This window comes from Balaenoptera borealis (genome assembly GCF_965194805.1).
Source record: "Balaenoptera borealis genome assembly, chromosome: 2".
NCBI classification, from domain to species: Eukaryota; Metazoa; Chordata; class Mammalia; order Artiodactyla; family Balaenopteridae; genus Balaenoptera; species Balaenoptera borealis.
The window spans coordinates 183082377-183201838 of NC_138867.1; the positions used below are offsets into that span (position 1 = coordinate 183082377).

At 56.5% G+C, this 119462-nt stretch overlaps 4 protein-coding genes and 1 long non-coding RNA gene across 10 annotated transcripts; 2 read left to right on the forward strand and 3 right to left on the reverse strand.

Moving 5' to 3' along the window:
• Positions 1 to 13721: 13721 nt before the first annotated feature.
• Positions 13722 to 80374, forward strand: NFIC (nuclear factor I C). Of its 5 annotated transcripts, XM_082380098.1 has the most exons (11): positions 20218 to 20376; positions 29743 to 30274; positions 56319 to 56390; positions 60096 to 60170; positions 60964 to 61087; positions 61721 to 61845; positions 68642 to 68767; positions 70540 to 70724; positions 71308 to 71455; positions 73462 to 73547; positions 77717 to 80374. In XM_082380098.1, the coding sequence occupies exons 1-11, from the start codon at positions 20347 to 20349 to the stop codon at positions 77732 to 77734; spliced, it is 1521 nt and encodes a 506-aa protein (XP_082236224.1). In that variant the 5' UTR covers positions 20218 to 20346; the 3' UTR covers positions 77735 to 80374. The 5 variants fall into 5 exon arrangements, with proteins under 5 accessions (XP_082236226.1, XP_082236224.1, XP_082236223.1 ...); XM_082380100.1 differs by lacking the exons at positions 20218 to 20376; positions 71308 to 71455 and adding an exon at positions 13722 to 13879; XM_082380097.1 differs by lacking the exon at positions 73462 to 73547.
• A 2385-nt stretch (positions 80375 to 82759) lies between these two features.
• On the reverse strand, positions 82760 to 92712 carry SMIM24 (small integral membrane protein 24). The gene is made up of 6 exons (XM_082380105.1): positions 92487 to 92712; positions 91719 to 91830; positions 91393 to 91458; positions 88411 to 90294; positions 88210 to 88321; positions 82760 to 87375 (listed from the first exon to the last, which is right to left on the reverse strand). The coding sequence occupies exons 1-4, from the start codon at positions 92551 to 92553 to the stop codon at positions 90162 to 90164; spliced, it is 378 nt and encodes a 125-aa protein (XP_082236231.1). The 5' UTR covers positions 92554 to 92712; the 3' UTR covers positions 82760 to 87375; positions 88210 to 88321; positions 88411 to 90161.
• Positions 92488 to 94433, forward strand: LOC309623311. Its single transcript, XR_014241312.1, has 2 exons — positions 92488 to 92578; positions 93984 to 94433. It is a non-coding gene; the product is annotated as an uncharacterized lncRNA (long non-coding RNA).
• Positions 94434 to 94534: 101 nt separating this feature from the next.
• Positions 94535 to 95209, reverse strand: SMIM44 (small integral membrane protein 44). Its single transcript, XM_082380106.1, has 2 exons — positions 94974 to 95209; positions 94535 to 94831 (listed from the first exon to the last, which is right to left on the reverse strand). Exons 1-2 carry the CDS (start codon positions 95173 to 95175, stop codon positions 94593 to 94595), a joined length of 441 nt encoding a protein of 146 aa, XP_082236232.1. The 5' UTR covers positions 95176 to 95209; the 3' UTR covers positions 94535 to 94592.
• Positions 95210 to 98569: 3360 nt separating this feature from the next.
• DOHH (deoxyhypusine hydroxylase) lies at positions 98570 to 107822 on the reverse strand. Of its 2 annotated transcripts, none has more exons than XM_082380272.1 (5): positions 107711 to 107822; positions 103270 to 103594; positions 101560 to 101636; positions 100206 to 100446; positions 98570 to 98945 (listed from the first exon to the last, which is right to left on the reverse strand). In XM_082380272.1, exons 2-5 carry the CDS (start codon positions 103541 to 103543, stop codon positions 98626 to 98628), a joined length of 912 nt encoding a protein of 303 aa, XP_082236398.1. In that variant the 5' UTR covers positions 103544 to 103594; positions 107711 to 107822; the 3' UTR covers positions 98570 to 98625. The 2 variants fall into 2 exon arrangements, with proteins under 2 accessions (XP_082236398.1, XP_082236397.1); XM_082380271.1 differs by lacking the exon at positions 107711 to 107822 and adding an exon at positions 107524 to 107659.
• Between the last annotated feature and the right edge of the window lie 11640 nt (positions 107823 to 119462).

Here is a 119462-nt window from a genome sequence, read left to right on the forward strand (position 1 = left end):
AAACCTAAAAATAAGTAAATAAATACATAAGCCAGGCCCATTGCACAGACGGGCAAACTGAGGCTGGGTTCCCCTGTGCGTCCGGGACAGGGCTGGGAGTTGGCGCCCAGTGGAGGGGAGGCTAAGATGGAGAACTGAGCTGAGGGCATCAGTCTCCATGGCCTGATTCCAAGTCATGGCCACCCCGGCTCTGAACCTCTGTTTCCCTCCTCCAACAGATGGGCCGGGTGGGCGGCGATGTCAGGGTGCCCGCCCTCCCCACCCTGCCGCTCTGCCCCTTTACGTAACCCAGCAGCACAGCCGGAAATCACGGTGCCAACGACTCTCTCCCTCTGTAACCGACTTCCTGCGGTTATGGCCCACCTTGGATGCCAGCCGCCCTCTCCCCACCCCACCCCCCCCGGGCCGCAGAGCCAGGGAGTCCAGTCCTTATCCGAGGCTCCCACTCCCAGGAAGCCAACCCCCTCAAGTGGCATGTCTACCTGGGTGACCGTGGCTGCCTCCTAACCCACAGCTGGAGGTCAGAGGGCAAAGGGCAAAGGCCAAGGAGTTCCCTTTTCAGATCTAGAGGAGCAGGAGTTGCCTCCTGATTTCTGGAAGGGAAAGAAACCTCCTATTTGGCAGGACTTTTCTGAGCTGCTGGCAGGAAGTGGGAGGGAGCCCCCACGGTGGGAAGAGGAGACCCCAGCCCTGCTCAAGGGACATGAGGAGGCATCTGTGGGGACACTCCTCCAGCCAGCAGGGCAGCCTGCAAATAATGGCAACCACGGCCATCATATGACCGTGCCCATTTTACAGATGGGCAAACTGAGGCAAGGATGCCTCCTGCCTGAGGCCACGCAATCTGTGAGCAGCAATGCTAGGCTCTGAGCCTCCAAAGGCCTGACTGCTGGGGCCTGGCGGGTGGGGGTGAGGGGAGGAGGTCTCCTGGGCTCTCTGGGGCTGGAAATCACAGTGCCACTCTGCTCCCATTGTTGCATGGAACTGGAAGGTCTCTTCCCTGCAGTGGCCCCTGCCAGGTACGTCAGTGAGTTCCTCTGGGACAGATGGGGAAACTGAGGCCCAGAAACCGGAAGCAGCTTGTCCGAGTTCCCACGCAACAGTGGGAGACGCCTAAGCTGGGCAGTACTGGGGGCCAGGTGGGCAGTGTCCCCACGCCCGCCCTGGATGGCTCAGCAACTCCCACCCCGTGAGATCCGGCCTCAGTTTCTCCAACTGAAGGAGAGATGCCAGAGAGACATGAGCAGGACCTTGGAGGCTGGGCCCGGGGCCGGCGTGTGTGGGCAGGCTTCGGAGTTCCAGGCGGTGCCCGAGCCTACACCCAGGTGCCCGCGCCAGGCCCTCCGGCAAAGGCGCTGGGTGGAGACCTTCCCCGATCGCCTCCGTGGAGGGCTGGGCTTGACTCCGGCCGCCACATTCCATGGTCTTCTCGCTGTCCCCAAACATGGCAAGCTGCCCCTCCAAGTCACTGGGCAAGCATGTGGCAAAAGCGGGATTCCAACCCAGCTCAGCCCGACTCCAGAGCCAAGGCGTCTGGAGAATTTCAAAGCGTTCAGGGATACAGCTCGCCGGCCAGCCAGGAGTCCCCTGCCTACAGGCAAGGGCTCACATCTTCCGGAGCCACAGTTTCCCTGTCTCGTCCAGAAGGGTCATCATACACCTGCTTTTTGCTCTGCTCCACTTTCAAGGGCATGAAATGTGTCCAGAGGGGGAGAAATTTGGGGTAAATTTCCTGTTCCCCGGGTCTCCAAACCCAGGAAGTTCTACCAGGTGTCTAGCCCCAGTCTCTCTTGCTGTTTTGCTTCCCTTCCCTGCTGTTTGGAGGGCTGCAGAGATGAGCCCAGGGAAGCCGGGGGCGGAGGGGTGCTGCACCCTGAGCAGGTCGACAGCAGCACCTCCCACATTCTGGGAGGGTTGGGGTGAAGGGCTAGGGAGGGCCCAGGTCGGCAGAAACAGGGGTGCAAGTCTGAGGTGACCTGGGAACTTGTATGTCGCATGGGGCCACAGAGCCCTGGAACGGACCTGCTCTTCTCTGGGCCTCAATTTCCCCATCTGTAAAGTGGGGGCAATAGTACTACACCCCCCCCTCATAGGGTGGCTTTGAGAATCCCTGCATTGAGTGTGTAAAAGATTTAGCACAGGGTCGGGCTCCCAGCAGGTGCTGGTTGATATCGGCTATTGATGTTCCTATTATGATACAAGTGAGCGAGTCTGTCTACACTGCAGGCAGCGGTGCTATGCAAAGCATTTAACAAGTACCAGAGCCCAGACTGACTAATAAGAATAGATTTCAGCTATGGACGCTGGGAACCCACCTCTGGATAAGTGAAGAGGAGGTTCTGTGTCCCAGGGAAGCGACCATTGTGGGGGGTGGGGGGTGAGCTGGACCACAGGCCCGCGAATTGTGCGCTCTTGTGGAGCCCAGGGCAGCCTGGAGAAGCAGACGCAGTGGTCACAGGGCAGAGGACAGAGAGCCCAGGACAGGACCAGGGCAGTGAGGCGGAGGGAGCCTGAGCTGGTCTCGGGCTCAGTGTGTGATTGTGGGTAGGTGCCTCGGTTTGCACTCCTGTGAAATGGGTTGAGGAGAAGTGGGCCCGTCGATGGGGGATGTGTGTGTACGAGATAGAGTCACATGTAGAAGAGGCATGGGAGGTACCTGGCATAGAGTAGGTGCTCGATAAACCTGTCGTGCTTTCGTTGTCCATGCCCCCCACAGCTGTCAGGAGGATCAGTGAAGTCCACCCTGTAAGGGCCTGGCCTGCGGCAGCAGGCAAATACATGTTTGTTGAGTAAATGGTGACGTTCAGGCAGCCTCTTTCTTGCACACAATGTTTTCCAGTTTCCAAAACGCCTAGACCTCTCCTGCAGAGATTCTACCCCCGTGGACCCTGTGGATATTTGGGGCCACATCATTCTCTGTGGGGCTGTCCTGGGCACTGTGGGTGATGAGCAGCTTCCCTCTCGCCCCGACCCGTCATGACAACCACCAATGTCCTCAGACATGGTCCAGTGTCCCCTGGGGGGCAGAGCCGCCCCCTTGAGAACCTCCATGGCCTCATTAGCACCCTCACGTTCAGAGATCTCCTTTAGCAGAGGAGAGAATTCAGGCTCAGAGAGGGCGCACAGCACATCAGGGTGGAGCCAGCCCCTGCTGCTGCCCCAGGCGCCCGCGCTGCGCAGGACTCTGGTCCCACCTGGGGAGAGGTGGGCAGTCAACGCCACCGGCCATGCCAGGGTTCCAGGAACTGGCAGAAGGAGCCCAAGACATGCCACAGTTGCAAAATCTAAGGGCGGCATGCCGGCATGCCTGGGCAGTGCCACTGCCTCGGCCCCGTGGGCACCGCCAGGAAAGAAAAAGCAACTCAGAACTGGGCACCAGCACAAACGGTAGAAACCCAGGCATGGGGATGCGGGGGGGGGGGGGGCGCGGAGAAGAAGGATCCAATCAGAGACTGCGCCTTGCTGTGTGGCCTATCAGGACACGGCTGGGTACGTGCTGACCAATGAGAATGCCACAAAGAGTCAGGCCCCATCTCCAAGCGAAGCCCATTGGCCCAATGAAGGGGTGCGGGGTGGGTCCATTTGGTCCCCCAAATCTAGCACTCTGGGTCCCTTACAGACATCCCTTTGCTGGTGCGTCTTAACTTGGGGGCCTCAGGGTTGGTTTGAGGGAGCTCCTTGCTCAGATATGTGCCCCAGGGTTGTTATCACCTTATCAAAGTCAGAATTATACGTAAAATTTCAGTAAGTCATTCACTAAACACTTATTGATCAATTGCCACGTGCTGGGCAGTGAGCAGGTGAAGATGAACAAGGCAGATGCGGAGGAAAAGCCACACTGGAAGGAGAGGAGTCTGGGAAGAGGAACAGCCCGTGCAAAGGCCCTGGGGCAGGACCGGGCCTGGCATGTTGGAGGAACAGCTGGGAGGTCCATGTGTCTGGAGCAGAGTGAGCGAGGGGGAGAGAGGGAGGAGGGGATGGCAGGGAGGGGACGGGGCAGGTCGTGAAGGGCCTTGTGGGCCGCGGGGAGGACTTTAGTCATCCTGAGGGCAACGGAGCCCTGGAGGTCTTTAGACAGTGGGAAGATGTGTTGTGCCACCGAAGGACTGGGATTTGGGGTACGGTCCTTCCTTTCTCTGGGCCATAATCTCCTCATTCATCAAATTGGGGAGTGATAATACCTACCTAGGGAGCTGATGTGACGGTAAAGGAAGGTTCCAGCAAGGTAGCTGGTACATGGTGGGTACACAGCCTTCACCTGATCCAGCCCAGCCCCCATTACCACCCACCTGGACCAGCACATCCCCTCATCCTTGTCCCCAGCTCCCACCCGTGCCCTCAGTCTGTCCTCCGTGCAGTAGCCAGAGGGCCCCTGTGAGCACCTGAGTCAGGCCCCGCCCCTCCTCTGCCCACAGCCCTCCAGGGCTCCCACCTCCCTCCCAGTAAAAATCCAAGTCCTCCTGGGACACACAAGGCCCTGCACGACTTGCCCCGTCCACTCCCTGCCCTCCTCTCCTCCCTCTCTCCCCCTTGCTCACTCTGCTCCAGACACACAGGCCTCCCCACTGTTCCTCTATTGCACAAGGCATGGCCCTGCCCCAGGGCTTTTGCATGTGCTGTGCCCTTTGGCACACTCTCCCCCCAGACACCTACATGGCTCCCCGTCCACATCCTTTAGGTCTCAGCTTATTATATTACACCCCCAAGCTTGACCCCCCACTTCCCCTCCCTCTCTCTCCCTTTCTTTATTTTTCTCCGTGTTGCTCATCACCACCTGACATCTCCTTCCACATCTTGCTCCCCATCTGTCTTCCCCACTGCACCATCAGCTCCATGAGGGCAGGAATTTTGCCTTTTTTGTTCCCTATGGCAACCTCAGTGCCCAGAACAGCGCCTGGCACAAGAAGGTGCTCTATAAATGTTAACGGGTGAATTAATGAAAGAAGACTTCAATTATCTTTACCCCCCTCCCTGAACTGTTCCAGCTCAGCCCCTGTCCCCCTTCCTGTATCCCCTCCAGCCCACCCCTTCCCCACCACCCCCAGCCCTGGGGGCGCCCCTGGGGTTCACTGGGCCAAGAGCGGGAACAGCAGGTGTGGCGAGAAGAACGAGGCAGGGTCCCCCCAGCGCTCCGGAGTCTGGACAGGGCCCCCCATCGCTGGCAGCAGGGCAGCCCCCTCCAGCAGCCGTCAGCCACTTCCGCTGTCCACAGGATTTGCTTTTTGAATTAGAGGAGGGGGAGTAATCAGGGCGGGCCGTGTTTGTGTTTGTGGGAAGACTTCGTGGCCTGGCGGCCTGGCGCGGCCTTGCTAGGCGGCTGGCTGGGACTCAGTTCTGGCCCGATTCCCGGGAGGGAACCGAGGAAACGGGTCCATGTGGGTGTGTGCAGACGTGTGTAGGGGTCTTGACCCCCCATCCGGCCCAGAAGCCCAGCTTGGCTCATCTTGGGGGGCGCTGAGGCCTGGGCAAGCCCTCTGCTCCTGTATTTGGGCCCAGGGTCCCTGCCCCGCAGCTCCAGAATCTCTGCCAACCAAACCCCGGTGCTGAGGTTTTCGATGATGAACAGATGGTCTCAGGCCTGGCGGGGAGTGGGGTGCCGGGCTGAGCCCTGGAGGGGCACCGCGGCCCCCTGGAGGGATCACCAGGGCAGGGAGTGCCTCTGCGTCCGGGGTTTGGGGGGGTGCCATCCTCGGAGGGTCCCCCGGTTTGGCCACGTCATGGTTGGCAGAAGACAGCCTTGTGGGGAGGGCGGAGGCCTGGGCCCGCTGCCATGTCAAATTCCTCCCGGCAGCAGTTGGGGGGTGGGGGGAGGGAGAGGTTTTTTTGTTTTTTGTTTTTTTTCCAACAGAATCCAAAGGAGGAGAGAGAGCTTTTGGCAGGAGGAAGGGATTGGAGCTAAGCCTGGGCCCGGCTCACTCTGAATCACGCTCCTGGCCTTGCGCTCGGCAGCTGGAGGGGGCTGGCGGGAAGGGACAATGGCACTTATCCTCTGCCTGCACCACCTTCTCAGAAAAGGGGTGGCCTCCTCGAAGGACAGCAGACCTGGCCTTCAACCAACCCCCAACCCCGGCTGCTGTCCCATCTCCCACCAGCTGCTCAACGGGCTTTGCTGCTTCCACACCTTTACTTAGGCTGTTCCTTCTGCCTGGATGGCCTTCCCATCCATCTCAGGGTCTCCCCAGGCCACCTCGGATCTGGTCTTCCGTCCCCCTGGGCCTAGAGGCCTGAGGCTGGAGCCTGAGGCCAAAAGAAAAATAAAAAAATCAACAATACCAATCCTGACTTTATTTAAACATGACATTTTGTTTGTCACAGATTTTCTGCAGATGCTTTAACAGATTAGTTGTCTTGATGACTGAGCTTTTGGTGCCCCCTTAAATATTGTACCCCTCTATAAGTGCCTCTACTGGCCTCACCCACGTTTCAGCCCTGGGGATCTAGTTTGTGCCAGGCTGAAACCAAGGCCTGGGGATGGAGACAAGGCAAAGAATACAAAGGTCAGGCGTCTGGCCCCCATCACTGGAGACACACACTGAACAGGAGAGAGCCACGCGGGCGCTAGCGATAATGGAGAAGCGCCAGCACTGAGAGGCCCACTGGACACTCAGCTTACCTGCTGTGTGACCCTGGGTAAGTCATTTCCTTCCCTGGGCCTGAATGATGCCTCTTCTATCACACAATCTAATAAGGGTTTCCCTGCCGGCCCCGAGGGCTGTTTGTGCATGAAATGGCATAATAGCCGGAGATGGCTGCCTACACAATGTAAGCTGTTATTAGGTTTTCAGGGCCACCCTTGGGCCTCAATTTCCTCATCTATAAAATGGGCGTAATGATAGCTGCTATGGCTAACCTCCCAGGGCCCTGGAGGATTCAAAGGGGAATAATGATGCTTTGCAGAGGGACCTTGTGAAGGCTGAGAAAGTGGGGACGATCGCTTCTGTTGGGAAGTCTGGACCCCCCGCCCCTCCATTAGAATAACACCTCCTGCAGAAACATTGAAAAGGCGTACTGGCTGTGTGACCTTGGGCAACTCCCTCAACCTCTCTGGGCCTCAGCATCCTTATCTATACTATGGGAATGATGACAGTACCTTCGACTCAGAGCTGTAACAGTGAGTTAATGCAGAGGTCAGCAAACCACATCCTAGGGGCTAGATTTTTCTGTTCAGCGATCGAGCTAAGAGTGTTTAAATGGTTGAAAGAAATCATAAAGAATAATATTTTGTGACAATTATGTGAAATTCTCATTTTGGTGTTTTTCAATAAAGTTGTATTGGCACCCAGCCATGCCCATCCGTTGACATGTTGTCCAACGCAGCTTTTGAGCTACAAGGGCAGAGCTGAGTGGGTGCAACAGAGACCCTCTGGCCCGCAAGGCTGAAAAGAGTCATTCTCTGGCTCTCTGCTGAAAAAGTTTGCAAGCCCTGGCTTCCTTTGAACTGCAGTGGGCACAAAATGAGCTTGGTCCAGGTGTGTCCACTACTGTTATTAAATCTGGGCTACTTTTCCCCTGTCAACGTCTAATCTCCAGCTTTTTCCCCACACCACTGAGGATTCTTGAAAGTCTGCCTTACTCCCCCATCCTGTGCCATCTCCTCCATAATCCCCTGCAGCTGGGCACTTAGGTTGTTCCTATGTGCTAAGGCAGAGCTGCAGTGGACAGCCTCGTGTCTCAAGCTCGTTTGTTTTTATGCAAAAAACACCCTCCATCATTCACTGGGTGCTAGGTCCTGTTCTAGGCACTTGGCAAATATCAACTTATTTCATCCTCGGTATGACTACTGTGTTCCCCTCCCCCATTTTGCAGATGGGCAAACTGAGGCTCAGCAAATTGAGGTGACTTGCCCAGGGTCACACTGCTGGGATTTGAACCCACGCTGGGTGACTGTCTGTGCCTTGGGCCGCTCTCCTCGTTCCTTGAGGTAGAGACCCAGAAGCCCAGTCCTTGCAGCAGAGGGGACAAGGATTCAAAGACTCCATTGGTTCACTGGCAAACTGTCCTCACTGGATATATTTGAAGATCACTTAGGGCCAACGTGGCGTTTGATGCTTGAGCCCCACCTAAGGCCTCCCAAAGGCAGGCCCTGGACTCTGAGATTAGCCAGGAGAACTGGCCATTTCTGCCAAGACAGGGAAGTGACAACCCTTGGGTAGAATCCAGGTGTGGATTTGGGGGCCCCGCCCCAAACCAGTAGCTGCTTTTCGATTGGGCCTGGGAAGGGGGGCGGGGCCAACAGGGCTCTGCAGAATCCAGCAAGCTTTGGATTTATCCCTCACCTTCCCCGCTCCCCCACCCCTGCTGCCATCTGATTGGCACTCTCCCCATCACTCACCAGGTCTGCAATGATGCATCTGCTCCTCTGTTTGTTCAGTCTTGGCCACCGGATGTGGGGCAACTGAAATTCCCCATCCCTCTGGAGGGCGTGTCAGATGGTGCAACCACTTTGGAAAATAGTTTGGCAGGTTCTTAAAAAGTTAAACACACACCTACCACCGTGGGATCCAGCTTTTACTCCTAAGTCTTTGTTCAAGAGAAATGAAAGCCTATGGCCATGAAAGACTTTGACATAAATGCACTTAGCATACGACTCATTCCACTGCCAGACATTTACCACCACGAGGAACAAAAGCAAATGTTCATACGAAGGCTTGTGCATGGAGGTTCATAGCAGCTTTATTTGTAATAGTCCGGAACTGGAAACAACTCAGATGTCCCTCAGCAGGTGAAGGGATACAACGTTAACACATCCAGACAAGGGAATACTAGCCAGTGATAAAAAGGCATAAGCTATTGGTACATGGAACAATGTGGATGAGCTGCAAAATAATTATGCTGAGTGAAAGAAGCCAGACACAAAAGAATGTTATTGACACTTGACCACGCCCATTGGTTTACTTACTGTCTGTGTCTGCTTTTGTGCTAGAGACAGAGCTGAGTAGTAAGTGACTTTGGGTAGTCAGTAAGTAACTCTCTGGGCCTCAGTTCCCACATCTGTAAAAATGGGGCTAGGCATATCACCTACGCCCAGGTGTGGGCATCTGTGTGGCTTTCTTCATGTTCTTACGTAAATGTTGGACGCATGTCTTTATCATTCAGCGATTTGGGTTTTCTTTTTTTTTCCTCTGCATAATAAAGGATCTTGGAGATTAGCTCATATCAGTGCTGTGATTGAGGAACGCTGATGCGTGTGTGTGTGTGTGTGTGTGTGTGTGTGTGTGTGTGTGTGTGATTCTTTTAAATATACATTTAACATATACACATTATATAATGTACAAATATAAATTATATAATATATAATAATTATACATGTGTTCATAATATATACTACATAATACATGTTTAGTACACATGAATTTTATATGATTCATTTTTATATGTATATAAAGACTTAAGATACACACACATATGATTCTTTTTAAAAATGGGATTTTTAAACAGGCGTTGTCCCTCTGAGACTTTCACTTATTCAACAAATATGTATTGAGCACCTACTATGTACCAGGCACTGTTCTCAGTGTCAGGGACACAGCTGTGAACCATACAGACAGCACCCCCTCCCCTGACATGGAGTTGACAGTCTGTTCCCAGCACATCCTAATTTTGAGTTCGTGATTTAGCTGTTTATTTGGGCCTTAGATGCTGGCATGAGTTTAATCCCAGTCTGACTCACGACTTGCACTTATCATTGTTCCATTTATTAGTAACTTTAAATGTTTGCTAATAGACTAAATACCCAAATCCTCAAAATAAATACCACCAGGGTAAACAGAACTTTCACAATAACACCTCAAAGTGCTTCTTCCTCATCCTACTTTCTGGGCTCCTCTCCCCAAAGTTAACCATACTCCTGAATCCTCTCTTTTCTTGAAAATAATTGTATCTCAAATATATATTCCCCCAAAATGTTGTCTCATTTTAGTTACTCTGAATTCATAAAGAGGGACTCATGCTGTGTCTAATATTTGGGAGTTTTTTGTTCCACTCCATGTAATGTTGCTAAGTCTATCCTTACTGTTTGCCTGTGGCTGAGAACACCACTGTGGCTGCTGATTAATATGCCACTGGATGAATTTCCCACAACGCATTTCTCCATTCTCTCAGCGATGAGCACATTTGGGTTGTTTCTGGGTGTCCGCCTTCTTCACAGTGCAGTAATGATGAGTTTGTGGCATGTTTCCTGGGGCAAAAAGCCAGGGTTTCTTGTGGATATGTATCTGGGCGAGGAAAGGCTATGTTATGTGGCACATGAATGTTCAGTGTTGTCATTAATATCAGTCTGTTTTCCAAAGTGGTTGCAGTGTGGAAGAGCCCTGTGTACCCACAGCCTCTCCATCATTTGGTATTGTTGGACGTTTTAAATTTGGGGCAATGATAATGGGGCCTTGATGTGGCTTTGTCATGCATTTCCTTGATCCTTAAAGAGGTTGGACATCTCTTCATGCACTTATTGGTCACCCATGTTTCATTGTTTGCGTGCTTTTTGCACATTTTCTTTTGGGGTAGCTGCCTTTTTCATACTGAAACTTCTTTTTAAAGGATTGTGTCATCCCATCAGAAGGCTATACCATTATTAATAGCATGCATTCTCAGCAAGGACAAAAATCAGTTCTTGGGGGGTGAAAAAAAATCTTACTCTTTTAATGTACAAAACACAGATATACATACAGTATATAAACAAATATTCAGTATATCTGGGTATTAAAATTTCATAAGGGGTGATTAGGAAAAAAATGTCTAAAACAACTGGGGGGATAATGAAAAAAAGGCTGAGAAACACTGATTTATAGCAATTTTCACAAGTCTATGGTGATTAGGGGCATACATACCTTTTCCCAAGTTCAGGATAGACTCCCGGAAATTGGACCATAAGGTCTGAACTTGGCTTAGGCCTCTGCCATGCCTGCCAAACTGCCTTCCCGTTCATATACACATTTACCTCCAGGCAATTTATGAAAACGCCTGTTTTACCACATCCTCACCAGCACTGGGTTTTATCAATTTAGAAATCTTTACTGATTTTGATGGGTACCAAAGCATGGTAGGTTCTTATTGTTCATTATTCTTTCTTTGGTCTCTGTAAGCCTGGACATTTTTTATATGTTTACTAATCAGTCTGTCTTTTGGGAATGTTCTAGGGTGGAAGAAATGTAAGCCAACACATCTGGAAGAAAGGGGATCTTTTATATACAGTGGCAGTAACTTAGCAGAGTTGTGTCCTACAGTTATACAGAAAGCAGAACTTGTAAGTGATGAACTTGGATATTTAGCAGAGGGGACTTTCCAGTCAAGTGTCGAAGGTGCAGCCCCGTTTCTTCTCGCTGCTTATAGCAAAATGTGAGAGGAAAGAGATAGATAGATAGAGGGAAGAACTGTTAAGCAAAAAGGAACCAGGACTTGATAATTTGGGAGATTCTCGCAAAAGAAGCCAAAATCAGGAGATTCACTGTCAGGAAAGCGTCCTCCGGACCATCACTCATCACTTACTGACTGGGTAAAATTGGGCAAGACTCTAAACCAGTCTGAGCCTCAGTTTCCTCATCTGTGAAATGGGGATACAAAGGTAATAGCAATCAACTACGTGCCAATAAAAATTAAAAAAAAAAAAAGGTAATAGCACCACCCACCTCATGGGGCTGCTATGAGGGTAAATGCGTAGCCTCGTGTAAAGCATTTAACTCTATGCCTGCAGGCCCAGGGGTGGCCTTGTGGGGAAAATGATGGGTGGGGGGGCAGCTTCTGTGCCCCCACTACTGCCATCTGGACCCGAATCCCTGCCTGGCTGACATCAATCCCCCCCCCCACCCGCCTCTCCTCCCAGGTACCTAATTCCCTGAGGTAGGGGAGGAGCTGAGGGTTCAAGCTGGGGATTAACAGAGGCCGATTAGAGTCGAGCTGAGAGCAGGGGGTCTCTATCCTCTTGACCCTTTCTTCTCCGGAGCCAGAGCCGGTGTATCCACCCTGGCTCCTTTTGGCTTCAGGTGTGTGAGAGGGGAGGCCACCTCCAGAACCTCCCCCCTCACCTGCAAAGCACCCTGGAAGAGCCGTTAGGATTAGGACCCTTGGGCTTCTGACGTGCTGGTTGAGGAGCTCCCCCTCTCTGGGCCTCACTTTTCTCTTCTTAAAAATGGGGAAAGGAATGTGCAGATGAAGCCGGAAAACCTCAGCGTCCCAGAGCGAACGCTCCCTGCACGCCTGAGATATTGGCTACATACTGAACACCTACTATGTAGGCAGAGCTGCTGTTAACCACCGTTTGCCTGAGATTTTCCGGCCCCTGGGGTGCCCAACCACGCACAGAATTAACTTCCAGAAGACCCCAGAGTCAGCCATGGCTCCAGAAGGGCGGTCCAGGGCCTGATTCTGCTCCCGGGGTGCTGCCTGCCCCCGCCCGAAACCCTGGCGTCCTCCCTGGGGGAGCTGAGAACCACCTCCCCAAAGGGGTCCCTGAATCCTGGAGCCCCAGCTGGGGGGAAGTGAGGTCGCACGCAGGGGGAAACCCAGACAGAAGGACGGCAGCAGATCCTCCTCCACCCCACCAGGTCGCGGCAAGCCCCCCTCCCGTCGTCCCCCAGTTGCGCCAGACGCAGAGCCTGAGAGGGGGCGGGGAGAAGGGGGCGGTGCCTACTCTGCGGCTGCCGGAGGAGGGGGGACTGCGGGAGAGCGCGTGGCGGGGGGCGGGGGCGCTGCGGCACGGCTTCCCAGCCCGCAGCAGCCCGCGCAGCAGGGGCGGGGGCGCTGACCCTCCACGGCCCGGCCCCTCCCCCCGCTGCGGAGGCTTCTCCCTTAATCCCGACCCGGGGAGGGGGCGGCCGCTCCCCCCCACACCTACCGAGCCGCCGCGCGCGCTCCCCGCCCCCCGCCCCGCCTGGAGCCCCTGCGGGACCCCCAGGGAACCCCTGCCCCCCAGGTCTGTCACCCTCAGTGTCCGAGTCTCTGTCTGTGTCCCCATCTGTCCCGTCTCCCCGCTGTGCGTGTTTGTGTCTGTGTATCCGGGACACCTGCACTCAGGGGCAGGGGTGGCTGCTGCGATGGCCTGGGGGAGGGGTCCGGGGGGGTCGGCGTGTGGCTCAGTCCGAGGTCTGAAATGTCTTTCTACGATTGTCACTCTGTGTGCGTGTCTGAGTGACACCCTGCTGGCTGTGAGTCTGTGTATGTGACAGCGTGGAGGCTGTGGGTGTCTGGGTGACACCCCGAAGGCTGTGAGCATGTGGGTCCCCGTGTGTCTGTCTGGGTGACACCGCAGGATGTGAGTGTGAGTCTGTGTTCGTGGCATCCTGCAGGAGGTGTGCGTCCAAGAACCGCATCGGCTGTGAGCGTGGGCCCCGGTATATCTGGGTGACACCCGCAGACTGTGTGTGTCTGTAACACGCCGCAGGCGCGTCGGTGTGCGTTCTGTGTCGGTGTCGGAGTCGAGGAGGCCCGGGCCGCGAGTGTCCCCAGCTGTCTGCGTGTGTGTGTATCTGTGTGTGTGTGTGCGTGTGTGTGTGTGTATGTGAGCGCGCGCGCGCCGTGAAGGTGGATCCGCTCCCTCCGCAGCGAGCCCGACCCGGGCCCCACGACCCGCCGCCGCGGCCGTTCGCCTGGCCTCCCCTCGCGCGGGCCGGGCCGGGGATGGAGCCGCGGCCGGAGCCGCCGTAGCCGGGGCCGGGGCGCGGAGCGGCCTGAGGCGCGGGCGGCGCGCGGGACCGGGGGGAGGGCGGGCCGAGGGGAGGGTCCTGGGCTGGGGGGGCGGGAACGGCGCGCCCCCTCCCTCGCGCGCTCGCTCCCTCCCCCGCGCGCCCTCCCTCGCCGCCTCCTCCCGCCGCCTCCGGCCCCCCCTCGCCGGGGACCGAGCGCGCTCGCTCCGGCGCCGGCCTCGCCTCCTCGCAGCAGCGCCATGGTACGTCGCCGCCCCCACTTTCGTTTTCGCCCGGGGAGTTTTTGGGGTGGTGAGTGGGCTCCGGGCGAAAGTTGAGAGGTCTGGGGGGGCAGGGGGCGGGGGCCGCCCGGGGGAGGGGCTCGATGCGGGGACCCCCCACACAACCGCCGCCCCGGGACCCCCGCCCGCCAGTCCAACCCCCCCCGCGGCTGGGGGCGGAGCTGGCGCGCGGGGCGCAGCGGGGGACCCCAAGTGGGGGGGGGCCCCTCGCGGGCACCATGGAGTTGGAGGGGAGGGCGGGGCTCCCGGGAGAGGGTCCCCCCCCAGGCCAGGCCTCCGCCCCCTCCCTGGCCCGGCGGGAGAAGGTAGGCGGGAGGGCGCGGCTCCGGGCGCAAGACCCCCAAGCGCGCAGCCGGCTGGGAAGCCGGGCCCAGGGAGGGGGCGCCTGACGGGGCCGTGCGGGGTGGGGGTCGCGGCGGCCCTCGCGGGTTGCCCCGGCCCGGGCGAGCGCGGCGCGCCAGCTAGCGGAAAATGGCCGCTGCGGAGAGGGGCGGAGAGCGCGCAGCGGCCGCCGCCGGGCGCCTTGAACTTGGAGCCGGGCGGGCGGCCGCTCTCGGCGCCGCGCAGGGGCAGCCACCCGGCCGGCCCTAGCGCCGCCTGAGCCCCGCCCCCCGGCCGACCCCAGCCCCGCCGCGGTCCCAGCCGGGAGGGGTCACCGGGTCTAGGCCGGGCGCGCCCCAGGCCCGCAAGCGCCGGTAGCTGCACTTGAGGGTTCCGGTGTCCGGTCCGCTGGCGCAGTGGCATCTTCACTCGAGGGGTGCGTTTGGGGGCCCCTGTGCTCTCAAACGAGTCAGCACGGGAATCCGGGGGTGCATTCGCGGGTCTGTGCAGCTAGGTGGTCCCATGCCTGTCCGTGGGTCCGTGGGTCCCCGGGCGTGGGGTCCTCTCCTTTATGTATCTGTGTGTCTGCACATCCACGTGGCTGTGTGTGTGTTGTGTTGAGTGTTGTTAAAGCATTGTGCGGCTATGGGACAGTGTGTGTGTGTGTGTTAGGGTAACTGGGCAACTGTGCCACGGGTCCCCGTGGGGCGGTGTTGTGAAGCTGTGTGGCTGAGTTGGATGTCCCGGGGGACGTGATGTCCCTGGATGACCATGGGGGTGTCCACGTATGAGTGTGTGGAGGTTAGGGGGTTGCCAGTGAGTGGGGAACTGTGTCGCGTGGCTGCGTCTCAGGGGACAGTTGGGTGTCGCTGTGTGCGTTTGACTGGCGCTGAGTGACTATTCCTGGGGATGGGTCTACACTCTCCCCCCCACCCCCACCCCCACCCCCCCCCGCCCAGTTCCTTTTTTCCTGTAACCCGGGCTGCCGGATGGGGAACGGGTGCTTCCTCCACCTCGCCAAAAGCTCTGTCCCCTCCTCTCACTCCCTACCCCGTCCGCTCCAATTACCCCTGCCTCGGGGTCCCCTATCTGCATGTCCCCAGGTGGTCCCAGCTTGAGGTTCGGGCGCGAGGTGGCGCCGGGACGCGATCACTCGGCGGCGATGTCTCCCGCCAGGGGCTGCGCGTGCGCGTGGCCCAGAGGGGGCGGGGCGGCGGGGGGGTCCCCCCTCCCCCCCAGAGGAGGTCTCGAGGGATGGGTGGTTACCGAAGCGCGTGGGTTAAGTCTGGACCAGGGGGGTGGCAAAGGAGACCCCCTCGCCCGGATGGGCAGGGAGACGCGCCCCCAGCCCTACCTCCCAGCGCTTGCCCGGGACCAGGCCAGACCGGGCGGGCACACAGGGTTGTTTTCTCCCCTCCAGGGGAATCCCCTTCGCGCCCCCATCCCCACCCCAGGGCGCTTTATATAATTTTCTAAATATAAAAGCCCCAAGGCCAGGTGGGAGTCTCTGCTTTCAACTTTCAACCTGCATTCCCTTTTGGGGGGCTGTTTGGGAAGAGGAGAAAAGGGGTCCCGCGTTGACACAGGGATGCATCCATACGCAACACTCAGGGATCCCAGCTCAGGTAAGATCACCCATCCTCACGCCCCTCCGTTCCCCGTGCTCACCCTGCCCTACACCCACTGCCGGTGCTCAGACGCAGCGCTCCCCCACCCCACGCCCGGGCACTGCCCTCCACCACACTGGCCTCCATCCCCACCTGTCACCTGGTGCGCAGTCAGCAGCACACGCTCATGACACGCTCTTACAGCTGTCTGTTCACAGCCACACGTGTACAGAATTCTGCCCCCACACAGGTGCACACGCAGCCACACACAGAGGCACGCAGCCACACACAGAGGCACGCAGCCACACACAGAGGCACGCAGACACACACAGGTGCACACGCAGCCACACACAGAGGCACGCAGCCACACACAGAGGCACGCAGCCACACACAGGTGCACACGCAGACACACACAGAGGCACGCAGCCACACACACTCGTAAACAGGCACCTGCGTTTGTGGGAGGGGGAGGAGCCAAGCCCATCGCGCCCTCCCCCCACCTCCACGTCTGAGCCAGGTCCCTGCAGGATCTGGAGAGCAAAGACCCCAGCTGTGGGCGCATTTGGGGGGAGGACAACCATGAGGGGGAGCAGGAATGCGGGTGCTGTGTGTCACCGTGTGTGTGTGTGTGTGTGTATAAATAGTGGGAGGAGTTCTGTCCACGGGCTCGTGCGCTTGTAAGCGTATACTTGTGTTCTGGCGCGTATGTGTTATCGTGGCTGATTGCACATGTGTTGTGCTTGGGCTGTGCATGACCTCGTGTGGGCCTGTGTGTCTCTGTGTGAGTCTGCATGAGTCTGTATGTGTCCCCTCGGGTCTGGGTGTCTGTATCTGCTGGAGTCTGTGTGATGTGTGAGAATCTGTGTGTCTCCGTGTGGTGTGTTTCTGTGTGTCTTTGTGTCTCTTTGTGGCATGTTGTGTGTGTGTGTCTCTGTGTTGTGCCTGTACCAGCCCATATGTCATACCGCATTACTTCTCAAGGCTGAGGACCTTAACATCCCCTTCTGCAGGCTCAATTTCTCATCTGTAAAATGGGAACACACAGGATGCCCCACAAGGTTGCAGGAGGGGTGGCAATGTCAGCCGTGCATCCACAGGTCCTGGCCCCCTGGCTGTGTCCTCTATTCGCTGGGTACGGCCGCTGTGGAGTTCCCTGGTGGTCTCAGGCTTTGATCATCCCTCCCTGAGCTGCTCTCACTTTTGAAAGTGCTGCTGTGAATTCCACTCACATGTTTTAAGTTTGCTTTTTAATAACATGAGCGACTCATGAACATCTAAAGAGGATGCAAAAGTACCCAGAGTAAAAATCAAACCTTCCTCATCACCCCCACCCCGCTGGGACCCCCCACTCCAGAAAAGCCCTATTTCATCCCGCTTTGTCTGAGCAACTCCACATGTAACAGATACACATTCTTATAAAGGATACACATATATTCTTATAAAAGATATATGTATATTCTTTTTTAAAAAATCCCAAATGAGATCTTGAGTCTACTTGCTGAGTCTACAGCAAGGGTTCTTAACTGGGGTGGTTCTGTCCCAGGGGATACTGAGTGATGTCCGGGGACACCTGTGGTTGTCACACTGGGGGGCTCCTGGCATCCAGGGGGTGGGGGCCAGGGATGCTGCTCCACCCCACAGTGCCCAAGACGGCCCCCCCAGCTATGGTCCATAATGCTGAGGGGGGAGGAGCCCTACGCTGCGGCATGCTTTCCCCTGCGCGTTTCTTGGAGGCATCTCCATGTGGGGGTCCCTCGTTCTTTTGTGGAGCTCCATAGTATTCCAGCCTGTGCCCCCGGGTGGCATTGCTGAACTGGTCCCCACAGATGGACACGGTGGCTGGCTCCAAATTGTTGGCATTAGTGTTACAGGGTGACAGTCAACACCCTCATGCGTCCGTATCTGGGACAGTCACAGATACAGTCCGTATCTAGCCTAAGAGTGAGTGATGGGGAGCGTGCATTTTTAAACTAAAATGAGCTAAACTGTGCGCCAAAGTGCCAGGAGCTAAATCATGCAGCCCCTTTCTGGGATGTTATACACACAGGTCCAATCCAGCAATTGCTTTGTTTAGAAAACACTAGGTACGGTCCGAACAGTGGCTGGTTTACCCACAACAACCCAGAGGGGTAGAAACTATTATCGTCCCATTTCACAGAGCGGGAAGCTGAGGCACAGGGAGTTTTAGCTCCTGGATGGAGAAGACATAGACCCAGGCTGCAACCCTGCACTGCAACTGGCCTGCTTTGGACCTACTGTGTACACTGTAGGGACCACTCCTGCTAAACTGGATGATATATATATATATGTAACTCTTCAGTGATGTTTGTGAACTGGTATCTGCCACCACGAATATATTAACACAGTCTTCCCACATGTTATCTTAAGGATTCCCATCCGCCCAGACTTCCAAAATGCGAGATGCGTCTATTGTTGCCATTTTACAGATGTGGAAACTGAGGTCCAGAGAGAGAGAGAAAGAGAGAGTGTCTGTGGTCTCTCCAAACTGTGCCTTCCAGAGTAACCTAAACTGCCTTGGGAAGGCTGCCCGTGGGGTGGGCGTGGTGGGCAGTCTGGGGGTCACTGCCACCTGGGAGAATGCTCCAAAGCCAATTTGAACTTGGAAATGTCTGTGAATTGGGGATTCTGTCCTCCAGATGTTCATGGCATTTTATTAAATAATAAAATATTGCTTTATGTTACGTCGGCATTTGGATTCCTAGACACCTGCCCTTCCCTTTCTTTCTGGGGTTTAAATGCCCCCCATGGCTGCACAGTGGATTTTTTAAAAAAACCATCTGTGAAGTGCTATTTGAATGACCGTCACCCACGTGCAGGGGGAGCCGGCAGGACGGAGGGCATATGTGTCCTGTGTGAATCCTGCTCACTTCTGGTCCAGCTCCAGGGCCCCAGGTCAGTAGCATCCGTTCCTGGGGCGTCGGTTTCCTCCCCTGTAACACGGGAGAATAACAGAGCTGTTGGCGTCTCCCATGCCTCTGGGCATGGGGCAGCTGCCTGAAGTTGGCGAGAGGTTATCATTTGTACTCGGGACACACGGGGCAAAATGGCCAAGCTTTCTAAGAATGTCTCTGTGCATATTTGACGGAAGGTCAAGGCGCTGCTAAGTGCCAGTATTCTTATGCTGATCAACCCCATGGGGTGGGCACTGTTCCTCCACTTCACAGGGGAGGACACCAATGGGGGAGCATCCTGGTCTGCTAGGTGGCGGAGGCCTCTGAGAGAGCCTGGGAGGATTCTCGGAGTGAACTGGGGGAGGGGTGAGGCTAGGTCATCAGCAGCAGGTCTGTGCCCATCTATTCCAGAGGGAGAACAACCGAGCTTGCAGAGTGTGGGCCCTGGGGCCAGGTAGCCGGGCTCCAAGCCACTCCGCATGCCTCAGTTTCTGGATCCGTGAAATGGGCACACTGCGGGGGTCAGTAGGAATTACCAGACACCCGGGAAGAGGCTGCGAGGTTTTATCTGGCCAGCCTGAGGTACTGCCTGGACATCTTCCTCCTGGGGTACGGGGGCGACATATGGGGGAGGCCGAAGCCCACCAACTCCCAGTTCCCCTTTGATGCTGGCTGAGGAGGAGAGAGCAGATTTCTGGAGGCTCCCCTGTTGGTTGAGGCCCTTCTGGCCACGGAAGGGCAGTTGTAGCCAAGCTCCTCTGCCTAGGAACTGCAGCCCCTGTCTGGCTCTCGGGAGGAGCAGGGGGAGAGGATGCCGTGGGACCCCTTCTCCCGCCAAGCACCCCGGGTTGTACATCTTTAAGGGGAAAGAGGCGCGCTCGCGCCGGGCCTCTGCACACGTCACTTCTTCGTTCTTTCCCAACCCCCCCACCCCCACCCCGCTCCTTTCTCCAACTTCCCGGCCCGCTCGGGGCGGGTTGGGGGGGGTCTTCAGAATCCACCTATGGCCCCCAAATGTCCTGCAGCAGCCCACCCCCTGCCCACTAGACTCAGGCTGGCGGTCCAGGGGGACCCGCTGTGGTCGGGGTGTGCATGGGCCCGTGGGTCCCCGTCCGGTGGCCCTGCCCAGGGCGGCTGGAAATTCGTAATAATAAGCAACGATGGGGGTTCAGGAGGCATGGAGAGGGGGAGCGGCTTTCGTTCCTCGCTCGCGCTCTTTTTTCCCTCGTTTGTTTGAAAGTTGGATGTTGAGAAGTGGGAGGTTCGGGGTGGGAGGGGAGAGAAATTGGGGGAGGGAGAGAGGAGGTTGCCAGAGGGAGGAGAGACAGAGACACAGAGAGAGACAGAGACAGAGGAGGAGGTGGGGGGGGGACAGGAAAGGAGGAGAGAGAGACAGAGAGAGGGAGAGAGAGAGGGAGTCGGGCGCAGGAGGGAGGGAGAGCGCGGGAGGGAGGAGGGAGGGAGACCGAGGGAGGAGGCGGCGAGGAGCGCGCCGGCCGCGGCCGCGGGGGGGGGGGGTTTGGAAAAATGACTCAGTAAGTTCAGCGCGCCCGCTCCGGCCGGCCCTGCGCCTCCCGCCGCGCCCGGGATGTATTCGTCCCCGCTCTGCCTGACCCAGGTACGCCCCCCGCCCGGCCCCCGGCCCGCGCCCCACCGCGCCCTGGCCCCGCGTCCCCCGCAGCCCGGCCCCGGAGTTTGGAAGCCCGAGGAGGCGGGACGAAAAAGGCGCGCGTCCCTCCCGCCGCCGCGGCCGGGATGCCCCCGCCGCCGGCCGGGGTCCGGTGGGGGGTTGGGCTGGGCCGGGGACACCTCCCCCCAGCCCGGGACCCTCACCGGGGACTCCCGCCCCGCCCCCCGCGACCTCTCCCCCTGGCTCGCCCTACAGCCTCGCCCTCCCCGGACGCAGAACGCGCTCCCCCACCCCAGCCAGGAAGGTCGGGGGGCGCCCGGGAGAAGGCCAAAGGTGGGGCTCTGCGCGAACCCCCGGCCTGGACCCAGGCCTGCTCCTAGGAGGAATCGAGGGAGTCCTGGTTGGACCCTGGACGCCCGGGGACTCTTGAGACGAGGACCCCTCTGATGCGTTCCCCGGACCACCCCCCAAGCTTGTGCGCCGCCACCCCGGCCCTGGGCAGCCTTTTCCCCCATTATTGGCCCACGTGTGCGCGGAGGGGGAGGGGGCCCGCAAAGTTGGAGGCGCCAGCAGTGGGGGGAGGGGTGCCCCGACGTCCCGGCTCGGTCTCCCTCTCCCCCCCCTCCCCCCGTCCCTCAACCCCATCCCCATATTTTCGCCGCATCGATTGTGAGTTATTGAGCCGCCGCCGCCGGGAGGAGCCGGGAGGCCTGGCGTTCTGGGGTCTGGCCTGGGCACTGCGGCGCTGCGGACGCCCTCGCCAGCCCGGCACCTGCCCCTGCCCCCGCCCGCTGCCTCTCACCCCTGGCCGAGCTCCCAGACTGCCCGGGGCTCGGCCCTTGTGCAATGACCCAGGGGATGTGTGGGAAGGGGGCGGCTGCCCCTGTCCCGGGTCGCCCCTGGGGGACCCCTTCCCTCCCCCAGCTCCACGGCAGGGAGGGGGGGCACCCTCCCAGGTCTACTGGTTCCACCCTCCAGCTCTGCCCCCACCCCGGGTCCTTGTGTGTACTTAGGCCATTGGGGTCCCGGCCTCAGTTTCCCCTGAAGTGACACGGAGCTAAGGCAGGTTCCAGAGAGGGGCAGTGTGGCCTCCAAGCTGTAAAGTGCGGGGCACAGGGAGGTGGGAGTCAAGCGGGTGGCTGAGTGTCCTGCGGACCACTGTGCAGAGAGCACGTGGATGCCAGTCTCCAATGGGGGTCCCCCCTTTCCTGATCCTAGGGTGCCCCTCACTCACGGCAGGCTCCCTCTCACCCGCCCCCTCCAGCTCCTCCAGTTTCTGGCTCCCCAGGGGGGAATGTGAGGGCCGGTGCTTAGGGGGTCTCAGGGCCTGTCCTACCCATCATCCCCGGGGTGACCTTGGGCACGTCCCTGCCCCTCTCCAGACCTTCCTTCCCCTCCAGAGCAGCTTTGGGGGTCCCCCGACGCAGTCATCACTGGCCCCCCTCTGCCTCTTGTCGCCCGAAGCTCCCCAAGAACCACGAGGGTCCTAGTCAGGGTTGCCGGGTGACCTTGGACCTCCCAGTCTCTGGGCTCAGGGGGTGGCCTGGGTGGCCCCGGGGTGCCCTCGCCTCCTCCACCCTTTCCTCGCGCTTGCTCCCAGAGCCGCCCAAGGGGGCTGAGCCCAGGGAGGCTATTCCAGGCGAGGAGGTTGGACGGCAGCCTATTGTCACTGGGCCCTGGAATTCCCCCGTCAGGACTCCTCGGGAGACAGGCCCCCGTCCACGTTGCCCAGAGTGGGTGGCAGTGAGAACCAGAGCTGGTGTTGTGCTCCCCGGGCCTGGCTTTCCCTGGGGCGCAGGGCAAGGATCAGCCAGGCGGGCTCTTGGTGGAAACATGACAATAAAAATACCTGAGGTTGCTGTGTGCGAGGGACAGGGCGACCAGGAGACAGAGACAGGCAGAGAGGACCAGGGAGCTCCCAGGCTCGGATGGGGATGGGGTGGCCCAAGCGCAGGGGGCTCCCCCTCCTCTGCTTTTTCTCCCATGGGTGCCCCCACCCTGGAGGGGAACCCAGGTCCCCCTCCCAGGACCCCCTCAGTGTAATCCTCGCAGCTGCTTGCAGGCCCAGCCTGGTCTGGGGTCTCCAGCTGGGGAGCCCGGAAGGACCAGACTACCCATGCAGGACCCCCACTCCTGGCGACCTCATCGCGCCCTACCCATTCCTCTCTGTCTGTGTCTCTCCCTCTCCCTGTCTCGCTCCCTTTCCATCTCTGTCTCTCCCTGTCTCCCCCCTTGACTAATTTTACAACCTGAGCCCATCCTAAAATAGCTCCCTTTTAGCCGATCCGACCCGGATCCTGAGCCGAGACCGGCTCGGGGCTCGGGGCTCGGGGCGTGTGAAGTGGCGGGGGGGGCTGCTCCCGTGCCAGCCTACCCTGTGCCCCCGGGGTCCTGCCCACCGAGGGGGTGGCAGCCGCGGCCCGGGTGGCCCTGGAGGATTCTGGGAGCCCCGTCCCTGTTTCAGTGGTGACTCAAGTGCTTTTCACTTTTACTCTGAAGAGGAACTGTGGAGCAGCCGTTACTTCCATAAATCCTGCCGGCGGGAAGGCCGGCCTCCCCGCGCTTGCCCCGCTCTGGGCCTCCCTCCCACCCGCCTCCACCGCCACGTTAGTTATTCCGGGTTTGGGGCCAAATCCCTCTTGGCTGCAGTGCCCAGGATTCCCCGGGGCCGCAGGCTGGGCCTGGGCTGCAGCCACGGCAGTGCGGCCGCCAGGGCCCCCTTCCTCATTCATTCATTCTTTCCTTCATTCCTTCACCTCGTTGCCTTGCTGGGCAGCACTCTTTTTACCCCATTTCTCCAGTGGGGAGACTGAGGCTGGGGGAGGGTCCCCGACTTTGGCTTGATCGAATATAATAGATCTTCATTAAGCACCTCCTATGGGCCAGGTGTCTGTTGCGGGTTTGGGGGGGAAGGCACGAGGGGCCAGCCTGGTGTGGGTTCTGGGAGGCTCTGCTGGGATTGAGGGTCCCCCAGCACCTCAGGGCTGGGACAGGGGCCAAGACCAGAGAGGGCTAGGGCCTGCCCGGGGTGGCACAGCATGGCTGGTGGGGCTGGGGATTCGGGGCCACTGCCCACCTGGCTGTTTAGCCAGGCCTGGGCAGTTGGGTGCTCCCTGTGCCCCCCCCACCCGTGGTCTGATGGCCTCTCACTGGCTCCTGTACGCACAAGCTCGCCCCACGTCTCTCTCCCTCTTTCTGTCTCTCTCCGTGTCTGTGTCTCTCCCCCATCTTTTCTCTGCGGCGGAGGTGCCTCGGCGCGTCAGGGTCGGGCGCCTTGTAAATCACGACGCTGGGATTCTGGCCGAGTCAGCGTTCTCTCCCTCCCTCTCTCCCTCTCTCTCTCTCTCCCTCTCTCCCTCTCTCTCTCTCTCCCTCTCTCCCTCTCTCTCTCTCTCTCTCTCTCCCTCCCTCCCTCCCTCCCTCCCTCCCTCCAATATCTCTCTTCTTTCTCTCTCTCTCTCCAATGTCTCTTTCTCTGCCTGAACCTCCTACCTCCCTCACACCAAATGGATGGGACACGCCGAATGTCCTGGGACCTCCTGCCCCACGAAAGCACGTGTTCACAGTGACCTGCACGCGCGTGCACTGCCTCCTCACCTGGGTGTGTGTAGACCCTCGGCACGTAGTGCCTGCAGCCCACGCTCCCACACGTGTGAGCATGCAGACGTGCACACGTGCGTGCCCTGAAGGGTCACCGAGCAGAGACCTAGGGCGGCCTTGGATCTGCATGCAGATCTCGCCCAGGTGGCTGTGTGTCTCTGGGCAGGTGACCTAGCCCTTCTTCAGATGTTTCACCCTTAGCACAGGGCCTGGTATACAGTAGGTGCCAAATAAGCTTGGCTGTGATTGTGGTTGTCTCTAATGTAATAACTGTATTAAACATCCCATAGGCATTTTCCAACTTACCCTCCTTTCCTTCTGTCGCTATCTGCTCAGCTTGGGCCGGGTGACAGGGACAGTGGTGACTCCCCCAAACCTTGAGCCCTGAACCCCCAGCCAGGGTTTTTCTCTTGGTCTTTCCTCCCCGCTCGCCCAGCCCTGTCCAGGGTCTCCCTGAGTTTGGCCAGACCCACGTGGGTACCAGCATCCTTTGTCCGTCGGGGTGTGTGCATAGGTAACAGGCAAAGGATGAGATTGCTCCTTTGCTGATCTGGATGCTGAGGACGCAGCAGTGGATGAAACAGATCAAAGCCATGCCCTCGAGGGGCTACAGTGTAGGTGAGGGGCTGTCAGGACCGTGCTGCCGCTTTGGCACGTGACCCAGGGCTGAGCAGGGAAGCGGGCCACACGGGATTCAGAGAGAGCAGGTGGGGTGCAGAACGGGCGTTGCTGGGAAGTCCCGAGGATGGGGCCAGACCCTGTACTCAGGGAGCTGGCAAGTGGGGCCAGGGAGTCAGGAGGCACCCAGGTCCAAGTCCCAGCTTGGCTCCTTCCTGGCTGCGTGACTTTGGGCCGGTGGCTTCAGTGCTCAGTGCCTCAGTCTCTCCCTCTGGGCAATGGGCACAACAATTGTTCCCATTTCGTAGAGTTGACAGTTCAGTACATGCTCCGCCTCGCTCCCTGTCTGTCTCCCCCACACCGTGGCCTTCTGGCTCAGCCCCCAGCATCCACCCAGGACACCACAGCACGGAGAGGGAAGTCAGGAGGCCCAGGGCTCAGACTCGCTCGTCACTTTGGCGGGGACTTTCTACTCCCTGGACTTAGTTTACCCAAAGTCTTCCCAGGGGTCCTTACCTTCCTGCCCTCACCACCTCCACTTTCCCTATTGTTCACTCAGCTCCAGCCTCACTGGCCTCCTCACTGTTCTCCCCAAACATCAGGCATGGTCCTGCCTCAGGACCTTTGCATGTACTGTGTTCTCCACCTGCAAAGCTCCTACCATGGAGTGTCATCTTGTGGGTCTTTGTTCAAGTGTCCTCTCCTATGAGAGACCCTCGCTGACCCCCCCTAGCTAAAAAAAAACAACCCCCGGCCCCCTCCTCAAACTCCTTTAAATTTCTCCAGAGCATTTTGTTCAACCTGGTATTTTATTCCATGTTTATTAGCTTGTTTAATATCCATCCCTGCCCATGTCAGGATCTGGGTGAGGGCCGAGCCGAGGACACTGCTGGGTCTCCAGCATCATGCATGGAACTGACACAAAGTACATACTCAGTTAATGTTTGTTGAACAACCAAATGAATCTCTCCCTCATTGGATAAGAGCTGTTCATGAGCTATGATGCTCTGAGCTTGAGGGGAGGAACCACTCTAGGTTAGGAACACTTACTCTGGCACCAGATAGGCCTGCGTTCGAATATGAGCTCTGCTGTTTGACACTTAACCTGGAGGAGGGGACATTGGAACCAGGGCTTTGAAGGGTGCATAGGGGTTTGGGATAAAAGCTTAGGGATGGATAAGAGATTCTCAGTAATGTTTGTTGAATCACTGAGTGAATGAAGGAGAGAGAATCCTTCGTGGAAAACTTTTGGTTTGGGAATTGGAGTTTCACGTCCTGGTTTGCTGCCCTGGACTGTCAGGATGGGAGGGCTACAGGGAGGCCCAGAATGGGGCACAATCCAGTGCGCAGTTGACCAGTCCATAGCGCCCAGCAGGGGCTTGAACCCAGGTGTCTACCTCCCAGCTGCTGCTGTCCTCTTTGGCCAGGAAGTCCCAGCAGGGAGAGCAGGAAAGGCTGCCTGAAGGAAAGAACACTGAAGACAGGGTTTTGAGGGATGTGTAGGAGTTCAGGAGGATTCTTGGCATCTAACTTGCCTTGGCCAAGTGAGGTTTCTGGGAAAGGCCTAGTCTTGCTGCCTCCCCTCACCTTGCAGCTCTGATTACCAGGGCAATGAATAAGCCCCCCCACCAACCCCCAAAAGGGTGCAATGTCCTTTTCTGCCCTTTGTACAGAATGAGAAACAGGCCCAAGGTGGAACAGTGATTTGTTCCTGGATCATACAGAAGGTGAAAATGGAGGCTGTTGTCACCCAAGCTCATTCCCTCAACAAGTCTGCCTGGCAGCGAGTGCCTCAGCCCTGGGCCTCAGGGTTGGGGGAGAGCAACTGAGCTGGACTCAGAGACCCCAAGTTGTGTGGTCCAGGCTGGGTCTGGGAGAACCCTGAGGAGAGCAGGAAAGGCTGCCTGAAGGAAGGAACACTGGAGAGAGGGCCTTGAGGGATGTCTAGGAGTTCAGGAGGATTCTTGGCATCTAGCTTGCCTTGGCTGTCTCCCTTGCCCTGTCAGCCAGTGAGGGCATTGGGAAGTGCCTGGGGAAGAGGCCTTGGTTGTCACAGGTCTTATGGGACAAAGAGAGTGACAGGCCTGCCTCTCACCTGGGTTGACCTCCCCAAGAGGATGTGGGAGGCTAGGGCAGCAGGTCCATGACCCAGTTACAGGCTGTTTGTCTTCCTCCAGGACCAGCTGGGGTCACCAGTGACGTGGGCTCCCGCCCCTGCCCGCCTCCCTGGCATCTTTCCCCAGAGAAGGCCCGGGGAGGAGGGGGTAGGGATAAGGCAGAGGCACGGGGGCTTGGAGAGGGGAGGAGCCAGAAGAGGAGAGGAGCTCCGAAAAGGGGGAGGGGGCTCAGAGACAAAGGGATTCAAGGGGAGGAAGAGTCTGGGCCCAAAACAATCGTAACAACAACATCAATAATAATAATAGCGCAATGCAAGCTTTTGAGAGCCGGGCAGATAATGGGGTTCACATGCTAGGAAGAGATGGCACCCCGTTCAAGAAGGCCTGCTGGCTGACACTCCAGCTGCCCCTTCCCAGCTACCTCTTATTACCGCCCCAATAAGCTCCAGGCCTCGGGTGGCAGCCACAGCCATCGCCCAGGCCTCCTGCCACCCTGGCGTCCCCTCCACAGGGGACAGTGTCCTGCGCCTCCATCGATTTCCCACCCCAGCTTCTCTGGCAAGACGACCTGGGCTCTGCTCCCGGCTCTGCTGACCGGCTGTGTGACCCTGGGCGAATCGCTCCCCACCCCTGGGGCTGGCATGTCAAGTGACATGGTGACACAGAAAAAGCACCTCTGAGGTTGGATAGGACCTGACAGGGGACCGGCCCCCTCTATCCTCCCTCCGCCTCAGCAGGTCAGCTGGGGCGGGGACGGGATGGGGGAGCGGCTGAAAAGGGCCCCGAGGTCCGGTCCCCACCACAGCTGTTACGGTGACTCACACGTTGGGTGCCGTTGGCATGGGGGAGCTGGGCTGGCACAAACGGAGCCCCGTTCCGCCCCACCCCGCGAGGGCAGGAGGCTATTTTCAGAGCCTCAGTAATAGGGGAGATCTGAGGTCATCCCCCAGCCCCAGCACCTCATGGCCAGAGGTGGCCCAGGGGAAATGGAGCTCAGGGTAGGGAGGGGCGCTGGGTGGGCGGTACCGTGGGCATCCAGGCCTGGAGGTGGGAGCAAGCCTGGCCACATCCATTTAGAAAAACCAATGCGTGGCCCAGAGCAGCGGTTTCCCTGTCTCCCCGAGAGACCCTGGCCTCACAGAGAGCAGACTGCTCTGAGAAAGGGGCCAATGGGGTCCTGGGTTCTTGTTCTTACGCCGACTCTGAGACCCTCCAGGACCTTGGCCAGGTCTCTGCCCCTCTCTGAGCTTAGTTTCTCCATCACACAAGGCGTAGTGGAGCCTCGGGCCTTTTCCTGCCCCTGGGAGATTGTAAGCAACTGGAATAATCTTTACAGCGACAACAATGTCAATAACAATAATAATAATAATAATAGCATAACGCAGGCTTTTGAGAGCTGGGCGGATAATGAGATTCACATGCTAGGAAAAGACATCACTCCCATTCAAGAAGCCCAGCACAGGCCCCAGGCAAGAGCGGGGAGGGGGGACCAAAGTTTCTCTTCTCTGTCTTCCTTTCTCCTTGAATTTCTCATCCCTTGAGGCTGAGAAACCAGGTCCTGGATGTTATGCAGACTCAGTTTCACTTGCTGAAAAATGGCGAGAATGAGACAGCCCCCTCCCACCCCTGTAGAAGGGGATGGGGGCCTCCCATGGCCCCACGTTCTTCTCTGAGGGGCCCGATGGGGGCTGCCGTTGTTTTCGTGGGGACGTCAGATGGGTGTGTGTTCCTGTCTCAGCTCTGCCCCTCATGGTTGGGTCCCCTCTTGGGGTCTGTTTCTTCATCCATAAAATGGGTGTTGTGGCCACCCAGCAGCACCACTCAGGCAGAGGGAGGGGGATGTTGAAGTCACAGCTCTGGCCAGGTCGCTGAGCCTCCCAGGCCTCGGTTTTTCCATCTGTGGAATAGGTCTGTGGGGGACAGGGTAGGGTGAACTGGCCCCCAGGGGACTCTCTCTCTCCAGCTCTAAACCTCCATGGCTGAGCTCCCCTTTCTCTGGTGCATTCTGCTGTCTTGCCTCCTTGGGCCTCAGCTTTCCCCGCCCCTGTAATGGGTCTATGCAGGAACCACCCCCTCTATGCAGGAACTGCCTCCCCACCCTTCCATCAGCCCCTGACATCCAGGTGGCCCATCTTGGCCTGTGGACCTCAGCCAGTCCTGTCTGTACATCTGGGCTATAGGAATGACGTCTTGTCCTCAGTTTTTTCATCACTGCCAAGAGCCAGTTGAGGCAGCCCTTGGACCCCTGTCTGGTGTCAGCTTCCTCTGCTGAGCAGTAGGTCTGACAGACAAGCCCCAAGTGACCCTCTGAGCCTGGTTGCTCCTGGAATCGTGAGCATCCAGTGTGTGCTCAGCCCTGCTCTGGACATTTGAGCTCACACTCTAGTTCAGTGGTTTGCAAACTACAGTCACAGGGCCCAGTGCCCACCGTCTGTCTTTATAAATAAAGTTTTATTGGAACACTGCCATGCCCATCCCTTACAGCTCCTCTGTGGCCAGTCTTGCACTACAGTGCAGAGTGGAGCAGTTGAAACAGACACAAAAATACTCACTATCCGGTTCTTTATGGTACTTTTAAAGTTTGCTGACCCCAGTTCTAGAAGGCAGAGAATGGATCCGTGCCACCAGCATTCCACCATCCTCAGTTTTCCCCATCTGTACAAAGGGTCCCCATCAGCCTCCACCTGGGACCACCAGCTTGTCCTGCCTGTACATTGGGGTTCAAGACAGTCCTCCATGAACGACTGCCTTGGCCTGTGCCTCCCACGTGGTCCAAGCCTCAGTTTCCCCATCTGGGCAATGGGTTCTCAAACGACCCAGTGAGCCTCTGCTGGGTCCCCACTGGCCTCCACTTTTTTTCCCAGGACATGGAGGGATCTGCAGCAGCCCCTTGCACACCTCTGCCTGGCCCTCCTTCTAGCGGGTCTGCCTGGGGCCCCTGCAGCCTCATTCTTACGGGCGGGGCAGTGGGTCCACGGGCCCCAGCGCCTCCTGACCTCTGGTCTCTCCCGCCCCACAGGATGAGTTCCACCCGTTCATCGAGGCGCTGTTGCCTCACGTCCGCGCCTTCGCCTACACCTGGTTCAACCTGCAGGCGCGGAAGCGCAAGTACTTCAAGAAGCACGAAAAGCGGATGTCGAAGGACGAGGAGCGCGCGGTGAAGGACGAGCTGCTGGGCGAGAAGGCCGAGGTCAAGCAGAAATGGGCGTCGCGGCTGCTGGCCAAGCTGCGCAAGGACATCCGGCCCGAGTGCCGCGAGGACTTCGTGCTGGCCATCACCGGCAAGAAGGCGCCGGGCTGCGTGCTCTCCAACCCCGACCAGAAGGGCAAGATGCGCCGCATCGACTGCCTGCGCCAGGCTGACAAGGTGTGGCGGCTGGACCTGGTCATGGTCATCCTCTTCAAAGGCATCCCGCTGGAGAGCACCGACGGCGAGCGCCTGGTTAAGGCGGCGCAGTGTGGCCACCCGGTGCTCTGCGTGCAGCCGCACCACATCGGCGTGGCGGTCAAGGAGCTCGACCTCTACCTGGCCTACTTCGTGCGCGAGCGAGGTGAGGCGGGGCTTGCGCGTGCATGTGGATCTGGCGAGGCCGAAAGGGGGTGCGTTGGAAGGTCGTCGAGGGGGGGATGCGGGCCCACGTGCGAGCGGTCTACCCGAGGCAGGGAGGTGGGCGCATGCAAAGGTAGGAGCCAGGAGGCTGGCCTTAAAGTCCGAGGGCGGGGACAGGTGCAGGGGGAGGATGTGAGCCCTGTGAAGGGCCAAGGGGACGAGGTCCGGTTCAGGGAGAGTCTGGGGTGGGGGGCAGGTGCGTCCTGGGGCTCTGAAGGTAGAGGCAGGCCCTGACCTTGGGGGGTCAGGGGTCCAAGGGGAGTGGCAGGTCTCAGGAGGTGAGACCCTGTCCCAGGAGGTCTGTTGGCAACAGGGGTGAGGATAGGCCAGTGACGGATGCACGGGGGACAATCTTATCCCTCCTGGGAAAGCTGGAGGAGAGCTGGGGTTGCACTTTGTGACTGATGGTTGATTGACTCTCGGACTTCCCCCAGAGACCCGACAGGTCCCATATTTCGGCCGAGTGGGAAGCTGGGGCGCTGTGTGACTTTGGCTAGGTCAGCAGTCTCTCTGGTCTCCAGTGGCCCCCACCAGCCAGCTGGGTGTTTGCTGGCTCTGTGGTCAGATGGCCCACATGGAGACTAGCAGGGTTTGCGGGGATGGGGAAATCCACGGCAGCTTCCCAGAGGAGGGGCCTCCACGGAGCTGAGCTCTGCAGAACGACTGGGCAGTGATGAGTGTGGGGGTATCCCAGGAGGTCAGCCGCCTGGACAGAGATGTGGAGGCTGAAGGTCGGCAGGTCTTGGTGGCCAAGGGCAGGCCCTGGCTGGGAGGGCGGTGGGGTCTGTTGCCCCGTTGTTCCTGGTGGTGTGGCCAGTGGAGCTGTCAAATGGAGGGTATCAGCATCCTTACGTGGATTGGGCCTGGGGAGACTCGCCGAGATCGTGTGTGTGTGTGTGTGTGTGTGTGTGTGTGTGTGTGTGTGTGTGTGTAGCGCGTTGGACTCTGGCCTGCCACGTGGCGGGTGGCAGCTGTGACTGTCTTCATGCGGATGGAATCAGGTGTGCCCGGAGACCCTAACAGGCACATGTCCCATGCCCCACCGTGCCCACCCAGGCTGGTACACACGTGGGTGTGAACCCGCACACACCCGGGGCTGCCTGAGCGTGTCAGGTGGGTGCACTCGGGTTGCAAACCCAGCCCCAAGCCCCCGTAGACCCCACAGGAGCCCATGTGATCACAACCAGAAATGATGGAGGAAGGCTGGGGGAGGGGTGGTGAGAAGAGAGGGAACTCCGGGGCTGGACCGCCCAGATTCCGAACGCAGCCCTGCCAGGTGGTGTGCTGGCTGTGTGACTTTGCCTGAGTCCCCGTCCTGTGCCTCAGTTTCCTCCTCTGTACAGTGGGGGTAACAACCATGCCAACTCTTAGCGATGCTGTGAGGATTCCATGAGGTCTCCTGGTCTCCACTGTGTGTGGGAGGGAGAGCTGGGGCAGAGTTTCCCAGTCTTGACCTTGATTCCTTGACCTTGACCCCATCTGCCCCTCCCCCGCCCCCACCAATTAGCACTAAACGCAGGGGGGCCAGAGGCAGAGGGGTAGACAAGGTGACTGTTTGCTGCGGGCGGGATTGGGGGTGTGGGCAGGGGCAGCCTTGGGGGCTGCAGTGCCCATTACCATGCAGGTCCTGGTCTCTCTCACCACATCCATCCTCCTCCTCCGCGCTGAGCTGATAAAATTTTGAAGCGAGTTTTCTGCCAGCGTCAGCACAATCTCCGGGCGCCTCCCCTCCCCCAGCGGTCCCCTCCCCCCTCAGCTCAGCAGGCAGGCCAGGCCTCCGGGCCTCCCCAGACACCTTCGCGTCCGACTGCCATGACTTTGCTGGCCGGTCTGGTCAGCATCCTCACGTGGGGGCCGGGGAAGGTCAAGGCTGCTGCGCCCGCCCGTGCAGGCTCCATCATCCCAGGGGACCACTGCTGCTCAGACAGGCCCCAGCTGACCCAGCTTCAGCTGGCTGGGAGTGAGGGTCGGGCGTGAGGGCCGGGCCAGGAACCCACGCCCAGCTCAGCCGCCTGCCTAACGGCTGGGTGATCCTAAACAAGTCACTTAGGCTGGGTGATCCTAAACAAGTCACTTAATCTCTCTGTGCCTGCTTTCTTTGTTTTTAAAATGGGGCACTCAAACATAGCTGTCCGGTAGGAATGTTGTGTTCTCATGGTAAGCGTTCAACAAATAACCCCCATGCGGTCGTGAACACAGGTGCCAGGCACAGGGCTAGGGCTTTGTGGACCGTTGTTATCAACGTTATCGTCCTCATTAGGATTATGATTTCCCGCCTCCATGCCTTTGCCCATGCTGTTCCCTCTGCCTGGAATGCCTTTCCCGTCTGGAAGACTCCTACTTGTGCTTCAAAACCCCAACTCCCAGCTCCACTTTCTCTCCGTCAGGCATTTTTTCTGAGGACTTAGCAATTCTTTTCCATTCTCATGGCAACCCTGCAAGGCAGGGATCATTGTACCCATTTTACAGATGAGGAAACCAAAACCCAAAGAAGATAACTGCCCGGTGCAAGGTCACACAGCTAGGAAAGGGCAGAGTTAGGGTTTGGACATGGGCAGGTTCTGTTGCTGACACCCCTGCTAGCCTTCTACGCTCGGTGGCGGAAGGGGATGGAAGTCAATCACAGTGTAGGATGTGGGTATCCAGTCAACGTGGCTTGGCCACCTCCGGGCTGAGTCTGTGTTCTAGGCTCCTACCAGCTAGGGCCTCATCCGGGGTTCCCAGGCTGAGGCTGGCCCCCAGAACCCCCCTGCTGAGCTTCAGCTCCCCAACTTCCACCGCAGGACCCCCGTCTTCATCTGGGCTAGAGTTATGTCTCTCTTCTCAGCCAGGTAGTCATCTGACCTCAGAGACAACTGGTCACCTCCCTCCTCTCACCTTGTGGGTCCCAGGGCTGCAGGGGGTCCAGGCCAAGGCCAGAGTGCTGTGCCCACTCAAATCAGCCCTGCTAGGAGGCCATGGGATTGATGGGGAGTGGGGGAAATGGGCCTCGGTTGGCTTCTGGGGGCGGGTGTCACAGGGTGGGTGGTGGGACAGGCACCCGCCATTCGGCTGAAAGGAGGTACCACCTCTAGCGTCAGAAGCGGGGCCTTGGAGCCGACAAAATGACAGTGAGAGAGAGAGACAGAGAGACCCAGAGACATGGGGAGACACAGAGAGACCCACAGACGCATCATACACTCGACCCTTCCCTGTCCCAAGACAAGGGGACGAAGTCCAGCTCCCCACACGGCCTCTGTCCGTATCTCTCCCAGGGGGTGTCAGGCGGACTGCTGGAACCGCACCCCAAAGGGGAATCCCAGGCCTCCATCCTCGGGTTTATTTTGGAGGAGAGAAGGGTGGGGACGAGCCATGAGGAGGTCCCTTTAGCGCTGGGGCTGCCAGGCTGATCAGAGCCCAGGGCACCGCCTGGGGCCAAATTTGGCTTCTCCAGGCATCCATCTGGCACCGTTGTGGACACAGGGGCCTGATTCCAGGGGTGGACTCCGTGTGTGCCCTGGAGGTGGGCTAGAGGGCAGCTGGGGGGCCATGATGAGGGGGAGACATGAGCTCCACCTTGGGACATTGGAGCTGCCCACTCAATGCGTGCACTTTAGGGGGAGGGATGTGTGCAGTTAAGCAGGGCATGGGCAACCTGACAATTCTCAGTTAAATTAATAAAAACCTAATGACAGGGAAGGGTGTGGAGAGGGATGGCGGGGCAGGCACTCTGGCCAGGGAAGGCCTGAAAGAAGTGAGGGAGCTGCAGAGGGATTTGAGTGAGAGTGTGTGGGGCATTGGGGGGGGCACAGTCAGTGCAAAGGCCCTGGGGCTGCAATGGCCCCGAGCACAGGTGCTAGAGGGGGAGGTGAGGCCCTGTGCCTGGCGATGGGGAGGCCGGGAGTGGGTGAGCCGGCTCTCCTCTCTCCTGCCTCCCATTTGAGAAGGAGTCTGGAGAAAGCAGGGCCCAGAGAGGGAAGCCGCCTGCCCAGCCCCGAAGCCCAGCCAGGCCTCCCCGCCCCCTCTGGCGGCCAGAGAAACCTGAGGCGCGGGCGGGCACCGTGCCAGGGCGGGAGGGGGAGGGGCTGCCAGGCCCGCCCGCTCCGGCAGCTGCCAGCCCGCCCCGAGCCCCGCCAGCCCAGATGGTGCCCATCTGCTGACGCTGCCGTGGGCTGGCCTCCCGTTCCCGCCTCCTGTTCCCGCCTTGTTCGGTGCCAACCTCCCGGAAGGGCGCTGTGGGCAGGGGCTGGCTTGGGAAGCTCGCAGCTGCTAGAGGAGCTGCCCAGGGTGCCCAGGGAGGGGTCAGGAGGAACTGGGGGCAGGGGTCCCCATCGCCTCCTGGATGGACCTGGGAAACAATAATAACAACAGAGATAATAGTAACAGCAAACACATATCGTGTGCCCGGTGCTGAGCCCATCCTACATCTGGTTTCATTCTCTCCACCACTCTGGGAAGGAGGGACTATTACCTTCTCCCCTGTTTCTGATAAGGAAGCAGTCCCAGAGATGGTCAGCCACTTGCCCAAGGTCACACAGCTCCTAAGAGATAGGGCGAAATTAGAACCCACAGATCCTGACTCCTTGAAACCATTAAAGGAAAAAACCTAAAAACCGCTTCTGAGGTTATCAGATGGAACCCACACCTTCCTAGTTGTACAGATCATGAAAAGAGCTGGCCCAGAATACACAGTGAACAAATGAATGAATATCGGTGAACGTTCCCGAAGTGCCTACCGTGCCCAAGCCTGGGGGCTGGGGTCTCCATAAAGCACACCCTGGGCTCGGATGGCAGGAGAAAGGGCCTGGAGCAAGGGGGCCTGGATCAGTCTCAGCTCTGCTCCTGGCTTGCTGTGTGACTTAGGGCAGAGCCCTGCCCTCTCTGGTCTGGGGTTGGAGGAGAGCTGAGGCCAGGAAGGTAGGGCCTTGTGGGGCCACAGAGAGTAACAAGCCAGACCCTGACTAAGGGTGCTGCCGTCTCCTCCAACCCCTGTTAATCTTCATCCCAACACTGGCCCTGTGCTGGGGAGACAGAGGGCGGATGTGGACCGGAGCGCGTGTGAGGGCACCGGTTGGCTTGTGTAATGGATACAGTTTGTGTCCACACGTGCTCCAGGCTGTGTGAGGTGCAATCCCCTCTCTGCGCCTTAGTTTTCCCATCTGGAAAGTGGAGAAAATAAGAACTATGTCCACTGCATTGATGATTGGAGTGATCCCCGGACAGCATACAGGAGGCCCTGGATAAACGCTCAGTCCCTTCCCGGATCCTCTTCCCAGCCCCAGGTGGCAAAGGGGAAGAACCTCAGTGCATCTAGTGAACCAGCAGGGGCACCTGTGACCCAGGATGGGCCCCCACTGGAAGCCGCCTCTCCAGGTGTCTGGGTGGCGGAGGGGTGAGGGGCTCTTGGCAGCCTGGACTCCCCCGGGGCTGAGCAGCCAGGTGGACCAGCCGTCTGTCTGTGCAGAGGCGGTGGCTACCCGGGGGTGAGGTCCAGACACCAGCTGACGATGTATTTATAGCGGCAGCAGGAGGCCTCTGGGCTCCTGGTTAGTGGTGCTGAGGGAGCCGCTAACCCAGCAGGTGGGAGCCCAGTGTCCGGAAGAGGTAGGGGCACGATCTGTAGCCAGATGGCCCAGGTTCAAATCCCGCTGCTCGTGAGCTGTGTGACCTTGGGCAGGTGACGTCACTGCTCTGGGCCTCAGTTTCCTTCCCTCTGAAATGGGCATGATACAGATGGTGCCTGCTTCACCGGGCTGGGTAGGGTTAAATGAGTTAATGCATGAAGAGTGCTAGGACAGGGCCTGGCACACAGTAAATGCTCACACATGATTTGGTGCCTTAAAAAGGAAGGCTATTCTGACACCTGCTACACCATGGATGGACCCGGAGAACATGATGCTCAGTGAGAGAAGCCAGACACAAAGGGACAAATACGGTTTAATTCCACTCACAGGAGGTCCCTAGAGAGTCACATCCACAGAGACAGGAAGTAGATGGTGGGGGCCAGGGGCTGGGGGAGGGGCTGGGGAGTCAGTGTTTCATGGGAACAGAGTTTCAGTTTGGGAAGATGAGAAAGTTCTGGAGATTGATGGTGGGGATGGTCGCTGGACAGTGTGAATGTACTTAATGCCACGGAAGTGCACACTTAAAAATGGTTAAAATGGTAAAGTTTATGCTACTGATATTTTACCACAATTTAAAAAATTATTTGTTGTTGATAATAATAATTTGTAAATCAACTAGACTTCAATTTAAAAATTCAAAAAAACCGATAATAATAATGAATAATAGTACATCGTCTATTATACTGCAATGATAAATAATAAAAATAAAATCAGTGATGGTAATATAATCCTAGTTATTATTATCACCGCCTTTATTATCATCATCATTCCTTTGTTTCTAGCCCCAGCTCTGCCCTCTGGCCAGCTGGGCAACCTTAGGCAAGTTAGTGCCCATCTCTGTGCTTCTGTTTCTTCATCTGCAAATTGAGCATAGGGAGTGTCCAGCGATTGGAGTTCAGATCGTATCTATGAGAAAGGAACCTCTTAGCACAATGAGTGCTCAGAAATATTTGGAGTTCTTTCCTGAGTAGCCTGAGTAGGTCCTCCCTCCCCCATGGACACCCCTGCGTGGGCGCCCAGCTTGCACGCCTGCACCTGCCAAGGCAGGGCCGCAGAGGATCCTGAGGACCCGAGAGGTGCGGAGCCCTCAGAAAACGGGAGGCAGCTCGATGCACCTGTGGCGGCCACCCCGGCGTGGCGGGGCTGCAGTTGCCACCCTGGCCCTGTGCCCAGCGAGCCCAGGGGAGGCTGAGGGCAGCTAGGGACATCTCTGGGCACCCCCCCTTCCGCAGACAGCTGCCAGGCCGGCCCCTCTCCCTCCAGCTGGGCGTGGGCAGGAAGTCGCAGATGGTCAGAGTCGGTGAGGGACAAGGGAGGGGGCACGTGGGAACACTGGATGTCTTGTCCAGATCAGGAAACTGAGGCCCAGAGAGGGGCGGGGCATTGCCCAGGGCGGCCCAGTAAGGGCCCTTCCTCTGGTCCATTCTGTCCCATCTTCTGTCCCAGGCTGACTTGGATGGGTGCCAGGATGGGAGACCCTGGTACTTCACGGTAAATGGCTTGCAAATGGGAAAGGGTTTTCAAGGCCCAGGGCGGGGTGGAGGGGGGCTGTGGCTGGTGGTGCTCTAGATTGCCAGAGCTGAGGTCTGCTCTAGATCCTCCAAGGGACAAGTTCTGGAATTTCCAAGGCCTGAGTTCTAGACGCTTCAGAGCTGGGATCTTTACCATCTGACAATTCTAGAATTCTCCCGGGTGGGTTCAGAGCAGCACAATTCAGTAGAAATACAACTCGAGCCATACAGGTAATTTTTCTGGTATCCACACTTAAAAGTATAAACCTACAGGGGAAATTAATTTTAACAGCCTATTCTGTTTAACCCAGGACATCCAAAATATTGTCATTTCGACACATAATCAATATGAAAAATTTATTGAGATGTTTCACCTTCTTTTTTGTCCTAAGTCTTTGAGATTCACTGTGTGTTTCAGACTGGCCACATTTCAGGCGCTCAACGCCACACGTGGCCAGTGGATGCCGTGTCAGCACTAGAGCATCTGCGTTCCAGAGAATTCCAAGGCAGATCTCAAATCTCCCAAGTTGGGTTCTTGAGAATGTGAGGACCGATTCTAAAACTCCCAAATCAATCATCAATTATCCAATCAAGTATTGGTTTCGTCAATATCCAAGAAGCCCTTAAGTGTATTCGTGACCATGGACGACAGTTTCCAGAATTCCACTCGTTGGGTTTTCACACGGCCAAGGACAAGCTCTAGAATGTTCTCGAGCTGGGTTCTAGAACATCCAGGGCAGGTTCTAGAATTCTCTGAGGCAGGGATCCAGAAAGTTCAGGTCAGAGTCGAGTAAGCCTGTCCTCAGACCCCGGGTGACTGAGCAGAACATTACAGAAAAGATGCCTGCAGAGGGAGAAGGAGGTCAATTTTCATTTTTTTGAGGCTTTTTGCAGACTGGCTGAGTCAGGGGCTGCGTGCTTGGGGGCAGCAAGGTGGATGGGGGCCCTGTTGTGGGAAAAGGTTTGGGAGCAGTTTGTGAGGATACATGACTATGAGAACCTGGGACTAGGGGGGCCCAGGAATAAGAATCAGGACTTTGTTTAATCCCCAGTAAACGTCTGTTATTTATTAGATGTTTGGACATGGAACCCTGTGTGTGTTTCCAGAGGCGCTTGTGGGGCTGTTGTGGGGAGGGAGCGCTTAGTAGGTCCTCGCTGGAAGGCAGCGGCTGTAGTTGGGGATTGTGACATTTGGCAGGAGGCAGGGGTTGTCTGTCTGTGTTTGGGGTGTTGGGGTGCATTTATGGGGGAACTGCAGGCATATTGAGGGCTTAACTAAATTAAATTCTCAGTAAATGTCAGGAATTGTTAGTACCATTTCGTTTCACCTTAATTCCACAAAGGTAGAGATTATCATGAACCGCATTTATCACATGGGAAAATTGAGACCCAGAGAGGTTAAGACACCAACCTGAGGTCACACAGCTAAAAGGTAGCATCTGGATTCAAACCCAGGTCTGAGGGCAGATCTGAGGGCCTACAACGGTCCCCTGGGAAGGGGCTGTTTGGGGTGTGTCAGGGACCTCCCCCAGAATGTCCCAGGACCCCTCCTTTGGGCCTAGAGGATTTTGGTGCTGGTGAGTGGATGCCAGGTTCAGCTGGATCAAGGAGCACCTTTGGGGGCTGCAGCCTGGCCGGGGCCCGGTGAGGGGGGTGGCTAGCCTCAAACCCTCGCATGGGGAAACCAGGAAGATGAGAGATGCAGCCAAGGTCACGTGTTCCCTTTCAGTCTCTGTCTCTGGATCTCTTTTTCCGTCTCTTTGTCTCTCTCAGTCCCTGTCTCTGCCCAGCCCCAGTCTCTCCTGGTCTAGGCCAGTCTCCTCCCCTCACCGCCTCCGGGCAGCCTGTGGGCTGCCCGGAGGCGGCAACAGCAGCTGAATGGGCCCCTTGTTCCTGACCACACCCTCCCCTTAGGGTCACCCCGGGACAAGCTCTGGCAGCCTGCTGTCTTAAAGAGCCAGCGCCCAGAGAGAGGGGAAAAGAGGGGGCCGCTTCGCTCTCAAGCCCCACCCCCCAGCCTCCCAAGGATGGAGGAACTGAAGTGCATACATGCGGGGGAGCACCGCACCTGGACATCCCAGCCCCACGTGATCAGACGGTGGCCCTGGGGCTGTGTGTGCATGGTGGGGCTTGGGTTTCATCTGGCACAAATTCCTTCTCCTGTCTTGGCCGCCGTTTCCCCATCTGTATCTGCAGCTCCTTGTGCCCACCCGGCGGGGGCGGGGTGGGGGGGGTGTCGTTGGGCAGATGGAATAGTATCTGGGCCAGGTTTAGTACACAGTCGGCGCTCTTCTGTGCCCATCGTGCAATTATGTAGCCCCATTTTACGGAGGAGCTGAGCGGTAAGGCTCTGGCTGAGGCTACGCAGCCCAGACTTCACCCAACTCTGCCACCTCCACCCTCCGCTTGGGGCTGTGAAGCTTCAGGTTGCTCGCTTGCCGTCTCTGGGCCTCAGTTTCCCCTTCAGAGCAACGGGAACCGCCCCTGCCCACTTTCAGGCTAGAAGCCTTTCACTTCTCCCGCCCCGAGGATGCTGTGGCTGGGAGTTCCGGGCGTCCCCCAGGTAGGAGCCAACCCAGAGGGCCTCGAACGGGGCTGCACCCGGTAGCCACTCTGGGCGGCCTCGGCGCTCCTGTGCCCCAGGCCGGCCCCACAGACAGCCCGGGACAGGTTGCTGCCGGATGGACAAGCCTGTTCCCTGCTTCCTTATGTAACCAGGTTATGCAAGGGCAGCTGGCCTGCTTACATAAGGGGAGGCCGGGCCAGCCCCAGCTGGGGAGGGGGAAGCTCTTAAAGGGGCTGGTGTCTCCCGAGTCTCCCCTCCAGGGCCCTGTGCCAACCCACGGAGGGGAGCCTTATAAACTCTGGCCGATTCTGTACCCATCAGCGCCATCATTGCCGTCATTATTATTATTGCTGTTGATGTTGTTTATCATCACTCTGTTCTTTCCCAGGAGGCACAAAGCCCACTCTGCTTCTGACCCTCGGCTAGTCCCTTTTCTCCCTGAGCCTTAGTTTCCCCATCTGGGCAAGGGGGGTGGTGTCAGTGAAGGAAGGCAGTGGGGCCTAACGGGGGTGCTGGCCCCGCCACCTGCTCACTGTGTGACCTCAGGCAAATGGCGATCCACTCTGGGCCTTGGTTTCCCCATCTGTAAAATATGCTTGCCTCTCTAGGTTACTGAGAGGGAAATGAATTCAGACATGCGAAGGGTTAAGATGGCATCGAGCACACACTCAGCCAGTACAGCTTCTTGGTAGTCAATAAATATTTATTAAGCGCTTACTGTGTGCCAAGCCCTGTACTGCGAACAAGACAGACAAAATTCCAGGCCTTGCGGGGCTCACAGTCTGGTGGGGGAGATGGACAAAGAACAAGTTCGTGATAAGGGCTATTGAGAAAAATAAAGAAAGGCAAGGAATAGAGAGTGGTGGGCTATTTGGGGAGGCACTGTCTGAGGACTTGACATTTGAGCTGAGACCTGAGGGTGAAGAGGAAGCAGTTGTGTGAAGAAGTGGGGAAGGAGCAGAGGGCACAGCCTATGCAAAGGCCCTGGGGCAGGACCTGGTGTGTTGGAGGAACAGCCAGGTGGCCCTAGCGGCTGGAGCAGAGTGAGGGAGGGGGATAGAGGGAGGAGGGGAGGGCAGGGACTTGGGCTTTTACACCTAGGGAGGTGGGAGCCCTGGAGGGCTGTGGGCAGAGGAGGGGCGGGGCCTGACTCAGGTGCTCACAGGCGCCCTCTGGCCACTGTGGGGAGGACAGACTGTGGGGGGTGAGGGTGGGAGTTGAGAGACCAGGGCTGAGGCCACCGCACTGGTTCAGGCATAGGCGGGTGACAGTGAGGGCCAGCCAGGCAGAGGCTGATTCCAGAAGCGTGAGAATTCAGTGGCAGTGGTCAGCCTGGGTGGAGCAGGACAGGGCACGTGGGTCACCTGGATTATGGGGCCCCTTCGGAGGCTGGCGCTGGCCCCCTTACCTCCTACTTGGACCTAGGCAGGGAAAGGAGGGGCGGGCAAGCGCAGGGCCCCCGGTCACACCCAGGGCCCCTACTGGAGTCAGGACGTTGTTTGCGGGCAAGCAGGGGTAGGGCTCTGGTGCCTGGGTGGCCCGCGGGGCTCTGGGCGGGCTGTGCGGGCAACTGCCGGGTGCCCAGCCCCAAGCTGGGTGTTCCACCTGCGTGGCTGCATTGTTCCCGTTTTTATTCCCCATCTCGTCAGGTGAGCTTGGGCTGGCATCTGCCCCGCCCTGCACCTCAGTTTCCTCATCTGTGAAATGGGAATGATCATCTGTAACTGCTCGGTGGGTTCCAGGAGCACTGGCACACAGTAGGTGCCCATTCAGTGACCAGCAGCAATAGTGCAGGAGGCTTGGGAGTGAGGGAGCCCCCCGGCATGGGAGGCAGGCATGTGGAAACCCACGGTACTCACTGAGATGAGCCACTGGGCAACTGAGTCCCCGCGACTGAGCCCCTGTTTTGTCCCTGCAAAATGGGACCACAGTCACAGAACCCCTGTGACACCTGGTCAAAGGCCAGCACAGAAAGGCATGTAGGCTGCTAGCACACTGTCCCAGCCCCGTGTGACACCTGGGGAAACTGAGATCCAGAGAGAATGGGGGTGCTTAGCCTGGAGTCACACAGCCAATCGGGCAAGGAGATGCCCCTGGAACAGATGGCCTGGCTTCAAGCCATTCAGAGGGCCTCAGTTTCCAAATCCGTGAAATAGGCACACTGCGGGGGTCAGTAGGAATTACTGGACACCCAGGAGAGGCTGCAAGGATTTATCTGGCCAGTCTAGACACCTTCTTCCTGGGGTACTGGCATGACCTATGGGGGGGGTCTTTGGTCTCCCCCCATCCCCATCACCCAGTTCCCCTTAGGTGCTGGCTGAGGAGGAGATTCCTAGAGGCTCCTGGGTTAGCTGGGGCCCTTCTGGCCAAGGAGGGGGCAGTAGGAGCCAAGACCCCTCTGCCTGGAAACTGCAGCCCTGTCCGGTTGGAGCAGGCCTGTCCTCCTCTGCCCTGTAGAAGGGCTGGAGCTGGACAGTCTGGCCCACCCCAGACAGCCAGGGCTGTCTGTCTTTGCTGCATACCTACCATGTGCCTGCCTAGCCTCTGCCAGACCCAGACACGTTCAGTGAGGCAGCAGGTGGTGCGGCCAAGTCTGTCTGCGTGGGTCGAGTCCCAGCTTTGTGCACTTGGCCCAATTGCCTAACCTCCCTGAGGCCTCCTCTGCCCCTCTGTAAATCTGTATGTAGCTCCTGGCAATATAAGCTCTCAGTAAATGGAAGTTATGATTATTATCATTTTCATACACTGTTCTCTCTCCCTACAAGCCCCTTCTGTGCCTGGCAAACTCCTACTCAGACATCAAGGCCCCAGCTCCAATGTCGCCTCCTCCAGGAAGTCCTCCTGGGCCCCCAGGCCAGGTTTCTGTTATTTTCTTGGGTTCCTCCTGCCCAGAGGTCCTGCCCTCTGATATCCAGGACCTGGAGCAGTTGGGTGGGCTTCCCAAAAGAGGATTTCTGCTGATCCTCAAACAATGAAGGGGGCCCGGAGATAGGCAATGCTTAGGTGATATTCTATACCCTGCCCTCGGCCTGTTGTAGAAATCCCTTGTATCACCACTGGTTGGAGTGCACGCCCTTAAACCTGGTCTTTCCCTCTGAATATCCCCCAGTTTTCCCAACATTCCTCAGATTCCTTTGTCTGACAAGCATTTATTTTGCACCTGTTGTATGCCAGGCCCTATCAGGATCATCCCAATTATTCATGCAACAGGCATGTATTGGGTGCTGTGTGTGCCAGGCTCTGCTGGAATAATCGCACTCACTTGTCTGCAGACATCTGTCGACTGCCAGCTATGTGTAAGCATTGCTTGAGCACCGACTGCATGCCAGGCTCAGGGAAGAGAGGAAGCCCAGGGGAGGAGAAAAGTCTCCCACTAACCCTCCCTCCAGGCTTGGGCCCTCTAGTCTCCACCCTCCTCCTGCATTCCAGGCAGCGGGTTAAAAACGTGGGCGCTGGAACCAGAGTAACTGAGTCGCCATCCGCTTGTCCACTCACTGGCGTGAGACCTGGGGCGAGCCCCTTCCGATCTCTGACCCCGTCTGTAAAGCGGAGCGCCCAGCAATCTGCTTGCAGCTCAAAACCTACTTTCTGCAGAGAAGGAAACTGAGGTACTAAGCAGGCAGGCTCTCCAGAAACCCCTCCGGGCAACACTGGGAGGGAACCCATCTTAGCCCAGAGAGGGGCAGGGCTGGCCCGAGGGCACACAGCTCCGGTCGGGACCCTGCCCTGCTCTGGAGCCCTCCCCTTGGTGCCCGCCTCCCTGGCCTGGCTGCCAGCCTCCGGCCTTCCCCCCCACCCCACCCCCGACTCCCGCGGGGCTGCCGCGCTGGTGACGCAGCCGGAGAAACTTCAGAAGGAAGGGAAGCTGGGAGGGGCCGGTCTCCTCGGCAGCCCCTGGCTGGCCTGCCGGGTGCCCCCACCCCGTCCCTGGCAGGGGGGATGCTGCGGGCTTCCGCCGCCTCCATCCACCGCGTGGCCGCAGACGGCTTCCGGGGCCGCGTCCCCTCCTGCGGCCACACGTGAGCACTTAGCCCGTGGGCACATGTGGCTCCCCGGCTCCCACCCCCCAACAACCCCCCCCCCAACACCCGGGTCGGGCTGCCAGGGAGGCAGGCCGAGGCCTTGGCTTGGCTGCTGGCAAAGCCAAGAATTTGCTCCAAATGTAAACAGCGAGTTATTTTAAGTCTGCCCCCCTCCCCGGGTGGCGCTGACACATTTGACATTGGAGGGGACCGGGAGGGGGGAGGGGGGGCCGAGGTTGCGCGTGTGGGTATTTTTAACCTTGTTTTTCACATCCTTGGTGCCACCCGGAGTCTGGTTTGTGCCGAGCGGCGGCGGTGGTGGGGAGCGCGGCGCTCGGGTGGCAGCGGGCGGGCGCCTCCCCCCGCCTGGCACGGCTGCTGCCCTCCTGGCACAAGTGCCTTTAACCCGCGCAGGCCGCCCCAGCCCCCCCCCCACAACCATGGCCACCCCCCCACCCCACCCCGGGAGGGGAGCCCGGGCTCCAGGCCCCGCCAGCCCGCTCCTCCCGCGCCTACAAAATGGCCGCCAAGGCCAGAGAAGCATCTGGAAGCCGGGAGGGAGCGTTGAGAAAATGGCCGCCAGAGCGCTGATGTCATCGGTGGCGTGGCCGCCAAGAGCGGCCGGGGTGGGACGAGTCCCGGCCTGCAGGCCTCAGAGTGGGCCCCGCGGCCTACGGGGGCCTCCTTGCTGACTTTTCGGCCCGGACGCCCCCAAACCACCTGTGCCAAAGCCCCCCTGGCGCCCGCCGGACGCCCCAAGTTCAGCCCAAGGCCGCGCGTTCACCGCCCGGGCCTGCGCTGGGGCCGGCGGGGGGCGGTGGACGGCCGCTGCCCTGACCCGCTGGCCCGAGGTGTCCACCAGTGCCCGGCAGGGCCTGCAGCCAGGCCGCGGAGCAGGCGGGGGTGAGAGCCAGGCCGGGTGGGAAGAAAAAAGAAACTTTTCTTTGAAAGTGATTCCGAAGCAGGTTGGCTGGGGCCCAGGCGGCCGGCGGCAGGGCAGAGGGAGATGGAAAGTGTGGTCCAGACTCGAGGAACGCGGCGGGTCAGGAAGGACAAGGCGGGGGAGGCCCGGGCGGGGGCCGGCGTCCGGGAGGTCACCCCGGCCGTGGCCTTCTGCCTCTCGGCCCTGACGCCTTATCCAGATTTCCCCCGGGGGCGGATGAAGGCCGTGAACGTCTAGCATCTTGCTTTTTTCCCTTGGATTTGTCCAAACAGCCCTTGGAAGAGTGTCGCCTGGGGGTTTTAGATCCCGTGTACCAGGATGTGGAGGCTCAGAGAAGGAACGTACTTTTGCTGAGGTCACACAGCATTGGTGAGACTGACATCCATTTCTCGTGATTGCTGGCCTTGCGGGCCTGCGGTCTTGAGCCTGCAGGGGCAGGACGGGGTGTCTCCAGGGAGAGTCAGGGTTTGTACTGGAATTGCTTGAAGCCCAGGACAATTTCGGTTCTCGTCCTCCTGCTACACTACCAGGGAAGTCCAAGTTCAGTCTAGCCTGAAGCCTTCGTGCTGTGACTCAACTCCTGGCCCTCCTCAAGATGACCAGGAGGAAGCCTTGACCATGAACCTCATGCGGCAGAACTTTGTGTCTGTTTTGTTCGTTGCTGTGTCCCTGGATCCTAGGACAGGGCCTGGTACACAGTAGGTGCTCAATACATGTGTTGAGTGAAAGAATCACCGTTTCCCCTTATGGTTGGGTTTGCACAGACACTCATGTGGGATGGGGGTGGAGACTCAGGACACAAAACAGGTTGTAACATAGCTGGACATACACGGGAATCCTTTGTCACACTTCTTAGAAGGGATACGAGGACATGAAACCCAGACTTCCAGAGCGTCAAGCCCAGGTCCTGTGGACACATAATCCCCCCCTTGGTCTCTTGGGCAAGAGAGGGAGCTAGACCAGACAGGCATTTGCAGGAAAGGCATTCCAGGCAGGGAACAGCATGTGCAAAGGCCCTGGGGCAGGACTCTGCCTGGCATGTTGGAGGAACAGCGAGGAGGCCCGTGTGGCTGGAACAGAGTGAGCGAGGGGGAGAGAGGGAGGAGGGGAGGGCAGGGAGAGGACGGGGCAGGTCGTGCAGGGCCTTGGGGAGGGCTTGCGACTTTCATACGTTTAAAGACCCAGACTCAGTCCAGTGTGATGAGAACTAGGACAAGGTTTGCACAAGGGGCCAGGGGAGGGTGTTCCAGAGAAGGAGACGTTAGAACCGGGCTTGGAGAGATGGTTGGAGTTTGCCTGAGAGCGAGAGGGGCAGGGAAGGTTCATGGCAAGAGCGAGAAGGATGAAGGCCAGGGTCGCGTGTACGGCGTGGCCTTCCAGGACAGAGAAAGTTGAACCTCAGCCGGCGATGTTTAAAAATGGCCGGTGACACTGGGGAGCTGGGAATTCCAGGGCCTGGCTTTGGTTCTCTCTCTAGCTGGCTGGTGTTGGGAGGCGGACGTGGCAGCAAGGCAGAGCCAGCTACATTTGGAAGCCCGCTAAGGTTGGAAGAGAAATCCTGCGGGCGAGCGCACCGTGGCAGCCGAGGCGGGTCCAGCGGACGCACCGCTGGGCCCCAGTGGGAACCCTAGGCTCTCCCGTATCCCGCCAGGTTTAAACAAGTGCGATTGTGGTATCAGCAAGTCCTGTCCTTTGTAAATCCCCAAAATAAATTAAATATGACCCCCCTCCGTACACCCCAGGCCATCACCCTGGGCCAGGCTGTTATGCCCACCGGGATGTTTGCCCACCCCTCTCCCCGGACTTCCAGCCTCTGAGAGTCCAGAATTCACTCAGCAGCCAGACTTTTTAAATGTGTGTGTGTGTGTGTGTGTGTGTGTGTGTGTGTGTGTGTGTGTGTGCGTGCGCGCGCTTTATTGTGGTAAAATATATATAATATAAAATTCACCATCTTAACCATTTTTAAGTGCACAGCTCGGTGGCATTAAGTACATTCACACTGTCATGCAACCATCCCCACCATCCATCTCCAGAACTTTCTCATCTTTCCAAACTGAAACTCTGTCCCCATGAAACACTCCCCATCCCCTCCCCCAGCCCCTGGCCCCCACCATCTACTTCCTGTCTCTATGGATTTGAGTCCTCTAGGGACCTCCTGTGAGTGGAATCAGTCAGTATTTGTCCTTCTGTGCCTGGTTTATCTCACTGAGCATCATGTCTTCAAGGTTCATCCATGCTGCAGCGAGTGTCAGAATCTCCTTCCTTTTTAAGGCTGAGTAATATTCCACTATAGGGATGGACCACATTTTGTGTATCCATCACCTGCTGATGGACATTTGGGGTGTTTCCACCTATGGCTGCTATGAATCATGCTGCTGTGAACATGGGTGGCCAAGTATCTGTTTTCAATTCTTTTGGGCGTATACGTGGGCGTGGGTCACATTGGTGATTCTATGTTTAACTTTTGGAGGGACCGCCAAGCCATTTTCCGCTATGGCTGCACCATTTTACATTCCTGTCAGCCGTGCATGAAGGTTCCAATTTCTCCACACCCTCATCACCAGAGACGTTTTAAAATGTAGCATAGATCATCGCCCTTGAGACTAAAGCCCAAGCTTCCCACGCGGCCCACGGGGCCCTGAGTGGTCTCATGTCTCCCTGCTTTGTGTACGTGTTGGGGCCACGTGCTCTCTCTGTTCCCCAAATGTCCCATGTTTGTTGCTGCCCCGGGGCCTTTGCACTTGCTGTGCCATCTGCCCTCAGCTCTCCCCATGGCTGGCTCCGTCCCATCCCTAGGCCCTTAGAGAGGTTTCGCCTGACTTTTCCGTCAAAAGTCACCTCCCCCACCCCCAGCCACTGTCTGTCCTCTCACCCAGTTTTATTGCCTCGGTGGAACTTAGAACCACCGAAATTATCTCGGGCTCCTTCTGTCGGCTCGTTTCCTGTCTGTCTCCCCCGCCTTGGCTCCCTGCCATTTCCCCAGTGCCTGGCAAGTGGTAGGTGGTCGGTAAACATCTGGGACATGAATGCTGGGGCGGTGCCTGGATCTCCCAGTTAGGAACTGCGGGAGCCTCAGCAACCAGGATGGAGGGAGTTGTCCGGGGCAAAGGGGGCGGGTGCTCTGGGGCGGGAAGGGCTGGACCGGAGGCCACGGCGGCGCCTTTGTCATGGGCTGGGACAGACCAAATTTGGGCTCGTGGCCACGGACAGGAAAGAACAGTTTGTACACTCCGTCAATGGGATCCAGTTTACATTTCTATTGTCGGTATGGTCATGTGTTTGTTTGAGGGAAAGGCCACAGGCGGTGGTGACGTTCCGGCTGCCTGTGAACACCCGGCGGACCTGGGAAGTCGAGAAAACTGGTCCCAGGCCAAACCAGGGTGTCACTTGAAATACAGCCGCTGTCCGGGGCCAGTCTCACTTATACTAGCATGAGTGTGGTTAGCTGTGCTTCATGCATCGTGCTGGAGAGCCTTTTGTGTGTGTCTCGGGAAAAAAGACCTTTCAGGAAGGTCCCGGCGTGAGGGGAGAATGTGAGCCACGTAGATACAGAAGGAACCGTGTTGTGGGCAGAGGGAACCACATGTGCAAAGGTCCTGGGGCAGGACCAGGCCTGGTGTTCTGGAGGAACAGTGAGGACGCCCACGTGGCTGGAGCAGAGTGAGCGAGGGGAAGAGAGGGAGGAGGGGAGGGCAGAGAGGGGACAGGGCAGGTCGTGCAGGTCCCTGTGGGCCACGGGGAGGACTTGGGCTTTTACCCCCAGGGAAGTGGGAGCCCTGGAGGGCTGTGGGCAGAGGGGGGACAAAGTTCGTTTAACTTCTGAGTTTGGAAAAATGCTGTCACCCAAACAGTATTTATCCCTTTGTGATTGGCCCCTCCCCTCCCGGGGCTCCTCTGATTTCAACCTCACACCCGTATAAAGTAAGGCAACAATGGAGAAAGCCCACTTTACAGACGGGGAAAGCTGAGGCTCAGAGGGGAGAGAGGCCTGACTAGTCCCAGGTCACACGCCGGGTTGTGCCAGGGCTGGGGCTTCAACCCAGGTTTCAGGGTATGACTCCAGCTTCTAAAAGATGCCCCAAGGTCATACGAGTTTGGAACCTGGAGCCTCTTCTTCACGACCCCAGTGCATTTGAAAGACTTTGAGGAGTCCAACAGCTGCCCTGAGAAACCCGCAGCGATGCTCATGCTTTTTGACCATGAACCACGCGCTCGGGTGGAGTCTGCAGACACCCCCAAGGCACACCCATAGAAAATCCCCCAAATCCCCTACTCGGCAGCTGAGAGCGTGCATTTTGTTTCCGTGGTCCTGCTCTGGCCTGTTCATGTCTTCTTCGTGCGGTCGGGAATGTATTCTGAGCAGCACAAAGCACCAAATCGAACGCCTGATCTAAGCAGGGCTGCAGAAAGCCACGTATTCAGGGATGGGCAGTGGGGGATCTGGGGGACAGCGACCAGGTCAGGAAAGAACTCATTAACAGGCAAACGTTTTAAAGCCGGTGATGGACATGATATAAAATTCAATAAGACATTCAAGAATATTCCCCCCCTTTTTTAAAAGTAAGTCTTATTGGAGTATAGTTGATTTACAGTGTTGCATTAGTTTCAGGTGTACAGCAAAGTGATTCAGTTATACATATACATATATTCATTCTTTTTCAGATTCTTTACCCATATATAGATGATTACAGAATACTGAGTACAGTTTCCTGCGCTATGCAGTAGGTCCTTGTTGGTTATCTATTTTATATATAGTAGTATGTGTATGTTAATCCCAACCTCCTAATTTATCCCTCCCCACCACATTTCCCCTTTGGTAGCCATAAGTTCATTTTTGAAATCTTTGAGTCTGTTTCTGTTTTGTAAATAAGTTCATTTATATCATTTTTAAAATTAGATTCCACATATGAGTGATAGCGTATGATATTTGTCTTTGTCTGACTTACTTCACTTAGTATGATCATCTCTAGGTCCATCCATGTTGCTACAAATGGCATTATTTCATTCTTTTTTATGGCTGAGTGATATTCCATTGTGTATATATATATATATATATATATATATATATATATATATATATATATATATATACACACACCACATCTTCTTTATCCATGCCTTCGTTGATGGACATTTAGATGCTTCCGTGTCCTGGCTACTGTGAATAGTGTTGCAGTGAACACTGGGGTGCATGTATCTTTTCGAATGATGGTTTTCATGGATATATTTTTGAGAGGAGCAGATAAAACCTGGTCGGCCCATCAGCTTTCCTTGCTGTATGGCCTTGGGTAACTTACTTACCCTCTCTGGGTAACCCATGGTTGTCAGCCTTGATCAAGGATTGCTGGAGGGTGTTAGACGAAACTGTTAAATACATAGCCTGACATCTGGTGTTCGGTAAGCTGTCTGTGCTTAGCAGTTGCCATTATTATTGTTGTTATTGTTATTATTATTATTATCATCATCATCATCCCATATCTTCTCACTCTACACCTCAGCTCCCACCTCAGTGAGGTGGAGGTGCTCTGAAATTTCCCTGGCCTCTGCATCAGGGTCTGGGGCCTCTGATCCCATGGAAAGTACGGTCTGGGGGCTCTGCTTCCATGGGGTGCTTTTCAGCATAAGTGGAACAGAGATATGCAAACAATTTATCTGCCCCCAGCTGTCCCCAGCACCACAATTAGTGACAGAAGGGACCTTTGGCAAAAGCAGAGCAGCAGGGGACCCCCAGCTGGGGCCTTTATCTGACTGGTCAGACAACAGGGTCCAAACACAGGGGGTCACTCCAAACCACTGATAAGAAAGGGGTCCTGGAGTTGGGGCAGGACCAACTGAGCCCCCCCTCCAAGGGCCCACTGGACACCTCCTAGTCAAAAGCACAGGACCCAACTGTGAGGCCTCGGGGTGTCTGGGGGTTGATCCCGGGCCCTTCGGTGCCACCTGGTGCTGCCTGAGTTTGAATATGTCGCCTGCCTCTCTTTGTGCCTCAGTTTCCCCATCTGGAAAATGGGGATGATAATCGCATATCCCTCTTGGGGGAGTTTCGAAGATTAGATGAGTCAGTGGAGGGGAAACTTGTAGCTCAACATAGTCAAAGGAGTGACTCACCACGTATTAACTATTGGAATGTACCATTTCACACGGTGTGACCTTGATGACCCTCCCAGGAGCTCCAGTCACAGCCCCTCACCCACCAGGGGCTGCCACTCACATCTCTGGGTTGCATGGCCTCCCTTGCACCTGGCACAGCCTGGAATTATACTCCTGGTTTATTTGCTTACTTGTTCATTGCCTGTCACTCCACCATTAGGATGTCAGTGCCACGAAGGCAGGGAATTGTGTCCATCTTGGTTGCTGCTGCGTGTTAGACACATGGCACCCTGGAGGTGCTCAGCGATCAGTTTGCCAAGTGATCAAAGGAGAGAAGTAAACGGTAGTGCAGTTCAGCTCTAATTTATGGATGAGGAAATGGAGGCTCAGAGATGTCAAAGTACCTGCACAAGGACACACAGCAGAGGTTGGCAGACTTTCAGTGAAGTGAATGCTTTAGACCTGGTAGGTCACCTACGGTTTCTGTTGCGTACTCTTCTTTCTCTTTTGACAGCCCTTTAAAATTGTACAAGACCCTTTTCTTTCATTATTGCCTCCCCCTAAAGAGCCCTTTTAGACAGTTTTTTTCCCTAATCACTGCACCTCATGAAATTTTAATAGCACAGGTATATTATATATCTATTTATATACTGTATCTGTATCTATCTATCTATGTTTTATAAATAAAAAGAGCAAAAATTTTTAGCCCCCTCCATCGCCCCAAGAACCAGTTTTTGCCCCTACTGAGAATGGATGGATCTGGAACAGAGTCCCTCCGCCTCGGCACTGCTGACACTGGGGGCCGGATGACTCTGGGGGGCTATCCCAGACCAGCCTCCCTGTCCCCGCCCCCTCGATGCCAGGAGCTCCCCCCAGTCGTGACAAACACAGATGTCCCCAGACATCGCCTTGGGGTGCAGGATCACCCCAGTTAGGAACCTCTGCGCTAGGCAGACAATTTCTTTGAATTGACATCAGCTTTGGGATATAGACTCCCCAAGCTAGGCCTCAGTTTACCAACCTCATCAGTTGGGTAAATTTAATCAGATAGTGCTATGGCGCTCCTAACACAGTAAAAACTCAGCAGATGAAAGCTGCCCACTTGGGGTCTGGGGCATCTTGGGGCATTGGACATTAGCTGGCCTTTAGCATTATACACTCTGGGTCCATCTGTTCAGACCAAAGGAAGGTCCATTTTAGGACTGGGCCTCTAGATGGGAGGAGGAAGAATTATCGGTGTCCTCTTTTTTTTTTTTTTTTCTTCCCTTGATTTTTCATGGAAACATCCAGAGCAGCTCAGCCCGATAGAACTTTGTGTGGTGATGGTGGGCGTATTCGGTGCCGTCCAATTCGGTCGCCACCAGCCACGTGTGCCTGTCGAGTATTGAAAGGTGACTGGTGCGGCTGAAGTCCTGAAAATTTAATTTCAATTTAGCCAATTTAAATTTCAAGTTGCATGTGACTCGGGGCTCCCATACTGGACAGCTCCAGAAGAAAGGGTTTCCAGGAGCCAAATGACAGGCAGGTGGTTAGCAGGTGGGTGAGAAATAGTTCGAGGTTTTAGAGGTGATTAAAGATAAGATGGCAGGGACTTCCGTGGCGGTCCAGCATTAAGACTCTGTGCTCTCTGCACTGCATGGGGTGGGGTTCAATCCCTGGTGGGGGAACTAAGATCCCACATGGCCTGCGGCATGGCCAAAAAAAAAAGTAAGATGGCACAATAAAAAGGAAGGAGATTCTGACACCTGCTACAACATGGATGAACCTTGAGGACACGATGCTCAGGGAGAGAAGCCAGACACAGAAGGACACACAGTGTGTGATTCCACTCACAGGGGGTCCCCAGAGGAGTCACATCCACAGAGACAGGAAGTAGATGGTGGGGGCCAGGGGCTGGGGGAGGGGTGGGGAGTCAGTGTTTCATGGGGACAGAGTTTCAGTTTGGAAAGATGAGAAAGTTCTGGAGGTGATGGCGGGGATGGTCACAAGATACTATGAATGTACTTAACGCCACTAAACTGTACACTTAGAAATGGTTAAATGGTAAAGTTTATGTTATGTATATTTCAACACAATCTAAAAATCAAATTAAAACAATTTTTAATGAGATGGCGTATAATTACAGCATCATATTATTTAGAAACTACACTTATTTCAATTTAAAAAGAACTACCGGGAGTATAGGAGAAAAAAGAGAGAGAGCTTCTTCAGCCCAGTAAAGGGATCTGCAGAAACCACAGCTAACATTATTCTTAGTGGTGAGAGACCGAATGGGTTCCCCCTAAGATCAGAAGCAAGACGAGGACACCTGCTCTCACCACTTCCAGTCAACAGGGTTCTGGAAGTCCTAGCCAGTGCGATAAACCAAGAAAAAGAAATCAGAGGCATACACATTAGGAAGAAAGAAAGAAAACTTGCCCTATTTGCAAGCGACATGATGGTTTTCATAGAAAATCCCAAAGAATCTACCAGAAAAAGAAAAAGACTCTTAGAACTAATATGTGAGTTCAGCAAGGTTGCAGAATACAAGATTAACACCCCCAAACCAATCGCATTTCTAAATGCTAGCAATGATCAATTAGAAACCAAAATTAAAAACACACTCTCATTTACAATTGCTCCCCAAACCTACCATGTATTGAATATCAACTTGGCACCAACCCTTTTACACTTGTTATTAGCTGACTTGGAGACCCAACAAACCGTGGGAGGTGGGTTTTATTATAGTCCCATTTTACAGATGAGGAAACTGAGGCTCAGACAGGTGATATGGCTGGCCTGAGGTCAAGAGCAGTGAATAAGGGCTCCAAACTAGAGCCAGCCGTAGACTAGGGCCATGGCTTTCAAGGTACAAAGTAATAGCACCCAAGACAAAAACAGCAAGGAGATAGCAATAATAGTAATAAAACCCTCCCTCCAGTTGGTGAAGTGCTTACTACGTGTCAGCCACTGTTTGGGGCCCTTGATTGCATTCATTATCACCTTTTCCCTCCCGAGCAGCCTCTGAGGGAGAGTCTGTAATTGTGCCCATTTCACAGATGTGGGGAGTGAGGCACAGAGAGATGAGGGGTGGCGTCTGAGGCCCACAGCCTGGGCTGCTTGGTTCCAAAGCATAAGCACACAGGCGGCGCTCAAGAAACACCCCCCTTCTCGGGTAGGCCCCTGAGTGCCAGATGGGCACTGTTGCCCGCTGAGTCCGTGTGGGTGCCGGTTCCGGAAGAGGGTCTGTGCCCAAGGCCTGGAGCCCGACGGCTGGCTGCCCGGGCTGGGCCCTTCCCAACCCAGTGGCCACCCGTGCCCAGCCATGCGGCCATCCAAGCAGGACGGGCCGGCTCCAAGGGGCCGCTGGCTGCCCGAGCCCGGGAGCGGCCACAGGGCGCGGGGCCGAGCCGGGCACAGCCCTCTCACCACTGCCCAGCCTGCCCAGCCTAGTCGGCCACGCGGGGGCTGCTCAGCCCAGCCAAGGAGGGCTGCCTGCATCCGCTCCTATCGTGGATGGGGAAACTGAGGCAGGTGGGGCCGCTCCTGTGCTGTTTACAGCATCCCTGGGTCTTGCCCGCCAGTAGGTGCTCAGCGCACAGCGTGTGCAAAGGCAAAAGCGCGATGCCAGGCAGACGGCGAGGGTCCAGTGGCTGTTGTGCGAAGTGTCATCATCATTATTATTATCCCCAAAGCAACCCTGGGTGCACTGAGGCCCCAGCAGGGGAAGTGACCCCCGTCCCCCGGGACAACGTGTCCTTGGAGGCTCCCAGAGCTGGGATGGGAACGCGCGTCTCATCGCAGAATCCAGGCGGCTCACGCCAGCGCCGTACTGGATGTCGGGATGTAAGCACTAGCTACCGAATTAAAACAACAAGGGGCAGGGCAATTCCCTGGCGGTCCAGGAGTTAAGACTCTGCTTTTCCACCGCAGCGGGCAGGGGTTTGATCCCTGGTCAGGGAACTAAGATCCCTCAAGCGGTGCGGACAAAAAATAAATAAATAAAATAAAATGATACACTACTGTGTAAAAAAAAACAACAGCAAGGGGTGTGGGGCGGGGCACTTTTTCGTCATTCTAACCCTCCCTTTTCCTTGTGTACAAAATGGGTACACTAACAATGCCAGATTTGTGGCTCTCTTCATGATTTAAGGGAAAGTATGAAATGAGAACAAGAAAACACATTTGTGGTCATGTTAGGGACGTAAAAATAACAGTAATAATAATAACGGGGTGGATGTTACCATGGGTCTAGAGCTCCGTATGCCCTAAGCGCTTCATATGTATCAGCTCCTTGCCACCTCCTGGCAACCCAGTCAGGCCTGTGAGATGCTTTCGCACATTTGAAAGAGAAGACTCTGAGGCTCAGGGAGGTTAAGCGACTTGCCTAAGGTCACACAGCAATTAGCTCTGGGCCTTGGAGTATGGCAGGTGGGAGGGGCCTGATTCTCTTTCTCTGGCATTTGATGGTGATTCCCGCCACCTTTGTCCTTGACCTGAGAGACAAATGGGGGGGGGGGGCTAGGGGTCCTGTCTGGCTGGGCTTGTCCATTTCCTCTCCCCCCCCCCCCCCCGCAGTCTGGGGTGGAGGGTGTGAGGGCTGCAGAGGGGGCTGGCTCTACTCGCCCTCCATCTAGGCCTCCGGAGCCAATAACGCTGAGCTCAGCGTCTGTCTGCTTCACCCGGCTGCCAAGGAGCCTGATTATTTTTAGATAAGATGGAGGGGCGGGCGCCGGGGTGGGAGGGAGCCCCCAAGCCTGGCGGGTGGGGCCGGAAATGTCACAGCTGCAGAAATATGCCCCTCGGCCCCCTCTCTGGGGATCCTGAGTGGCAACCCAAGACCACAGGCTGGGCCCCCAGGACTCGGAAGGCAGAGGCGGTGGGGAGGGGGCCCGAGGGGCCAGGGACTCACCTCTCTGGCCCTCTGTTTTCCTGTCTGTGAAATGGGCATGAGGGTTCCCACCTCATACGGCAGAGGCAGGATTAAATGAGTTATCCTCACTTGACAGATGAGAAAACTGAGGCTCAGAGAGCACTTCCCCACGACTGAGCCAGCCCCTCCACTCGGGTTCTCGCCATGGTTCAGGACACAGGCAGACTGGCGCTTAGTGACCTCAGACGTCCATGACCCCCTGGGGCAGCAGCCAGGGAGGGGGCCATGCCATGCTCCAGACCACGGCGCTGGCCCAGCCTAGCACTGGGCTGATGTCTCCTCCCCTCCTGAGTGGGGGTCCCTGCGATGTCACCAACTCCCCCTCCCTCTCTTTGCAGATGCAGAGCAAAGCGGCAGTCCCCGGGCGGGGATGGGCTCCGACCAGGAGGACAGCAAGCCCATCACACTGGGTGAGTCTGGAGGTGGCAGGGGTGGAGGGCACGGGCCCATCCCCATCTTTTATTTAGGAATCGTTTCCGGAGCGCCCCCTGTGGGTTCTGTGTGGTCCTGTGTGAGCACCTGAGTCACTCCTCCCAGCCATGCTGTAGAGTAGGTGCTGCTGTTGTTCCATTTTGCAGAGGCAGGGACTGAGGTCCGGAGAGGAATATGGGCCTTCCCAGGGGCATCCAGGGAGCTGGGGTTGGAACCCACGACCCTGAGCTCCAGCGTCTGGGCTCTGAGGTGCTCCCCCCATGGGAGAGGCCCTGGTGGGCCCTGCAGTCTCATGGGACATTGAGTGGATGAGTAGGACAACTCAGTTCTATGTTGCGGGTGTGGGAGCAGAGCCAGAAGGACAGAGAGGATTTGGAAGCTTCAGAGTCCCTGCTTCTACTCTGGTTCCCTGCCTACTCCCTCCCACAGTCTGTCCTCCCTGAAGTGGTCAGAGGGTGCCCGTGAGCACCTGAGTCAGGCCCCGCCCACCCTCTGCCCACAGCCCTCCAGGGCTCCCACCTCCCGGGGGTAAAAGCCCAAGTCCTCCCTGCCCTCCCCTCCTCCCTCTCCCCCCCTCGCTCACTCTGTTCCAGACACACAGGCCTCCTTGCTGTTCCTCCAGCACGCCAGGCACCATCCTGTCCCAGAGCCTCTGCACGTGCTGTGCCCGCTATCTGGACAGCTAACTGCTTTCTCTCGCTCCAGATCACCCAGGTCTCAGCTCAAATGCCTCCCTCTCAGAAAGGTCTTCCCTGAGCCCCTCAGCTCAAGCAGCCTCAGTCACTCTCAATCTCAGCCCTCTGTTTTATTTCCTTTAGAGGAAGTTAGTGATTGCGTATGTATTTGTTTAGTTGCTTAGTGATTGCAAATGCGTTTGTTTAACTCACATAGTGGAACATCACCTCCTCAAGGGCAGAGGTGTTTGTTTTGATCACTACTGTGTCCTCAGTACCTAGAACAGGACCTGGTACACACTAGGTGCTCAAAAAACATTTCTAGAAAGCAAAAAAGGAGAGAAGGAAGGATGAAGCAGAGGGAAAAAGAGAAACTAGAGGGATAGTATATTAGGGGCAAGGAAGGAGGAGAGATGAAAAGGGAGAAAGGAAGAAACAGCCAGTGGGTGAGGGCATCCCCGTTGGAAGGTCCGTCACAGGCATGCACAGGGAGGCTGGATGGTTCCAGGAGGTTCACAGGCCCCCAGGCCACACCTCACTGGCCATCTGTGACCCGAGTCCTCCTTGACCTCCTGTGATCCCCAGGCGCCTCCCTCCAAGCCAGATGTTCAAGGCAGGCGGCGGGGGCCATGGCGCTTGGCCTGGTCCCGTGGGGAGCTCCAGCGTCTGGTAGAGGAAATCACTTCCTCCCCGCCCGCCAGGGAGTCCCCTGGAGATGGAGCTGGGCGAGCACTGCACAAACAGGAAACCCCGGTGGGGGTGGGGCGGAGGGGCGTGCTGACAGCAGCCGGCCAGCTGGGTCAGCAGGAAGTGGCCACGGCCACTTCCCCCTGGACACTGGGAGCCACCACCCTGTCCTCCTCGGGATGTTGTGGTCCCGAGCCTCCCATCATGGGCCTGGGCAGGTAGTAATTGCTCAATGAATGGTGGACACAAAGCTCATAAGCAGGGGGCTTGGGTGGCAGACAGCTGGGGAGCTGGGCACTGCTGTGAGCTCCCTGCGGCCACTGCTGCCCCCTGGGGGCCTGGACAAGAACTGCTCCCACCCCCCCACCCCCCAAAGCCAAGAGCTGCCATTCTGTGGGTCCCACCTCCACTCTGACCACTCTCTCTGGCTCCTTCAACTCCAGCCCTGTTGGCCTCCGATTTGCCAAGTGCATCCCAACCCCAGGCCCTTTGCACAAGCCATTCCCGCTGCCAGGAACATCGTAACCCACAGGGAGGTGGCAAAACGTCGAGTTTAAGATCATCCTCATCGGGGCAGCCAGTTCTCACAAGGCAGTTTCCCTGTGCCAGGCGCTGTCTGGGCACTACCCAAATTTTAACTCACGTGTTCGCCTTATCCACCCCTACCTTGAGATCTTGGTTGAATGTCACCCTCCCAGAGAAGCCTTCTCTGAGCCCTTCGTGTAAAATAGGTCCCCTCCCCAGCAGGCTCCCCCGACCTTGACTGCCTCACCACTGCCTGACACATCTCACATTTAACTGAATCATCTTTAATAACTTTCTTTTTAAATTGTGGTACAACACACATAAATGTAGAATTTTAACCCTATTAAAATGTACCGTTCAGTGACATTAAGTACATTCAGAGCTGTGCACCCATCACCTCTGTCCAGTTCCAGAACATTCTCATAAACCCACAAAGCAACCCCATCTCCATTAGTCACTCCCCCTCCCCGAGTGACCATGAACCCACTCTCTGTCTCAGTGGATTTGCCTGTTCTGGACGTTTCCCGTCAATGGAATCACACCCTGTGTGTCCTTCTGTGTCTGGCTTCTCTCACTGAACATCGTGTTCTCAGGGTCCCTCCACGTTGTAGCGAGTGTCAGGGCTTCACCTCTTTTCACGGCTGAGTGACGTTCCCGTGTGTGGAGGGACCACATTTTGTGTATCCATCATGGTTGATGGACATTTGGGTTGTCTCCAGTTTCAGCTACTGTAAATCATGCTGCTGTGAACATTCATGTGCAAGTGTTTTTGACTTCCTGCTTTTATGTGGCGTCCTTCGCCCACCATGGGCTGTGAGTCCAAGAGGGCAGCTGCTCCTGTACGTCTTGTTCCCCACTGTGTCCCCAGTGCCCAACTCAGGGGGCGGACACTGGAGGTGCCTGGTAATGGGTCCTGCCTGTGAGGGTCTCCAGGTGGGACAGGCCTGCTTCCAGCTGTCTTGGGTTGGCCAGTGCTCCCGCCCTCTCGAGGCCAGCCTCAGTTTACAAATCCATGAAATGGGTCTAAACCACCCCAGCCCAGAGAGGAGGGTCCCTCTTCCTTTGACATTAGGCGGGAATGGGTCTGGGCACACTGAGGATTTTGACTGCTGTCTGTGGACCCTCCATTCACCCCATGGTTCTGAGCCCCTGCCGTTTGCCAGGCTCTGGTCCGGGCACTGGGGACACCACAGAGCTCACAGCCTGGAGGCAGAAGGCTAAGAGACTGCAGCACTGCATGGGGTGATGAGTGAGGTAAAGGAAGCAAGCTGGTCCCTCCTAGGTAGTAGCATTCATAGCTCACAACCACCCAAGACGACAGGGTGTATGGTCCCCACTTTTGAGATCAGGGAGCATCAAAGCTCAGGGAGGTAAAGTGACTTATCCAAGATCACACACCGAGCGGGCAGCTGAGATGTGAACCCAGGTCTGGCCTCCACTTGTGTGTGCAGCCTGCCACAGCACGGGGGCTCCCGAGGAGGGCTGGGAGGCGGTGTGAAGGCCCAGGCTGGAGAAGGGGAGGCTGGCTGAGGCTGCAGTGAGAAGGACTGAGCAGAGACTCAGGAAGGGAGATCCGCTCCAGCTGTGTTAGGGTGGAGGAGTCCCCGTCGGCTTGGAGGGGCTGAGCTGGCCATCTTCCTGCTGCAGGGCTGTGGTGGTTGGGGAGGTGGGTAGACAAGGTGACTGGCCAGGCTGGGTCCAGCCCCCGGAGTCTGGGCAGCCCGGAGGTGTCAAGGCGGGGAACAGACCCAGCTCAGCTGGCTGCCTGCTGACCCCCATCCTTCCTCTCTTTTCCAGACACCACCGACTTCCAGGAGAGCTTCGTCACCTCCGGTGTGTTCAGCGTCACTGAGCTCATCCAAGTGTCCCGGAGTAAGTGTCCCCACCCACCCTGTGCTGGGACCCGAGGTGGGGGCTGGGGTGGGCTCACACAGGGGAGGACTGTCGGAAAGGAGAAGTGGCTTCGGGATGGGGGCTCTAAGAGGGAAAGGGACTCGGGGAGGGAGGAGCAAGGAGCCCATCACCCTGCCCCACTCCCCCACGTCCTCTCCAGCCACCCTTGTCACCAAGCCTAAGTCCCTAGGAAGGGCAGTATCCAGGCCTTTCCCAGAGTCCAAGGTCAGGGTGACATGCTCTTCCCCAGAAAAGACTCCAGATGCTGGGTGGAAGGGCTAAAGAACCTTCTGCCCCAGTATCCCCCATTCCTGGGACCTCCCTCACCCCCACCCAGGAGACCCCAAAGGGCCCCCCCCCGCCTATTTCACCTCTTGTCTTACCTATGGACCTGCTGGGGACCCACCCCCATCCCCAGACACCCCCATTTGAATCCTACCCCAGGGACCTCTGGGCACTATCCTGCCTTAACCCTAACACTTGCCCTCTCCATCCAGATCAGCAGAGCCTGGCCTCTGAGAGTTCTGGGAAGCTTGGCCTCCAGCTCTGGCTATGCCTCTGCCTCACAGTGTGACCTTGGCCTCTCTCAATGGCCTTGTTCTTCTGACCCATAGTATAAGCCCAGTTTCAGCCAAATTAGGAATCAGGCCAATTTGGGAAGCGGTTCCTTTTCGTTCTGCCAGCCCCCAGATGGCTCTCCCCACCACTCCAGGGCAAAGTGCAGCCCTGGACCTTGTTCCTCCCTCATCCTCCTCTCTGTCGCCCTCCGCAGCACCTGTGGTGACTGGAACAGGACCCAACTTCTCCCTGGGGGAGCTGCAGGGACACCTGGCGTATGACCTAAATCCAGCCAGCACCGGCATGAGAAGAACGCTACCCAGCACATCCTCCAGCGGGTATGTCCCCGGGACCCCACCTCTGGGCACTTCACACCCCACCCCCACCTCCATCTGGCCCCAGCTGGTTCATTCCTCTCCCTGTTTTCACGTTCCACCTGGGAAACTCTTATTCATCTTTCAAAACCCAGCCCCCAAGTGACTCTTTCCCCAGCCCTGACATCCCACGCTGGACTCCCACAGCCTCGAGTCCTACAGCCCTAGCCCCTGCGACTCCATGAGAACACAGACACCGGTTCTTGCTGAGATATGCTGTGTGATCGTGAGCCGGTCACGTTCTGTTTGCCTCGGTTTCCTCACCTGCTAAGTGGGATCATAATCCTACCAGGTTGTTCTGAGGATTACAGTAGGTCAAGCGATCAGCCAGGCTTTCAGGGCTTTAGTCTCCACTCTGCTAGCTTGCTAGCTTGGCCCTCTGCTGAGTCCCTCCCTGCCTATTGCCCCAGGTGTCCCACCCAAGTGATGGGCAGGTTAAAGCGGATGTCATCTGAGAAGCAGCCGAAACTCCGCGGCTCGCGTGACGTCTCGCGATAGCACCCTCCTCGCCCTGCCCCCTAAGAGCCGGAAGTAGCAAAGCCCGCCGGGCCCGTCTCCGTGGTAACCGGTCTGCTGGCTTCCTTCCTCGCCCCTTAGGAGCAAGCGGCACAAATCGGGCTCGATGGAGGAAGACGTGGACACGAGCCCCGGCGGTGATTACTACACCTCACCCAGCTCTCCCACGAGTAGCAGCCGCAACTGGACGGAGGACATGGAAGGAGGTGGGGCTGGCGGCGGGGGCTGACCGACCTTCCGGTCTGGGTTACCGCGGCAGTGACTACGTGTTCCGGCAGGCACTGCGCGGGCGCCCCGGGGCGGAGAGTCGGCCTGGAGCCGCGGGGCCTCCTGGGAATTGTAGTCTCGCAGGCTGCGCGCGGTTGGAAGTAAAGTCCGGGTTCGCGTTCCCGGAGCTCTTTGGTTCCGCTCTGGCGGGGGAGGATGGAGATTATCCCTTGCCCGACTTTCCTGCCCTCTGCCTGTTAACGGCCCATCTCTGTGGGGTTCCTGCTATACAGAATTGACTCAGTAGCGATTCTGATCAACAGGGTGCTTCATCCTCGGGTCTGCCGTAGACCCTCAACTAGAGCGTCCTGATACGTGGGTTCCCTTTCCACTGGGGTCCTCCCTGGAGTCCTTTTTTTTTTTTTTTTGCAAGATTCCCATCTCCATGGGATCTTGCTCTCTGTGAGTCCAGTTCCATAGGAGCCCCGCCTCTTTTCTTACAGCATCCTTTTCCTGGTAGATTTTCTTGTTGCTCCTCTGTCTTCATAGGGTCCTCTCCAGGGTGTCTGTCTCATGTGGCTCCTGTTCTGTAGGGTCAGCAGTTCCGTAGAAGCTTTTTTCTGTTGAGCGCTGGCTCCTCCTGATTCTTTGTTTACTTACCGTCTCCCTAAGGGCATTCTCCAAAGATTTCCCTTCTTTGGAGTTTCCATCTCCATCACGGTTCTAATCTAAAGAATCCCTTTCTGGGAAGTCCCTGGTGGTCCAGTGGTTAGGACTCGGGGCTTTCACCACTGCTGTGGGCCGGGTTCGATCCCTGGTAGGGGAACTAAGATCACGCAAGACGCGCCGCGCGGCAAAAAAAAAAAAAAATCCCTTTCACCTTAAGATTCTGCTCTCCAGCGGGCCAGCGTTGCACTTAAAGGAAATGGTTTGCAGAGTAGCCTGTGGGGAGGACGCCCCTGGCATTCCTCAGATTCTCAGCGGGGTCTGTGCCGCCCAGTTTTAGAAGCATGTCTCTACCCGGTCCCTTATCCCTTAACAAGGGTTCACCCCACCGTATAGCCTAGTGGTTATGAACGTGGACACTCGAGTCCCCCAGCCCTTACAGCTTCCTGGTGACCCCACCTCTCTGGGCCTCGGTTTCTTCATCTGTAAAATGGGGGTGTTAATACCTGCAGTACCCACCCCATAGGGTTATTGTGGGGATTAAGTGAATTAATACATTTGATGTCCCTAAAACAGGCCTGGCACATAATAGGTACCCAGTATACCTTAGGATTTGTTTTCTTCTCTGCCCCTCCTCCTCTTTCCCTCTTCCCTGTAGAGTCTGATTTCTTATAAAGATCTGTCTATACAAAGTGCCATACCTATAGGATTCTTGAAAAGCAATATAACATTACAATTCAGAGGGCAGGTTCACTATAACAGAAAAGAATCTGATATATATATATATATATATATATATATATATATATATGTACACACACACACATATATATATATCTATGGAACTGAAACATTTTGCTGTATACCTGAATTATTGTAAATCAACTCTTCTTCAATAAAAGAAAGAAAGAGAGAGAGAGAGAGAGAAAAAGAGGGCAGGTTCAGGCATCAGAGAGACCAGGGTTCAAATCCCAGCTCTGTCTTTGTCTCACTGTGTGGGCTGTGTAACCTTGGGCAGGTGACTTAACATCTCTGAGCCTCAGTTGCCTCATCTTCAAAGTGGGAGTGATGAGAACCATCATTCTTTTGGAGAGTTGGAAGGAGGACACGGTAGAATGTGACTTAAGCAACCATCTGGCACATAAGTGACCAGGAAACAGGAGAGTTTCTTTGGTGTTCATGTCTTTATAAAATTCCCATCTCTTGGAATCGGTCTCTAACACAGCTGGTTGTGACATTTGAGGTCCCAAGCCTCCTCCCTCTTCCTCAGTGTGGGCTCCCAGGTATCTAATGCTGGGAGGACCTCTCTATTTATTAGGCTTTAATTTATGGGTCAGAGTGTCTCTACGGTTCTGTCTCTGTGGTTTCCCTATCTTTCTAAAGTTTGTCTCTATAAAGACCTGTATTCAATAAGCTTTAAGTCTGATTGTAGGTAACAGAAAATACAAAAGGAAGTGCATTTCTCTCACAAATAAATGTCCAGCCATCAGCCGCCCTGGGCAAGTGTGATGTGAGGGACTCAGTATCCTGCCTTATGCGCCACTGAATGTGGTTTTCATCCCTACCTCATGGTCCAAGATAACTGCTGGAGCTCCAGCCATCATGTCTGCTTTCCAGCCAGTAGGAAAGAAGGGTCAAGTCTGGGCATGTCCTCTCCCTTTAAGAATAATTTTCAGAAGATGCACTTACCCCTTCTGCTTATCTCTGGGCCCCTGAGTTAGTCCTAAGGCCATACTCTGCTGCAAAGGATGCTGGGAAATGTAATCTTATTTGGGCCAATTATGTGCCCATCTCAAATCAAGGGTTCTGTTACTAAGGAAGAAGGATAAAGCAGATATTGGGAGACAGTTAACTTCTGCCCTATCATTTACTGATTGGGAACTCAAAAGCACTTCTCACTAACACTGTGATTGAAGAGGTTGTCTACATATAAAGTGAATACTATTTAGAGCTGAAAGACAGCCTGTGCTGATGTAGCCACAGCGGCCCTGAGAGGAAAAATTATAGCTTTAATTGGAAAAAGAGAAAGGCTGGAAATAAAGAACCCAGCATTCAATTCAGGATGCTCAAAAAAGAAAAACAAAATTTTAAAAGGAAGGAAATGCTAGAGGGAGTCACTGGGGCTTGATCCAACCTTCCTACACTGAGAATAAAGTGGCCATGATGGGGGAGGACAAGGAGGAAGCCCGTACCAGCTTCTGGTGTGCGATGGGGAAATCACAGAGCTGGAAGGGAATGCCAGAGGGAGTCAGTCCTCCTATAGCTCCCATTGGTTGCCTCAGGTGATGGCAGACTCACTCCCCGCTGTGGGAGTCTCAGTACAAACCTCTAGTGTGTGCCTGCCCCTGCCTTCCGGGTGCTCACAGGCTCGTGGGGAGATGAATTCTATCTTTTCCTCCCCCTCCTCTTCTCCCTCCCTCTTCTTCCCCTTCCTGCCCCTCCTCCTCCTCCTTTTTCTCCTCTTCCTGGCTTCCTCCGGCTTCCTGTCTAGACAGCCCCCAATTAGCTGTTCATTAAGGGGGTTAAGCTGATTAGAGTACTCTCTCCCTTCCTCCGCTGTGGCCACCATGGGCAGCGCCCAGCTAACCCCCCAGCCCCAGCCTCCTCACTCCGGTGCCCTGGAGGGGCAGACGCCTGGGGGGACAGAGGCCTGGGGGAAATCTTGCCAGCCCCGCCCAGGCAAGACCCCTACAGCCACATCTCTCATACCCCATACACCAGCTTCCAGCCCTTTGCCCCTTCCGGGCCCGGGCCAGGAGTGCCTCTTCTCCTCCTGGCCACCTCCTCCTGAGGCCTTCCCTGATTACCCAGCCAAGCGGGGCAGAAAGGGGGTCTCAGAGTGCTTTGCTCTTGCTGCTTCTGTGGCCCTCCCCCAGGGGACATGGGCCTCCCACAGGCAGTTATTATACGGAGTGAAGCGGGGAACTCCCATCTCTCTCCTCTTCCCGCATCTCTTTTTGAACTTGGGGGGCAGGAGGGGGTGTCAGAGCGTGGCCTGAGGAGTTACAGAGTTGCCTTTGAATCCCAGTTCCACCACTTCTTGGCTCCCCAGGACCTCACAGAGGGTCACTTCTGCCCCTAGAGGACACTGGGCGGTGTCCGGGACATCTCTGGCCATCATGACTGGGGGGCTCCTGGCATCCAGTGGGTGGGACCAGGGACGCTGCTCCACACCCCACAGCGCCCAGGACGGGCCCGCTGAGGATGACCAGCCCCCGTGTCAGCAGTGCTGGGGGTAGTAGGGGAGGCCATCCCACGTGGTAAGTGCCCAGTGAGTGGTGGCCGATCCCAGCAGAACTGCGCTCCGTCCACCCACCCGTACACTCCGCACACTCTCTGCCCACCCTGTGTTCCGGGCGCTGGAGACCCAGTGGGCCCCCCAGGGGAGCTGGCATTGCAGGGGGACAGGCTAGTTTGTCAAGCAGACGGGTGGGTGCTCAGATGGGGGATGTACAGGCCCACCTGTTAGATGAAGCGTGTGTGCTTAAACGGGGGACAGACAGGCACGTGTGACAGGCAAGTGGAAAGATACTTGGGGGTGGGCACCTACAGGCACGTGCGTCCGTTAAGGTTTGTATCTTCGACAGGGGACGCAGGGATACTTGGCGCGGACGTGGAGATATGTATGTTAAGCAGAAAGATGGCCACTCGGATCGGGGAGGTCAAGGGCACGCCTGTTAAATGGAGAGACTCGCGCTTTGATGGGGCATATACGGGCACTGTTAACCAACATCGGTTGCTCGTGTGGGGCCGTTCCCAGCGTGTTTGTTGAACGAACGGGGGACATTCAGACGCAGGAACGCAGGCACCAGGGTGACTCTTTCTTGCAACACCAGGCGCCCCCCCGCCCCCCTCCTGGACCCTGGCTCCCAAAGGCCCCATCTCAGGAAGCTCTAGAAGGGCCTGTGGAGGGGCAGCTGGGGGCGGGGTCCACGCCGGGCTATTTCCATCCAGGACAGGCTGTTCTAGGAAATCCTCCTAAGTGAGCGTCTGACAGCCGTAACCTCATTCCCCCTGCAGCCCTGAGCCAGCCGGGAGCCCAACACACACACGCACGCACGCACACACAGCAGGGCCGACCTCCTCCCTGCCGGCCGCCTTAGATGCCACCAGCTCCTCCTGCCCCTGGGAAAGCCCGGGCCTGCACCCAAGGCGCCGCTTGGCCGCCGGGTCCCTCTGGGCCGCCAGCCGCATCCCAGGACACGCTCCCCCACTCACACACGGATGCGCACCCAGAGCCGACCAGGGCAGCAGCGTCTGTAACAGCAAAAGCAGATGGTGGCCTGAGTGCCCGTCGGGGGGCTGGTTCGCAGATCCGGCTCACCCCTGGCCGTGCCATCGCGGAGGATGAAAGCACCCCACGTGGAAACGCCACAGTAGGGGTGGGGGGAATGTAGCAGCATCCCAGGTGGGACAGCCCTGGGGACCCACGCAGATGCCCACTCACAGAACCATCAACCCGAGACCCCGGAAACAGTGGTGGCAGGCCTCGGAGGAGGGCGTGGGTCCTAACTGGGGTGGCTCTGCCCCAGGGGACACTGAGCCGTGTCTGGGGACATCTGTGGTTGTCATGACTGGGGGGGCTCCTGGCGTCGAGTGGGTGGAGCCAGGGAGGCGCCGAGGGCGACCCACAGAGAATGTCCCCGGCCCTGGTGTGTGCAGCCTGAGAGGCCACCTTTTGCGGGGTGGCAGGCAGTGTGTCCCTAGAGACTGTCATACTGGGTGAAGTAAGTCAGAGAAAGACGAGTATCACATGATATCGCTTATGTGTGGAATCTAAAAAAAAAAAAAAATGGTACAAACGAACTTATTTACAAAACAGAAGTAGAGTCACAGATGTAGAAAACAATCTTATGGTTACCAGGGGGCAAGGGAGGGGGAGGGATAAATTGGGAGATTAGGATTGACATATACACACTACTCTGTATAAAATACCTGGCTGATAGGGACCTGCCGCGTAGCACAGGGAACTCTACTCAGTACTCTGTGGTGACCTATGTGGAAAAGGAATCTAAAAAAGAGGGGATATATGCATGTGTATAACTGATTCACTTTGCTGTGCACCTGAAGCTAACACAGCATTGTAAATCAACTATACCCCAATAAAAACTATTTTTAAAAAAAAAAACAACCCTCACCATGTGTGAATCCACTGTGGGCCTCAGTGGGTGTGTTTCACTGTAAAATGAATTTTAAAACAATTCCTAAACATGTCTATCTCCAGTTCCCCACTTCCCCCAGAGCCCAATTCCAGAGAAGGGGCCAGGCCAAGGACTCTGCCTTTTTCAGACACGTCATCATCCTTTGCTGTCACTAGAAAAAGCCTCTGCAGAGGGTGGTGGGAGTGGGGGGTGGGATGCGGGGAGGCAGGCGGGGGGCGTTCATGGCTCTTCAGGGCGGACGTGTGCCCCGCATCTCTGGGGTCCGTCTTCCATGTCATGACAAGGCTCCTCCTGAGCCAGCGTCCGTTCTGTGCCACGGCCTCCACGGAGTCTGTATGTGCCCATTTTACACCTTTTATTCATTGAGGCCGAGCTGGAGACCGTCTGGGTTCCCCAGGGCCACCAGGGGAGGTAGTGAGACCCCCGTCTGCTGAGGAATGGCAGCAAGTAATTCCAGTGCGTGGGTGTGTGCCAGGCCCTGATCTAACGGCTTTACATGTTGTATCGCATTTAATACTCACGATGACCCTACAGGGAAGGTTCTTTCCCCCGGGTAAGGATAGGTGGGGGGTGGGGGGCACAAGCACAGAGCCACTTGGGCTTTGGGGCTTTGGACCAATCCCACTTCTCTGCCCACCCTGCCGCCTTCTCCAGGGCTCTGGTGTCCCTGGGGGGCAGAGGGCAGCCCTGAGCCGACTTATGTCTGGAAGGAGAGAAGGTGGGGGCCGGACTCTGTCGTCCAGGGGCCCGTGTGGCGTCAGACTCCTCCTCCCGTGGGCCGTGTGACCCTGGGCGGCCCCCTTCCCATCTCTCAGCCTTGGTTTGCCCCGCCTTACAATGGGCTCCCAGCCCCTCGCCCATGGGTTGCTGGGAGAAGGGGGGGCAGGGGCTCTGCGGGGAGGCCCAGGGGTCCTGGGAGTGGAACAACCCTGCCTGCCGGCCCTTGACCCTCTGGCCCTCCCCGCAGGCATCTCATCCCCGGTGAAGAAAACAGAGATGGACAAGTCCCCTTTCAACAGTCCGTCTCCCCAGGACTCGCCCCGCCTCTCCAGCTTCACCCAGCACCACCGGCCTGTCATCGCCGTGCACAGCGGTGAGCGCCGCGGGCCCCGGGCGGGGAGGGGCGGCTGAGCCCTCTAACCAGGCCCCGTATGGCCGGGGAAGTCCCACCGGCCGTCTGACCACGAGTCCTCTTGCTGTAGCCTCCCACCCGGGCAGGAAATCCTGCAGGTGCCATGGTAGAGAGCACCTGGGCCTGACTCTTTTGGGGCCTCAGTTTCCCCTTCTGTACATGGAGGTGCAGCCTGGGACTCACCCCTCAACCTGCTCCCCACGTGCCATACTCGAGCGACCCACCGACAGACCCCGGGGCGAGATGGCCGCAATAGGAGGCAGACACCCAGAAGGACACACACAGGCCACGCAGGGGTACGGGAGCTCTCAGGAAGCACCACGCTCACAGCGTGGGGTGTGAGCTGAGCCCGTCACCCGTCCACTGGGCTCATAAACGACCCCCTCCCAGGGCTGTCCGTAGGACCAAATGAATTAAATCAGAATGAGTTAAATAAGAGCTTGAATGTCACCTGTTGCCCCTTGGTTGTGATAATGATGATTTAGTTCCATATAAGGGCAAATACACATACAGGGCAGAGGCAAACATCAAAATAGCACAACAGTTTAGACTAGGAGCCAGCCAAGCAGGCCCCCCAATTGCCACCATTCTTGTAAATAAAGTTTTATTGGCGGAGGGCCACACCCATCTGTTTACATGTCATCTGTGGCGGCTTTCAGGCAACAAGGGCAGAGTTGAGTAGCTGCATCAGAGACCCTATGGCCTGGAAAGCCAAAAGTATTTACTGTCTGGCCAGGGGCTAGAGAGAGAGGAAGGGGGAGTGACCACTAGTGGACACAGGGCTTCTTTTGGGGGCAGTGAAGTGGTTCTGGAATTACAAAGTGAATATACTAAAAGTCACTGACTTGTTTAGAAAAAGAAAAAAAAAAAGCAAATACCACACTGGAATATTACTCAGCCATGAAAAGGGGTGAAGCACGGACACTCGCTACAACATGGATGGACCCTGAGAACACGATGCTCAGTGAGAGAAGCCAGACACAGAAGGACACACAGTGGGTGATTCCACTGATGAGATATCCACAGACAGAGAGTGGCTTCCCGGTTGTCAGGGGCTGGGGAAGGGGATGGGGGTGGTGCTCATGGGGACGGGGCTTCCTTTCAGGGGGATGAGAATGTTCTAAAAACACACAGTGAATTGTATACTTTAGAAGGGTGGATTTTATAGTGTGCAAATAATATCTCAATTAAAAAAAAATATTGACCCACCAGCCATTTATGGAAAGAGCTAGCCAAGCCTTGGGTCAGGGTGTGGCCAGTCAGGCTGGGCTCGAACCCCGGGTCTGCCACCTGCTTGCTCTGTGGCTGGGGCAGAGGACATTCCCTCTGAGAGCCACGGTCATACTCTGTCTTAAAAAAAGACGTGATGGGACTTCCCTGGCGGTCCAGTGGTCAGGACTCAGCAGTTTCACTGCCGAGGGCCCAGGTTCAATCCCTGGTTGGGGAACTAAGATCCTGCAATCCAAAAATAAATAAATTAAAAAAAATAAAAATAAATAAAAATGCTCAAAGGGGTGACGCCAGAACTCTGTGGGGTCACAGTAGAGTCATCGAATCTGGGCGTGTAAATGACAGCAGGGCCTGGTCATGGCAGATGCCACTGGGTCTCCACATATTCGTATTATTAAAGGTGCCGCAGCGTGGGCATGACGCACACCCACAAACACAGTCACTCGGAGACAGGGCGGCCTGGCGGGAGCCCCCGGTGACCACTGCCCCCCTCCTCTCCACAGGGATCGCCCGGAGCCCTCACCCGTCCTCGGCCCTGCACTTCCCCACCACGTCCATCCTGCCCCAGACGGCCTCCACCTACTTCCCGCACACGGCCATCCGCTACCCACCTCACCTCAACCCCCAGGACCCGCTCAAAGATCTTGTCTCGCTGGCCTGCGATCCGGCCAGTCAGCAACCTGGACCGGTGAGTTTGGGGGGCACGACCTCCCTGGGGCCCTGGCGCGAGTGTCAGGCAACCCTTCCTCTGCCAGGGCAGCTTCTATTTTACAAACGGCGGGGTCCGCAGCCCCTGGAGCCAGACCGGGTGGGAATTCAGGCTTTTTCAGATGTCTGAGCGGATGGTATTTTAGGAAGCCCCCAAATCAAACACGGTTACGGCTGAGCTCAGGCCGCCTTTGGCCAGACTTCCACCAAAGCTTTTGGTGTTCGGAGCCTTTCAGATCTGAGAACCGTGGGCGAGGTGGTGGATGAATGAATGCGTACTCGCGGCAAATGCGGGGAGATGCGTCTAGGCCGCCCGTGAAGTCCAGCAATGCTGTTTAGGAGGCGTGGAAGGAAAGCAAGTGGGTACACAGTAGCCTGAGGAGGCAGGGGAGGCATGGCGATCCCAGGATGCTGGAGGCCTGCGGGGTCAGGCGAGCACCGGGCACCCACCAAACTCGTCCCGGCCGCGCCCACCAGGCCGGTCCACAGCCCTGGGGTGGACGGCAGCCCGAGGCGGAGGGGGCACCCGCCGCCTTAACCACCTGTCTCTCTGTTCCCCCCAGTTAAATGGAAGTGGCCAGCTCAAAATGTCCAGTCACTGCCTTTCTGCTCAGATGCTGGCACCCCCGCCCCCCGGGCTGCCGCGGCTGGCGCTCCCCCCCGCCACCAAACCCACCTCCGAGGGAGGAAGCTCGTCGCCGACCTCGCCCTGTAAGCACCCGGGAAGGCGTCCCCGAGGGGCCCCTCCCCTCCCCGGCCCTGCTTCTGGGGTCGGGGTCTCAGGCCCAGCCCAGTGGGTACCGGCGAGTTTGGTGGGTCCCCAGACGGAGGCCTGGGGCCCACGTGGTCAGGTCCACACAGGGCCAAGGCAGCCTGAGGGGATGGCCAGGGGCAAGTCTGGGGTCCACCCCTGTTGGCCGAGTGGCCTGGGGCCCCCGTGTCCCCGCTCTGGGCCTCTAAACCCTCTTCCATGCAACAAGCAGCTGGCAGTAGGTGAAGATCTCAAACTGGAGGTGGGAGGGCCCGACTCGGCCCTGAGAAGCCTTTTGTCTGCGGAAAATGAGAATCTGTTGTGGTGATGGTGGTTTTAAAATCAGGACATCTCACATAGAAATTCCAGAGTTCCGGATTCTCCAGGGAAACTGGCCCCAGTGGGCCCTGTTCCTGCTGGTAACCTGGGCTGGGCCACATCTTTAGACAGGACACACCCTGCCTGCCCACCTGACCCCAGGAGGCCCTGGGTTGGCTGCCTCGCCTTCTACAACTTTCTGCTCTCTGGATGTGGGTCCAGGTGGTAGCCTGGTGGGAGGCCCTGGCTTGGTCTCCTAACCTGCTAGAACTTTCCACCCTCTGGATGTGGCTCCAGATTACGGCTCGCCAGCCCCCAGGGCACCTCCCACCCCACCCCCCTGCCAGCCCCCACCCCAGTCCAGGGCTGCTCCAGGCTGGGAAGAGGTTCCTAGAATCCCCATCCTGGGGTCTATCTACCCCATCAGTGGTGGCTCTGCCCCCAGCCTCTCCCTAAACCCCCTTCCTCTCTGAGTGTCTCTCTCTCCCTCACTCCCCAGATGAGATTCCTCACCCCACCCAAGCAGGAGGGGCCAGCCCTTCCATCTGGGCCCCATCGGCCCCCCTCCCCGCATGCAGCACCCCAGTATTTCTTCCCCAGCATCCACTGCCTGCCGAGACCCGGGGCAGCCTCACGTGCAGACGGGCTTTCTCCAAACACCATGACAGAGCGCAGGGCACTGGGTTGCAATCCTGCCCCTGCATCTTGCTCCCTGTGTCACCTTAGGCAAACGTCCTCCCCTCTCTGAGCCTCAGTTTTCTCAGCCGCAAAATGGGAGAGTCACCAGAGGGTGGTGGCGAGTGAGTCAGTGCAATAGATCAGGGAGAACATTTAGCGGGAGGCCGGGCGCAGAGGACAGAGTTGGCATGTGGCGCTGGTCTTCACCTACTCTCCCTGCTTTCTCATCTGTGAAATGGGCATAATGATCACGTCTGCCGCGTTGAGGCTGCCGAGGGTTAAAATGGGATGGTGCCCAGTGCCTGGCTTACAGTGACGCTTAATAGACGAGGGAGAAACATGGATTTCTTCTCCTTCCCCTGCACTGGCTTCTGAACTGCAGGTGCAGCCTGCTTCCCACCACCACCCCCAACCCCGCAATCCCCTAAGCCTCACCACCTCCCACTTATCTGCGCTCTGGTGGAGACCACATGGGGACCCTCCCCCCACCCCCGTCCCCTCCCCAGCCTGGGTTGCGAATCATTCAGTCACCGGCAAAACATGGTGCGATTAAAATATAATCATATATATATGTGCGCACACGCAGCCTTCCCCATGCCCTCTCCAGGAGGGAAATTAATAAATAAAACGCCCTCAATAATTCATGGCACCCCACGCGGTGGGATGCAGGCCGCAGGAGCAGGATGGACCAGGCAGTGGAACACTCTGAATAATTCACAGGCGGTTTCTGGATTATGAAACTTTCATCCTGCGCCTTCCCTCTCGGCAGACACCTGCCCGCGTGACCCCGGGGGCCCGAGACCGTGGGCTTTTCGGGGTGCCCGGACCATCGGGGGAGGGCGGCAAGCTCGGAGGCGCCGGGTGCTGGGTGTGAAGGCCTGGCTGTGTGACCCTGGGCAGCGGCCACCCTCTCTGGTGCTCCCGCGCCGCCCCCGCGCTAACGGGCTTTCGGTCTCTCTCCTCCCCGCAGCCTACTCTACGCCCGGCACGTCCCCTGCAAACCGTTCCTTTGTGGGATTAGGACCAAGGGATCCAACGGGCATTTATCAGGCACAGGTAGGGGCCAAGAGGCCGGCTGGTGGGGGGGTGGGAGGGGCAGGGCAGAGGGGCCGGCCTGGGCGCGCAGGGAGAGGCCGGCCTGCTGGGTCCCGTGCCGCTCCCGCCAGCCGCACCCCTGGCACGGTGGCCAGCCTCCCAGCCCCTTCCAGGGCCTCGAGCCCACGCCCGGGGACGTGGTATGGCCCCAAATCCTGCCAGGGGACGCTCCTGGCAGAGCTGCTGTGGGGCTGGGGTTTTCACCGCCCTGGCCCCATTTGTACCTATGGGAAAGACTGAGGCTCGCAGAGGCAAGGGGATTTGCCCAGGATCACACAGCGCGTCAGCCCAGGCTTTCAACCCCCCAGCCTTCATCCCCTCCCACGCCGGCCGGAGGGAGGGACCACAGGAGAGGGAGGTAGGGGGTGCCAGAGGACCCCAGGACGCCAGGCGCAGGTGGGAAGCTGAGGCAGCCCATGGCAGGGGGCGGGGCCTCCTGGTAGAACATGCAAGCCCTCCCCCCTGGCTGCAGCCTGCGAAGTGGGAGTGGGGCGGCAGAGGCGGGGTTGGCACCACCGCAGCTGAGTGTGCACCAGGGTCGGGGGCATGAGGCTGGCTGAGGATGAGACAAGGAGGCTCAGGGAGGAGGAGTGAGTTGCCTGAGGCCGCACAGCAGTGCAGGGCAGAGCCCCGATGGGTCTGGAACTGAGACTCATGGCTCCCAGCTTCCCTCGGGGTGGGAGGTGGCCTCAGCCCCTGCCCACGTGTCCCCGACCCCCGCCTTCGGGCCGGGGTCCACATCTGTGTTGCGTGCAAGCCGGGAGTGTGTTGGCAGGGGGTGTTCAAGGGCGGTGGCTGGACCCCAGAGCCGTGCTCCCTGGTGCGTGTTGGGGAGGGGGTCACGGGATATGAAACAGCCAGAGGGCAGCACCAGCTGCTGCAGGCCCACTGAGGCCCAGCCGCACAGAGAAACCTCTTCAGGGCTCCCCAGCTACTCCAAATCCCCAGAGCCAGAGAGTACGGGGATTTGTGGGGTCCCCAGGGGTCAGGTTCGGATCCTCAAGCCACTCTGGGAGGGTCCCCTGCATTGGAGTTCATCGGGAGGGGCTGACCAGGCCCAAGGAACCTCCCGCCACAGCCTGGGCCCCTGGCGACCGTCTGAGGCTGGCCAGGTTGCTGCTGGCAACTCAGGGGGACAGAGTGGGTGGGCAGGACCTGGCTATCCCCCTCCCTCCCTGCCCAGACTTTAGCTGGGGGTGCTGGGGTCAGGGCACCAGGGCTAACTGCGGGGAGCTCTGAACCTCAGTCTCTTCTTCTGGCCTTGGGCACCTCCTGGGAGTCTTTGAAGGGTCTGGAGCATTAGGGGACCAATTTTATCCAGAAAGGGCACTGAGAGGCCAAGACCACCCCAACACACCCTCACACACCCAAAATATAAGTGTCCTGCTTTACAGAGCCCCAGCCAGGATCCAGACAGAGGGATCACTTGGTCAGGGTCACCCACCGAGTTGGGGTGGCCCCAGGATTCCCCACTTTGGGTTTTGGGTTCTGTCCCGGCCTAGACACCCCTGCCCCCCGCCCCCGGTGCTCAGGGAGCCGGGCGTTTCCTCTCCCACCCCCACCTGACAGCCCTCCCCGCTGGAGGCTGGGAATGTCCTAATTGCTGCAGAAAGCAAAGCTAATAAAAGTGACAGGGAGGGGACCCTGGCCCCTTAACCCTTCCCCAGCCTCCCCCCAACCCATTGTCAACCCCTGCATGGGGGGATGGGGGACCACCCGGAGCCAATGGCCTGCAAGGGGGGGGGGGAACCAAGGTGCCAGGGAGGGGGGCACCTTTGGTCACCACCCCCCTTGGCCAGCAGGCCCCGCTGGGGACCCAGAGAGAGTGGGTCTGGGGCTGTGGAGGAACCTGGGGGTCGGGGGGCGCATCCAGGGCCCTGCCTGGGTGGGGAGGGGTAAGAGCCTGGTGTCAGGTAGAGCAGGGTGTCCAGGCAGGGGGATCAGTGCTGCCAAGGGCTGGAAATGATGGGGAAACAGCCTGAATGTGGAAGACCTCAAATGTGGGCTTTGGCCTGGGGGCCAAAGGGAGCCACTGAAGGGATGAGAGGGAGGGAGGAGCACAGCCAGGGCTGGGAGTTGGAAAGAACTTTGTGGGGCTGGTGGGGGAGGGTGGCACGGAAGGTGACAGACGGATGAGAGACCCCAAGGCTTATGGGAAAGGCGAGGCCCCCCCATCTAGGTCTGATGGAGGACCCCGCCAGCACCACGCAGGCAGGACCACCAGTCCCTGGACTAAGGGCGCCCAAGTCCCCCAGTGGGTTCAGGCGCCCCCACCCCCACCCCCGGCAGACCCCAGAAGGAGGGAAGCGGGGAGGAAGGGGCCATGAGACCCGCTCCCCCCTCTTGGAGCCCCTGTGCAAAGGGCTCAGAGCCCAGAGGCCTCTCCTTTCTGGCCCAGTCAGCACTTCCTCCGCCTTCATTATTCCTGGCCAGTTGGCTTTCCTCTGCCCCCACCCCCCGCCCCTGCCCCCCCAGCCTGCAGCGGCTACTCTCCCCGCACCACGTGCCCTTCCATCTCCTGCCCTCCCCGCAGTCAGTGCCTTGCCCCCTGATCAATATCCTCTCCCCCAATCAGCGCCCCTCCCCCAATCGATGTCGGTTGATCTCTCCCTGATCAATTGCCCACCTTCTTCATTCCCTCCACCCCCGTCTCTCTCCATCAGTCCCCCCAGTCCTGAGCCATCCATCACTTTGGCCCCCAGAGTGGGGCTCTTGTGGGCTCTGGCACCCCCGCCCCCTCCCCTGTGTGAAGGGGTCCACCCGGCCGAGCATTTTACACCAGAAGCCCTTTGCCCATCACGCCCATTCAGCAGATGAGCAAACCGAGGGCCAGAGGAATTTAAACCACATGCCCAAAGCCACACTGGTGGCTCCAGCCAGGCCAGGGGGATGCCAGAAGAGCCCAGACCTCACTACTGGCACCGCATGGCCTCCGTCTCCCCCTCAGCTGATGGGGGACAATGTTGAGTTGAGGGTGCCCCCCCCCCCCCACTGTTACGGGCAGAGAGCCTAGGAGGGGAGGAGGCAGGGAAAGGGCCTAGGGGAGGCCGGCCACCACCAGGGAGGGTCACGCCCAGAATCTGTCTGGTTGCCAACGGAAACCAGACATGAGGTAATGGCCAAGATGAACTTGAACTTGGCTGGAGGTGGGGGGCTGGGAGCCATGGCGCCAGTTCGCCAGTTCGATGGGATGGCCCAGCGGCTGCAGGGCGGCCTGGTTGGAGGGGGTGCGATTGATTTACAGCAGGGGGCGGGGGAGCAGCGCCACTGTGACCCCAGCGGGGTGGGGATGGGGGTTACCTACCCCCAGGCCTGCCCCACACAGGCGAATTGGATGCATATCCAGGGGAAGGGTCTGTACAGCGGCTTCCCTGTGGAGACCCCGGCCAGAGCTGTCCGTGCAGACCTGGCCACCTGACCCAGAGCCTCAGTCTCCCCCTCTGGAAAGGCCAGGCTAAGGGGTCAGCCCCAGGCAGGGGGACAGGCGAGGACTGAGGCCTCTCAGGCCTGAGTTCGAATTCTGGCTTCTCCCCTCCCACGCTGGTGGACTTGGGCAAGTTACTTTGCCTCTCTGAGCCCCGGTTTTCTTCACTGCAAAACGGGGTCGGGGGGCAGTAGTCCCTGTTTCATGGGGGTTCTGGGGGAACCGTTAAATGGGAAAATGTCACCCTCCGCGGACAAGGTGGGCAGATCCCCTCCCCTATTTTATACTCAGGGTAATGAGGTGCGGGGGTGAGGTTGCCGGATTTAGCAAACAAAACCACAGAATGCTCGGGTAGATTTCAATTCCAGATAAAGGATTTTAAAAAAAAAATTTTTTTTTAGCATAAGTATATCCCAGAAGTTGCATGAGATGGACTTAATATATTAACAGGTTTATCCATAGTTTATCTAGAATTCAGATTTCACTGTACATCCTGAGGTTTATCTAGCAGCTCTGCTTAGGGGCAAAGTCACTTGCCCAGGGTCACCCAGCAGGTTATGCCAGGTCTGGGATAGGGGAGACAGAGGTCCCAGGTCCCAGGGGGTAGGGGGGCCTCAGTGGGTATGGGCAGTGGCTGGCGGAGCCTGACCCCCATCTCTCTCCTTCTCTCTCTTTCTCTTTCTCTGTGTCCCCCTCGGCCGCCCAGTCCTGGTATCTGGGATAAGAAAGATTTCTTCCCACGCCCTGCTCCTTCGTCCAGGGAATCGAGGGGAGCCGCACAGCCGGCCCCCGGCCCACGTTTTCGGTGGCAAGCTAGAGCAAGCAAGAACACCCCGCTGACTCCCAGCCCGGCCGAAAGACAAAACACACAGACACATAACACACAGGAGGAAAAAAAAAAAAAGAAAAAAAAAAAAAAGGAGAAAAAAAAAAAAAGACAAACGGGAAAAAAAAAAAACAAAAGAAAACCACACATAAAAATAAACCCACCCAACCAAGAAGATAAAAGGTAAAGATGGCAACGCTTCGGACTCTTGGGATGCCGCGGCCGGACGGACCGGACCGGAGGGCCAGGCCCCACCGCCCCTGGGAGCGGGCGCTCGGGGCGTCCTAAGTTATTCATCTCCTCTCGCTGCTGCTCTGGGAGGGCTGGCTGCCCCCACCTCCGCCCTGGACCAGGTGAGCGCAGCCTGGTGCCCGTGCCCGGCCGACGGGGCAGGACACCCAGCGAGGCCGCCTCTCCCGCGCGCCCCCATCGCCACTGCCACCGGGACAGTGTTTGCCAAGTGGGGAGGCAGCCCCCGGGGGGCCGGCGAGGACCCCGGCGGCAGGCAGCAGAGGCCACCGCGGAGGCCGGGGTGAGCAGGGGTGCGACGGGGGCAGAAGAGGGTTGCGGGGAGACCCCGGGCGTCGCCGGGGGACAAGGACGCATGGCCAATACTCTCTCAGGAGTGCCGCGCGGTTGTGGACCTCTCCGCCCCGCCCCAGAGCGCGCCGGGGACTCGGTCTTTGGTGAAGCCCCGTGTGCCGGCCCGGTTTGGGAGACATCTCTATGCAAATGACCCCCAGCCCGCCCCCCCCCCCAGGCATAGGAGGCCACCCTAGCGCACCCCAGCCCCCGGGGGAGGGCCCCACGTTGCACACACTGTAAGAAATGCACTTTCCGAGGAAGGGGCTGGGGGCGGTGGAGCGGAGGGGCCCGGAGCTGCTCTGGACTTTCCATCCACCCAAGCCCTGAACGGGGAGGACCCCACCACCCCGCTTAGCCCATGGAGGTGTGGGAGGTGAGAGCGAGTGGTTTAAGTGCCTGATTCCCACCGCCCGCCCCCCCTCCCCTTTGTCCAGCTGGGACGCGAGTGGCCGTGGGCATCCTCCAACCTCCTCCCCCGCAACCCGGCCCCTCCAGTTGCTGACCCCTCATTGCTATGCCCCCCCCCAGAGCTAGAGCGATGGGACCCCGCCCAGTGGGCCCAAGGGGCAGAGCTGGGCATCCCCCCAGCGTCCTGCCGTGCTGGGGCACGGGGGTGGGATCTGGGGAAGGCGATGTGCCCCCCGTCAGCGCCTCCTCTGCCAGTGCCTTACATCCTGGAGCGACACCCCCTCCCTGGTGCCTCCCGGCCCAAAGGGGGACCACGGTTTGCACTTTCATCCCCCCACCCCCCGCCGAAGTGGGGCACAGCCGGGAGGTGCATCGCAGCTGGGCCGCCAGAAGGAGAGAAGGCCAGGCCGGGTGCAGTCCACGTGTGCCTGGACAGGGCAGGGGGTTCTGGCTGGGGGCAGGGAGGGTCAGCGCCTCGGGGCTCCCTGCAGCCTTGTAGGGGGCCTCCCATCTGCTAAACATTTTCCGTTGAGCCGCTCCAAAAACACTAAACCTGGGGCCACCGGGTGCCCCCTCACCCCAGCTGCCCGGCCCCATCCATGCCTCCACCCCGGGATGGCCATCTTGGGTGGGGAGCCTGGGAGGGGGTGTTAGGTGTTCTAGGGTCACCAGGCCCAAACACAAGGACCCCTCCCGGCCCATCCGTCTGAACCCCAACTGGCCTCCTCCATGCCTGGCTCTGGGGAATCCTGACGTCCATCCCCGGGCCCAGGCCAAAGCCATGGCCCTGGGCAGGCCTCGGCTTCACCCGCTCCCAGCCTGGCCCTCCCCTCCCTCTCCCGGTGAAACCCCGGTGCCCCGGGGCCTGGCCAGCCTCCCCCCACCTCCCCAGACACCAGACTTTCCTCCTCCCAAACCAGCCCAAGGGGCTTGGCGAACCCACTCGATCATAAAGAGAAACGATCCCTCCCCCCGAGACCCTTCCCCACCAGCCCCACTCCCGCTGTCCGGAGGGGTTCCAGAACCCTTGGTCCATCCCTCTGTCCCCAGGGCCCCTCCACTGGGTGGCTGTTGGGGACCAAAGCATGGGCCGCTCTCCGGGAGAGCAGGGGGTTGTGTAGTTGGGGTATCCGGAAAGCTTCTCAGCCGGGAACCTTAGGGTGAGGGTAGGTGGGGGAGGGGAGGGGGCACCTGGCAGCCCCCAGCTACCTAACTTTGCATGGTGCTTAGTCGAGGATTCCTGTGACCTGGCTCCTGACGTCAGCTCGCGGCGGCTGAAACTGCATGGCGAATGATACTGGCTCTATCTCCCTCCCCCAGCCCTCCCCCAGCCCTCCCCCCCACTCCCTCCTCTTTAAAAGAAAAAAAAAAAGATACAAAAAAAAAAAAACCTTAAAAAAATTCCATGTTTCCTAATTTGCACGAAATTTTCTACCACATGATGTGCCTTGCCTTCCAAAAATAAGTATTACCTTTAAACAATATCAGCGCACACAGATAGCTGCATGCACTGCTCGTGTAGTTAAAAAAAAAAAAAAAGACAAAGCAATGACATGAAATAAAAAGTAAAAATTGAAAAGGGATGTATTTCTATTTGTAAAAAAAAAAAATTAAGAATTAAAAAAAAGAAAAATCACATTGCTTAAAAAAAAAAATCACACGCTTAAAAATCACATTGCTGAAAAAAAAGCAATCCACGGAACAATCGCCCCACGGTTTGCTCCACCCCCAGCCCACCCTTGGCCGCGTCTCCATGTCTCCTGCTGCATTGGGGGTGCCCCCTGGTGCTCTGCGACGCCCCCCCCAGCCCCACCCTCGGTCTCCAAAGGGGTTGTTTCCGAATCCCCTGCCCACAGAGGCTGGCGGACAGACCTCAGGGGTGTCCCCTGACACCGGGCAAGGGCTTCTCCCCTCACCGGGCCACAGGCCAGCCCCCCAGACGCCACGCATGCACCCGCAACCCATGCGGTCCGCCCATGGGGCGGCCGCCCTGCCCACAGCCAGACTCCCCACCCCGTCCCACCTCTCCTGCAGGCTGGCGTCCCCCTGGCTCAGGGTCAAATCGCTGTCCCGCCCCCAGCCCCTTCTCCCCCTGTGCAGCCCCCCGCCTTCTTGCCAAAGGACCCACCCCACCCCACCCCTGGAGACTGGCCTTGGGTGGCAGGAAGGACCCTCCTGCCCTCCCACCCAGTTCTATTACGTCTTCCAGCTGTAACTGTGGAGGGGGGTCTGGTGTGAAACAAACAAAAAGACAAAAACCGAACCCAATATATGCAATATTTGTCTGTCTGTACCTGTAGGTCTAGTTCAGCCATCGGAGGCCCGGCCGGGGGGCCAGGGGGCAGGGGCAGCCGGAGGCACCGCGTCCCAGGCCCTGGCAGGGGTGGGCAGGGGGCTGGCCGTGCTGTTGTCTTCTCCTCGGTTTTATTTTCTCGTATTTTCCTTCCTTCCTTTCTCTGTCTCTCTTTCTTTCTTTTTTTCCCCAATTTCCTTTGCCTTTCACTCAACCAAAGCTGAGACAGTAGCAGTTAGTGGGGTGTCCAGGCAGGAGAACCAAAGGGCCGGGTCCTCCAACCTCGCCACCTCTGGCTGGCCGTCCCCGGGCCCCTCAGACATCTCCTCTGGGGATCCACCAGGCAGACGGTCCCCATTCATTCCCCGGCCACCACCTCAGACTTTAGAATTGTCTCCAGAGCCGGGTGGGGCCTTGCAGACAGGCCCGGGCTTTCATCCACCACCATACGTTCATGTCATGTTTTCTTTCGAAAAGTCACCTCAGCAAGCCCCAGGGGCCAGAGGGAGAGCCCAGACCACGGCCTCAGCTGGGCCTTGACACTGCCCTTGAGAACTGCCCTTTGGCCTGAGAGCCCAAGGCCATGCTTGTCAGTTTCCATGGGGGCTGATTTCTGGTTTTCATTCCCTGCCCGCCCCAGGGAAGTGGGAGCAGCCAGTGGCACAGGGAGTGGGTGGCCCGCCCCTGCAGGACCCCTCCCCCACGGGCTTCACCGGGACCACCTCACAGCCCGCACTCCACAGCGCCCCGGGCCCCACAGCTCCACCCTTCCTCGCCCCCAGCTGTGCGTCAGGATAAGGCAGAAACACTAGGAACCAGCCCGCTCACCTGCCTTTGCAGTTTGGGTCGATGCCCGGGGAGTGGGGCAGGCAGGGGGTTGGGTGTTGTTTTTGTTTTTTTTTTTTTGAACATACATGAAACTGACATCTCAAACCTGCGGCTCACTGGCCCATTGTCCATCCCATACAGAGTCCCCCAGCCTGACCTTGGGGTCCAGCCCTTGCTGTGGAAAAGACTAAGGAGACCTCCCCAATATATGCAAATTGCCCCCATCCCTCTCTTTGGATGAGGGAGGGCACCGGACCCCAACCTGGGTGGAGAGGGAGGTGTGGAGAGGTCAAGTTGACCTGGCCCTATCTGACTGGGGCGGGGGTCCGGGGTGCCCCGTGCCCAGGTCTGGAACCCCGGTTCTGGCCGAGTTCTGAGCCCAGATTCCCACCCTGAGCTAGACAATCAGACCGGAAAGGAACCTCAGAGGAGACAAGGGGCGGGGTGGGGGGCTGCTGCAGCTTCAGCCTCAGCGTCCCCCTCCCTGCTCCGGAACTTTCTCTCTGTCCCCAGAGACAGCAGTGTTCAAGAGCAAGCAGATTTGGCTGGACAGCGGCCAGTGAGGCAGGATCCCGGGGCCCGGAGCAACCGTCCAGACCCCTGGAAGAGACAGCACACAGGACCCCCACACACGCACCCCTCCTCTGGCTTCTCTGACGGTACTTTGACCTCCAGCGTAGGGCTATACTATACATTATATATATATATGTGTATAATTTTGGAATTTTTTTCTCATAATACAGATTATACAGTGGCTACTTTTTATTTTGGCCTGGATTCTCTGAGACCCTGATTTTTACTTTTTTGTGGGGGCGGGGGGGAGGGAGGGTGATGGGCGAGAGGTTCCAGAGACCCATCCTCAAATCCAGCATCCCCTGCATCCTCCCATCTTTCCCTGTTTCTGCCACTTTGGACACTTCCTGAGGGTCTCATCTCCACACTGACACCACCTCTCCGCCATCCATGTATCCCTAAGCGTTTCAGAGTGCGTGGGGTCTGAGCTGGCCCCAGAGGCCCACACTCCCCCCCGGCCCCTTCCCCGGGCAAGGCAGGGAGACAGACCCAGAGCGATCCCAGCAGGACTTGTTGCCAGCGATACCAAAACAGACTTTTCCCAAGCAGTGCCTCACATGTCTGCTGGTGTGGCTTTGGGGTTCTCCTCCCCCAGTCCCTGGGGGTCCCCTAGGCCTCAGGAAAGAGGAGGTGGGATCCAACAGGAATAAGGGCTCCAGGAGAGGAAGGAAGTCCCACACCCCCCAAGCTCCCACCCTCCCTACAGCCCTGCCTTCACCCCACCTGGCTAGAAGGGGACCCACTGGAAAAGGGACAGGAGCTACCTCAGCCCCCCCTCTAGTGGTGAGCCCCCAAAGCCCATCCCAAAAATGCATAGACATCCCATCCTCCCAATCTTGGGCCCCAGCCAGGCCCCCTGAAACCAAAGCCCCTTCACATCCAGGGGTCCTGGCCCCTACCCCCAACTTGTCACCCTCCCACCCCCCAGGGCCGCACATGGGGGCGGGACAAGCCGTGTCTGACGGACAGAACACGTGTCGTTGGGGGGAGGGACGACAGAGAGAGGGGAGAGGGACCCATTTTCCTCTCTGAATTTTCTTTCCTTCTTTCTCTCTTTTTTTCTTTCTAAAATTTTTGGTGGTGTTGCTGTTAATTTCCTTTTCCCTCTGAGATGTTTTTTGAGGGGTTTTTTTTCCCCATGTTGTATTTTACCGATATTACCAGGATAGTTTACTCTGCTTCTCGCTTGCTGCCGCACACACCGGATACAACACACACGCGTGCACGCACACACACACACACACACACCCCATGCTCATGAACCCATGCTGGGAGAAGGTTCGGGCCAGGCTCACTGCCCTCCTCCTCCTCCTCCCCAAGGTGGGGACAGGATGGGGGACAAGGGGACATCTGAGCAGACCCAGGCCCAACCTTCTCCTTGCCCGGCTCCCCTGCCCTGCGCCCTCACATCATACTCCGATCATAACCTTGTATATTATGCAGTCATTTTGGTTTCCGCCGACGCGCCTACCTAAGTACCATTTACAGAAAGTGACTCTGGCTGTTATTATTTTGTTTGTTTCCCTATGCAAAAAAAAAAAAAAGAAAAGAAAAGAAAAAATGAAAAAGGGGGGTTCCATAAAAGATTCAATAAAAGGCAAAAAAAAAGAAAAAATGTATAAAAATTAAACAAGCTATGCTTCGACTCTTTCTAGCTGTCTTGGGTCCTCCTTTCTGTGTTCCATTCGGACTGTTCTGCGTTCCGTACCAAAGTGAAGGGAAGAGGCTGGAGGGCAGGCGGCCTCAGGAAACCAGTCCCGGGATTCTCCCAGAGTCTTTGATCAACAAATTCCACGGGCATCTATAGAGCACCTGCTCTGTGCCAGGCACAGGGAACTCCACCTCCTACCTGGCTCCAAGGACAGAGCCTGGCACACAGTTGGTGCTCCAAAAATGCACAGAATGCCTTCCCTCTTTTTTTTTTCTTTTCCACCTAGCAAACTCCCATTCATTCAGCAAAGATTTCCTGAGTACTTGCTGGGTACCAAGTACTGGGGACACAGTGGAGAACAAAAAAACACCCCAGATGATCTGCCTTCCGGGCACTTACAGTTCCAAGTTGGGAAAATGGACAATAAACAATAAAAATAAGTAAATGTCGGAGGACGTAAGTGCCAAGGAGACAAATGAAGCAGAATAAGGGATAGGAGAGTCGGCCTCACATGAGGAAGTAATGTTTAAACAGAGATTTGAATAGAGGGAGAGAAACAGCCCCCTGAAAATCTGGCAGAAGAGTTTTCCAGGCAGAGGGCACAGCCCATGCAAAGGCCCTGGGGCAGCACCATGCCTGATGTGTTGGAGGAACAGCGAGGAGGCCCGCGTGTCTGGAGCAGAGTGAGCAAGGGGGAGAGAGGGAGGAGGGCAGGGCAGGGAGGGGACGGGGTAGGTCAGCCAGGGCCTTGTGGGCCACGGGGAAAACTTGGGATTTTACCCCAGGAGGGAGGTGGGAGCCCCGGAGGGCAGTGAGCAGAGGTAGGACAGGACAACTTGGTGCCAATACCCTCTCCTCCAGAAAGCCCTCTCTACCTGCCTGGGCAGAGCCCCTGCTAGCCCTCCTAGCACCCCAGCACCCCAGTCTCTTCCACACCACCCCTGACCACTCAGAGCTGGCAGTATCCATGTCCAGCTCCTACCCCGAAGCCACAGGGGCTCGTCAAAGGCTGGGGTCAGGGAAGCATCATGGATGTGAGGGGCAGTCACTTCTCCTCCTTGGAGGCTGCGGTCTGAAACCTTGTCCCCCATCCTGGCCCCCATTCCAAGTCCCCCAGGGACCCCCAAGACGTGCAGTCAAAGCTCTCCGCTGCACAGGCTCCTTCCATCCTACCCACAAGCCTCCCCGGGAAGGACGTTTATATCCCCTTTCACTGGCGGGGAAACTGAGGCACGAAGCGAAGGCAAGACGCACGGAGAGGGACCCAGGTGCGGTGCGCCGACGCTGACGCTCAGATGCGCAGCCCCACGCTGCTGCCCAGTAACAGGCACAGAAGACACAATCGTTGTGGGGCAGGGGTGGAGTCCGAGACACCCCCCCCCCCGCCAAGATGGACACGTACCCTTCCCATGCCCCACCCCCAATCGGGGTGGGCTCTTCTGCGCTCAGCGGCGAGGTTCTGGCGCCCCCTTGTGGGAGGACCTAGGACCTGGACCCAGAAAGCGGGTCCCGGATGGAGGGGTCAGCTGACCCGCGTCCCCACAGTCCGGCTCTCCTGGCGGAGGGGTGGAAGGGGAGCTCTAGCAGGAGCTTCTTTGCGGGGTGGGGATCTCATCTTGGGTGAGGGGCTCAGTCCGGGGGTGGGCGTTCAGCTGGGATGGAGGGTTCAGCCAGGGGCTGGAGATTCATCCTGGGGCCGCGTCTCAGCAGGGCTGGGGGCTCAATCTGGCCTTTAATCTCAAGGAAAGCCTCAGTGGTTTTTCATCATTTGGCCCCTGGGGTGAAGCAGTTTTTGGCTTTGAGGGGCTCTCCCAGCCCTGGCTCCCCACTAAACGCCATAAAAGGGTCAGGCTTGCGACAACCAAAAGAACGCCCCCCCAGACGCCCCCGACGCCCCCTAGTGGGGAAGTCCCGCCCCCTACGGAAGGGGAGGAGCCCCGAGAGGCCCTCCCTTCTCCCTTCCCGACCCCCTCAACAGTGCCACCCACCCGGAAGCCCCAGACCTCGAACAGAGGAGACTGGAGGGCAGAAAACTCCTGCCATCCCAGAGCTGCCGTCGGAAAACACCCTCTGACCTTCAGGATCCCCCGAGTCTGTGGTGGGAGGCCCATTTGCCCCGCCCCATCTTCACCATTTCAGCATAACAAAAAGCCGACATTTATTAGACGCTTTTGGGGTGCTGGGTTCTGCGCTCAGGATTTCTGTAGACCGTATTTCATTCAAACCTCATGACGACTTGTGAAGAATCTATTATCCTCCCCTTTTACAGGACGGGACACTTAGGCACAGAGAGGTTAAGTTACTTGCCTCGGGGCTACACAGCAAAGAAGTGGGGACTCCAACTCCTTCTCCTTCTCCATGGCGCCTCCCCACAAGGAGTGCAGGACAGGAAGAAGGGGTGCTGCTGCTGCTTCCCCCCCCCCACCACTCCCACTCCTGCACCCTCACCCCAGGCCCTGGGAGTCCCAGCCTCCAGAACAGTGCCCTGAAATTCAGCACAAGGTAGGAGGAGCCTTCATCTCCCAGGAAACGGCCTTGCTCTGAGCCAGCTCAAAGTTCACGTTCAGGAGCAGCAAACCGAGGCCAGGAGAGGGGCTGGGAGACAAGTGATTCCTATGGATTCATTGAAGCAGGCCTGGAAAACTCTTGGAAGAGCTTGCACGTGGGCAAGAGGAGGACCTGGCTTCTCCGATGAAATCCAAAGGGCAATAGAAATCGGAGGTAGGAGAAGAAATCAAAAGGGCCAAAAGCTGACAGCGATGCAGACTGGGTAGAGATATGAGATGGTAGGGGGTCTCGGGGAGGTGGGTTGCTCCTTGCGCCAGGGGTGTCCTCCAGGCTCAAGAAGAGTGGAGACCAAGCTTGGGAAGGGGTACAGGGCGACCAGGTAACACGCAGAGAGCCCTCCAAGAGGGACTTGGGGCAGGTCCTGAGTCCTCTGCACCCAAGGGCACTTTACCCTGAATCCCAGATGGAGTTATCTCACTGGCCCCAGGACCGGGTCCTTGCTGATGGGTATGGAGGAGGCACTGGGGCATCTTTGGGTGGCTGTCTGGAGGAGATGAGTGGGAAACCTTCGCGAGAAGGAGCTTGCCATTGCTTCATGGTTCGGAGGCCCCTCTCTCCTCCAGTTCCAACCCCCAGTCGCCCTCTCCATCCTTCTCCTCTTTTCTCACAGTCTCCTCTTCCTTCTCTTTACTGCTGTGGAGACAAGAAGGGCCCAGGTAACCCAAGTTAATAAGGACTGACAGTGTTCCGGGCTTCTTACAATGCTCACAGAACCTCTGAGTCCTGCAGCCACCCTTGTTGTTCCCATGGTACAGAAGGGGACGACGAGGCTCAGGCAGCTTAGGACACAGGCCCCGTTTGAACACGAAGGAAGTGCTTGAGCCCATAGCTGAGCTGCATGAGCCAAAACCGATAAGGGGTTTCAAAACCGTGGGTGAGTGGACAGGCAGAGAGAAGGGGGATGGACCGACGGATGGGTGGATGGGTGGTGGGAAGGTGGGTGGTTGGATGGATGGACAGATGGAGGATTGGACGCTGGAGGGAGGGAAGGAGAGAGAAACGGAGGGAGACAGGGAGGGAGGGCTGATGCATGGATGGATGATGGACGGCTTGAGGGAAGAAGGGAAGGACAGGTGGATGGATAAATGGATGGGGTTCGCGTGGGGGTGATAAAGGCTTTACAGACCCCTTCCCCCAAAAAGACTTTACAGACCCCAATTGAAACACATATTAGGGATGGGCTTCTCTGTGAGGAAGCCACCCTCATTTTGCAGGTCGGTAGTCAGGAGAGAAGAGAGTGAGGTTATGTGAGGCCCCCATGGATTCTGAATCAAAGAATTACCCCCTGGTCCTGCCCGGCCTCCTTGGAGGATGTTCGGAGAAGGGAGGGGCTCAGAGAGGGGAGGGGCTCAGAGGGGGCTCGACACGGGGAGGGGCTTAGGGGGCGGGACTCAGAGAGGGGAGGGGCTTAGAGAGGAGAGATTTAGATATTTCGGGAGGGAGGAGCTCAGAAAGATGAGGACCCACCTGTCCCAGGGCTCGCTGCACCAGATGGCGTAGACCAAGGTGAGGACAAAGATGAGGAACAGGAAGGCCAGCGCAGCCCCCAGCCCTACCAGCCACGGCTTCCGCTGGGCCACTGCGGGCGGGAGCAAGGCGGGGTCAGCAGCCTGGCCGCCAGGTTGGGACTCTTCCCCACCCCGCTCCCACTCCCTCCCAAGGCCTTACAGGGTTGGGCCTTAACCAGCCGCGGGACCAGAGCCGCCAGAAGGGAGAATTGGCCGGGGGTCGTCCAGAATCTATCCATCCTTCTCCGTCTGTCCTCGCCCCTGTTCAGGTTCTGGGGTTGCCGCCCCAGCCAGAGGGGGAAGTGGCCTGCGCAGGGCACCCCAGGGCAGGATGTGGCCGGTGCCGCAGGAAGTCGGAGGTGGGGCCCCCTCACTGGGTTCCGGGCACCATGGGGAGGGGCTCAGGGTCTCAAGCGTCCCAGCCCCCGTCTCCCTGAGGCCCATCCTAACCCTGTCACTCCCCACGGCCAGGGACATGGGAGGGGAGGCTCAGGAAAGATGGGGAACTCATTTCCGGAGCGCCTACTATGTGCCAGGTCTTGCAATGGCTCTTGAGCCCCGGCACCCTCCTTCAAGCCTCACACTCTGGTGGTCAGAACTCTTGTCCTCACGTTTCAGAAGAGGAGCCAACTCGAGGCTCAGAGAGGTCAGGCCACTTCCTCTTGGCCACACAGCATACCAAAAGAACATAGTTCTCCCAGCTAGGAACACCCCCTACCCCAACCCTCTCCCATCCTGGGACATGAACCTCCAAATTTGACCTTAGCCAGAGCCTGCACATGCCCCATCCTTTGGGCAGCCTGGGCTTCCATCCCAGCTCTGCCAGCAACAGCCAGGGAGAGCTGGGCCAGTGGCTTCCTTCTTTCTAAGTCTCAGTGTTTTCAGCCGGAAAATGAGACTAATTGCAAACTGACCGAGACTGAGACCATAACGATGCTAGGCGTTCAGCGGGAGCACCTGTTAGGGAGATTATTACATTTTTTTATTTATGGTTTTTCTGCCCCCTGGTGGACGATCCTGGGATATTCTCAGACAGAAGCTCCCCGCCTTCTGGACTGGATCCTACCAACCCCGGCTACCTGCTCCACAAGGGAGCCCTAAATGCCAGCCTTTATCAAAGTTCTCATTAGGAAATGGTTAACATCCAGGGCAAGGTCCAGGGCCCGGAGAAAGTGAGGAGAGGGGGGGAGGTTGGAAACAGGGAGGAGAGAGTCCCTGTCCCTTTCCAAGATCGCGCACGTGGGGGCACCGCACCCTCCAAGACCCAGTTCCCAGAAATGGAGTCACGTGACCCAAAACCCTGGGTTGATGGGGGGAGCAAGGCTTTCCTTGGAGACGGCCCTCGGGGCTCAGGACAGCAGAATCGAGATTGCAGGGGGGAGCGCTTAATCTGCCCAGGGTATCTGGGCACCGTGGAGTTTGGTTTCCCACCCTTGCCTGGGCGTTACCCCCAACCCCAAAAGCTGTCTCCTCAAGGGGAAACTAAGTCCCACGGGATGACAGTAGCGCTTCTGAAGGGCTCTTCCCCAAGAGGCAGTCCCTGGCCGATACTGGTCCTGAAGCTGAGTGGGAGGGAGGAGGCTCTGGCAGATAGATATCAGGCAGAGGGCAAAGAAATCAGGCAATGGGTAGAAGCAGGAGGGGCCATGAAATTGCAGGGATTAGGGTTTTCTCAGTAACCAGGAATGCTCTCCAAATGCAAGTGGTACAAATCATAACACATATAGACCACATAACGCACAAAGATCCCTCCTTGAGGTGGGAGGGGTGGTCCCAAGCCTCTTCATTCAGGACGCTGTACTCTCAACCCCAGATGGAGTCACTGCAGTGGCTTCAGGTTCAGGTCATTGCTTCTAGGGTGTGGAAGGGGCACCTCTGGGGGGCTGCCTGGAGGCAGCGGCTGAGGAGTCTTCACATGGCCACGTTCTTGACTTTCTCCTGGTCTCTGCGCTCCTCTTTCTCCTCCAGCTCCAGCCCCAAGTTTCTCTCTCCTTCCTTCTCGGCCTTTTTCTCCTTCTCTTTCTTCCCCTTCTTGTCTTCTTTACTGTAGGGACACAAAGGCGCCAGACCACAATAAGAAACAGAGTCACTCCCATTTAACGAACAATTACCTGTGCCAGGTCCTATGATGAGCGCTTTACAAAAAGAATCTTTGCTGAATCTCCAAAACAGCCCTAACAAGGCAGCCTTGTTATTTCCATTTCACAAAGGCAGAAACTAAGGGTCAATTGTCCCACGGAAGGATGGGTGGATGGGAGGATGGATGGATGGGAGGATGGATGGATGGATGGAGGAATGAATAAGGCAGGGAGGAAACTACAAATTAGGAGCACCTGTGGGATCTGGCACCTCCAGCACATCCCGGGAGTAGGAATCACATTTTACTGGGGCTGAGCTGGGTCGTAGACAAAGCACAGTCTGGCCCACGCCTGTCCCTCAGGCATCTTGGGCTCAGCTGAGAATCTCCCAGCCAGGATAGTGTCCTCCTCCCAGCTCCTGAGCTCCTACTTCTGTCCCCAAGCCTTTGCCCAAGTTGGGATCTTGCCCTGAAAGAGCCCCCAGCCCTGCCCGCATCCCTGAGCCAGGATCATGGGAGATGCTGAGCCCAGGAGAGACACCCACACCAAATCACACACTTGTGCACAGTCCCTACACAATCCCACACCACAGTCTTGTTCGACAGGTATTTATTAAGTGCCTATCGTGTGCCAGGCCCTGTGCCGGGCCCTGGGGCCAGAGCCAGGACCAAAGCTAAGTTCTGTTCACTTACTGGAAGCCACTATCTAGTGTCGAGAAACCGGTAAATGACTAAGATAATTTCAGCTGGTTATACATGCAAAGAAAGATGCAGGGCTGTGGCAGACAGAGTGTCAGGAAGGCTGGTGGTCAAGGTGGGCTTCTGTGAGGAAGAAACATCTGAGCAGGGACTGAAGGAGAGACGGAGCCAGCCAGAAGATATGGGGAAAGGTGTACAAAGTAGCACCAACAGTAAGTGCAAAGGCCCTGGGGCAGGAACGTGCTTGAGGTGTTCAAGGACAGAAAGAGGTCCTCTGCGCACACCCACCCCTTCCCTCCTCGAGGAGGGGCCTCATGCAGACCCCCTGACCCCCACACACGTCTACACATGCTCACACGGCAGTACCTCAGGTCCACTTCCTCGTTCAAGTAGGGATCCATTCTGAATGCGGACTCCTCTTCATCCTCAGCTCTGCAGAAGAGATGGAGATGGAGGGGTGAGGGCGGGTGAAGGGTGGGAAGTGGGGGCAGCCTCAGCCTCAGTCTCCCCCAGGCTGGGGGAACTGCAGGAAGCAAGAGAGGGGGCTGCATGGCTGTCCTGAGCTGTGGGGGCAGGGGGAGCAGGGAAATGGGGAGACAAGAAAGGGACCAGAGAGGGTCATGAGGTAGGAGGGGATGCTCAGCGCTTTGGGGAGTGGGGAGGAGATGGAGGGTGGGGAAAGGGGCTCCCACCTCTCTTTGGAGCACCAGATACGGTTGGCCAGCATGAGGATGAAGATGATGAACAGGAACCCCACGACAGAAGCCAGGCCCACCAGCCATGGCTTCAGTTGACGCTCTGAGGCTGTTAGGAGGTGGGGGGAGAGGAGACTCAGAAATGGGAAAGGTGGGGGGCCCCCGAAAGGACAGGGGCGAAGGGTGCAGGGGATGCTCAGACAGAGGGGTCTTAGAAAGGGGCTGGGTGTCACAGGTGGTTTTGTTTTTGTTTTTTGACTGCGCCTTGCGGCATGCAGGATCTTAGTTCCCCGACCAGGTATCGAACCCGTGACCCGTGCCCCCTGCAGTGGAAGCACTGAGTCTTAACCACTGGACCGCCAGGGAAGTCCTTTTAAATTTTTCTTTCTTCTTTTTTTTTTTTTTTGGCTGCGCCGCAGCTTTTGGGATCTTAGTTCCCTGACCAGGGATTGAACCCGGGTCCCAGGCAGTGAAAGCGCCAAGTCCTAACCACTGGACCGCCAGGGGATTCCCTCAGAGATGGGTTTTAGAGAAGGGGACGGGGCTCTGAGAGGAGGGGGTGCTCAGGGATGAGGTGGGAGGCCCAGAGGGAGTGGGGGAGTTAGGGAGGCTGCCTCCAAGAGGGGCCTGACCCCATTCCTCTTCTGCCTGCCCACTCCTCTCGGAGGCCTCGGTTTCTCATCAGACGGGGAGATGGCGAACCTGTGTCCAAGCCCATCCCCACGACCCGTCCTCCCGCCCCCGCCCCAGAGGTCGGAGCCCTACCCTGCTGGGCCTCAGCCGGCGACAGGAGCAGGGCGCTGAGCAGGAGAAGGGTCTCCAGGGTCCCCATGGCACGGAGGATCCAGCAGTTCCAGGTACGGGAGTGCACAGTCCGGTCAGAGCCAGGGGAGACCCTGCCCAGCCCCTGATAAGGGGGCAGGCAGGTCTGGGGGCGGGGCAGGCCCAGACCAGAGGGCCCCTCCCTTTGCCCCGCCTGGTTGGCACCCACTCCCTCTCCCCCGCCTTCCAGGAGGGCAGACTCTGGACCTGGCGTAATGATTAACACGGGAGTCCGGCCCCTCTGCCCTGCGCCCCACCCAGGACCGCCAGCCTCAGGGTCCCCCAGGCTCCCCGCCACAGGCGCCGGGCTGAGCCGGCCCTGAGCTTCCTTCCCGGCTCAGTGCTTTTACACATCATTACGATTCTTTCTCTGCATGCACCATGAAATTTTGCCACCTGCGTTTTACAGAGAAGCCAGGGAGGCCAGGGGCGTCAGGCCGGGCAGAAGCAGCCAGAACTGAGATGTAAACGCGGGTCTCTCCCACCACCAGCTTATACTGGCTCCTCTTGGGTTCCCGACCCCTGGGGACCCACAGCCAGCTCCAGGGGGAGCAAACGGGGCAAGAAGGGATGGGCCACCATCCACCTCCAAACCCAGTTGCTACCGTGTGGCCGGAGAACGGGGCCCCTGGGGTAGCTGATGACTCAGACTCCTGGCTCTCCTGCGTGTCAACCTTGATCCCCAGGCTGATTAGATAGGGTGCCCTGCCCGGGCGAATGGGGACCCCACCCCAGCTGCCACGGGACAGCCACAGCCCAAGCACATGGCAGGAAGGCTGGGGTGGGGAGGCCTGGCCCTTCTCCAGGCCTGAGACCTCTGTCGGACGCCTGGGGGCTGGGGGAACACCAGCATCGTTGCCCACGGACGTACGGAGTGCCTGTGCATTCCCGGAGCCCCCTCCCTTCCTGAGGTCCGACCACGGTCGCTGTGCACGAGGGCCACTCAGTGGAGCCCAGGACAAGCCCAGTTCGACCAGCCAGGCAGGCACAGGTGAAGCTCCTACTGTGTGCCCCAGCCCGTGCAAAACTCAGGAGCGAAGGAAGCCCTCAGGCTAGTTAGGAAGTCAGGACCCCCAGAGACGGACCCATCCAGCTGCCGAACCAGGAATGAGGTGACAGGCGGGGGCCGAGAAGATTCGGAGGTGGAGGAGCCCAGCGGAGCAGGCTTCTGCTTTCCGAGGCAGGTCGCTGGGCCAGCCTCTTTCTGCAAGACGTTCTCTCTACTCCGACCAAGTCATTTCTGGGCTGTGTGCCTCTGTTTCCCCATCTGATAAATGGGTGCAATAAATCCTACCTCGGAGGATTTAACGAGATAATATTAATACAAGGAAAGGGGTTGCTTAGCATACAATAGCAGGCACATTCGAAGCTCTAGCTAAGGGTTGGCCACTATTATTGTTGTTATTATTTTTAATCTTCTTAGTGTTTTTTTGTTTACAGGTTGCCAAAGGCTTGGTGGAGGCCAGGTGGAGTTAGGCTCTGGGACTATGGAGGAAACCAGAGTGTGGAAATAAATCAGTGTCCAGGGCTTCCCTGGTGGCGCAGTGGTCAAGAATCCGCCTGCCAATGCAGGGGACATGGGTTCGAGCCCTGGTCCGGGAAGATCCCACATGCCATGGAGCAACTAAGCCCGTGCGCCACAACTACTGAGCCTGCACTCTAGAGCCCGCGAGCCACAACTACTGAGCCCAAATGCCACAATTACTGAAGCCCACGCGCCTAGAGCCCATGCTCCACAACAAGAGAAGCCACTGCAAAGAGAAGAAGCCCACGCACCGCAACGAAGAGTAGCTCCCGCTCGCCGCAACTAGAGAAAGCCCGCACACAGCAACAGAGACCCAACACAGCCAAAAATAAATTAAAAATAAAATTAATTAATTAAAAACAAAATCAGTGTCTAACCACTGGTGTCCACCAGCCAAGAAAGAGAACGTTCTCTGTCAAGACAGCGCAGATCAAAGGTGAAAGGGCTCCGATGGGCACAAGTCCAGTTTATACAACCACCAAAGGGGCTGGAACCGGCTCCCAGGCTGGAGAGCAGGGCCCGGCTCAGCCCAGCTTCCAGAAGGAGCTTTGGGCTGGTGGGTCTTTGAAGGCGATGGAGGGGTGGCGACGGGGCTGGGCGGGGGCTTCTGCGGGGGCCCCCTCGCCGCCCCGAGCAGCGTCCTCGTCAACCCTCCAGGCCAGCGCCAGCTGCAGGTCCAGCTCCTCCAGGTCCTCGCCCTCGGGGCTCTCGGGCAGCTCTCGGGGGGCATCCTCCTGGTCCGGCTTCGGGCCGAATGCCCAGTCTGAGGCAGGAGGTTGGTGAGGAGCATCCCCGGGCCCGGCCACCCTCTGCCCCCTCCCTGGCAAGGAGAGGCCCTCGGACACCCCCCACCAAGTGGCCCAGCACTAGCCCAAGCCAGGCTCGTCAAGTGGGTAGCGGCTCACCGGCCAGGTCGTGGGCGAGGTCCTTGATGAGATGCCCGACAATGGCGTAGGCTACGGCCACCACCAGGAACGCAGCCAGCAGCAGGTACAGAGCGTACCTGGGGAGGCGGATGGTGTCCAGCGGCGGCGGGCGGTACTCCTCATAGAGTGGCGAGGCCGGGCTCCAGCCCTCCATCCCCTCCTCGACTGCCAGCGCTGGCATGGCAGCCACCTGGAGCAGGAGAGGCCCGGTGGTGACCCGCCGGGCGGAAGTATTAAGGAGCTTTTGGGTAAGAGGATTTGGGGCTCCCCCACGGCCTCCATCTGCCTGGATGGATCACATTGCAAATCACTTCCGCCCACTGGCCCCCTCCCTCGCTCAGCTCCAGCCACGCCAGGTACTACCCTGCACGTCCATCCCCACCTCAGGGCCTTTGCACAGAATGCTCCCTCTTCTGGGAAAATCCGTGCTCTCGTGGAGCTGACGTTCAAGATGGAGAGATAGACTGAGAAATGCATAACCTTAGAGTAAATGATACATCGTGTTAGAAAGCAAAGAGTGGTTTGAGGGTACTGTGGGGGGAGACCATGGTCTAAGGGGTGGGACAGCTAGGAGGGAAGGTAAAGTTCACAACAGAGCAGCCAAGCCCATGTTCAGTTGACATTTGAGCAGAGACCCAGAGGAGGAAGGGAACCGGCCATGGGAGTACCAAAGGCAAGAGCTTTCCAGGCAGAGGAAACATTCGGTGCAAAGACCCTGGGGCAGGACCTTGCTGGGCTTGTTGGACGGGACCTGACTCAGGTGCTCACGGGCGCCCTGCGGTGGCTGCTGCGGGGAAGACAGGCTGTGGGGCGACGGTGGACCCGACTCAGGTGCTCACGGGCGCCCTCAGGTGGCTTCTCTGGGGAAGACAGACTGTGGGCTGAGGATGGGAGCCAGGGATGGGGAGGAGGGATTGAGCTGGTCCAGGTGGGCAATAATGATGCTGGACCAGGTGGAGGCAGAGGCTTGGCGGGGGGGGCAATGGGCAGAGCTGGGGTAGATTTTAAACTGATCAAACCCCAATGTTTGCAGGCTGAGCAACTAAAATGGAGTTTCCATTTCCTGTGGGAGGAGCCACTTTGGGAGGTAACATGAGGAATTCTAAGGACATGCTAAATTTGGGATGCCTCATCAATATCTAAGTAGAGATGTCGAAACTGGACCCCGAGTCAGGAGCTCAGAGGAGGCCCCGGGCTAGAGTCAGGACAGTGGGCGTCATTGGGTCATAGATGGGGTTGGAGCCCCAAGAGTGGATGAGACCGCCCGGGCGGGGGTGTGGGTGGGGCCGGAGGACTCAGCCCTGGGCCAGTGAGGGAGCGGAACGGGGAGATGGAGGCGGGCCCGGAGGCGGAGTCCCTGAGAATTTCCCAGGAGCAGGGTGGCTGGCCGGGTCAGAGGCTGTTGAGAGGGGGAGGGCGCAGACTGAGATGTGACCACCATATTTGGACACTGGGAGGTCACCTGTGGGCAAGGACGGTTCTGGGGACAGGAGGGGCGGGGTTTGAGAGAGCTGCAAGTCATGGAGTCAGGAAGGGCTGTGGGTGGTGGTCGTTCATGTTTTTAAGAAATTACAGATTGAAGGCGGGAAAACGGCGGAGGGGGTGGTGGTGGGATGAATTGGGAGATTGGGATTGACATATATACACTAATATGTATAAAATAGATAAATAAGAACCTGCTGTATAAAAAATAAATAAAATTAAATTAAAAAAAAAAAAGAAGAAAAAAAGAAATTACAGCCTGTCTATGCTGACGGGCAAAGAGGGAAAACTGGAGAAGGGAGAAAGAAAGGCTGAAGTGATGGCCGAGTTGGCGAGAGGGGCTGGGGGCCAGGGGATAAATGGGGGAGGGGGCCCGCAGCCAGCGCCCGAGGGTGACGCTGTGAGATAACAAGAGCTCTGTTTGGTCTTCGTCCTGGTTCCTGGCTTGGCGCTCCCAGGACCGTGTAATTTCCTGAGAGATGGGTGAGAGGTGAGCCTCCTTTGTGGTTCATAATCAGCCCCTTTCCACCACGCCTGCGTGTATGCTAATGAGGGCAGGGGCGTGGCAGCTTCGGGATGGGGGCTGGTGGCCAGGGGAACTGACCCTGGAATTAGAGGGATGGAATTTTCAGCCCCTTTCCACCACACCTGCGTGTATGCTAATGAGGGCGGGGGCGTGGCAGCTTCGGGATGGGGGCTGGTGGCCAGGGGAACTGACCCTGGGATTAGTGGGATGGAACTTTCAGCCCCACCCCTCAGGGAGAGGAGAGGGGCTGGGGACTGAGCTTATTGCCAATGGCCAGTGATTTGCCAAATCATGCCCACGTGATGGAACCTCCATTAAAAACCCTACAGGAAGGGGCTTGGAGAGCTTCCGAGCAGGTTAAAAGCATCCACCCCAAACTCCACGGGGCTCCTGTGTTTCCGACCCTTCAGACCTTGTGCCTCTTCATCTGGCTGTTCATTTGCCTCGTTTATGATAAACAGGTTAAGTAAAGTGCTCTCCTGATTCTATGAGCCATTCTTGCAAATCATCAAATGTGAAGAGGGGGTGGTGGGAACCCCAATTCATAACCGGTCGGTCAGAAGTATGGGAGGTCCGGACTTGGGACCTGCATCTGAAGTGGGGGCAGTCCTGCAGGACTGAACCCTGAACCTGGAGGGTCTGCACTGATTCAGGGTAGACAGTGTCAGAACTGAATTGAATTACAGGACGCCCAGCTGACATCCACGGAGAAACGGAGAACTGCTTGGTGTGGAAAATGCGTCACACGTAAAATTAGGTTCTCTTGTTAACACCCATTTTATAGAGCGGTAAATGGGCTGCTTGAGACTGCATGAGGAGGAAGTAAGGGAGGTAGGTAGGATGGGAACTCATAGCCCGGACTCTTAGTCATACCACTAAACCCCTTCCCCTATGCCCCCAGTAGTGGGTGAGGATGAGGCTTAGAGAGGGCCAGGATGTAGGGCTGTTCCCCCTCAACCCCCTTGGAGGGGGTCTGGCTGGGCAGATTTTACCCCTGGGAACTGATGTGAAACAGGGCCACAGGCTTGTGTCAGTCACACAGTGTCTGGGACAGGGCAGATCCCAGAGCTGAGCTCTCCAAACGCCCTGGCCCCCCACACTTAGGATATGTTCCTTTAGAGCAGCTAACCCTCACCCCAGAGGCCCCCCAACACACTCTGAGAGTCATCGCTTGGCAAAAATAATTTAATAGTCCATTTGGGGAATGTCCTGTGACCTGCTTGTCCCTCCCTGAACTCCAGCCCAGGCCACCCCACCCAGGGACCACCTGACCACCCCAAGGACAGCTCTCTGATGCCCCCAGACCCTGCCCAAGCCCGACGGGGACGGGTTTGCCCACAGCACCTTTCCCTGCACCCCCTCATTCCTAGAGAAGCTGGGCCACAGCACCCCAACCCCCCAGAGCACAGCCCTGTCCCCAGACCCCCTAGATACCCCTCCCACACCAACACTGCAGCCCTGCATTCAGAGGGGCAGAGAAGAGACCTCAGCCTGGCCCCGGGGAGCCTGCAGTCCACTTGGGGGTTCAAGAGCGAAAGCGGCTGGGAGACAGGGAAGCGAGATGCAATTCATTCCAACACGGTTTATGGGCAGAGTCCTCGAGGGAGACAGCCGGGCGCGGCCCTAGGAGGAGGGTGGGCGCAGGTGCTCCAGCCCGTCCGCGTACTGGAAGGCCGACCCCGTCTCATACTCGTACATGTCCAGGGCCACCTCGCAGCTCTCCCGCACCACACGCTCGGGGTCTGCCGCGTGGGCCCGCAGGGCGGACAGGCAGGCAGGCCGGGCGATGGCCCCCAGGGCCTCCGCGCACTCGTGCCGCACCATGGGGTTCTCAGTGGGTCGCGCCAGGGCTGCCACCAACTGGGGCACGGCCGCCTCATGCTGCAGCTGGCCCAGGACGTAGCCGATCTCGTGGCGGAAGAGGGCACTGCCGCAGCGCAGGCCTGCGGGAGAGAGAGTTGCGGGCTGGGGGCGCCATCGGGACAGGAGGGGACCTGGGGCGGGGCAGCCTGGGGACAGAAGTGTCCAAGAGGGGTGGAAAGGGTTCCCGTCTCGAGGACACCCCGCCCTGGCGCTCAGCGCTGCTCAGAGGGAGGACCCGGAGACACGGGGCAGGAGAAGCAGCGAGGGTCCAGCCAGGCACTGGGAACTCCGCCCTCCCTCCGGCCGGACCAGGCGTGGCCTCCTCCTTCCCAGGCCCAGGGTCCCTCCCGGCCTCTGCCTGGGCTTCTGTACTCTGCGTTGTCCTCACACCAGCCAGTGCTATTTGCAGGCATGTTGTGCATTTGTGCTTCTGGGTTGCTTCCCACACGACTCCACACACGATAGAGTCTTATCAGTGACACTGGGAGTCCTGGGCCTTTCACCCCACCACAGCCAGACAGGCCACACTTCTCCTGATGGGGACCCGCGGCCGGACCTGGGAGCGACCTGCCTGCGATCAGGTGCCACTTTTCAGGCAGAGCTGGTTTGAAGCAGGCCCGCCAGACTGTGCAGCCCCTGCTCCGAGCATTACCCAGGACAAACCCACCACCCACCCGCTCTGTGCTCCCACCCACCATCCCCTGGGTCCCGGGTCATGGTGATGGCCGGGCATCTCCTCTGCCAGACAGGAAGCTCCAGGAGGGCAGAGGGGGCTCTGAGTGCTCTGTGGACCAGAAGCAGACCACCTCAGGCATGGGGGGGGGGTGCCAGGGGACCCCAGGATTCCCTGAGTCGCCCCCCCTCCTTTTCAGGAGGGGGAACCACAGCCCCGCAGGCTTGCACGGGGCTCCCTGCAGAGCTGGGATGAAAATGACACAAGTAAATGATGACAGGGCCTCTGGGGAATTCCCTGGTGGGCCAGTGGTTAAGACTCTGCGCTTCCAATGCAGGGGGTGCAGGTTTGATCCCTAGTCGGGGAACTAAGATCCCGCATGCCTCGCGGCGTGGCCAAAAAAATTTAAAAAACAAAAACAAAAAACAAAAAAACAGGGCCTCTGGGGATCAAATCCCAACTCTGCTGCTCGGACCACTGTGTGATCTTTGGCAAGTATCTCTGCCTCTCTGGGCCTAGGCTTCCTCCACAGAGAAGAGGGGGTAATAAGAGGAGTACCTGCCCCAGGATGCAAGTGCCCTGGGACGCTGGGCTGCCCCGTATGACAGATGTGGCCACTGGGCCTCCCCAAAGGAACCCGACCCTGCTCCCCGGGGCCCCTCCTCACCCTCGGCCAGCGCCAGGGCAGCCTCCTCCCCGCCAGCGTCGCGCAGGGCGAACATGGCTCGGTATCGGTCGAAGAGCGGCCGGGCCTCATCCAGCAGCGCCCCCCGCAGCTGCCCCACGTCGCGTTCCTCGGCGGATGGGGCCGGATCCACGGAGCGGTAGGGCCCCTGAGCCACCGGCTCCCCGCTGTGCTGCTGCAGCCACTCCAGCCGCCGGACGGCCAGCTGGCACGTCTCTGCCACCTGCGGGGACAGCGGGGTGGATGTGCCGGGCCCTCCCCCAGCCCCCAGGGCTCCCGGTTTAGCAGGGGTGGAGCCAGCAGACACAGGAGCAACTGATCCTTCCAGACTGGAGACAAACCAGCAGGGGCTGCTGTGATTAGAAAGTGACCAGGGGCAGAGGGCCAGGAGGGGCTAGCTCGAAGGTGACATCAGAACCAGTGAGAGAGGCGTCAGGTGGAATCAGCCAGTGCAAAGGCCCCGAGGCAGGACGTGCCGGACCTGTCAGGGAAGAGCCAACAACAGAGATGACCTGAGGTGGCTGGGCCAGACTACTTGGGGCCTGCGGGCTTGGGATTTTGTCCTAAAGGTGATGACAAACCGTGAGTCTTTAGGCACAGAGTAGGTTAACAGATGATGGATAAACAAATGTGGTCCCTCCACACACGGGAACATCACTCAGCCAGGAAAAGGAGAGAAGCACTGACACTCGCTACCACGTGGATGGACCCTGAGAACACGATGCTCAGTGAGAGAAGCCAGACACAGAAGGACACACAGTGTGTGATTCCACTGATGGGAAACGTCCAGAACAGGCAGATCCATAGACACAGAGAGTGGGTTCATGGTTGTCAGGGGCCGGGGAGGGGGTGGGGAGTGACTGCTGATGGGGGTGGGGTTTCCTTTTGGGGGGGATGGAATGTTCTGGAATTAGATAGTGGCAACGGCTGTACAACTCTGTGGATGTACTAAAAACCACCCAAGTGTACATTTTCAAAGGGTGGATATTATGGTATGTGACATATCTCAATAAAACTGTTATTTAAAGAAAAAAGAAGGAAGGAGGAAGGCAGCAGGGAGACCCTGGACGAGGCTGGGTGGCCCCGGGCGGCAGAGGTGGAGAAGTGGGTGGGTTGGGGGATCTCCCACAGGTGCAGGGACTGCCGGTGGGAGTCCGGGAGAGGGGAGAGGGGAGAGGGGGACGGGGCCGGCCGACCAGGGCAGGTGTTACATGTGAATCAAGAGTTCAGCTTTGCCCAGTGGGGCAGTGGTCCTCTCTTGGCATCCCTGGGCCAGGTGGTTACCCTGGCAACCAGGCACAGGGTCTGAGGGGGTGTGGGGGAGGGGCTGCATTACCTCAATGACAGGGTCGGTGGAGTACTGCTTCAGGATCTCCAGCACCTCTGGGTTCCCAATGGCCCCCAGGGCCTCCCCTGAGAAGAACGGGGCAGAGAGCTCATGTTGGTTGGCTGGAAAACGCCCTGAATGCCTCGGCGGGTGGAGAGGCGCTAACCAGCACCAACGCCTCCTCCGTGATCCCCCTCCCCATCGCTCTGCCTGTATCCTGCAGGCCGCTCCAGCCACTGAGGTTTGGAGCTGGAGCCAGTCCAGCCCTGAAGCTGTGCCAATTAAGAGTCCCTTCCCCAGAAATCAGGCTTTGCTGGAACCAGACTCGGACCCCGCCCCGGCCCGCACCCCCAGAGCTCATGGCCTAGAGGGGAGACACAGACAAACGTGTCATTACAACTTGGGGACACGGGTGGCAAGGAGCCAAGAACAGCTGGCTGAGTCGAGCCCATCAAGGGGAGCCCTGATAACCTGGAGGAGGTTTTTAAGTTGCAGCGTGGGCAAGGAGGGTCAGCAGACCAGCACCATCCTGCTTCAGGGCCTTTGCAAAGGCTGTGCCCGCTACCTGGAGCACCTTTCCCCAGACATCTACCTAGATAACTCCCTTACTTCACTCGGGTCTTTTAATTGGTAACCACCAATTAAAAATGGCAACACCAGACTTCCCTTGTGGTCCACTGGTTAAGACTCTGCATGTCAAATGCAGGGGGTGCGGGTTCGATCCCTGGTCGGGGAACTAGGATCCCACATGCCCCGTGGTGAGGCCAAAAAAAAAAAAAGGCAACACCTCCAGCACCCCCATCCCGCCACTTGCTTTATTTTCCTCCTTAGCACTTACATAAGTGTTTCCACCATAACACGATTGGGTGTTCTACAAAATCACACACTCAAACGAACAGCGCTTATGGGACAAGAGAGGTTTGGGGTCAAACATTCTTTGTAAGGAGAGCTCCAACAGGATCAGTGATTGCGATCTTGAGAGGTCTCCAGGGCAGCCTGGCATAGCTGGAGATTATCGTGGGGAGTATTAAAAAGGCCCAAAAACAATCAAATGGAAACAATGCGCCCTGCTGGCTATGAGCTCGCTGGATATATCAATACAAACGCAGCCTCGGCTGCACAGACCCACCAGGGATGTTCCTATTCCATCTTGTTTGCCGTCTGAGTCCCTTGTGAGAACAGGGCCTGGCCCACAGCAGGCAGTCCATAAACATGTCCGGTGAATGAACTGAATGAGTGACCTCAGGGGTTGACCATCCATGGCCACCATCCAAAGACACCATATGTCTTTGTATGAGCGAAGAATGGTTTTTCCGTTTTTAAATGGTTTTTTAAAAATCTAAAGGGGACTTCCCTGGTGGTGCAGTGGTTAAGAATCCGCCTGCCAATGCAGGGGACACGGGTTCGATCCCTGGTCTGGGAAGATCCCACATGCCACGGAGCAACTAAGCCCGTGAGCCATTTAAAAAAAAAAAAAAAAAGTCAAAATCAAAAGGATCACATTTTATGACACGTAAAAGTGATGTGAGATCCAAATCTCAGGGTCCATACAGTTGGACTGGCTGGCGGCCACACGCCCATCTGTCGACTGGGGTTCAGGGTGGCGCTTATGCTGCAGTGGCAGAGTTGAGACCCGGGACAGAGACCGTGGGAAGATATTTATCGCCCACCCCTTCCAGAGCCAGCCTGGTATAGCCGGCACCCTCACCCGCCGCTCACCTGCCTCGTGGCGCACCATGGGCTCCTGGCGGGTGTCACGCAGCACGGCCACCAGCACGGGGATGGCCCGCGAGTCCTGCATCTGGCCCAGGCAGTAGGCCAGCTCGTGCTTGAGCAGGGCCGAGTCGTCGCTGAAGGCCCGGCTGATCCAGGAGATGGCTGCTGGACCCCCGAGCCCGCGCAGTGTGAACAAGGCCCGGAAGCGGGCCTGCAGGGGCTTCTGGGGGTCCACCAGCGTCTGCCCCACGCCTTCCACCTCCTGCTCCGTCACCATGGCGCCGCCGCTGGGCTTGGGCTAAACCAGGCGACTCGTGGGCTCAAGAACCTGTGGCAGAAAACCAAGAGGCCAGGTGAGAGGCGCCCTTCGCCGCTCGCTGACTTGTTCGTTTCAGAGTTAGGACCTCGGGGGTGGGGATGGTTTCCTAACTGCTGACCAGCCTGGGCATCTGTGTTCAAAGCCCGGCTCCGGCCCTGCCTACTTGCTGTGTGGCCTTCCCTAAGGTACTTTCCCTCTCTGAGCCTCTGGCCTATACAGTAAGTCCCCTACATACAAACGAGTTCCCGTTCCGAGAGTGCTTCTGTAAGTCCAATTTGTTCATAAGTCCCACAAAGTTAGCCTAGGTACCAACTAACACAATCGGCTATAGAGTACTGTAATAGGTTTATAATACTTTTCACACAGATAATACATTAAAAAAAAAAACCCACAAAAAAATAAAGGAAATTGAGAAGTTTCTCTATCTCCTCCATCACTTTTCCACGCTTCTTTGGTATTATCGTCGACATCATTGGTACAGCAGATTTCACACGTTCCATGATCTTGTCCTTGTTCTTTAGAATTGTTCTGATGGCTGAACGATTCATGTTACAAGAACGAGTGACGTCTACCATCTTTTCGCCTGGCCCCAGTCTCTCAGTTATTTTCACTTTTGCTTCCATTGTTATTGCTTGGCGGTTCTTAGCAGTACCAGCTACATCACCACTGCTTTTACGCTTGCTTCCAAACATCCTGGGCTTGAAATAAAGACACTGTACTACTGTACTCTACACAGTACTGTACAGTAAAGTACACAAAAGCACAACCACTTGTAGAGGATGCACACACGTGACAAGGTACACCAGACACATGAACTAACTTACTGGACATGTGAACGCACGTCCACATCTTTGAAAGTTCGCAACTTGAAGGTTTGTATGTAGGACACTTACTGTCCACTGGCAATGACCTCTGCTGGTCTGCTCTCTACACAGCAGCCAGAGGGAATGTGGTAGCTGGTCCCCAAGATGACCCTCAATGACCCCCACCTCCTGGTATCCGTGCCCTGTGTGGCCTCCTCCCACACCAAATAGGGCTGACCTGGGTGAATAACAGGATATGGGAGAAATGGCAGTGTGACTTCTGAGGGTCATAAGAGACACTGTGGCTTCCTCCTTGCTGGCTCTAGCGGAAGCCAGCAGCCATACTGTGAGGAGGCTCAACCAGCCGTATGTAGGGGCCCACGTGGTGGGGAACGAGGCCTCCCACCAACAGCCAGGTGAGAGCAGCGGGTTGAGAGCAGCTTCTCCAGCCTTCAGATGACGCAGCCCCAGCCAGCGTCTGCACTGCAACATCACAAGAGATGAGAGCCACAACCACCTGGCTAAACCTGGTCCAGATCCCTGGCCCACAGAAGCTGTGGGAAGTAGTGTTTACTATTCTTTAAAGCTACTAAGTATGGGGTAATTTGTTACAAAGCACAGGTAACTGATACAAGAATCCTTTCAGTATATAAACTGGACCCTGTGACTCCCTCACAAAATCCTCCTATGGGCCTCAAGACTCCAAACTCCTTAACTGTCCCAATGGCCCTGCACGACCTGCCCCCATCACCTCCCCACCCTCCCCTCCTCCCTCTCTCCCCCTCACTCACTCTGCTCCACCAACCAGGCTTCCCCACTGTTCCTCCAACACACCAGGCACGGTTCTGCCACAGGGTCTCTGCACGGGCTATTCCTGCCCTCAGGAACACTCTTCCCCAAATGCCCCCATGCTCACTCTCTCATTTCCTTGGGTCGCAAATGCCACTTCCTCGGGGAAGCCTTCCCTGATCCCGGTCTTGTTCTGCTTTATCTTTCTTCGAAGCAATTACCACCACGAGATATCATATTTGATATTTCGGTTTAGCTGCTTATGGTTGGTCTTAACCCTCGTATGAGAACTCTGAAGGCAGGGACTGAGTCTCTCTTAGTCACTGCTGTACTCCCAGCCCACAACTCCTCAGTAAGAACAATGACCATAATAATAACGGCAACTGACATTTACATAGGATGTGCTATGTGCCACACATCTCTTCTAAGCCCTTTACATTCCTGAACTCATTCCATCCTCGCCATAACCCTTTGAGACAAGCACCATGATTGTCACCGTTTTACTGGAGAGGACACACAAGCACAAAGAGGTGAATCACTTGCTTAGGAACTGCTGAAGAGTTATAAATCCAGGCAGCTGGGCTCCTGAGTCAAGCTCTAAACCACAAACGCCATGTTGAATAGATGGATTAAGATTAAAAGACACAGCTAAGGCTGGGCTCCATCCTCCAGACCAATGACATGCTTCGTGAACCTGACAAGCAGGCTGTAGCTCCCAGAGGCGTCAGTAGGGCTGAGCAGGTATAATGGGGGAAGTGCAGCTGCCTGCACACAGGTGACCATCAAAGGACGTGACATGCAAAAGAGTGGTCATCAGAAACCACAGAAGCCAGGGGTGAGCAAGCTGGCAAGGCATTATGGACCATCGAGACCCAACTCTTTCTTCTACACGGATGAGCTGTGACCTGTCTGGGGTCACACAGCAAGTCAAGTGCAGACAGCGCCCAGGACTCCTGAATCCCGGTCTGTGCAGGGCCTCCCTCAAGACACAAAGGAGAGACACACACTATTTTGTTCGCTGTTGTATCCCCAAGGCCAGCGCAGTGTCTGTCGCTATGGCAGCAGGCACTCAATAAGTGTTGTTGAATGAATTGAGCATCCACTGCCTGCCAGGCACGGTACTGAGTGGTTTATACACAGTATAAATCTGTATCATCTGTAAAATGGGCGTAAGGGGCACATGGACATCACAGAGTTGCTGTGAATGGAATGATGCTCATAGAGCACTTAGTACCCACTGCTGGTACTTAGTAGGCACTTGATAAACCAGAGCTGGTATTAAATATTTCCACAGGGAGGGCCTTCCCTGGTGGCGCAGTGGTTAAGAATCCACCTGCCAATGCAGGGGACACGGGTTCGAGCCCTGGTCCGGGAAGATCCCACATGCCGCGGAGCAACTAAGTCTGTGCGCCACAACTACTGAGCCTGCTCTTTAGAGCCCGCGAGCCACAACTACTGAGCCCGCGTGCCACAACTACTGAAGCCCACACGCCTAGAGCCTGTTCTCCTCAACAAGAGAAGCCTGTGCACCGCAACGAAGAGTAGCCCCCGCTCGCCGCAACGAAGACCCAACGCAGCCAAAAATAAATAAATAAATTTATTTTAAGAAAAATCTCCACAGGGAGCCCAACACCCACCTCTATACGCAGGAAGCCAAGTAAGGGGGTACACCTGGAAGCCTGTTACTCATATTTTAGGCCCATTTTTCAGTGGGAAGGGGGACAGGGGTATGGACATGGGGTTGAGGGGATCAGCCCCCAACCAAGGCAGAATCTGGGAATCCGCTCACCCCTGCGAAGGTGTGTCTTAGAGACAGACACATAGAATTAGCAAGGGATGGAGTAAGAGACGTTTTGGATGCTGGAAATCCTCCCCCTTGAGGATTCTCTAAACCAAGAATTCCCAACAAAAAGATCTCTGATAACTAGACGCGCCCCTCAGAGAGGGGTCGCCCCGACACGGCATACCTCGGGGCTGCTCGCAGGATCCCCCAGCGACGACCAACTCCCCAAAGCTCCTTGGAAGAGACTCCCAGGACCTGGGTGTCTCTAGCTCTGTTTATGTGGATCCCCCAGTACTGGATCCCTCACAGGTTGGTTCTCCCAGAACCCCAATAAAGGGGTTGCCCAACATGGGACCCCCGCCCCACGTGCTGACTCTTTAGTGAAGAGATCCCCGGAGGCAGTCTCCAGAATTCGTGGGGAAGAGCTCGCCGGGACCTGTCAGAAGAAAGCCCTTCGACACCCCCAGCCAAACAATCCCAGAGCCGGGACCCACAACGAGGCGTCCTCCACGTTCCCCCCGCTGCCGGAACGCCCCAGCGAGCTCCCGGATCAGAGGACCTACCGGACCGGCCTGCTCCCGCCGCTGCCACCACCCGCGACGCTCCTAAAGCGCTTTGGGGGCCGCCATCTTGACGCCCACGTGACAGGGCCGGACGGTACCAACGCAGCACCGAGGGGGAAATCTAGTCAAAGGCTCCGCAGCGTGAGGAGGCCCGGAAGCGCGAGTTAGCACTGGTGCCATAGCTCACCCTCACATATCAGGCGGAGTCTAAGGGCATTTCTCAGGGAAAGGGAAGGGCAACTTCCATCCTTTCCCTGCAAGAGATTTTCTCCGGCCTCCCCAGCCAGTACGACGAGTGGAAATGGTTTGTGCCGATTCAGCCCGGAGGTGGGGCCGGCTAGCGATAGAGCATGCGTAGCGTCCCTGGGGCGTGGTCAAGTTTCAGGGGCGCGGCCAATGGAGTCGCGTGGCTAGACGCGAGATTGGGAGGGATGAGAAATAGGACTTGACCCAGTCGTTCGTTTATTCATTCATTTAACAAATAGTTTATGGGCGCTGAGGACAAGACGGCCTGCAGCCCTTACCCTTATCAACCTCACAGTCTGGTTGTCTGAAGGAGACAAACAGTAATAGGATAAGTAAAAATACATATTAGGTGGTGACAGGCTAAGGAGGAAAAAATAGGCACGTTGGTGCGTGTATGGGGTGGGCAGTTTTAGGAAGGACTTGGCTTTACTCTGACAAAATGAGAAACCATTGGAGTGTCGTAATCAGGGAAATGGCATGCTCTGACTGTTAACAGGATCATTCAGGCTGGTGAGTAGAACACAGGAGGGACGGTGAAGGGAGAGAGAAGTATTCAGATTCTGGATTAATTCTGAAGGTGGAGCAAACAGGATTTGTGGCTGTATTGGATATGGCATTTGGAAGAAAGAGTTCTGTTAAGGCTAAGTACAAGGTTTTTGACACGTAGGAAGGATGGAGCAACCATGAACCATTAGCCTCCCCATCCTAGACATCCAGGGTCCTGTTAACTCTACCTCTGAAATAGAGTCGTAATTCAGGCACTTTGCTCATCTACCGCCCCCATGAAGGTCCAAGCCACCACTGGCTGCCACCAGCCAGAGGAAAGAGAGCTTGTAAGCGATTGTGTCAAAAGAATATAGCGGTGCCTCCAAAAGTTAAACATAGAACTACCATATGATCCAGCAATTCCACTCCTAGTTACACCCAAGAGAAATGAAAGCAGGGACTCAGATAACTGTACATCCATGTTCATCAAAGCATTATTCACAGTGGCCTCAGGCCCTGGTAACCTCTATTATATTTTCTGTCTCTGATTTTGACTACTCTAGGAAGCTTAGAAAGTGGGATCGAACAATATTTGTCCTTTTGTGTCTGGCTTATTTCACTGAGCATAGTTACCCTCAGGGTTCATCCACGCTGTAGCGTGAATCACAATTTCCTTCCTTTTTAATTTCCTTCCTATTGCATGAATGGACCACATTTTGTTTATCTGTTCATCCATCAATGGACATTTGGATTGTCTCCACCTTTTGGCTATTTTAAATAATGCTGCTCTGAACATTGGTGTACAAGTACATCTTTGATTCCCTATTTTCAAATCTTTTGGGCATATACCCAGGAGTGGAATTTCTGGATCATATGGTAGTTCTATGTTTCACTTTTTGAGGAACTGCTGAACTTTGTCCACAGCAGCTGCACCACTTTACATTCTCAGCAGCAACATTCAAGGATTCCAATTCCTCCACATTGTCACCAGCACTTGTTATTTTCTGTTTTGATAGTAGCCATCCTAATGGATGTGAAGGGTGTGACTTATTTGGAGATGCATAAAAAGTGAGATATATTGATGGATGGATAAAAGGATGGATAAATACATAATAGGGCAAATATAGTAAAATGTTCATTGGAGAAAGTGGACGGTGGGCATATGACAGTGCACTGTAAAATTCTTTCAACTTTTCTGTACATCTGAAAGTTTCCTCAATAAACTGTTGGAAAAATAGGTGGCAGTGAAAAGGAGAGCTACTTCTATTCTCAGTATTTAAACATTTCAAAGTTAAACATTTGACAAGTGTCTTAACTTTTAAATGTGGAACCTTTGAGTCTGCAAATCCATTTTGAGGAATTTCGCTGACACTAGTGTAAAGAAAAGTGAAAAAAGAAGTATTCATTGTAACATTATTTAAAATGGCAAAAAAGGGCTTCCCTGGTGGCTCAGTGGTTAAGAATCTGCCTGCCAATGCAGGGGACATGGGTTTGAGACCTACAAAAGGATGGGAAGATCTACCCACGTTGAATGAAAACTGGTCCAAGATGTACTTCCAAAAAGTGAAGAGAGCAAGGCACAGCATCAATAATGTGATCTCATTTACATAAATGGATTTAGATATGTAAATTACATATGGGTAAAATTTTTGAAAAATGGCCAACAATTTACCCAGAGTACTTACTTTAAATCTTATACCTCCCTGTGCTGCTTGAATTTTTTTTTACTGTACTATTTTATTTGGACATTTGTTAGGGATGTGACAGCAGCCCCTTCAGGGCGAGCTGGCAGCCTTCACAAGGTGGTCACTTTGATCAGGGGACAGAATTCGCCTGGCTACTCAGGGTCCTGTTCTCGGCCATCTCCTGCTTTCTGGGTCAGGCAGGAAGCATAAGGGGGTGAATCAAACATAACCGGGGCCTGGGGCACCCAGGCTCCTTCTATGGGTGGCTGCCACCCCTCTCCAGCCAGTCATTGCCCTTTTTGGCCGGATGTTCCTTTTTTTTTTTTTAATTTTAAATCTTTATTTATTTTTTGGTCGCACCGCGTGGCATGTGGGATCCTAGTTCCCTGACCAGGGATTGAACCCGAGCTCCCTGCATTGCGAGCATGGAGTCCCAACCACTGGACCACCAGGGAAGTTCCCTAGATGTTCCATTTTTAAGGGAAGCCAGGCAGCAATTGATTTTACATGCGATCTCTCCTTTAAAACATGAGGGCGATTAATGAAAAACATCAACATGCCACGCACAGCAAATAAGTCACTTTGATAGGCCAACTGCTGGTTTAAACATTCAGTTATTCATTTTGCAAATATTTATTATCTGCTGTGTGGCAGGCGCTGTCCTGGGACAGAGGGCAGAAAACGAACAGACCGTCTCTGGCCTCATGGAGCCGACATCCCGATTATTGTTACTTTTCTTTTCTTTTTTAAAATTTTATTGGGGTATAGTTGGTTTACAATGTTAGTTTCAGGTGTTCAGCATAGAGGTTCAGTTATACATATACCTATTTCCATTCTTTTTTAGGTTCTTTTCTCATATAGGTTATCACAGAATATTGAGTAGAGGGACTTACCTGGTGGTCCAGTGGTTAAGACTCCACACTCCCAATGCAGGGGGCCCGGGTTCGACCCCTGGTCGGGGAATAGATCCCGCATGCCGCAACTAAAGATCCCACGTGCCATAACTAAGACCCGGCACAGCCTAAATAAATAAATAATAAAATAAATAAATATTTTTTTTGAAGTATATTGAGTAGAGTTCCCTGTGCTCTACAGTAGGTCCTTGATGGCTATCTAGCTTATACATAGTAGTGTGTTACTTTTCTATTGTCTTTCTGTGTGTTGGAAAACTGACGCAGAGAACTGGCTTTACAGTGGACCTGCCTGGCTCACAGGGCCGCCATCTGGACCACGTTTGGTGGCTCACACTAATGTCCACACAGGACTACCCTGGGTGCTGTGTTGACTCTGGAAGGCTTCGGGGCAGCGTGCCAGGTGTGATCGGGCCCAAGGATGCTCTGGGAGTGAGTGGAGATAGACCCAGGGGTGCAGGAAGCAGATATGGGAGGCCACACCCAAAAGCCGGGCCTGTGTATGTCCGAGAACTTGGAATCTTGAACCTGCAGATCTATTGACAATAGATCTAAAGCCAATCTATTGACACTAGGTTGTGGTATAGAAAGTGCAGCGTTTATTGCAGGGTCAAGCAAGGAGTCCAGGTAGCTAGTACTTAAGAGACCCAAACTCCCCAAAGCCTTTCAGGGAAAGGTGTTTTTGTTTTGTTTTGGTTTTTGTTTGTTTGTTTTGTTTTGCTTTTTAATTGAAGTATAGTTGATTTACAATCTTGTGCCAATCTCTGCTGTATAGCAAAGTGGCTCAGTTATACACATATATACATTTTTTATATTCGTTTCCATTATGGTTTATCACAGGATATTGAATATAGTTCCCTGTGCTATACATTAGGACCTTGATGTTTATCCATTATAAATGTAATAGTTTGTATTTACCAGCCCCAAACTCCCAGTCCGTCACTCTCCTTCCCCCCCCACCTTGGCAACCACAAATCTGTTTTCTATGTCTATGAGTCAGTTTCTGTTTTGTAGATAGGTTCATTTGTGCCATATTTTAGATTCCACATATAAGTGATATCATATGGTATTTGTCTTTCTCTTTCTGACTTACTTCACTTGGTATGAGAATCTCTAGTTGCAACCATGTTGCTGGAAATGGCATTATTTCATTCTTTTTTTACGGCTGAGTAGTATTCCACTGTATGTCTGCACCACATCTTCTTTATCCATTCAGCTGTTGATGGGTTGTTATAAACAAAAAGTCCATTGGAGAAAACTGGGGGTTCAGACTGTAGTTTAAGTTGTTTCCACGTTTTGGCTATTGTGAACAGTGTTGCTATGAACATAGGAGTGCATGTATCTTTTTGAATTATAGTTTTGTCCAGGTATATTCCCAGGAGTGGGATTGCTGGATAACATGGTAATTCTATTTTTAGTTTTCTGAGGAACCTCCATACTGCTTTCCATAGGAGCTGTACCAACTTACATTCCCACCAACTGTGTAGGAGGGAAAGGTTTTTAAAGACAGGGTAAGGGAGAGGGTTTGTGGGGTGTGTGATCAGCTCATGGACATTCTTCTGATTGGTTGATGGTGAGGTAACTGGGAGTCAACATCATCAGCCTTCTGATTCCAACCGGTCTGGGGTCTATGTGCTTGTGGGCATCATGCAGTTAACTTCTTCCACCTGGTGGGGGTTTCAGTATCTGCAAAACAGCTCAAAGGACATGGCTCAGAATATCATCTATAGCCCTTGAGGACGAACTAAAAGTCCTTGACTTTGTTTAATGGCTAAAATATTATTATTTTGTCTTGCTTGACTGTTTTCCTTCCTTTCTGCATTTTCTCACTTCTGATAAAATTTACTCTTTTGAACTTGGGGAAGGCCTAGAAGGCTAAAGTCCTTCTACAGACAAGAGGCAGGCAGAGACTTCCTTGGTGGTCCAGTGGTTAAGAATCCACCTTCCAATGCAGGGGACGTGGGTTCGATCCTTGGTCGGGGAACTAAGATCCCGCATACCACGGGGCAACTAAGCCTTCATGCCACAACTAGAGAGCCCACGCACCACAACTAGAGAGAAGCCTGCGCGCTGCAACTGGAGAAGCCCACGCACCGCATGCCGCAACTAAGATCCAACGCAGCCAAATAAATAAATATTTAAAAACAACAACAAAAAAGGAGGCAGGCGGAGGACATGGAGGTGGGGGTGGTGTGTCTGTTCCGGGAAGGTTCCATAGCGTCCTGCTCAGTTACAGTAGAAATTAAGAATGCCCCATTCTGGCTTCCTGACTCCTTTTTTTTTTTTTTTTTTGGCCGCGAGGCGCGTCTTGCAGGATCTTAGTTCCCCGACCAAGGATCAAACCCAGGCCACAGCAGTGAAAGCTCCGAGTCCTAACCACTGGACCTCCAGGGAACTCCCTACTCCATTTTAAATGAGGTTTCTGTTTACTAATTTTCACACAGATCTCCAATTGTAGGAGTGGAATAGCTGGGCCATCCGGTAATTCTACATATAACTTTATGGGTAACAGACAGTGTTCCCATAGTCGCTTCCCTATTTTACAATCCCACAGCAATGTAGGAGGGTACCACATCTTTGTCAACACTTATTTTCCTGGGTTGGGGTGATGGGGTGTTTATTTTTATTATTATTTTTAAAATCACAGCCATCCAGAAGGCTAAAGTGGTAGCTCTGTGGTTTTGATTTGCATTTCTCCATGGACTAAAGGTGGTGACCATTTTCTCATGAATTGGCCATTATTTTCTTGGGAGAAATGTCCGTTTGGATCCTTTGCCCATTTTTTGAGCAGAGATTTTTATCTGTTTTGTTCCCTGCTTGGAGGGCCTGGAGGAGCACTCATAGGAACGCAATAAGTGTTGTTGAATGAATGAGTGAATGTGTTTCAGTAGGCAGTGGGGTTTGCACGACCCTCACCTGCACCTGTTGTGGGTCTCACCTGCGCTTATCACGCGGTGTGACTACATCCTTGCGGTGTGCATCTGCCCAGGAGTACCTGTTTCTGCGACCGTCCCCTACTAAGAACGACACCCTAAACTGAGAGGAGCCACTCCCCCCAGATTCCCACGTAGCCGCCTCCGCGGGCCTCGGATCCTGTTCCCGCGCGGTTACCCTGGGCCACCCGTGGTGCCACGCTTCCTGTATTGATTCGAATCTCGGGCTACGTCACGTCCTCCAGCGACGCCTGAGGCGCGCAAGCGCAGCCGCGCTCAGGGGGGACGGGGTTGGCGCACGCAGCGCGCCGGCGCGGGGGCGTGGCCGGCCGCGGGAGCGCGCCCGCCGGCGGGCGCCGGACGGCGCGGAGTCGCGACCGACGCCATATTAAGGAGCGGGGAGCCCGGGATACCGTCAGCGGCGACCGCGGCCGGACGCGGCGTAGCTGCGCTCAGCGGAGGCGGGCGCGGCGTGGCGCCGGGAGAGGCGGGGCCGGCGGAGCCAGCGGGCGACGGGAACGAGCCAGGTGAGGCGGCCGAGGTCTGGGGACCCGCCCCCTGGACCCGAGCGCGACCCCCGAGTCGGGCGGGCTTGGCAGCGGCGTGGGCCTGCCCGGCCCCCGAAACCGAGCTGGCGGCCCGGCCCGCCGCCCCCAAGCTCAGGCCCCCCCCCCACCCCTCGGGAGCCGGCCGGACGCCGGCGCGCCGCCCCGCAAGCCGAGCTAGGCCCAGGTGACCTCAGCATCCCATCTCCCGTCCTAACCCCCACGTCCGAGCCTCCGCCTAGAGCAGGCCCTGCGTGACCTCCGCAAGCCGAGACACCTGCGGCCCGCCACCTCCCCGCGCGGTCAGCGTCCCTATCCTTTTGTAATTAGCAGGTTGAGCTCTGACCGCTCCCCGCCCCAAACCGGGGGACTCCCCACTCCGTCCCCCAGAACGGCAGGCCCACGCCCTAATTGGCCATGGCAGCTACTAAACAACAGGTTAGAACCTTTTTAGGTTGGCAGGCTTCTGTCGAATTTGTATCCCTACTTATGGCCTGTTAATTAAGCCTCTTCATGACGCTCTCAGAGGACCAGGAGATCTCACTCTTAAATGGATCCCTGAAATGGAGGCAGCCTTTAAACAAATAAAGAAGACCCTAGTCACGCCCCGACCCTAGGCTTACCAGACTTAACAAAACTCTTCTCTCTCTTTGTTCATGAGAAAATGGGGGTAGCTCTGGGAGTGTTGACACAATCCTTGGGACCATCTTAATGCCCAGTGGCCTACCTGTCTAAAACCCTAGAGTTGACACTTTAGGGATGGTCTCCCTGTCTAAGGGCATTAGCTGCTGCGGCACTACTAACAGAAGAAGCCTCCAAACCGACAACAGGACAACCGCTTACTGTTGACACTCCGCACCAGGTCATGGATGTCCTTAATTCCAAGGCATTCCGTTGAATTTCAGATAGTAGAATCCAAAAATGTCAAGCTGGGGCTTCCCTGGTGGCGCAGTGGTTAAGAATCCGCCTGCCATTGCAGGGGACACGGGTTCGAGCCCTGGTCCGGGAAGATCCCGCATGCCGCAGAGCAACTAAGCCCGTGCGCCACAACTACTGAGCCTGCACTCTAGAGCCCACGAGCCACAACTGTGGAGCCCACGAGCCACAACTGTGGAGCCCACGCTCCACAATTACTGAAGCCTGCGCGCCTAGAGCCCACGCTCCACAACAAGAGAAGCCACCGCAATGAGAAGCCCGCGCACCACAACGAAGAGTAGCCCCCGCTCACCACAACTAGAGAAAGCCCTCGTGCAGCAACGAAGACCCAACGCAGCCAAAAATTTTAAAAAAAAAGAAAAAAGAAAAAAATCAAGCTTTATTCTTAGAGGGGTCAGAAATATTAGTCAAGCTTTGTACCACTCTAAACCATGCCACTCTCTTGCCCAGCCCAAATCCCAACACCCCTCTACTACATTCCTGTTTAGAAGTTGTTGATCATGCCTACAGTGCTAGGGCAGCTCTACAGGACACCCCTTTACCCAACCCAGATGCAGAATGGTGTACAGACAGCAGTCGTTTCATTTGAGAAGGTCGAAAGGTTTCGGGATATGCAATAGTCAGTTTAACAGAGGTGGTAAGAGTCAGGCCCACTCCATGGGGCAACTACCTCTGCCCAGAAAGCAGAGCTTATAGCACTAGCTGGAGCGCTCCAACTGGGAAAAGGACTACGAATTAACATTTACACAGACCTGGCATACGCCTTCCGTGTAGTCCATGCTCATGCGGCCATTTGGAAGGAAAGGGCCTACTGACCACACATAACACCCCAATCAAACATGGACCAGACATCTTGGACCTATTAGAGGCCATAAAATCCCCTAAGGAATTAGCTATCATCCACTGCAGGGCACACCAGAAGGACCTGCTGGACATAACCAAAGGAAATAATATAGCAGATAGGGAAGCCAAAGGGCCCCCCAAAACGTCCTACAGGTTCTCCTGATCCGAAGTTTAGACCCTTCACCACCACAGTACTCACCATCGGCACTTAAAGAGGGACAAAACCGTGGGTTCACTCTAACCCCTGAAGGGTAGCTACAGAGCCCAGACACCAAACTTCTTTTACTAGAAGCCTCCCAATGGAAGATTCTAAACCACCTTCAGCAGGCTACCCATTTAGGAGCCAAATCCCTCTTCAGACGGGTGGGGACAATATTCACAGGAAAAGGAATCCTCTCAATCCTCCAATCTATATCCCAGGCCTGTCCAGTCTGTCACCGGGCCAACCGAGAAGGGGCTATAAACACCCCCGCCGCTGTTCCATCCAATCCAAAGGCAGGGGAGCCAACCAGGAGAAGATTGGCAGATGTATTTCACCCACATGCCCCCTTGTAAAGGCTTCAGGTATTTCCTAGTCATGGTATATACCTTCATGGGATGGGTAGAGGCCTTCCCTACTAAGACTGAGAGCATCCGAGGTTACCACTACCCTCGTGGAACATATCGTACCTCGGTTTGGAATGCCACGCTCATTACAATCGGATAATGGCCCTGCATTTATTTCAGGTATGACCCAAGGCATCAGCGAGGCCCTCCAAATCAGTTATTATCTTCATTTGGCGCCCTCAGGCATCAGGCAAGGTAGAAAGAGCCAATCAAGCCCTCAAGAAATATCTAAGTTAGCAATAGAGACACACCAGACATGGGTCACCCTTCTTGGTATTGCTCTCTTAAGAGTCCAGATCACTCCAAAGGCCAGGCCTCATATAAGGCCTTATGAAATCTGTGGAGGATCATTCTTAAGCACAGACCTCCTGGGCGATCCAGAGACCCACTATTTAGTACAGTATCTCCCAACGTTAGGATTGACTCTTAAGAATATCTGGGAATACCAGGACCAAAATAGTCCTAAGCCAGATCCCAATTTCTCAGAAACCGCTCCCCACTTACATCCAAGCGAGTGGGTATATGTTAAGAACCTTCCACAGGAATGGAGAGCACTCGAAGCAGTGTGGACAGGACCATACAAAGCCCCGCTGGCCACCCCTACAGCTGCCAAAATACAAGGCTTTACTCTTTGGATCCACATGTCGTGACTAAAGGCAGCCCCTCCTCCAGAGGACAAGAATCCTCAATCCACCAGTGATTCACCAGATGCCTCCTATAGTTGCGAGCCTTTGGACAGCCTCCGCTTTCTCTTCAAAAGACAGGTGATGCCTCCCCAGCCCTCAAGCCTCGATAGCCTGATTTTTTAATCTTGTCACCCTCCTTTTCTTTTTCTGGGCTTTTTCCCTCCCATGGGTTATTCTATTCTACTCCTGTGGAACTGCCTCTTGGTATTTTTGTCTTAACTCAAATATCCCAAAGGTGGTATAACTCTAATTCCACCCACACCATCTGCTCCTAATTTAAATGTGCACTATGAGTCAACTCCTCAGTCTGACCTTTCCATCGTCTCCCTCCGATTGGCCTCGGATTTCTGCCTCAGCACTCTGCTTTTATTGCTCCTTATTACAAGATATAAACCTCCAAAACCCCCATCTATTGAATCTAACCCCAGCCCAACAACGACAGTACATATATCCGTTAGCATGGGACAAAACCCTCCAAGGAGACTTTCAAGATTATACCCCGGACCAACTTTATCAATACTTAAACATAGCCGCCTAAAAACCGTTCTGATTCTTCTCCCTTTTTCCATTCCTGTGCATACATACAGTCGACACCCATATTTACTGCCAGTTCAGGAAGCCCTCAATCTCCTCAATCAGTCTTCACCGGGTTCATACAGAAACTGTTGGATGTGTACCACTGTCTCCAGTCAGTATGGCCTAAAGGCAATTCCCATTCCACCAGATGAATGGAACCAACTTGAATCCTATTTAGCCCCCTCATATTTCGATAGACCAGGATGGGCCGTCAATTCTAGAGTAAAACCTACAGTGGACCATATACTTCTCAACCACATACATCAGAGGCCTCACTATAACTTTCAAGGGCCCATATTCTCCTCAGTCTCTATGGCACAACCGGCTCCTCTATATGTATCCTCTCTCTCTCCACCAGGGCCCCCTGTAGGTAAATTCCTCAATATTTCCCAGGCCTGTAATCATACGTTCACCCTTTCCTGTACCCAAACATGGGTTTCCCTCGTAACTGACGACAAAACAAACTATCCCCATACTTACTATTTTGATTCCCCTTTCTACAGCATTTACTTCCCAAAACCTCCCAATGTTACCACCAATTGGACACAGGCTAGCTATTTTGGGACCTCCATCTGCCCCACCCCATCCCCAAGTTGTCCCTATCAGAACCACAATTTTTGATTCCAACCCTGTAATATTAAACAAGAAGACGACAGAAAACTCAAGACACCCGAGGACTATGACATAGGGTGGAACCCTACTATTCCTTCTTTTAACTGGACTTATAACTTTTCCCATTCCTCAAAGATTGCTTGCCTCTCCCCTTTAGCTGGAATGACTTTAGCTACCACCTATGGGGGCATAGAACATTCCCGTACTCATTTAGGGAAACCCTACTTCAACATCACTTTAGCAATCAATGCTTTTTTTAAAAAATTTTTATTTATTTTTATTTATTTTTGGCTGTGTTGGGTCTTCGTTTCTGTGCCAGGGCTTTCTCTAGTTGCGGCAAGTGGGGACCACTCTTCATCGCGGTGCGCGGGCCTCTCACTATCGTGGCCTCTCTTGTTGCGGAGCACAGGCCCCAGACGCGCAGGCTCAGTAATTGTGGCTCACGGGCCCAGCTGCTCCGCGGCATGTGGGATCTTCCCAGACCAGGGCTTGAACCCGTGTCCCCTGCATTGGCAGGCAGATTCTCAACCACTGTGCCACCAGGGAAGCCCCCAACATCACTTTAGACATCTGCTTAGACCATACAAATCAGCACCTATTTCCTTTGCTGATTCAATGTTTGTTTATGCCTTCCAGCCAACTGAATGGGGACCTGTACCCTTGCATACATTATTCCTAACCTTACCCTTATCAGTGACCGTATCCTGCTTTCTCCTTATACTCTCAATCACATAAAAACAGGCAGCCCTCACTGTAATACCAGTCTTAGGGATTATCATTGGGATAGGAACAGGCTCAGCTGGATTTTAAACTCTATTTTCACTGCCCCACAGCTCTCTCGAACTCACACAACAGATTGTCAACCTAGCAGCGC

Bases quoted from the DNA above. Each gene is read 5' to 3' on its own strand.
- NFIC (XM_082380097.1), top strand. From the start codon at position 20,347: ATGTATTCGTCCCCGCTCTGCCTGACCCAG. The intron at 20,377-29,742 runs GTACGCCCCCCG...CCCGCCCCACAG, and splicing joins CCCCGCTCTGCCTGACCCAG to GATGAGTTCCACCCGTTCAT. The intron at 71,456-77,716 runs GTAAGCACCCGG...TCGGCCGCCCAG, and splicing joins CTCGTCGCCGACCTCGCCCT to TCCTGGTATCTGGGATAAGA.
- SMIM44 (XM_082380106.1), bottom strand. From the start codon at position 95,175: ATGCCAGCGCTGGCAGTCGAGGAGGGGATGGAGGGCTGGAGCCCGGCC. The intron at 94,832-94,973 runs GTGAGCCGCTAC...CTCCTGCCTCAG, and splicing joins CCTCGCCCACGACCTGGCCG to ACTGGGCATTCGGCCCGAAG.
- SMIM24 (XM_082380105.1), bottom strand. From the start codon at position 92,553: ATGGGGACCCTGGAGACCCTTCTCCTGCTCAGCGCCCTGCTCCTGTCG. The intron at 91,459-91,718 runs GTGGGAGCCCCT...TCTCTTCTGCAG, and splicing joins ATCTGGTGCTCCAAAGAGAG to AGCTGAGGATGAAGAGGAGT. The intron at 90,295-91,392 runs GTACTGCCGTGT...GTGTCCCTACAG, and splicing joins AACGAGGAAGTGGACCTGAG to TAAAGAAGACAAGAAGGGGA.
- DOHH (XM_082380272.1), bottom strand. From the start codon at position 103,543: ATGGTGACGGAGCAGGAGGTGGAAGGCGTGGGGCAGACGCTGGTGGAC. The intron at 101,637-103,269 runs GTGAGCGGCGGG...CGTTCTTCTCAG, and splicing joins CATGGTGCGCCACGAGGCAG to GGGAGGCCCTGGGGGCCATT. The intron at 100,447-101,559 runs GTAATGCAGCCC...CTGTCCCCGCAG, and splicing joins CCACCGACCCTGTCATTGAG to GTGGCAGAGACGTGCCAGCT.